We start from the raw sequence: 141594 nt of genomic DNA, 5'->3' as shown, positions 1-141594 counted from the left end.
ACCCGTTACATTTGAGATGTGTGCCATGCCAGCTGATACATCTGGAAAAGCTTGCTACAACACATCTGTCTTGAATGAGAATGTCACACAAATAGCACGCAGTAAGGACATGAGGGTAGCCTGCTGGGGTAGGCTGGGGGGAAATGTGGTGGTTTTGTTTAAAACACTGAACAGAATAGAAGAAGTATAGACAAACCGAGAAGGAGCACGTTACATAGCTCACAGCACTACAAGGGGTGTGTGTGGGGGAAAAGGTCTCAGTACAAGAAAAGGATAAAAGAGGTAAGCAGTAAAGAGTAAAAGTATGTGTAGCTGGTCACAAATAGGTGTGTATACCCTAGGACACCAACATTACTGAGTTGCAACCTGAAAGTTCTTAAAGAAGGGGGAGTTGAAAAGCTCTTGCAAGGTTGGTATTTTGAATCACTTCCCTGAAATTCTTCCCTCTCAGTTTTATTCATTACTAACAAAGTCCGTACACATGTGCCACGGGCCTATCACGTATTTGACAGTGACACTTTATCTGTGTGTAGAGTGGGAAGGTGGCAAAATCCAGGCATCCAAGACCCTGGGTGGAGGGGATGATGTGAGATTAAGTAGCCAATGTCTCACAACTTGCAGCAAGTGAATCAAGTATTTCTGTTTTATATCTACAAGAAATGTGAAAATTTGCAGTCGTGTTACAGGGACAAAATCCAAAACCACCTCATAATTCACAACATAAAAGCATTGACTGAGCAGTTACTTACAACAAAATTTCACAAATGATGTCCTTTTTCTCTCCCATTGAGTCAAAGTATTTGACAGTCTTCTTTCTGATGTCTATGACCTGTTATTAAAAGGTGACTGTTAGACAAAGCACAACCTTGTGCTGCACACACACCAACACCTAAATAACTTTTCTCGCTGTTTTTTTCCCCCCATCCAATTCTAAATGAAAAGCCAGTTTGACTCACCACTAGTGTCCAGTGGCGTCTTGAGTGAATGGGCACTAAGATGAGGTCCTTCTTGAAGAGATCCACATCTCTGGTCCATCTTCTTACTGCGTCATAGCCCGCAGAAATTAGTTTGGGGTAAAAGAAAGTACTAAAAGCGTGGACTGCTGGATATCCTTTCTTCTTACTTCTTTCCACCAGAAGACACATGTAGAAATTAATGATCTGTACCATAAAGAGTAAACTTGAGATGTAAAATAAGACATTAGCTTACCAAAAGAAAAATACAGCAACATGTCTTTGCTGGTCACCCTTAGGTACACAGCTGAGAGAACTCCAGCCTCAGCTGTTGGGGTTTGTTCTGAAAATTCTGCACTCGGTTACTTCTGCAGTTTGATAAAAACACCTGCCACCCACTCCAGTAACCTAGACTAACTCCTGGAAGCTTCATAATACAAGAAGTAAAGTAACTTCCAGAAAGACTAGACCCTTAAGTACCGATATTTCTAGGTGGTACAGCGGGGGGTCATCAAATAACTTTGAAAAGACTTCTGCACACAGTGAAGGGGTATTTTAAAATAAATGCTGAATTGAAATATCACTGTGCTGCAGGTAGTTTTACCTCATCATTTAGCCAGCAAAGGTCCATTAGTGTGTGGATGTCCTGCCGAGTGACCCTTAGTTTGAAGGCACTGCTCATGATCTCATCTGGATCACCTTTGCCAAACGCGGCATCAATCTCCCTCTCCATGGCCTGAAATGAACAATTAAATGGGGAAAGATTGGTGAAACAGAGCATGGAGCACGCTAACCTGTGGGCAGCTGTCAGCTGAAACAAGGCCTGTAAATTAAGCTCAGGTAACAGAGCAACTGGCTTTGTCAGTTTTTTGTTCCGTTAGAAATAGCACTTTTTGGTTGGTTTGTTTGTTTCGGCATCCTAACTTTGAACTTTAGAGACCAGGTTTGCTTCAATTTTTTTCACAAAGGAAGCTGATATAAGACGTGTGGACTAGCAAGCACACTAAACCAGCTGAAAACTGAACAGAAGTACAGCAAACAGCCTAACCAGTGATGCTGCAGCCCTCGCAATACCGAGGTTTAAGCCAGCAACAGCAGGCATTCTCCATGCCAAGGCAGCTCAGTCAGGAGCCTGAAAGAAATTGAAAGCGAGGGACTTCAAAGGGAACTGAAGTAACAGCAAAGGGGGAAACTGAGGCAGCTACGCCCGTGTCAGGCAAACATGAGTCCAGGTTGTGCATGCAACTGGTTGTAATATGGATGTTTCTACCTAAGTCTGCTTAAGGAATGCAAACAAACCACTAGGCCTGTTAGTATAAAACACTCTGATCTGCAATAGCATCTCCTTCTTGGCTGAATGTGGGCTAGCAAAATAAGAGAAACACTTGGTTTTTCTGGTACTGAGCATGATTCTGCAGACTTTGTAAACTCTGGATTTGCTAGCCCTTTCCAAGTCAATCCTCAATGGGCAAAAAAGGAGGTGGTCAAACAGATCAGCACAACTGCAACTCTGAAGAATCAAAGCAGCCAAATTTCATACCAATAGGGGAACCTGAACTCTGCTGAGAAGCGTAACTACGTTAACTCCTGTGACCACTGTCACATGCAGTGTGCATACGTGACTCTCTGAGATCCTGAGATGCTCAGGTCCCCCACAAGCAATGCGACACCATGGATCAGCAGAAGCTTATTTTTCAGGTTCTATCACCACGGTAGGACAGGTTAAGAGGCTGAGCCAATACAACTGTATGCATCAGGTTAGCACTGCTCTGGGAGACTGTTGTTAAACCTGGACTAAATTTTGTCCTGGTGGCAGAAGCCCCACAAACCCTTAGGTTAGCACAACAGGAGGAGTGTGTGTAGCACAATAAATGCTCAGAAGCAGCTTTATTGCTCACTCTTGCACTGTGAAGTCATAGCTGCAGACACTCAGTAACAGGTTAAATGCAAGGTCTTAACTTTCAAAAAGCCTTAAGAACCACCTATAATAAATGGAGTTCCTTGCAGCTGTTTCACAGCCCTCTGTTTTGTCTATCAGACTGTCACTTAAGGTACCTCTGTGAGTGGAGAAAAGCGTTCTACTCTTTTTTCTGAGCTTGGGAATTTCTTTTCTTCCACATCAAGGACAAATGATTCTGCGATTAGAATAGGTGCCAGATCCAACTGGAAAAACGACTCTTCTGGGATTTCAGCTCCATGCTGTTTCTGTCAGACAAAAGGACATTTAGCTAGCAAGCAAGCAAGCACAGATTTGTTTGCTAGGGGACAGTGCAGAAAATCTTGCTCATGTATAAAACTGGAAGGGTTTTTCTACATACATCCAACGAGCAAACTCCAAAGTTACTTTTTATTATGACTGCATTCCAACTGTGCACCCATGTAATGCTGCACTCAAAACTAAACGGAGGCATGAGAAGCAGAAAATCAGTTTAGCTTGGACTAGCATTAAGAACTCCAGCAAAGCCTCCACGTGTAGGTATCAAGTTGAGATTGAGATTACTATTTCTGATTTCATGATTAAAACTTTATTTTTGATCTAAGTCCTGACCAGAGTTGAAAGTCAAAGAGATGTACTTCTTATCTCACAAAATAAGACTAAAGATACCACGGTCCAGCTTTGCATCTCAACTAAGTCTGTGCACTAAAGATTTTGAAGCTATACCCAAAACATTAAAGGGGAAGAATAAAACCAGTGTAGTGTCCAGCAACAAAATTAATGGCAGTGAGAAACCCTTTGTGATAGAGCTACTCATCAAATAATTCTCCTGCTTTCCCTGGGAAAAACAACTGGGACAAATACATTACTTGCTCAACAATATATGTAAGTGAAGAGTGCAAAAATTTCTGATCACAAACAGCTATATTTTTCCTAAACAGTGAAATAATGAATAACACAAGCTTACCCCTGCAATGGCTTGTTTCACTGAGTTTCCCTGTTCATGAGAGTTTTCTGCTGGTGTGTAGTACCTGTGAGAAGAGAGAGAGAGGGAGGGAGAAAGAAAGAGAGTGAGAAGTGAGCTGCATATCAGTACTGTCCCAGGTAATGCTCAAGAATTCACCTTCTGGATAAGAAATGCTTTTTCAAGGCTGATCCTGACTAGAGCCTCAGCTGCACACATGAACATGGCACAATATCATCTCAGCTTCCAGCACCATTTTTTCATAGCAGCAAGACTGGGATAGAATGAAGAGCTGGGAGCTTTGCAAACTTTCTTCCATCTACATGTGGAAGACCCCTTTTATTTCTCTCTATTGGTTTCATTATGTAGAAAACAGGGAAGCAGCCAGCACTTCCTCTATCAAGTGCTTTGTGATCTACTGGTGATAAACACTGCATGCTAGGTGTTACACTGCAAGGTATGACGTGAACATCTGCAACTATACCTGCATCCAAATCTAGTTAGCTTACAGAAACTAAGATCAGCACATTGACTCAAAAATGGGACAGGTACAGGATGTTTACTTGCCTTCTATAGGCTAGTCAAGAGAGTGACTATCCCCATTTGGAGAGGATTATCATTAAAACCACGCAGACTCTGAAGAGCAAACAAATACACAGACATTACAATTGTCCATAGATATGTCCCTTCTTCAAGAACAAGAATTTGCATTGTTACCAAAGATCCCCTTTTTCAGGCAGGAGACCTACAACAGACTCTCATGGTATCGTACACTCACTATGCTATAAAGCCTTTCAGTCTAGCATGGTAAGAATAGATATCACCTTGTGAAGTTACTTCAGTTAGTAGCTAAACCTTCAAAAAAAGGCAATAAAAAGTTCCTTTTACTTGAACTCATCATACTCTACCAGTTATTTTATTTCCTTCTCTCCCCTCAAGCTTAGGGGAACCAGTGACAATTTAAGCACAGGAACAATGCTGCACAGCTAAATATAGCACTAGTGTTTAAAGCAGGGAAAAGAATAGGGACAAAATTGGCTAAAAAAACAGGACTGCCACAACTCTGCTCCCATCTATGCTTTCTCCTCTCTCACTTACGGGAAGGTCACTGCAGAAAGACACGTGCATCAGACTGCCATACAAAATCTCTCCCTATAGCTGCACTTACTGCAACCAAAACCCCATTTCCCTCAACACCACACAGCCATCTGAACTCACAGTCCTGCCAGCTCAGCCAACACCAATGAGTCCACCGGCCTCTCAAAAAGGCAGACAACCCAACAGCATGCTTCCTTTTTGGTCTCATAATCAAACCCAAGGCAACCTGTAAGTCACAAAAACTGCCTCAGTCCCACCAGGCTTTACAAGCTCTCTAACCCTTACGCTTAGGATGCTAGTTTCAAAGTGAAAGAAATGAAATGTCAGCTCATTAATGGTTTGGCAGAAAGATACTCAAAAGCAAAAACGGATTCTGCAGATCCAAGGACAACTTGGTCCAGCCATCACTCTCACCCTCACTGACTTTCCTCCCACAGCAAAGGACCCAGAAAACACCACACCAGCACAACCCTGTTTGTCCCACAGCACAGCTCTAGCATGTATTTGAGACACAACTGGCTTGCGAGCAGTTCCAGAGCCACAAGCTAGCTACTCCTCTTCCACAGCACTGAGACGATAAATATGATTTAAATATGGTTTGTCTTCTTCTGGACACTGCTGGAGGCTGCAAGAGACATACACACAGAAAAAACAAGAACCGTGATTAAAAGAGACTCTACCTGATCATATCACTTCTCTGAGACCACTGTGGGCTGCAAACATCTGAACATTTGGTACCTGCACAGAAAAGGAGTAATATGAAAACAAGAAGTCAACTTTCAATTACCATCGGATGCATACAGCTCTTGGTTTCTGGGTGATAAATGCAAAAAAAAACTTTTAATGATGACTGTATGGTTAGGAAGTTCAAACTGGTAAACAGTGTGAACTCTGAATATCATTTGTGAGTGTATAAGAGCTGAAGCAGGGAATTTATTAAGTTTTAAATCCTAGATTGCATGCTTGACTAAACAAATGATTTTTGCAAAGCCAGATGCTCCTCCAGGCTCAGAAGAATAGCTCATTTTTCCATGACAAAACAAGCTTTCCCCAAATTCTAGTACCTTCTCAGAAATCATTTCAAAACCCATATGATTGCATAATAAAGTCACAGATATGTAAAAAGTAGTATTGATGAAAAATTATTTAAGTAAGGAACAGGGGGAAAAAAAAGATTGGGACAATATTAAACACATACGCATGGTATTATAACACACTGCTGGTACAAAAGCAAATAGCTTGTCACAAACCAGTTTAACTAGCCCACTCTGCAGTCGACAACTAAGGTCACCTTCAGTAGTTACAGTATCTTCAACTAACTAAAGATGATCTACAAAAGAAGCTAACGCTACCAACAGTGGTACTGTGCAGTTAGCTCACTTGGGTTTGAAGCTCTGCTATCACAGAAAGTCACACATAGCATTAAAAAGGGATCAAAGAGTAACACATAAGCACAACTCTGGGTTAAGTAACAGGCGTCTAAGGGTGCCCAGTAATGTATCACTCTGCCCTAGTACAGCCAGCCAGACACGGTGACATGTACAGTGCAGTTACGTCTGCAGCTACAAACAGCACTGCTACAGGATCGTCTCTGGAGTACAATTTTAAACAAACTTTTTCACGTCAACAAAAAACTTAGAAAGTCATTTTAGCCAACAACTAGCTATGTCTTGGGGGGTGTGGGGTGTGGGGGGGTGTGTTCCCTCCTCTTTTTTTCCCCCCTTTCTTTACAAAGACAGCTCATCTCATTCTAAGAGCTGACATTAGCTACGCTAGCATAAACACGCTGGCTGATTTAGATTTCCTTGTAAACAGACACAGATTAATGATACACCAGCACTGACAAATCTTTTCAGCATAATCTATATATACCTTTGAGACTTAAAGAAATGCCTTATTTTGATTTGAAGTCTACCTACAAAGTGGAACAGATATGAATCACGGGGATACTCACTGGTCCTTAGTCTCACACATGGATAGACATCCCCTCCACGTTTTTGTTCTTCCAGGTGACTCACATTCATCATTGGTTCCTTGGAGTAGGCTTGAACACTTTGGTGCAGCAAAAAACACCAGAGAATAATCACAGTTTTTATTTTTATTTTTACATGTATGGTATTTGTTATCAATGCATACCAACTCACTAGAAAGGATACAGTTTATTCGTACACAACTGTCTACGATAGACTTGGAAGCCATAGTTAAAGCAATAGAAATATGTAAAGTAAAATTAGGCTGTTTAATCCCTCAATAGAAACATCCTGTCTCCTGCACTGGTTTCATGACAAAATGCAAAGGGTATTTCCATGAGGACGCAGTTTACATTCAGAAGTTCAGCTACTTTCAGCTTGGGCGTACTGAAGATATAAGAGTCAAATTTTCTGTCTCTTCAGAATTTCAAGAGAGACTAATCAATCATGAAATTTTATTCCTTTACTATTTCACCAGCAAATCAGTGGCTTTTTTGGTTTTTCTTTAAAAAGTATTCTTTGCACATCCTACAAATATCTGGATTAATCTGAGAAGACCACTTTATTTTATGGGACAAGACAGCATTCATTACAACCATCCTTGACCAATTCTTTTCCATCTATTTATTAAAGATTATGCTGACACTGAGAATGCAGTGTCCACAACATACATACTTCTGGGACATTTTACTTCAGACCTGCTCAACTCTGACCTCAGGGACTACACGCTCCTTAGCAGTTGGAGCACATTAGACACATTCCACAAGAACACTCTCTGGTTTAGTTTCATCTGAAACTGTTTCACACGCTCCAGGTCTGCTCTGAGATATGAGCCAAACCACAATAATCAATGACTGGGAGATTAGAAGCTGGAAGCAGAGCCCTGACCCACCCTAAAATGTTATTGCCAGTGCACCTAAAATTACACGAGATACTGTTTTCCGTATAATTTTCATGCACCAGAATGTTTAATCATGGTATGCTGCTCTGAAGTCATGTGTTTACATGTTTTCTAGCTGTGAGCCACTGTGCAGAGATTGGGATTTTTCTAAGCCTTGGTAACAATCCACGTTTCCCAGCATTTTAAGGAAACTGCAAGAAAGCATGGCATTTTCTGCCATCTTACAGCATAGAAAGGCATCAGTACCATCTTGGCATCACTATTTTACAAGAATTAGGCCCCTTCTGCACAACTTCGAAGTGTAATTATTCCACTGAGATAATGGCTTCTATTATTTTTGTGTTTTTTACTTGTGTCGTTAACTTCATGCAATCTCTTGACACAATTATGAGATATTAACTATACTCATCACTGGTAATATATGAATCAGAATTACACACAAGTTCTCCTTTGCAGGTTGCTTTAGGAACAGGAATTCTACACACAAGTGGGATTTTGTCAACTTGGTGTACTGCAAAGAGAAAACTTCCTAAAATTTTGTGCGAGAAAAACTGGGGGAGGTGGAAAGGCACAGAGAAAATTCTGGCATTCCCTGTGTTTACCTTAAGTTTCACATTCTCAGATAAAACAGGATTCCTGACCAAGGGAAACCTCATCAATTGCAAACAAGAGGAAGATAAATTCTTTTTCATGGCTAGGGATTTTTATACTAGAAGTTACACTGTCAGGACTAAGAACTAGATTCTACCCTTCCTGTTAGGAAGGCAAGAAAGGAGTCTCAGAAAGAGAAACACAACCATATCAACAAAGGAATCTTCACCTTTAGAATATACATTCAGAGCATATTCATGCTTCATTGCAGAGAGCTGAAGGGGGGTGTTGGTATTTTAAGAATTAGTTTGCCCCAACACCTGCCCTGGAATACTGAGTGTAGGAAAGATTAATTCCCCTCTACTTCCATGTGCAACAGCTACAAAGTTACCACCAAAAAGTTAATGGTTAATTTTTCTGTAATTACTTGCGGAAGCTTGGCAGCTGTGGAGTAGGGCAGCTTCTAGGATGTTTGGTCTTCACCAGTTGCAAGAGCTGTTTGTATTTCGCCTTTTCTTCTCGCTGAACATCCTGGCAGAATGGAGGGAAAAACCAAACAGATTAGAACCACTGCATATGAAGCAAACGTTTGTAATCTGGATATAGTGCAGACTGCACAGACTGTTCCCAAAATACTGGCATATTATTCAAGTTTACTTTAGCAGGAATTCCCACACCTTCTTTTTGTGATAGCCTAGCTCTAGGAACCACTATAAACCTCAAAATTCCTTCTGCAACTGTTTCCTCAAATGGGGGCTTCTTCTCTTCAGCTGTGGTCTGCACCTCTTGCATAATAATTCAGCCTAATAAGCATTCCTGTCAATACACATGATGATTGGGTGCTATGAGTCCCCAGGGTATCTTAATCATACTCCACAGCTTGCCGTGGACTGCTTCTTCAGCACCCCGGTGTAAGTGCTTCTCCCATGTAAGCTAGGTTTATCAGGAATTTCCCAAAGTTGGTTCAGATATTGGATGGAAAGGACAGGGAAACACCTCTCAAATAGTCCTGTAAGGAAGGATTATCAGCAACCGAGTGGTTTTTTTGCCTGCGTTATCCTTTTAAAGTTGCTATATAAAGATCACAGTTGAGCTAGGTTAAGGACAAACCAGCAAAATAACTTTGCAACAAATATACACTTAGTGACAAGGCCCTACAGCTTCACTTAAAAGTGAAACTGGCTGGAGGGTCCTCCCCCAGTACATCATTTCCATGAAAATGGTTTAAAATTCAGTCTTTTGTAAAGGCAACTAAAATGCTATATGCTGATTTTCCAGAAGGATTCCTTCAACTTCATTAACTACACCCTCTGTGCTGTTACAGTCACTTCAATGTTTACATACAGTTTTGTTATAACTTCTAAGTTGTTTCGTCTCAAAACTTGCCCTCTCACCCAGCGTACCTCTTCAGCAGTACAGAAAAGCCTCCCCATTTTGCTGACTTCTGAAGTCGTGGATTCTGGCTTTGTGCGCTCCTTAATGGGTGGCCTCAGTGTTAAGATGCTCTCTGGAGCAGGTTTGATGTGGCATTTGACATTCCTGCTTGTGCTAAAAACATCAACAGCAAAAGAAATAGTATCAAGAGAACATTCAAATATGCACCTCCACCACCGACTATTTTGTAAAGCATGTACACTGAAGATAATGGAGAGAGACACGAGATGTTTACGACTTTCAGATGAAGACCTGCTGTCTTCAGCTGGCTAATGGGAAAGTACAGAGAAGTAAAAGTGAAAATCAAAACAACCGCCTTGAATATACACTGTTGTTTGATCTGCACGTCGCAGCTGCACTCAGAGGCACATGTTATATCCATGGCAGTGCAAGCCCTCAGTCAATATGGAAGACTAAAGATCCACTCAGGTGTGCTATTCATACCAGCCCTCAGCTCTTCTAAAAGCCCCCGCACTGGCACCAAAGCATAGCTGCTGCTTTTCTCACAGAATCGTTCTGGCAGAGACCTCTGGAGACCATCCAGTCCAAAGCCCTGCCCAAGCAGGGTTACCCACAGCAGGTTACCCAGGACTGTGTCCCATCAGGTTTTCAAACATCTCCAAGGACAGACACTCCACAATCTCTCTGGGCAACCCGTGCCAGTATCTGACCACCCTCAGAATAAAAAAAAAAGTGTTTCCTGACGTTCAGATGGAAATTTTCTGGTTTTCAGTTTGCGCCCGTTGCCTCTTGTCCTGTCAGTGGGCACCACTGAGAAGAGTCTAGCTCCGTCCTCGTCACTCCCTCCCTTCAGATGTTTATACACATTGATGAGATCCCTCTGAGCCTTCTCTTTTCCAGGCTGAAGAGTCCCAGCTCTCTCAGCCTCTCCTCGATGAAAGATGCTTCACTCCCTTCATCATCTTCGTGGCTCTTTGCCGGACTCACTCCAGTAAGTCCACGTCTTCCCTGTGCAGGGGAGCCCAGCACTGGACACACCACTCCAAAAGTGGCCTGAGCAGAAAGGAAGGATAACCAAACCCAACCAGCTGGCAACACTATTCCTAACGCAGCCCAGGATGCTGTTGGCCTTCGCCACGAGGATGTAGCACTGGTTCATGGTCAGCTTGTTGTCCATCAGGATCTCCTCCTCTGCAGAGCTGCTTTCCAGCTGGCCAGCCCCCAGCACGTCCCGCTGCATGGAGCCGTTCCTCCCCACACGCAGGGCTTTCCAGTTCTGCTTGTTGAACTTCATGAGCTCCCTGCCCAGTTCTCCAGCCTGCCCAGGTCCCTCTGGATGGCAGCACACCCACTGGGTGCATCGGCTGCTCCTCCCAGTTCCCTATCACTTGCTGAGGGGGCTCTCTCTCCCCTCGTCCAGGCCATTAATGAAGATGTCAAACAGGGTTGGCCCCAGCACTGATCCCTGGGGTACGCCACTAGCAACTGGCCTCCAACTGGACTTTGTAACTTTGTCACCATGGTACCTCCTCACTGCGGTAAGCACAAGATGACCAAGCCAATTTTGAGACTGGAAGGCAAACAGTAGCATCAAATCACATCACGACCCACTCCCTCCTCCTTCCAGCTGTTTCTGACTCTGAGGTAAGTGTACAAACAGCGCCTCAGCATCACCTAAGCCATAATTCAAAACAAATGCAATGTAAAGGCAAGTCCTTTTATCAAATCAGGAACCAGTTTACGCCAAAGAGCATGGAGGTTTTTTTGAGAGAAGGTTGTTGGGTTTTTTGGTTTTATTTTTTTAAAACAACAACTTATTTTTTCCTGTCAAATTAACTATTTAGGAGTTTTTCACAAGCATTCCTGGTCTCAGTCTCTTCTCAAATTCAACACTTCCTCCTACCACAGACCTTTAATCTTTATCTGATCTCCCGTGTCTATGAAATATCTGGATTTAAAGAAAAAGTTTAAAGTTGGTTGGAGGAAAAAAGCCAAACAGCTGGAGACCTCCCTTAGTACAGCAGCCTGGAGGAATTCCAGAATACCTTGGAAAAATATCGCTATGTGGACACAAATACAGATGTTAGGCAACACAGAGGAAGTTCAAGCACGAAACCCTTCAGAGAAGTCAAAGAAAATGGAAGGATTTTTACCTTGGACATGGAATTGCCCTATGAGAAAGGGACAGTGTTTCCTTACGCAGGCAAGTATTGGTTTCACAAGGCATTGTATCTACGAGAGAAGAGCATAAACCATCAGTAACTATAAAATGAATCTGAAGAGTTTTATGAGTTTACAGAAAAGAACTTCATCAAAGATAAATTATTTTCATTTTCTCTCTTACATCATAATATTATTTGTGTTATGTTACTTTAGGATATTTTCAGATATTCGTATTGGCAACTACAGAAAGCTGTGCACACAACATACTGTCAGCCTAAACCTGAAATAAAAAAAGGTTATAAGGATCTACTACCTAAAATTAGCATTTAAAACAATTTACTTCTGGCAAGCTAAGAGTGGACATACCAGAACTGAAGAACTGCATCCAAGGCAGCTCTTGTACTGAGATGACAAGAGAAATGCCTGGCCTCAACCCAGAAGCAATGCCAGGATGCAGGGAAGAAACAGACTTCACACTCAAGTATTTCTAGATGCTACCTAGGTATTGTGCCTGCAATAATCTGTACATAAGCCTAGGGGTGAAGTTGCACAGTACACAAGGTAGGGTGAAAAAGAAACTAGTTAATAACTTGATGTCTGTCTTACCAATGTGTAGCATTTCTAAGTCTAGCGCAAGCCCTCCTGGTCTGTTAGATGAAGGGTCAAAAGAAGTGGACTGAGCCTTAAATAAAAACAAAAAAAGTACCAACGTGAGTATGACCTGAATGTGAATCCAAGCAAACACAAACTTCATGAAATTTAGTCAGCTCTATTATGACTTGGCAACCATGATTTGCTGGTTCAGATTGCAGCAGAATGCAAATCTTTGCAGGATCTCTGACGAGTACACTTTAATTTTTTAATACAGGCTCTCATACATGCAGTGATTAAAACAATACAAGCTTATCACTGAGTTCTCCTCAGTCAGCTCCTAAACATTCTGAAGTGTGATAGTTTAGCCCTTGAAAAATATGTTTTGTACAAATAAGAGGAACATTCTCGGGAATGAATAATAGAGCATGACGGTTTCTTATTCCTCTTATCATGTGGGGCAATAAGAAAAATAACACTACACCTTTGAACCAAGCTAGGGAGTTGAGCAGTTCATGACTCATTTTTACAGAGCCAAAGTCCTATAGGAATCCTCTCCTGGGCTGGTGGATAATAAATCTAGCAGGAAGAGGTTTATCCAGAGGAAGTGTGCAGTTCTTCTTGTAAGGTATTGTATTTTGACTCCTCAACTACAAGCTTGAGTAAAAGAGTAACAGTTTGCAAACACATTAAAGCTACAAACTTGAACAACTGTAAAGTATCTGGAAGGCAACAAATATTTTGCTCCTTCCTCAGCTGCAAGTGCTAGAGCAGGGTGTGCAAACTTGAGTAAGGCAAACCCCACACGCAAGAGCTGCCTGCTAGAGGTGGCAAAGAACCACCTACTGCTGTATGGTCTCAGAGCAGGCCCAACTTCAGGATGCGTTAGGGAGAGCTGCTTCCTCTTTCGTCTTGCACAGGTTCTACCTACTTTCAAAATCCTTGCTAACCTTTCCTGCAGACTCTGTGATTGGGGCGGCATGGCTGACTGAAGCCTTCTGGTGTTCTCTTGTTGCCTTGGCTGGAAACTTCACCCCAGCAGAAGCCTTCTCTTTACGCTCAGAGATGGCATAATCTAAAAACCAAAGACAGGCCATATAAGAACACGATTTGAAAGGGGATTAAATTTTCTATTTGCATTACAGCCCATCTCCTTAATCCCACCTAAAGCAGCACAACTCATTTCAAGTTACATACCCTTCTGCCAACAGCAGTTGGTGGTGATTTTTGCATTAGTTGGCTCATTGAGCAGTCCCTCAGAGCCAGAGCTCAAAGACTAACCCGTGAGTCTGCCAGCCAGATCTGCAGAAACACCCTGCTTCTGGGAGCATTCCCTGTTTCTGGAGAAGTAGCACAGGGTGCAATCTATCCTCCTCATCCCCTCCACACATGTATGTACTCTTGCAGTTTATTATGAATCACTCTTGTCTAGTTGAGAGAAGCCCTTCACTGAGGTCTAGAAACCAAAGCCTGTTCTATTCAGTATTGAAGCAGCAGAGACATGTAATCCCTCAGACAGTATTTCCAAATATCAACAAGCCAAGGCTGTCTAATAAGGGGCTATGTTAGAGATTAAATCATATTAGACAACAGCGTTTGAAGATAAGAGAATGACATTTTAGCAGACGAGGGCATAGATGGTACTGGGTTCTTACAAGCAGATTTGGCCTACTTACTAAGATGTGTGAATTGTTCCTACCAAGAGTCAGTCCTGTTGCTAAAAGGAGGAGGGATAGGGGAGCGAGATATCAATTTGACCTATTTTTCAATTGTTTTTATGCTCAAGTCCAAAACGCACACTATCAGTTCAGCAGCTCCTCTCATTAAATAAGGGGCAGCATCTTTTGCCAAGCAGTAATTAGGAAGCTCCACATCTCCTCGTAGAATTTGTGCTAGGAAATGTCGTGCAGCCTAAAGAGTATCATTTCTCCTTCTGCATCACTGAAGATGGAAAAGGGGAAATGTCCATCTCAAACCAACGCAGCTGGCATCCAGAGGCACTGACGTGGCTGCAGGCAGCTGCATAATCCTACCCCGAAACACTTAGGGGAGGGGGTATCAGAGCAAGTCTCACCGAAGAGAGCGCTTCTCTACCCCGCTGTTCTCTCCTATGCCTGGCCTCTGCTGCATCTCCATCCTTCTTCTATCTTTTCAAAATGCACTTGCCAAAATTCAGGCTAAACAGATTCTTCTGTTCTCAATTCAGCTTCCCCCGCCCCCCTCCCCACTCACTAGCTCACAGAAATACCGTTTTTCTCTGTCTGCCATCAATTTAGTTACCTTCCCTCACATCCCAGATTCTTAGTGATTTCTCCTAAGACATACAGGTATTGTGAACTAGCAGAAGTACATTGCGAGTAGAGACAGGAGGGAGCACACAGCTTTGATTTAAAATACTCTTTCTGCTGACATGCATAGGCTTACTGCCAGAGAGACCTGGGATATCTCCTGCTGGCAGTAAAAGTATTGTGCCCTGCCACAGTCAACACAGATAACATCATATTCAGGGCTAGGCCCTATGATATGGCCACATGGAAAGAATGGCTTGAAAAGCCACAGTTTCGGTAGCAATGCTGAAGTACAAAAGCCAGAATTTTCTAAGGTATATGAAACCTAAGAAGAATCAGGCATATTAAATACTTCCATAACGTGCAATACCTGATTTTTGCTTTTTTGCTTGAGTCTCATCAGGATCTTCCAAAGGTGGCTGAACGCTGAGGAAAAAACACACAGAACACTGGTTTGGAACACAGGTAAGCTGCAAACAGGCTGACCTCCCTTCACAGGGCCAAAACTTCCAGAATTAGTTCTCATATCCCGAAGGTCTCCCCCTCCAAACACCCCTGGGATCACCTCAGACACACACCCCACCCCCAACTGCCACTGCTGAGCATCTCTCACCAACACCCCCCACCTCTCCCAGTTACAGACTGCTCACAGAGAGCTAATTATCACAATAAAGCATATTAGGCCTCTTTTTCTCGTGTTAATGCTTCCTAATGTTTTACATTTGTCCCTATCACCAAAAAATTGCTTAATATGTAAAGTTTTCTTCTTTCCTCAAGGAAAGAAGCATACCAGAGATTACTAAGCCATCTAAGTTTGTAAGTCACTACTCTGAGTTGCAGCAAAAAGTCTAAGTAGGGCAGGAAATAAAAGGTGGGAAAGCAACTCATGCATACACCCACTTAAATAACTTACTGTTAAATCAGCGCTTGCGAACTACTTCTTGAAATAATTCTTAGCTACACCCTTTCTTACAAAGCATAAGTCCAAGTATTGTATCAGTTAACACTATGATAAAGCCTAGCAAAAATTTTTACTTTGGGAACAGAGCGCAAAGGTTGTTCCTAATTTTTTCTTTCTATTTGCCTCCAAAATGCCATGACAGACAGCAAGGATTCTTTGAAGAATTCTTTGGTCTTTCTTATATAAAATAATTTCTTTTAAACTGTTATGCTCCCAAACCCTGCTGGTAACACTGCTTCTGGACCATCTTCTATCAGGAGCACAAAAGGTAACTGATATCCTTAACAGCACCTTTCATACAATATAAAGAATATTTGCTATTACTATGCTATTACTATCAAAGTCAGGCAAAAAATATTGCAGGGTAGCTGTTAAATGCAAACCTATTCCTATAAAAATGCATTCTTACTCAGCATATTTGATATTGCAGAAGGTAAAACTGAAGAAGGCAAAATATTTGTATCCTCCTGCTCAATTTTTAGCAAGAGCTAACTCGTTCTGAGCTGCTCTTTGATGAAAAATTTCCAGCATCAGTCTTCTGCAGGGATAAAGCACAATTCAGCCTCCTCCAGGCTACATTGTGAGATAAGCACAGTTTAAATACCTAACTGCGATTACAATAACTGTTTTGGAACAGTTTTTTTTCCTCCAGCTTTAGCAAAGCACCCAACACCTGTGAGAATGTTGTTTTGTCCTTTTTTACTTTACTAACTACTTGGAGGTTAGGCTTAGTTTGATCACAAGACTTAGTTTGATCACAAGAAAAGATGAATTCTCTTTTGGTAACTCAGAAATAAATTGGGAAATCTTTGATATTCTGAAGTAGGCATGGCCAGGCAACATGGATGGGCAAAAGGCAAGGAAAAAAAAAAAAAGAATCTATGCTCAGCTACCTCTGTCTCCGACAGGAATACACAACCCTGCGAGAAGGTTAAACTGTGGCACTGCAACTCCGGTTTTGCCAAGGGCCTGGGAGAAATGGGTGAGCACACAGGGTGTTGAGCAATATTTGAAACACGCTGAAAAAATGGGCCAGAAAATAAAAGCATTTTGAGACTGCTCTCCATGTAAAGATGCGTTCATGCCCTCTTCCACGCTTTAGAGGAGACAGCACCGATTTACACCCAGCATTTGACTTACCTCCTTACAAATACAGGGAAAAAAAGTAAGGTATTAGGAAAACTCAACAACTCTGGATACACCTATATACACTCAGGCTCTGTACTTTTCAAAACTTCCTCCTCCACCAGTGTTGAGGACAGTTCATTAACATTTATAACTTAAATTTGTAAAAAATTCAAGTTTTCACAGGTTAATCCACCCCCCCCCAAATTGCACACTGCCCTTCAGCGGTGCAACACAACAGTAGCTAACGCTTATCTACTTTCCCCACCAGTTTTACCACCCATGCCCATAATTTTTCACCTTTCCACCGTGGGAAACCTCAAGTGGCAGAAACAACCACCATCCTGTGGTTTAGATTTTCTTGAAGAGACTCACACAGGGGAGCTGGGAACACCTTTGTCATTTTACAGCACATTTCAGAGAGCACTGTTGGAAAACTTATTTTCAGCAGGACAGCTCCTGAAGCCACCTGACACACTTTCACTTGAATTTGATCCTGCTTTGCCTGTCATTTCCAGTGAGCTCTTAGCAAAACTGGGTCTCCTGGTCAGACTGTGACACGACAGCCTGCAGCGTCTACAAAGGCACGATCTTCCGTTTGGGATTGTGCTCTGCACAGCAGCTGCAAACAACTACTTGTGCAACAACTGGCTCTTTACAGAAGACGCTCACTTTTCTCATTCACTCTGGAACATGAGACACTAAGTGGAGTCTCCCGGAGCAACAGTTTCTCTCAGAAGGAGCAACCATACGCTCCAAAACACGGCACGTAATCCATACATTCCCTCTTTTCAGAAAGATGGAAGTGACAGGCATGGAGATGGCTTAGCCATCTGTCACTGGGAGCTCTGGGGCACCAGCAATGGTTAACGCCTGGGAAGCCATCCCCCTTTTTTTCACTCCACGTACATGCCATATCCCCATGCCATGACTTTCCTCCATCCAATATATCCATATATATATATCCATATATATATATATTTTGTTCTCTGCTCCTTCAACGTATGTCCTGCAAGTCTCCACCCCTTTTCTTCTTTTCAAACCCCCACTGTGCGGATGGAAAGCGAACGAGAGGGTGGGTTTGCCAGCGCATTTATCGGGAACATCTGGACCCCACAATCATCGCAGCATCACACGTGAACAACTGTGACCGTGGGCGCAGGGTGACCCGACAGCGGCCGTGAGCCACGGCCAGCCACACGGGCCAAGAGCCGGGCCAGAAGAAGAGGAGGTGCAGCCTGGTCTGCTTCACCCACTGCCGTGCCAGGGTAATAAGGGCGGTGGGTGACACGGAGCTCAGGGGAGCCCATCACGAGCCCCGCCGCCCTGCAGCGCGGCTCTGGGCGGGCAGAGGGGCCGAGCCCAGCCCAGGGGCGGGCAGCCGTAGCTGCGGGGAACCCCGGGGAGAAACACCACACTGCACCCGAGCTCAGGATGCGACGGAGCGACTAACACCGCTCCCTCCCTCGGCCCCAACACCTCAGGCCGAAGAGAAGCCGGCTGAGGCGCCGAGCTCGGGGCGGGCTCCCGCTCCCGGCAAGCAGGCCCTGGGGGTCCCGCAGGCCCCACCCGGGGGAGGCCGCGGGGGCGGGGGGGGCGGCTAGTGACGGGGCGAGGCCCTCGGGGCGGCTCGCTGACCTGGGGGGCGGCCTCTTGCGCGGCGGCGGGGCGGGGGGCGGCGCGGGGCGGCGGGCGGCGGCGAGGAGGGCGCCGAGGGCCCCCAGCAGCCATTGGTACATAGGCCCCGGCCGCCGCGGCGGAAGTGCGGCCCGCCCGCGCGCGCAGCGCCGCCCGCCCATTGGCTGCGCCGCCTCGGGCCCGCCGAGGGAGCGGGGCCATGGCGCGCGCATGCGCGTTGCTACCCTTCCGTTGCTAAGGACGCGGCCCGCTAATGTCCGCCGCGTGCCCCGCTTATTTTCCCCCCCTCCATGTCCCCCTCCCGTCTCTTCCCCGCCTCCTCCGGCCCGCCCCCGGTGCCCTCCCGCAGCTGGGCTCCTTGCCTTTCCCTTTAGAGAGCTCCGACCCGCGTCCGGCGCGGTTGGCGCTGGGCGCTCGGCGGCGAGCCCTGCCCGGCCGCGGGGAGCTGCTAAAACAAACCCTCCCCGATGCTGCCGGCAGGGAGAAGCCGGTGTCCCCTCGGGGAGGTGTCCCCTCGGGGGAGAAGCCCCCTCGTGCCCCGCAAGGGCTAAAAAAGCCGTTTCGCCTCTCGAGAAGCGGAGGCGGGGAAGAGCGCCCGGCGGCGCGGATCACTGCCCGCCCCTTCCGGCTTCCTGTCCCCTCAGGGCTTGAGGAAATGCAAATCCCGGGCTTACCGAGCGCGGCCTGGCTCAAGCGGCGCGGCCTTTTCGCTCTTTCGCTTGCCCCGACGCGGCAGAGCGACCGTCCGCGACATGGCTGAAGCGCAACTGAAGCGGTTGGCCGGTAGGTTCGGTGGTCCCGGCGTTCTACCATTCTGATGCGGGTGCGCCCGGGAGTCCTCTCCGTGGAAACCCCCACGTTCTACCGGCCGCTCCCCAGCCAAGCTGCCCGCTTAGGCTGGCTCCTGCCGGGCTCGGCTGGCTCTTAGGACAATCCCTCCCTCGCTATTAAAAAGGGCTTTTTAATCCTGCGCTTCTCCATCATTCATTTATCAGCCGTTATCTCCGCGGGGAGGGGGCGGGGGGGAATGGGGGGGGGGGGGAGGTGCAGGTGTTGCTCTCTGCTGGAGAAACTTTTCCACGTGAGGAGTAAAAATGATTTTTTTTTTTTAAGCTTAAGGGAGCTGCAGAGCAAAGGGGGCTGATGAAAGTGCTCTAGCTTTCCGCACCTGCAGGGAGTCTGAAGTGATGGCGGTGTCTGCTTTAATGAAAACGACCTCCCTCGTTACTTTAGGAACTTAATTACCGCTCCGCTTACGCTTCGGGGCTTCGGCTATGGCAGATGCCTGAGCCCTGGCCGCAGAGGTGCGGGGTGGCAGCGGGGGCGCAGGCAGGGCGCAGGCAGGGCGCAGGCAGGGCCGGGTGGGTGGTGGAAGCAGCCCGGCAGAGGGCACGGCAGCCCCACGCAGGGCCTGCGGCTTGGAGGTGCTGCTTCAACCCGCTTTTCCATTTGTTTCTTCTCCCCGGTCGGTGTATTTCAGCCAAATCCTGCAGCCGGGAGCAGTGGGGGGGGGGGGGGGGTGCAGGGTAAGGAAAAGCGTGAGGGTTTTCTCGGTTTAGCTCTGCAAAGCCAACGCTTGTCTGTGATGCTCCGGCTGTCCATGGCTAAATCTGCAGAGAGAAAACCAGAGCGCTGAACCCACCTGACAATACCCTACAAACTAGGAGAGGGGGGGAAAAGGGGTCTCCCCTGCCCACAAGGCAGATGTGGTACCCCTGAGGGTCGTACAGCGAGGCAGCAGGGATGGTGCTGAGGCTTCTCTCCTGCCCTGGGACCCCCACCCCGAGTGCAGGTGTGAGCCCAGCACTGGGGCTGCAGGATTCCTCCAACAGTCACGTCCCCCCAGCTGCGGTTTCCTCCACCATGCAGCATAACCCACCGTTGAAGAAGCCCTAGGGTTTGGAAAAAATAGGAGAAATCTTCTTGGGAATGGTGCTTGTTGTTTTAAACCAGTTCCTCTGTGCGTCCCGGTAACACCGCTTGCTTATCCTCACCAGGACAGTGTAAGGAGAGTGATTTTAACACTGTTAAAATGATTTTTAAAACATCTGTGTGAATGGTTTTGGGTGTGCTGGAGAAGAACCTGGCTGTGACCACAGGGGCCGTGCGGCTGCGGTGCCCATCCGACGTCCGTATAACCTGTGCAGTCCGAGGGGCTTGTCCCAGGCACAGGAGGACAGTTCACGTGATCTGATTTTTATTTTTTTTTTACATGGTGTTGGACATGAAGAGTATTGCAATCTCTAAAACATCAATAGCCAAATACATAAAGAAGTTGCAATTTCATTAAATTAATACCACCAGACTGAGCAATCTTTCTTCTTGTAGCTTTTTTCTCTCACATATATGACCAAAATTTCCTTTTTTTTTTTTTTCTTAAAGGCAAATATAACAACAACTAGATATGTGAGAGGCTGTATGTTGTAACACCTGGCACGTCTTTACAGTGCAGTTTTACATCAGTTACATTTCTCAATCCCTGTAATTTATGCAGCTGATGGTTAACTTCATGACTTAATTCTTTACTATGCCTTTGAGCTTCTTGCTCAGTACATTGCTGTGTAATGACTCAAAATTATGACATTTGGTGCATGTAAACCAGAATCCTGTTATCGGCCATTTAAATACACAGGGATTACCAGTGGCCCGTCTCTGATCCAATAGTGAGTGCAGCTAATTTCAGAATCTGGGCTCATTAATTGTGTGTTACCCAAAGCCTCTACCTTTAGAGCAGCTTCAGTTTATGTACCTGGATGCTAAAGCAGTGTGTTTCAAATTAGAGGGACAACAAAGTAATTCCACTGAATAATTAATTTTGGGGCCATATTGGTAATTTTAGGTATACACCTCATTTTAGGTAGATAAAGCATAAAATACTTAATCTGTCATTTAAATCTCTTTATTTTCCATGTGCTCAGGATGACGTACAGGTGGCACAGTGCTATACCAAAGAGGTGTTTTCCAGTGTTATGGTTTGAGCCCAGAGGACAACTGAGCACCCGGCAGCCGTTCACTTACCTCTTCCCCCGCAGCACTGGGAAGGAGAAAAATTAATGAAAAGGCTCAGGAATGGAGATAAGGACAGGGGAGGGGTGGGTCACCCATAAACGGTCACAGGCAAAAGGCAGGCTGGTTAGGGGAAGAAAAAAGATGTCACTTTAATTCAAAACACTAACGATAATGGCACTTAACAAGCAGAATGGGACAGTGAGAAGCGTTACCATATCTTAAAACACCTCCCCTCCTCCTCCCTTCTTCCCGGGCTCAGTTTTGTTCCCCATATCGCTACCTCCTCCCCCAGCAGCACAGGGGATGGGGGGTGCAGTCAGTCCTGCTGCTTCTTCCTCCAAGGAGGGGGGTGATCACTCTCTGCATTCCCCCCCTGCTCCACGGGGCACCCCTCTCGTGGGACACAGTCCACCACAAACTTTTCTCCGCTGTGGTGGGACACATTCTTCTCGAGATGCTCTGGCGTGGGTCACCGCCACATGCTGCATTCCTCCCAGCGCAGAGCTGCAACAGCGAGGGCAGCTTCTCCGCTCAGAGTCCCGGGGGTCCTCCACAGGCCTCAGGCGAGTCTCTGCTCCTCCGGTGACCTCCACAGGAGGCAAGGGGGGTGGCTCTGCCCTCTCACCACAGGATACAGGGGGGCTCTCTGCTCCAGCAGATCTCCCCCTCTTCCTCCTCCTTCCTTCCACTGACCTCGGTGTTCACAGAGGTGTCCTTCTCATAACCCGTCCTCAAAATCCACTCCCCAAACCCTCTCTCGGGTTCCCTTTCTTAAATATGTTATCACAGAGGTGCAGCCACCATCGCCTTGGCCACAGGCGGGTCTGACTTGGAGCTGAGGGAGTTTTTGAGAAGCTTCTCACAGGGGCCACCCCTGTAACCCCCTCCCCAGCTACCAAAAACCCCACCACACAAACCCCGCACAGCCAGAAAGACGTTTCCCTGTTCCCCCCACTGCCCCCCCCCCCCCCCCCCCAGTCTAAACCCAGGAGGGGCCAGGTTAGCTCAGCGGCTGCGATCCCTGTCATCGCCCAGCTCTGGGCACTGCGCCCTGCTTTCACTCACTGCCTCCAAACAGGGCTTTGGCATGTGGGGCTGGAGCTGGGCGCTCCCAAACCAGCACTGCGAGTCTCAGCAGGGCGCATTTGCTGATGCTTTCACATCGCTCGTTCGCTAATCTTTGCAATTCTTTGCCTTGGGTATCATCCCACTAAATATGATTCAATTTGTCAACGTAGCTGCCTTATGACTCGTGTGTGTTTAGCCGGTCAGCCCATTTTGTACAGTCACTATCAAGTGGGGATCGCATGCGACAGCAGAAGCGGTTGGAAAAAATAGCTTCTATTTCACCCCGTATAGCTCTGAGGCTGACACTTGCTCGCTCCTTTCCACTGCCCCAGTTCAGCAAGGCTACGCGTTATAATGCAGTGCCTGTAGTTAAGGTGCATTTATAATACTGGTTCACATTGGTTGCATTTTTCGTTCCCTGTAATTTACATAGCTGAAGGTTAAGTTCACGGCTTCGCTGTGTATTATCCCTTTCAGTTTCCTGCTCGGGACGGGAATAGCTCTAAGCCCATCTCTGCCCAACAGCCCATTTAAGACTCTGTTTACGGTGCATCGTAGCTGGTGGGGCATGTTTCACCCAAGTGCCTGCGTATCCAGCATGCCTCATGCATGTGTGAACACGGTCCCAAACAGCACATTGTAGGAGCAGAGATGACAACAGGGCAAGTGCCAGGTCCTGCACTTGGGCCACAACAACCCCCTGCATGGCTACAGGCTTGGGGAGGTGTGGCTGGAGCTGTCTGGGAGAGAAGGATCTGGAGGTTCTAATTGACAAGCAGCTGAACATGAGCCAGCAGTGTGCCCAGGTGGCCAAGAAAGCCAACGGCATCCTGGCTTGGATTAGAAATAGTGTGACCAGCAGAAGCAGGGAGGTGACAGTCCCCCTGTGCTCTGCACTGGTGAGGCCACACCTGGAGGGTTGTGTCCAGTTTTGGGCACCTCAATCCGAGAGAGATCTCGAGGTGCTGGAGCGAGGGCAGAGGAGGGCAACGAGGCTGGGGAAGGGCCTGGAGAATAAATCCTGTGAGGAGAGATTGAAGGAGCTGGGACTGTTCAGTGTGAGGAGGAGAAGGTGAGGGGAGACCTCATCACTCTCTGCAGCTCCCTGAAAGGACGTTGTAGAGAGGTTGGTGCTGGTCTCTGCTCACAGGTGATTAGTGACAGAACAAGAGGGAACGGCTTTAAACTGCAACAGGGGAGGTTCAGGCTGGACATGAGGAAAAAATGTTTCCCAGAAAGAGTGGTCAGAGAGTGGAATAGGCTGCCCAGGGAGGGGGTGGAGTCACCATCCCTGGGTGTGTTTAAGGGTCGTTTGGATGAGATGTTGGGGGATGTGGGGTAGGGGAGAACTTTGTAGAGTCGGGCTGAGGGTTGGACTCGATGATCCCGAGGGTCTTTTCCAACCTGAATGATTCTGGGATTCTGTGACTTTCCTTTGAGGACCTCGCAGCTTGTCTCTGCTTCCCACCCTAAAACGGCCACTCCAGGAGGCAAGCTTGTGCCCAAGCATCACTCTGGACAGTCTTACTTGAGATATAAAATTGCAGAGCATGAACTCAGCTCCCATCTGAGCTGAGAAGGTCAGATCTGAATTGATGCCAGTCTTCTCACCTGCCTGCTGACACCTCCCAGGCATTCCTCCTTCCCCATGGGTGTCATTTGTCACTCAGCTCAGAAGGGACACCACCACTTTGTGGACCGAGAAGGACCACAGGACTGAGCGTAGGGCAGGGGTCCTTCAGCTTTCCATCACCATTACTGTGGCAGGGGCTTGCGTGGAGGTGGCACGTCATCTCACCGAACCCCCACGGCATAACGGTGTGGTGTCTGGTCTGCATCGGATCTGGGGTCTCCACCGTCCTCGTCCCGGGGTGACACTGCTCACAGCAAGGCAGGATTCACGCCATCAGATGCCTCACTCCCACCCAAGCCCGGAGAGCCGGACCCTTGCCCACAGCATCAAAAGAGGAGATTGGGTGTGCTGTGCCCAGCGCCCGCCCTGAGCACAGCTGGTGGTGTGGTGGCCATGGGACCTTCTTCCTTCCACCCTGCCCTGCCCTCAGGGCAGGTGGTTAACGTTGCCTAAGGGAAGGCAAGGGATGGGAGGGCAAAATAAAGAAACCTAAAGCACCCTGGCCAGGTGTCCCAACCCCATTCTGAGGTCAGGATGGGAAATCCCACCCGCCCTAATATTTCCCTACCTTCCATTCCCTTGTGCTCCCAGCCACGAAATGGACCCAGCGGGGGCAGCCTGATGCTGGAGGCCTCTGAGAGAGCCCAGAGGCATCTCCTCTCTGAATTGTGTTTGGAAAAGGGCTGCAAACTGAGACCTTGGAAAGACTTAGTGTGAAGACAGAGTGCTTAGCTGAGGCCTCCAGCCTGCCCAGTGTCTGTCGTGGGCGACGGCAGTGGTCCTCCTGACACCAGGTCCCCTGACTTCAGTGCTCCGGGGCTTTATCCCTGACCCTCTCTAGCGCAAATGAGCAATTATACTTGACCACCTGCTTTCCGGATTCACCACTCTATCACGTTTCATCAGTGGCTGCTGGATTCACAGACCCTCTGTGCCCTGCATGGTGCTGGCCTAAGCAGTGTGTGTGGTGACCATCTCCCTTGGGATGGTTCCTCAGCTGCACGGTGTGACTTTATTTACCTTTTCCTAACAAGAGGGGGCTGCGACTAGTGGGCCAGGTGCCGCTGTCATGCGGCAAGCTGAGTTGTGTCATTCGTCTGTGGTCGAGGGCGAACAAAAATACCGTGGCGCAGAAAACAACGCTGGTGATGATGACTCATGTCCCTGCGATGCCACGTTAAACTTCCTAAACACAGCCAACTTTTTTTTTTTTGAAGCAGATGCTGAACTTTGCAGATGTGAATTGTCAAGCTAGAAGCCTTGAAGGACTTGCAAAAGCTCCAGAAAGGGAAGGTGCTGGCAGGTTCCCGGGAAGGGACTTGCACGCTCAGCACAGCCGTGGCCACGTTAGGAGGATGCTGGTGGCAAAGCTGGCATGGAAGCAGGGTTAACCTCGGCTGCTGGAGGGAAGGGCACGGGCACTGACACATACAATCACAGAAGAAATGCAGAGCCACGCATTAAAGCCAATCATATTTATTGGGACAAAAACAGTTTCTGAAGGATGCATTGATGTCCCAACTGAAAGGTCTCCCAGACTTCTGCTGCATCGGCTGGTGATGGAGAGAGGCAGAAGGACCCTGCTCACAGTAATGATATGATGTACTGAGATGCAAACTCTCAATCCTTTGAGTTGTGCTCCCACATCTGGATCCCATGGAGCATGTTCACAGCCACAGGGAGCTCTGTGAAAGCTTGGGCTGCAGGAGGGGGGAGCTGGGGTGAGCTTTTGGGGCAGGCAGCCCCAGTCATGCCTGACCACTGGCTGCAACCTGAGATAAACACTCAGGGCAATCTGCATCTTCTTAGTGCACAGCAGGTGACTTGTGGAGTGTGTAAACGAGGATTTTATTCTAGGATGATTACTACATTCAGCTCTGGGGCCCCCAGCACAAAAAAGACACGGACCTGTTAGAGTGGGTCTAGAGGGGGCCATGAAAATGATCCAAGGGCTGGAGCACCTCTCCTGTGAAGAAAGGCTGAGAGAGTTGGGGTTGTTCAGCCTGGAGAAGAAAAGGCTCTGGGGAGACCTTATAGCAGCCTTTCAATATATAAAGGGGGCTTATAAAAAAATGGAGAGAGACTTTTTACCAGGGTCTGTAGTGACAGGACCAGGGGCAATGGTTTTAAACTGAATAGAGGGTAGATTTAGATTAGATATAAGGAAGAAATTATTTACAAGGAAGGTGGTGAGACACTGGCACAGGTTGCCCAGAGAAGCTGTGGCTGCCCCCTCCCTGGAAGGGTTCAAGGCCAGGTTGGACGGGGCTTTGGGCAACCTGGGCTAGTGGAAGGTGTCCCTGCCCAGGGCAGGGGGGGGTGGGACTGTCTGAGCTTTAAAGGATCCTTCTGGCCCAAACCATCCTGTGATTCAATGGTTTCAAGCACGTGCTTCCCTTTAACTCTCACTTTCAGCAGATGAGTTATTTCCTTATCAGTCCCCTCCACCGCTCTTCCAGAAACTGTCCGTCTGGGAGTGGGAGCTGGAGCTTCCTCCCAGGACAAGCCCTGGCAGCTGGATTCGGAGCAGAAGTGGACAAGCCATGTGTAAATAGGCGAGGTCAAATTCCTTCCACCTCACTTTTGGTGGGGTGGTTTGCAGAAAAATGAAAAAGGAGCCTTTATTAACTGATCCTTTCATAGGGGAGAATATTTCCAGCTTATAAAAATTTCCGAGCCTTCTTGCTTTTTTGTCCTGTAGGGCTTCTTCCTCTTCATCACCTAGAGATTCAGAGCCTGATGTAGCATCCAGATTATCCCGCGACACATAGTCAGGACTAACCACACGAGTGTGAATTTATTTCATGGATAACTTGACAAACAGCAGTGAGTTCTGGGAAATAGAGCCAGAGAGTGAACTCCCTTGAAAAATTGTTTCAAATGAAAAAAAGGAAGTTCAAAAGAGCAGCAGATAAAGGGGAAGCGCATCATTTATACCCATTTTTTTTAAAGGAACCAAAGTGCTGTTTCCCTCCCAGCTTTCTCACGGTTCCTTGAAAACCCATAAATGAAAAATATTGCTGCTGTTTGTCAAACAGTGACAGCTGGGGACCAGCCAGGGTGTGAGCTGATCAAGCAGCCCAGGAGACAGGTTATTCTGTAGAAGCAGCTGAACCCACCGGTGGGACTAGACCTGCTCTAGCCTGCCCATTTCTCTTCTCATTCAACCCTGATGATGCTCGAGGAGTATTGCAGTGGAGATAAGCTGTTGCGGGGGCGTTGCTGCATCTCCTGCGTTGGTATTTAGGACCAGAGAGGATGGGGGTGTTTCCACTCGCTCTGGAGGGCTTTAGGGTAGGATGGGAGGTAACAGGCATCAACCCAGCACGATGACCAGGGGTCTCGGCGGTCGGAGCCAGAGCAGTGGTTCTCTCTGCTCCCACAGGCTCAGATTCAGCGTTGCATTGATTCAGAGTGACCCCAGCCCGACTTGCTAAGGAGCAGGACTGAGCGTTTCCAAAGGAAAACTCACATTAAACTCTGCCAGAAGGCTCTGGTGACCATATGGAGCTGGGACAAGGGTGGGGGCCAGCCCTGACCTTTATTGTAGGGAGGGCACTGCCACTGACCCTCTCCCTGCCCCCCCGGGGTGGCTGTTCCCATGCAGCTCAGGTTGTTCCACGCAGTGCTCAGGACTCTCTGCTAAATAAGACAATTAAATCCTTGAGTCCAGGTTTTAGTGTTTCCATGTGCCGCCAAGTATCTTAATCTGGGCTGTTTGGGGAATTTTTATCCCGTGGATCCCTTGGTATGCCTGGAATGTTTGCTTTTCCTACTGTGTGCGTGTGTTTGAGGCACTCCTGTAAAAACAAGAGCTTCCTGCCTGCCTTGTAAATCTTTCCTTGATTGGCAGAGTCGCCTTCGGTGATTAATCAAGGGGCGAGCCGAAGCTGACACCCTCGGGGAGCTCGCTCCTTGCAAATGCCCAGCACACTGGTGGGAGACCTGAGAGGGGGACCAAGAGAGCTGGCCCGTCTCCAGAGCCTGCCGAGGAGACACATATGGTGACACCAGTTTTTGGTAAGAGCCTGGGAGAGGAAGGAATAAACGGAAATTCCAGTGAGCTAAGGAAATGCTCCAGAGGGCCAGGACTTCAGAGGCATTTTCTATTGTATCATCGAGCGCACAGCTAAAACATGTGGCTCGGCTTGAAAGTCTTTGCTCACTGGCCAACCTAACCTTCCCACCTTGGGCCGGGCTGGGGAAGGGTGAGGTTTACCCCATGCACGGATGAAAATTTCTCCAGGAGATGGACCCAGGACGTCGTAAAAGGGGCGATTGCTGAGAAGACCAGGACCACCCTGTTGGTGCACTTGGGCTTCATCTCCACGTTCCCCTTGGACGCTTCCAGGTCTCGCAGGCTCTGCCTTTATGTGGTACAGGGGTGCCAAGTTAGCTCTGAAGAACAGGTGGCCTCCAGAGCAACAAAAATAGCTCCAGCATCCCGGCCAAAGGGGCTCTAATTTGTCCCAGCTAATGCAGCTATTGCTCTTCCGACACCTGAACTTGCATGTCAGCACCGTCCCTGCCCGGAGCTGATGCTGTGCTGTGCAGGGCAGATATGGGGATCTCATGTCCCCATGTTCCCAGAGGAGGCTCACCTTGGCAAAACTGGCTCACAGAGCCGGGTTGCAGGCTGCCAGCCACAGGACTTGCTGTAAGCAAGAAGACCTTCAGCATGGGAATCTGGTGGAAATTTGCCACCAGAGAGTTCAGTACCCATCAAGTTCTGGGCTTCTCACTTTGCTTTTCTCCACGGCTAGAGGCGGCACCCATGCTGCATGCCAGGGGAGGGACACTGTCGGGACGAGAAGGTCCAGAGCACTTAAGCATAGTGTCACAGCTGAGCAGGCAGGCAGGGAGGGTCTGTACGTCCACCCCAGCTGAGCCGTGGGAGGAGGGACAGGTAGCAGTACCGGAGCGCTGGGGACACACAGTCCTGCACGGAGCAGCCGGTGTCACTGCTGGCTGCTTCCTGGAGCTGAAGTATAGAGAGAAAGAGCATTTCTGACACGCACAGCTGGACAGTCCTCTGGTGTCTCCCTGCTCTCAAACTGCTCCCAATGCCCTGTCTCTGTTCATCCTGCCACCTAACAAATAGGTGCTAATTATGGGTCCTTCTGGAGCCCATCTCTCCACACCCATTTGTGTTCCCCTGACAGAGGAGACCAGAGGCAATACAGCCTGTGGGTTTATCCCTGTTGCACCTTTCTCAGGCAGTGTTGGATTTGAAGCTGCTGCTGCTCCACCCTCCGCCTTCACACCCTGCTTTGCCTCAGCTGTGTTTCCTCCATACACTTGCTGGGTTGCAAGGAGCTACACAGAGAGATGCTCTTCGCCATCCCTTCTCCACATCTGTCCTGATGCCACCCCAGCCACTCTCACAACCATCACCATGCGCATCAGGAGAAGCTCAAAAAACTCATGACGAGGGGGTGAAGGGATGTTTCACAGACACTTTGTGTCCACTCAGGGTTTGCCTGGAGCTGCACCGGAGTAATGAGCCCTCTGGGAATCCAGCCGTGTATTAGCAGTGACCAACCTGGTGATGCTCTCACTGTCACCATGCCAGGGGATGTTCGATGCTGTTAAGGTGTTACCTGCCTCTCTGGCACGCTGTATGCTCGTGTTTTCACCACAACACAGCCCCCAGGCTTGGCTCAGGTGTTTGGATGCGGCTGGCGCCCGTCCCAGCAGAGACACAGAGCTGGTCTGTCCTGTGCTGTGTGGCCTCCTGGCCACATCTACTTTATTAACACAGAGTAGCTGGGAAGTCCTCTGCACTGGTACGAGAACAAAGTGAGCAGGAGCAAGCATGGTGGCAGAGCCCTCAGCCAGGCAAGTGCTGGAGGACGGTCTCCTGCAGACCTCTGCCACCTCCTCAGAGTGTCAAAGAGGTTCCATTTCTTACCGAGGATTTTCCTGCCATCCTCCTGAAATCCTGCTGGATTTCAGCACCCACAGCCTTCCCCTGAACAAACTGGAAAGACGCAGAGTGGATGGGTGGTCGCGAGATGGGTAGGAAATGGGCTCACAGGTTGTGCTCAGAGGGTGTTGATCGATGGTTTTGACTCCAGCTGGCAGCCTGTCACAAGCAGGGTCCCCCAGGGATCGATACTGGACCTCTGGCTGATCAACATCTTCAGAAATGATCTGGGTGATGGGATTGAAGGCACCCTCACCAAGCCTGCTGATGGCACAGGTGGACATTTCACAAGGGAGAGCCATCTTGCAGACAGACCTGGACAGGCTGGAAGAGTGGGCTAGCAAGAACTGAATGAAATTTAATGAAGACAAGTGCAAAGTCCTGCACCTCAACTCCAGGAGTTGCATCTTTACCACCTGGAGAAGAGAAGGCTCAGGGGGGGACCTCATCACAGTATTCCAGTGCTTCAAGGGCAGCTGCAAAGAGGATGGAGGCTCTCTCTTCACAAGGAGCCACATGGAGAAGACAAGGGGCAATGGGTACAAGTCATACCAGGAGAAGTTTCACCTTGACATAAAGATTTTTTTTTTATAGTGATAACAATCATTCACTGGAACAACCTCCCCAGGGATGTGGTGGAGTTCCCATTGCTGAAGGTCTTCAAGATGAGGCTGGACAGGGTGCTAGATAACCTCAGCTAGGCTCCCTTTCCCACGAAAGGTTGGACCAGACAATCTTTCCAGGTCCCTTCCAACCTGGGCTGTTCTGTGATCCTGTGATCCTGACCTCCTCCACTCCCTTCCCTCCCTCTTTTACCCTCCGTGTGCAATTCTGCTGTCCCTGCAGGTCATGGCTGGTGCCCCAGGGACGACATTCACCATGTCTTTCTCCAGTACCCACCACCCCTTTTTCCAAGGTTTGTAGGAAACGTGTATTTGTGAGAGCTCCACGTCTCTACAGGCGCAATGGGACAATGATTTCTAACTTCACCGGTGGGGACTGGCTGACCACTGCAGTGACACCCTCCCACCCTAGCCACGTTACCCACATCTCCCAAGCAAGCCACAAACAGCTCCAAGAGTTTCAGGGGCAGACCCAATGACTCTCCCAAGCCTTTGTGGCTCCAAAACTCAGAGATGCTGAAAACACCGTGGCAGTTGTCAGCTTTGGGCTTCAGAGGGAGAGCAGCAGAGAAGCTGGGAAGCCCATTGATGTCTGGTGGAGGGATGCCCACCCCTCTGTTTGGGGGGGCTGCTCTGCCACGGAGTTGTGTGATTCATCAGCCAGCAGCCTTCCACATTTTAATCTGACCTATGAAGAGAGCCAGCAATAACACCACTAAGTCTGGTCTCCAGGGTTTCTTTTTCCCCCCAGGGATGCCTAGAGGCGGGCTGCCTCTCCCCAAGGGACGGCAACTATCCTGGAGGACCTCAAGGTGACAGAAAAGCTGAACTCCCTCTTGCCCTCTTCAGTGGGCATGGGGTGATGCATGCCAGGCACTGACCTCTGGGGCATCCCTCACCCTCTCTGCCCTGCTCCGCATCTCATTCCAGTGCCGTTCCCTTGACACTTCCTGTGGAGAAGCACTCATACCCATCTCCTTTCATGGTAGCCGAGCAGCCCCTGAAGAAATAGAGGCATCATTCAAAGAGTTTGGCCATTTAATTGGTGTACTGATAACACATAATTTTTTCTACGTCATTTAAGTGGTGGAAAAAGAAAGATACTTCCCTCCCTCCCTCCCTCCATCCCTCCATCCCTCCCTCCATCCCTTCTTCCCTCCATCCCTCTATTCCTCCATCCCTCCCTCCCTCCCTCCCTCCCTCCCTCCCTCCATCCCTCCCTCCATCCATCCATCCATCCATCCATCCATCCATCCATCCATCCATCCATCCATCTTTCCCACTGTACATTCTATATTCTGAAAGACAATTTGTCTTTAAGATTTCTCAGGCAGTTAAAAACCTGTTGCTAGCTGAAAAGACCAGCCTAGCCACCCCGAGAAGGTCTGTTGGAGGAGGAGCATGGTGAGGGCTTTGGGAGAACACCTGGTCTTTCTCCTATCTGCTTTTATTATTCAGTATTTGCATGAAAATTTAAAAGTGGGTTGCTTGGTGGCTGCTGTCTCCCTTATTCCCGGTGCCAAGCTGTTGTATGAAAAGGCCTCTCACTTCTACAGAGTTTCTGATGAAACAGCAAACAGGGCTGTGGACTCAGCTCCAGGATCCCACACAGCTGTCCCCTCCCCACACAGGAGATGGCCATGGACGTGGGTGCAGCAGGATGGGCTCCTTGCACCAGGCATTGATTTGCCTGGAGGGGAGGTCCGAAGAGTGGCTGGTTCTTCTGCTCTTGCCAGAGAATGGGGAAAGCAAAGTCCTCCCTCCAAAATCCCTATTTCTGAGCAAAGGGCAGGTGGTGGCAGGGACCCGGTGGGAGCTGCTCCAGGAGGCTGATGCTGTCTGACGCACCTGCCCTGGTTATCCCTTTCCTCTTGTGGGTAACGCCTTGAGGTGAGAGCATCTCTGAGTAAAGCTGCACAGCACAGGGTAGGATTTGGGATCCTGGACACCCTGTGTGTGGGAGCCACATTCCTTGAAGAGTGTCCTAAATCCTTCTAGACAGACCATCAGGTCTCTGCCAGGGCAGGCAGGAGACAGGTGAAGCAGCAAGAAGGCGACAAGTTCCTGCTACATTTGGGATCCTGAAATGGAGAACAACCCTTGCCCAAACGCTGTGCTTCCCACTTATTATTTCACTTAGCCTGTCCATGCATTGGAGACAGCTATTTGGCAGCCTGCTTTGTAAAGCGTCATCACTAGGCACAAGAGTGAACAGCCCTTTTATCTCCTGCCAACCACCCTAGCATGACTCGGCCGGGTCTGCTCTTTCAGAATGGATAGTTCTCACTTCTTCTGTGTTTGGGAACACAATGCCAAACTGATTTTGCTGTGGCTGTGTCCCCAGCGGGTTACTCTCACAGCTGGGAAGGTGTGAAGCTTCCTTAGGGATCCAGATGTGTGAGCTTATTTTCATCACAAAAGAACTGGTGTCCCTCTGCCCCTCTGGGTGCTACCCTGCTCCTTTTGCAGGTGGTGGCTCCACATTAGGGTGCTGATCCCCTGCTTGGCTGTGGGGAGGGGTTACAGACAAGGAGTCCACATCAACCTGGAGGTGCTCCGGAGGAAAGACAAGTGTTCAAATGTGGCCAGCGAGGGGATGCTGCCTGTGGCCACCTGCCCGTGGCACTTTCCCAGGTGGCACTGTGTCACCCCATGCTCTCACCTGGCACCAGGGCAGGGGACGGAGCTGCTCCTTCTCCTGGCAATGCTGGAGCCATGGGGGGTTCCCTGCCAGCCCTCCCGCAGGCAGGAAATCGCACCCGGCACTTCGCATTTCTCAAGCAAGAGCGAAAATGCCCCGAACGTGAGAACGCGGTGGCCAAACGACGGCGGAGGGCTTTGCTATGGAAATGCTGAGCCGTGTCCCCTGGGGATGGTGGCTCCTGGCATGTCACTGGGCCGCGGCAGGCGGCCCCGCTCGACCTTTGTTCTCGATGGCATCTCCTTGGCGGATGCCGGTGACTAAAACCAAAGCCTGAGTCCCACCGCGCCGGCGCCGGCAGGTCAGGAACAACGAGCCCCTTTCAGGAAACAGGGAAATAAAGGAAAGCAGAAAAGGACAATTTAACATCCAGGAATGGAAATGACTCAGGGGGTTTAAAACACAGAGGAGGAAAAGGGTCCTGGCCCCTTTTGGATGGCCATGTGGCTTTGTCACAGGTTTGCACATTGTCCCTCGCGTTTCCTACCTTGCCCCTTATGTCAGGGTTTGGCCAGTGCTGCCTGTTGAGCAGGGCTGGAGGGCACAGAGGCCTCGCTGCCTCCTTGCCGTGGTCCTGCGGTGATGGCTTCCTGATGGCCAGCAAGGCTTGGGGCTGTCCCTGCCGCTGCGAATTGGCGCTGCTCCTGCCGATGGCTGCCGGAGCCGGCAGTGGGGACGGCGGGAGGGTGAAGCTGCAGCACTGCAGAAGAGACCAGCGCACGCTCAGGACCGCATCCCCGACTGTGTCACGCTCATGAATCCGTGTTATCCCACGGCTGAGAAGCAGCCCAGGGGTCTCCAGCCATGCTTTTCGCCACCCTAAATTCCTGAGAAGGTGCTTTGTGAATGTACCCATGGCATCACCTCTCTGGGTGTCTGACTGATGGAGAACTGCGGCAAAAATACCCTTTCTGGGGAGTGGGGATGTCCCCTGGGTGACCCAGGTGACGGTTTGGGGTGTCCCAGCTGCATGGCAGGCAGTCCTGCCCTGCCCCAGGAGAGCGTCTGGTCACAAGTGGTGTTCCTCAGGGCTCGGTGTTGGGACCATTTCTGTTCAACATCTTTATTGATGATCTTGATAAGGACACAGAGTGTATCATCAGTGAGTTCGCAGATGACACCAAGTTAAGTGGGAGTGTCGATCTGCATGAGGACAGGGAGGCTCTACAGAGAGACTTGGATAGATGGGATCGGTGGCCAACGTCAACGGGATGAGCTTCAACAAGGCCAAGTGCCAGGTCCTGCACTTGGGCCACAACAACCCCCTGCATGGCTACAGGCTTGGGGAGGTGTGGCTGGAGCTGTCTGGGAGAGAAGGATCTAGGGGTTCTAATTGACAAGCAGCTGAACATGAGCCAGCAGTGTGCCCAGGTGGCCAAGAAAGCCAACGGCATCCTGGCTTGGATTAGAAATAGTGTGACCAGCAGAAGCAGGGAGGTGACAGTCCCCCTGTGCTCTGCACTGGTGAGGCCACACCTGGAGGGTTGTGTCCAGTTTTGGGCACCTCAATCCGAGAGAGATCTCGAGGTGCTGGAGCGAGGGCAGAGGAGGGCAACGAGGCTGGGGAAGGGCCTGGAGAATAAATCCTGTGAGGAGAGATTGAAGGAGCTGGGACTGTTCAGTGTGAGGAGGAGAAGGTGAGGGGAGACCTCATCACTCTCTGCAGCTCCCTGAAAGGACGTTGTAGAGAGGTTGGTGCTGGTCTCTTCTCACAGGGGATTAGTGACAGAACAAGAGGGATCGGCTTTAAACTGCAACAGGGGAGGTTCAGACTGGACATGAGGAAAAAATGTTTCCCAGAAAGAGTGGTCAGAGAGTGGAATAGGCTGCCCAGGGAGGGGGTGGAGTCACCATCCCTGGGTGTGTTTAAGGGTCGTTTGGATGAGATGTTGGGGGATGTGGGGTAGGGGAGAACTTTGTAGAGTCGGGCTGAGGGTTGGACTCGATGGTCCCGAGGGTCTTTTACAACCTGAATGATTCTGTGATTCTGTGAAGAGGAGAGCACCCAGGACAAGGTGTTGTGGGGAGAGCAGAGGTGCTCCAACCTTGTGTGACCCTCACCTGAGGTCAGACCCAGCATCCCCCCAAACAAGGGCGAGTCTCAGGGCTGTGGCTCTGGGGCAGGCATCTAAGGTGTGAAGGCAACCTGCTCTTTCCCGGGGCGATGGGGCAGGTAGGAGCAGTGCTGGAGACACGTTTCGGGAGGACAGCTGCCTGTGGGGATGTCCCCATCAGCCTCTCTGCAAAGGTACGGGCCCTGGTCCCCCCATCGCTCCAGCTGAGCCCCCACCAAGGCTGCTTGGGTTTCCCCCTGGGCAGGAAGGGATCTTTCCTCTCCTTCCTCCACTGAGGAAGAGCCATATCAGTCACCAGCTCATGAAGCAGCAACAAAAGGAGTGAGGGGACTGGGCAAAAACCAGGAGGACCCTATTCCTACCCATGCCCTCCCCAGTCACGTTGAGGAGTGTTCCCCATCTGTGTAGTGGCCGTGGAAAAAGCCACAGGAAAGGGGTTCACCCTGTCACACAGCAGCACCCCAGGCCACACATCCCCATGGGGGGCAGAGTTGGGACACCCCCAAAATGGCATGACTCCCATTTCAAGCTGCTGGAGAGAAAGGGGTATCAGAGGATGGGGAAGAGGGGTTGTGATCAGGCCTGGCATCTTGCGGGGGTGTCTCCAGGACTGGAGCTGGGATGCTGGGTGGAGGGGAAGGGCCTGGGCACTGCCTTTGCTCCCTGCCCACAGGGATGCAGCATCCTGGTGCCCTCGGTGGGGGGAAGCCTGGGGGCTCCCGCCCATGCACCCCGCACAGATCCTGGCACTGGGAAAGAGTACAGGAAAGGTGCTTGTGTGATTCCTTGGACTCCAGCTCTCCTTCCCCCCCATCTGCTTGCGCTTTGAATCGGGAGCTTGGGAGAGAAGCAGCTCCCTGGAGAGAGCTTGCTGGGGCCAATCTCCACAGAGCGGTTGGGGGAGTTCAGCATCCCGCAGCCCAGCAGCGGGGCTCAGCGGCTGGGGGATGCTCTCACTGCTGTGACCGTTGCCCCAGGAGATGCGCTGAGCCTGGCCTAAAGCTGGCTGCAAGCCTCCTCTCCATCGCAGGTACCTTCAGCTGCCCGCAACACCCCAGTTATCTGGGCTTGGCACGGCCGAGGCACTTTGGGAGCCGCAAAGACAGCCGAGGTGATCTCATCCCACGAGTATTTTCTTGGCTCATTCGTCTCACTCCAACGCCTCGCCGATAAGGCTCGGCGGTGAGGTCAGTGGGAGGGTTTTGCATTGCGGAGCCGTGTGTCACTCGGGGAGCTCGGGACACCGGCACCTGCGCTCGCCCACGGCTCCCACGGCTCCAGCCAGAGCTGCGAGTCCCTGCCCCACGGCACGGCCCCAGCCAGGCTTTCCACCTGCACGCTCCAACCTGGGCAGAGGGTCTGTGCGGGCAGCCCCCCGTGGTGCCCCCACCACTGCCCACGGGTCCAGCCCCGGGCAGGGCTGCCGGCTGTTATTTCACCTCCTCCAGGGGAAAATGAAAAGATGGAGGTTTTTTCTTACCTCCAGCATTAAAAAGAAAAAGAGGAAGCTCTTCAGATCACTTTCCAAAGGGGTGTTATCAGCCCAGGAGGGGTTTCCTGCTGCCAAAATTAGAGTGGTGTTAAGATAGGAAGGGAAGCTGGATGACGCAGGCATAGATAAGGCCAACAGAGGAGCTGGGAGACACAGCCAAGGAGCTGGGAGAGGCAGCCTGGCTGCCAGGGAGGTGGGCCGGCTCCTTCGGGGCTCAGGGTGGGTCACCCCATCCCCTGGGGAAAGAGCAGGACAGAGCCACAGCAGGGTCCCTTCAGAGGTGTTGCTGTGGGGCTTGGTATCTCAGAGCAGTGCATCCGTCCATCTGTCCGTCCATCCGTCCATCCATCCATCCATCCATCCATCCATCCATCCATCCATCCATCCATTCCTCCCTCCCTCCCTCCCTCCCTTTCTCCTTCCCTCCATCTGTCCATCCATCCATCCCTCCCTCCCTCCCTCCCTCCCTCCCTCCCTCCCTCCCTCCCTCCCTCCATCCATCCATCCATCTATCTAGTGCTGGGCCTGGGCTGGTGTTTCCAGGCTCAGCATGTGCTTGGGGACACATGGACAAGAGCCGTGCCCTCCTCTTCCTCCCCATGGGTCCTCACCAGGGTTTTGGGGTCTTCCCCACACCCATGGGGCCGGTGTCAATTCCTACCTCCAAAACTCCAGCTGGGTGGATTTGACTTGTCACTGGTAAAACTGGGCTGAACACCTTGTTTCTTGAGCCCTGTTACTGTTTGATGAGCTCCTGGGTGCTAAGTACAGGCTCAGGACCTTGCCTGGGTGGGGATGCTGTCAGGCTTTGTTAATCCCGAGTCCAGATTGACCACACCAGAGCCACGTCCTTCATCTCTGGGTCTGTAACGCTGCGCTCCTCTTCCTGCAAGCATCAACTCCTTCTCCCTGAGCACCTTTTCTGCACGCTCCCCTGCCTTTGAGTCTGTTACCTGCTCCCCGTTGGGGATTTATTTTTTTCCCCCATTTTGGGGATTTATTTTTTTCCCCCATTTTGGGGAAGAAAACCCAGAGGGAGAGAGCTGTGCCTGCAGCCTGCTGCCTGGTATCACATCCTGTGGCTTTTGGGGCATTTGGCATGGCCTGGGGGTGATACTGGGGTGGGATGGGGTGGATTTCACCGCCGTGTCTCCCCCCTCCAGACCTGCCTCCCGGGTCTGTGCGGGTCAGAAGATGCCATGTTCCCTCTCACAAGAATGGGAGCTTAATGTCCCGGAGCTAATTAGCAATTTTCCCCTGCACCTGCCTCTCCACCGCCACCGCCTCCCCTCTGACCATCTGCTGTCTCGGGGCCCCACAGGCAGCCTCGGGTGCTCGGGGCTGAGACAGAGCTTGTGTTTCCCTGGTTTGGGGTTGGGGGTTCTCCATGTCCCCCCAAAGACAAGCTGGGGCTCTTTGGTGTTGAAAAGGGAGAAGGAATTTGGTTCCTGATGGCTTCTTCTATCCCCTCGTGGCCTGCAGAATGGTGGGTGGCCAAGCCCCGCCGTGGTCCTGTGGCCACGCTGCAAAAAGCACCTGCCCGAAAAGGGAAACTGAGGCTGGGAGAGAGGCGGGGGATCCCCAAAGGTGCTGAGCCCAACGCTCAACAGGCAAGAGCTGGCAGGGACGGCTGCGCTTGCAGCGAGCCATGATCTCCCAGACGGCGGGGGGGACGCGAGGAGGGGGGACGCCAGCACAGAGCAGATGGGGCTGGCAGGTTTTTGTGGGGCTGGGTTGGTCCTGCAGACAATGGCGCGTCTCTCCGAGCTGCGATTATAAACAGGAAGATTTATGCTGCCGGACAGCTGGCGGGCAGAGCGGGGCGGCCCCCCCATCCCGGCAGCTGCGAGCTCCCCGCACGCATGTGGTGCGCCCCGGCTGCCGGCCCGCTGCCGTGGGTGCCCCGCAGGCCCCTCGCCCGCCCGGGGGTGCCCGTGGCTCACGCGTGGCGACTGGGACACCCCGGCCACATGCACCGGGGCTCAGGCCAGCCCCGCACCCCGAGCACCCCGGCGCGCTCCCGGGGCGCTTGCGGGGCTGGGAGCGACGCTCCCGGGGCTCCCGGTGCCGGTGGGTGCGGGGGAGGCCTGGGCGAGTTTGGGGGTGATTTTGAGGATGCACGTCCCGTTCCCTCCCACCCCCGGGGGTCTGAAGCCGCCAGCCCGGGTTAGCTGCGGCTGCCCCACGACCGCCGTGTCCGTGTGTCCGTGTGTCCGTGTCCGTGCTCCCTCTGCCGGCAGCCGTGCCGTGCCGTGCCGTGCCGGGGCGGGGCGGAGCGGGGCGGGCGGGCCCGGCCCCTGCATTCCGGGCATAGCAGCGCCCGGGCCGGCCCCCGCTGCCGGCGGGACGCCCAGAGCCGCCGCCGTGCTCCCCGGGCAGCACCGCCGCCGCCCCGCTCCGCCATGCCCCGGTAAGTGCCGCCCCGACGGGGCCCCCACCGGCACCGGGACACCACCCCCCCCCCCCGCGACCGGGACTGAGACCGAGACCTCCGTGCGGGGCCGGTTCCGTTCGCTCTGGCTAAGGGGGGGATTGAGGGGGGGTCCTGCCCGCCTCTCGGTGGCACCGTGGCCGGTCCCCTGGGGACGCCTCGTCCGCCATCCCCGGGCCGCGGGGCAGCGCCGGTGCCTGGGGGGAGCTCCCGGGTCCGTGGGGAGCCAGCCCCGAGCTCCGAGCCGGCCCCAGCCCGGAGCCAGCCCCGGCCATGGGTGTGATGAGAGCACCCGTGCTCAGCCACGGCAGCGGGGAGGCTGCGTCTGCGCTCCAGCCCGGCCGACACGTCGCGGCCAGGCTGCCAGCGTGCCGAGCGGGATTCCTGGAAAACAACCCCTTGTTGATCAGGGTCTGCGCCTCGTCCTGCCCGGGCCGGTTCCCAATTAACCCCTCTTTTCCCCGTGCAGGTGCCTCGACGTGGCCGGTTGCTGCTAAAGGTCCCCGGGGACGCCCTTCTCGGGTGGAAACGTGGCTTTGCCGACGGCGCGGGCGGAGATGAGGACAGCGGAGGACTCGAATGGGACGGTCCTGCACCGCCTGATCCAGGAGCAGCTGCGCTATGGGAACCTCACGGAGAACCGCACGCTGCTGGCCATCCAGCAGCAGGCCCTGCGCGGCGGCGGCGGCGGGGCCGGTGGTGCCGGCAGCCCCCGCTCCTCCCTGGAGAGCCTCAGCCCGGAGGAGAGCCAAATGGTGCAGCAATCCACGCGGCAGGAGCCCCAGGGCCAGGAGCATCACTCCGACCACGTCTACTTGGAGAACAACGTCTATCGGCTCTGCCAGCCCCAGCACAAGGGCGAGGAGCTCCCCACCTACGAGGAGGCCAAGGCGCATTCCCAGTACTACGCCTCGCAGCGGGGCGGGCAGCAGCCTGGAGGGGCCAGCCCAGGGATTCAGGGCGAAAACGGTCCACGCGGGGCTGAGAGCGGCGCCCGACGCCCCGACGAGGGGCTGAAGGATCTGAAGCACGGCCACGTGCGGTCGCTGAGCGAGCGGCTGATGCGGATGTCGCTGGAGAGGAACGGGGCCAAAGCGCAGAGCCCCATCAGCGCCTCCCACAGCTACCCCCAGCTCTCCCGCCACCACCAGCTCGCTGCCCTGCGAGGGCAGCACCCCGAGGGGCCGGAGCCGCGGGGACCCCCCCCGGAGTATCCCTACGTCATCCCTTCCCAGGATACTTACCTGGCTGAACCCCGACCCTGCTCCCGGGAAGGTCCTGGATTTCAGCATCCCGAAATCAGGTAACCTGCGGCCCCCCAGCCCCCGCTTTTGGGGTACCCACCAGGTGCCTCCCAGCCGTGGTGCCCCAGGAGTGGCCGGGATGGATGCTCGGAAGATGCGGGATGCAGAGAGCAGTGGGGGGGCCCCCAGGGCAGCTGTTGCCCAACCTCTCGTCCTCGTGGGACCAGATCCAGCTCAGCCCGTGGGAGTGTGCAGGGACCCCTCCAACCCTCTCCTCTCCCCAGTTTCCCCCAGCACAGTTGGGTTTTTCCAACTGGTGGTGAAAATTCCACCGCTTCTGCAGACCCTGCCCCCTCCCCATGCACTGGGAGGAATTTGGGGTTAATTTAGGAGCTGGAACCAGGTCAGGAAGTGGCTAAATGTGGAACAGGCATGGGGCAGGGTGGAAGGCAAACACGCTCCCTGCTCTGTGGAAACCCACTCCATGGTCCTGAGCCGGGGATGGCCGCGTAGCACCGGTCTGCTGCTGTGGGATCGCTGCCGAGCTGAGCCTGGGCTGGCGCTGGGTGGTTTGTGGAGGTGATGAGCAGTGCTGGGCAGCTTGATGCCGCCAGCAAAGCCCCAGGTTTTCTCCAAGAGGGCCACGGAGAGGTCTGGGGGCCCAGGCATTGCCTGGTGTTTGAGGAGGGCTGGAAGCAACTTCTTCCAGTGTTGAAAAAGATGGGAAGAAGGGAATTGGAGGCTCGATGGGAGGACGCAGGCTGCACCCAGCCCTGCTGACCTATCCAGGCGGACAGCAATAGCATCTCCGGCAGGAAAACCTTCTCCTTCCAGGGAACAAAGAGGGGAAGGGGAGCCGCGAGGAAGATGTATTTATTCTTCCTCGCTCCTATATCATCCCGCAGGAATGCAGGCCCTTGGCGGGCAGCCCGCGGCAGAGCGGGGCTGGGCCATGCACGGCTGCCCCGCTCAGGGTATTCGAGGCGGCCGCAGGATGTCGAGGAACTCAGAGTGGTCGTGCAAGGGACGGCCGGGCTGGCTCTGCTCCTCCGAATACAGCGAGGATGTATTAATAGTCTGGTGGTGAGGAGCTGTGCCAGGAGCCCTCACTTTGCCCAGAAAAAAAAGGAAAAGGGGCAACGCTGCTGGCTCCTAAGGTGCATTGTTTGCCAAACTGTCGTCCATCTGCAGCATCCCCAGCAATGGGGTGGGTCTCGGGGGCTGGCAGCCCATCCTGACCCACCAGCTGGATCTTGGAGCTGTCAGGTCAAGGCATCGCTGCAAGACGGGGTTTAGTTCACATTTGAGAGTGCTCGGGTGAGCACCTTTTAGAAAGCAAACACTTCCCAGCTCTGAAAAGCAGGATAGGAGCTTCCTGGAGCTTCCCTCCTCCTTTGGGGCCACCCAAAGGCACTGGCACCCGCTTGGCCCGTGGCTTTGGAGCGGTCATTGGGATGCTGAAGATGCGGTCGGCTCTCCCATCCTGCCAAGCCCCTTGAGCATCCCTCTCCTCCCTCCCTGCAGGGTGCTGCCCACCCACGTCCCTGCCGCGTTCCTGCCGCCGCCGGGTGCCCTGTGCCCGGGCACGCTGGGTCCCGCCGGCGTGGAGGCACTGGTGAGCGCCCAGGCGGTCTCGGCCGGCAGCCGCCTGGCCCGGGCAGACGCGGTCCTGCGGGAAAACGAGAGGCTCCAGCGGGAGAGCGAGAAGCTGCGGCGGGAGCTGGAGAGCTGCGCCGAGAAGGCGAGCCGCATCCAGAAGGTGAGCGAACAGCGGCAGCCCCGCGGCCGTGGCATCGCGACCCCTCGCCTGGGGGGGGGATGCTCAACCAGCTGCTGTGGAAATTTACCCCCTTTAGTGTTTTAATCCCTTCTCCCCCTTGCTCTGGCGGCTTGTTCCCCTCTGAGCAGCTGCCTTTCGGCGGCACGGCAGCCGGGACGGGCGAGAAGGAGCCCATTCTCTGGTGACCCCCTCCCTCCGCCTGTCCCCCCATCCCCGGCCGCCACAGAAAGCCCTTTGTGCGGCCGCGTACAAGGAGCGGCTGTTCCCCGCCAGCCGGGCTACGGCAGAGCCAAAAACCTGCAGAGGGACTCTTTTACAAGAAGAAAGGCAGAAAAAATTAGTTTTCCCCCCAAAAATGTGAGCTGGGGGTCAGCCCAGGGGGTTCCATGGGTGCACTGAGCTCCTCTGGCAGCTCAGGTTGGGCTGAGCAACCCGGGTGAGCTTTGGCCAGCATTTCCCTTTCCTTTCCTCATTCCACAAATATCTAACCCTGGCCTGTCCCTTCCTCCACCCCAGCTGGAGAGCGAGATCCAGCGCATCTCGGAGGATTACGAAAACCTCGTCAAGGCGTCTTCCAAGCGGGAAGCCTTGGAGAAAGCCATGAGGAACAAGAGAGACGGCGAGATGCGACGGCTCCAGGACTTCAACCGGGACCTGAAAGGTGAGGGACCCTCCGTGTGCCCGTCCCCGTAGGCAGTCTCTGTCCCCTGGCTTTTCCCCCTGGGTGTTTCCACAGGAAGACAGGCTTCTCCCTCTTCCTCTGGCTGAAATCTTGTAGTTAAATCTTAATTGGGTTTAATTGCCTTTGGACCAGAGCGGTTGGAATCAGCGAACAAGCAGCTGGCCAGCAAGACCCAGGAAAGCCAGGAAAGCAACCAGGGCAGCGTGGCCAAACTCCTGGCACAGAGTAAGTCCTGCGGGATGCCCGTCCTCGCCCGGCTCCCCGTGGCACCCGTGAGCGGGATGGCGGGGGCTCGGCGCTCCCCCTTTCAGCTGGAGGAGGAGGCGGCGGGTGGCGGGCGGCAACTCTCGCCCTTCCCCGGGGAGGATGGAGCCGCTCTTGGCGCTGGACTCCAGCCATTAATCCCGGCAGGCCGGCGGCGTGACCCGCATTCTCCACATTCCTGCCGCCGCGCCGGCTCTTCCAGCACCGAGCCCGCACTCCCACCCCGCGCCAGCCCAGCCCTTCTCTCCCTCCTCCCTCCTCTGCCTCGCAGCTGTGCAGGCCTGGGCTTTTTTTTGGGGGGAAAATATACCTAAATCCATTATTTTAGCAGAGAGACACGGTGTTGATATTATGTGGGAGGAGTCGTATCCCCTTCTCTAAGGTGCCTGGATTCATGCTGGGCAGCTTTTACCCTTCAAGAGCCAAAATTCAGGCTGGAACGTGGCAAATGGAGGCTTTTGACCATCTGCCCGTGTGGCTGGAATGCCCCTGGCCCCCACGTACTGCAGGAGGGAAGGCACGGCTGGGTTTTGGGGAGCAAAAAGCCCCCGTGGGGCTTTGTGGTCCAGCCTTAGGGCGGCGAAGCCTCCTCACCTGAGACCTGGGGGGTGTCTTTGCAGGCTACGAGCACCAGCAGGAGAAGGAGAGGCTGGAGCGGGAGGTGTCCCTGCTGCGCAGTGCCAACGAGGACCAGCGGCAGCGGGCAGAGTTGCTGGAGCAGGCGCTGGGCAGCGCCCAGGCGCGGGCAGCCAAGGCAGAGGCTGAGCTGCGGAAGAAGCGGGCTTACGTGGAGAAGGTGGAGCGGCTGCAGGCAGCCCTGGGCCAGCTCCAGGCCGCCTGCGAGAAGCGGGAGCAGCTCGAGTTGCGGCTCCGCACCCGCCTGGAGCAGGAGCTGAAGATGCTGCGGGCTCAGCAGGTGGGTGCCAGCGAGCCGCGGCGGTGGGTGCCGGCGAGCCACGGCGGGTGCTGCACCCTCCCAGCACCTCCTCATCCTCTTTTTTTTTAATTATTTTTGCTGCTGCAGAGGCAGGCGGGCGCCATGGGCGGGGGGACGCCGGAGCTGAGTGCCCACACGCTCTCCGAGCAGCTAAGGGAGAGGGAGGAGAAGATCCTGGCCCTGGAGGCGGACATGACCAAGTGGGAGCAAAAGTACCTGGAGGAGTGCACCATGCGGCAGTTCGCCATGGATGCCGCGGCCACCGCGGCTGCCCAGCGGGACACCACTCTCATCAGCCACTCTCCGCGGCACTCCCCCAACAGCAGCTTCAACGAGGACCTCCTCCTGGCCAGCCACAAGCACCAGGAGATGGAAAACAGGTAGGTCCCCCTCACTGACAAGCTCATGCTGTGGGCTGGGCTGGGCCAGTGCCTGCATCCTCCTCTCCCTCTTTGGCTCCTCTCCCAGCTTCTACCTCTTGCCCTCTCCAGATTAAAAGCCCTTCATGCCCAAATCCTGGAGAAGGATGCTGTCATCAAGGTCCTGCAGCAGCGCTCACGGAGGGACCCCACCAAAGCCCTCCAGGGCTCCCTGCGGCCAGCGAAGTCCGTGCCCTCCATCTTCGCTGCCTCTGCCACCCCGAGCTGGCCAGGGGCTGGCCAGAGTGATCGGCTGGCCGAGAGCAGCTCCCGGGGCAGCACAGGTAAATAGAGGCACCTGCCTGTTCCCTGCCTTCACCTGGCAGTGGGGAATTACCCTGTGGTTTGGAAGTAGAGAGCTTGGGAAGGGGGTATTTCTCTGGTGAGCGGTATGGACCAGCCAGAGGAGCTGGCAATGCCTAACAGTGTCTCCTCCAGCAGGCAAAGCCACCACTGAAGGTGCAACAGCACCCACTGCCCTTCCCCTGCCCTCTCACTCCAAGCACGGCAGCAAGGACGGCAGCACACAGACGGACGGGGCGGCCGAGAGTGGCGGCCAGGGCGAGGGCACCGAGCGCCCGACCGGTTTGCTGGGTGAGTCCCCTGGGGGTGGCACGGGGCAGAGCTGGGGACGCTCCAGCACATGGGCCTAGTGTCCAGGAGGTGGGTTTTGCACAAGCATCGGTCATTTTTTAAGGCGTTTAAAGGCCCCAGTTGAATCTGGTGGGTTTGAATCCCTGGAATCACTCGTTGCTTTTCTTATTTTTAAGGTGTATTGCTTTTTTTCTTGAACACCTTGGGGGGAAGGCCTGACCAGCAGTACTCTCGCTGCTGGCCCTTCAGTGGGGTGGGTGCCGTGCCAATGGTCTTCACCTCTCCTTCAGCTCTTGCCTTCTTTCTCTGCAGAGAGCTCAGCCACTGCCAGAGCCCCAGATCTGTCCGACATGGTGGAGATCCTGATTTAAGGTCACCCAGGGGCTGCACACCAGCCCCTCCGCCCTCCCTGCCTGCGCCTGCCCGGGATGGAGGAGCCTGCGGGAAGGAGGACCAAGCCTGGAGCTCAGTGGCATCCCGGCGGCCGGTTTCAGCCCCCAGGGAGGGCCACCGTCCCCACTCGGCACCCACGTGGGTCCCCAGCTGCGCGGGGCGCGCTGGAGCCCGGGGACCCTGCAGTGGCAGTGGGGCCTCGCAACCCCCCTGTAAATACACCGGGGTTTTGTACGACGGGAGCAAATGTATTTATCGTTTCAGCCTCTTCTCCTTCCCGAGGCAGGGGGCTTCTTTCCACGCCCCCCTTCTTTGGCTCCATCCCCATCCCGGCTCCATCCCCATCCCATCTCTGGGTCTTGGCCATCCGTGCCCACCCAGGTGCTTTGCCTCTGACTGGAAAAATCCCTCTTGGTTCACCCAAACTGTACCCACCAGCCTGCACGAGGGCAGAGCCAGGAGGGATCCTCCGTGGATCCCATTGACTGCCCAGATCCACGTGGCCAAGCCGAGCACCGGGAACCCCAAACCTCCATCATCTGCATCCACCACCTGCATCCTGCCTCTGTTTTTATCATGGGCAGGCGAGGGGTTGGGGATGGGGTGGTGGTGACAAAAAAGAGAAAATTATAATTGAGGGAATGAAAGGTGGAGGAGAAACCCCCTTGAAACCGGAGGTGAAACGCTCAGAGTGAACTGACGATGGCTGATGGAGGTGGTGGGACGTGCCCCCACCCCTCTCATGGCTTCATCCCACCACTACGTCCCCCGGCTACTGGCAGCTGGCTTCTGCCCGTAGCCAGCGCCGACACCTCGCTCCTCTGAGCTCGGACGCTTCCCGTCCTTGCCCTTCGTGTATATATTTTTTTCTTTCTTTCTTCTTTAAACATGTGTGCATTTGCTGGACAACTGCATTTTTTATTTTTTCTCTCCCAGACACGTAAAAAATGCGTTCGGTTCTCGTGCATTGTTTACAAAGTGGAAAACAAACAAACAAAAAATTATGAAAGAGGAAAAAAACCCACCCCACAACTTAATATATTTTATATTAATATTGGTATTTCTTTTTAAGTATTTTTGTTTTTTCGTGCTGTGAACTTTTTTTTTTCCTGCCAAAGATGATGAGTTCTTGTTTGTGCGTTTTAAGTTATCTTAAGTATTTAAACGTAAACCTGGCTGTTTCGTTATGCTGCCCTATACCGAGATTGCTGTAGCATTCCACTTGGTATAACAATATTTTAATAAAAAAACCCCAAATATTGACCCACGGGTACTCTTTTTTTCCCATGTGATGGGGCAAGATGGAGGTGCTGATGGAGGGGAAGGGGTTTAGGGGTGGTGACCCCCTGGCTGAAACCTGCCCTTCCCAACTCCCCGGGGCAGCAATTTGGGGTGCAGCTGCATGGGAGAAAGGAAGTAAATGCCCAAGAGCATCTCTGCATTCCCCAAAATTCCATTGGGATTCCATTTCCCCCACCTCGATGGGAGAAAAGGATGGAGTTGCCTGGAAATGTTGATGTAGTTTCCTCCCTGGGTGTAGTGCTCTGATAACTCTGTCCTGAGGGGATCATCCTCCCGTTCCTCGCAAGACCCATTCCTGCCCTCCTAAGCCCCTGCCACAGGGACTCCTTGATGGCCAACATCTTCAAGCACGCCTGGGCCTGGTCCCCAGGCTCTCCCCCGACTTTGTCAGGCACCTCCAAGCCCTTCCCACCCTGCTGGGCTCCTTCATCCTCTGGAAGACCAGAAGTTCTCCTGGTGTTCAAGCTGGGGCTACCTTAAGTCTTCCACAGCCATGCCGTGCTGCTCCCCAGCCCTTCCCCTCTGAGCTTTTTGTTTGCTGCTATCATATGACTTTTATTTTTAATAGCTGTCACGTTAATGCTTCCCAGGGAGCATCCCCGGGGACTCTGCTCTGGCTGCTTGGGTGCTGACAGCCCAGCAGGAGCCATCACCAGCCAGGCTGGGGCTTTCCCTTTTGTGCATCACTTGGCATTTATTGGTAGCTCAGGTTTTTTTACCCTGCTGTCCCTGGAGACCAGAAGATCTTGTGCAACTCTTTGCAATGGGCTTTAGCTCAGATTATGCAGAACAATGGCATAAGAAACCAGCTTTGCTGCCGACTCTTCCCTGGAAGGTGGCTTAGGACTCCGTTGAGGATCACTGGTCTTGGTGGGACTGCAATGCTGGACACTGACTCAGTTCTACCCTTCCCACCCAGGAACCTGGAAGCAGCATGGCTGGAAATCTGGGGCTTCCTTGGTGGTGGGACCAGTCTCCATCCCTGCAAGAGCTGGTTAGAGAGACTTGGAGAATGGGAAGGTTGGAGACGGGCTCCTCCTTCAACCCATAACTTCTCCTGGGTTTTGCAAGCAGGAAAACAAGCTCCCCCTCCTGCACAGGCCATCTCTGAAGGGGGCCCTCTGCCCTCCCTGAAACGGGGCCAGTGATGGGGGAGGACTGGTTGGGAAGCTCACGGAGAGCTGCTCCTGCTGGGAATATGTCGGGGGGTCCCAGAGGCCCCCCGGCCAGGGGCTGTACCTGCCCTGCCTCCCCCAGCTCCTGCTGCCGGGGAGCTGCAGGCAGCCGCCAGGGAAGGCTTGCAGCATTCCTGGCATACCGCAGCTCTCACAGCCCATGCTTTATTTACCCGAATCCGGATGTGGAACGGCCTTGCAGCAGGTCTGGCTGTTTGCAGGCAGCTTTCCGGGTCCAAGGGATTCAGGGAATGGGCTCCTGTTGAGAGCTTTGCTGACTGCTTGGCCATCCTCCACCCTGCCCATCGCCCTGTGGACCCCCATCCCCAGGGCTTTCACAGTCTCCAGGAGACAGCAAATGGGGGAGCACAGCCCTGTACGAGTGAGGTGACAGAGAAGCGTTGAAAAATGGGAAGGGAGAGGAAAACCCCGAAGCCCAGCTGTGAATGTGGGAGCTGGGCCATGGGGAGAGAATGCTCGAGCCCAGCAGGTTGGGACAGGAGGTCACAGCTCCTCCTGCTACGCCCCTGAGTATGCAGCAGCAGCGCCCGGATTCATTTGTTTTGATAGGGTTGCTTTTCAGCCAGAGCAAGAGCCTGATGGAGCTCCGTGCCTTGGTGCAAGGAAGGCTGGCATGGGGGTGTGTTATCACCTGCTTTATCGCTCTGTCATCACAGGCATTTCCCTCCGCCCTTTCCGCACCATCTCACTGGGTTTCACCATCAGCATCGCTGGGACCCACAGCCCTTTATCCCACGTGAGTCCTGCTCAGGCCAGGCCAGGTCCCTGTCACTGCGGCGCGGCTGAAATACCATGTGGGAGCCAAACCTTCCTCTCCCGCTCCTGCTCCTATCCCTGTGTCTGTGATCTCTGCATCCTTGATCCTTGCCTCCCTGTGTCCTCAGTCCTTGCATCCCTGTGTCCTTACATCCTTGTGTCCCTGATCTCTGTATCCCTCCACTCCTGCGTCCCTGTGTCGTTATCTCTGCATCCCTGTTACCCTGCACCCCTCTGTCCTCAATCCTTGCCACCCCTGTGTCCCTGTGTCCCCATGCCCCTGAGAGGGAATGGCTGGTGATGTCTGCCGAGCCGCTGGCTGAGCTGGTGCCTGGATGCAACACCTTCTGTGGGCTGCACATCCTCAGCCCTGGAGAGATGGAAAAGGGCCAGCGGGCTCTGCTCCCAATGCCACCACTGTCACCGTGGTGGCTTTGAGTGAGACGCCCTGTCCTGGGGCAGCAGGTGAGAGGGAGACGGCTCATCTGGCCCAGGGGCTATTCGAGGAGGTATGGTCCCTCCCATGGTCACAGCAGGTCAGAACAAGGCTGAGGATCTTGTTGGGGTCCCATGGCTGTCCACTAAGTCCCATTCCCAGCCAGGAGCACCTCGTTCTCCTGGTGCCACACCACAGCACCATCTCTGCAGCTTTGGTTCCTGCTTTCCCTTGTTTCTCCTTGGAGCTTGGAGGCTGGAGATTGGTCCTTGGAGAATCTTTGGAGCTTGGCAGGTCCTCCACTGTCTCTGGTCCCTCCTCATCCTCTTCTCATGCATCTCCTCTCCTTTTCCACTTGCCAAATGCTAGAGTTGGACGGGGAAAGACAAGCTCATTGCAACCTCCTTATGATGGAAAAAGTCTCTTTGAAAAGCTGAAAAATCCCCACCAGGATTTGGGAGAAAGGGGATTTCACTCCCCTTCCAAATAATCCCTGATTCTTGTGGGGGAAGTTTGGCAATGCTGCGGGCCAGCCCGGCAGTCAGCTTCCCAGCAAACCAGTTGGGCAAACCACGGTGCTTTCTCTTGCCTCAAGTCCTGGCTTGCTCCTTGGGCCGACAGGAATGAAGCTCTCCCCACAGGGCCTGCTGAACCCTCCCCCCTTCCTCTTTCCCTCGCCCCAATGCCTTCCCCAGGGGTCCCCCAAGCCCACAGCACTTGTTGGGGGGCTCTCCCCTGGCTTTATTCTGCTCGGGGACCAATGCTTTGCCCTCCCGCAAAGTCCTTGTGTGGGGTTTTGCATCCCGCTGCAGTTATAAGCCGCTCCCAAGATGTCCCCTCCCTGCAGAGCATCAGGTGTAGCAGACGCCGGAGCAGAGATGGGACCCGCAGGTGGGGTGGGTGTTGTTAATTTGGGAGGATGCACAGTCCCACGTGCACGGGGGTGGCCACGACTCCCTCCCAGATGCTCTATCCGCCCAGCCGCAGAGAAGCGTGAGCATCCTCCAGCACTGGGATCTCCTTCTCCATCCTCCCCGGGGCCAGGTCCCTCCTGTAGCCCTTCCTCCTGGGCCCATGGCGGGGGCCAGCGGGGCGCCGTGGCGGGGACGTGGGGCTCCTGCCCTGGCAGGCAGCACAGGCAGGCCGGGAGAGCCACCCGGCGCTTTGCTGGGCTAAGCAGAAGCGGTTGGGCCGTGGCGCGAGCGCGGCAAATTCCTCATTCCTCTTCCCTGTGCTGTGCTGCCTGCCTGCCATCTTTGCATGCAAACAGTAAACAGGCTGTTATTATCCTGGATGCTTTGAATAACTGTGGCTATTTTTTCTCTTCCCAGTATTCTAAAAAGGCAAAAAATTCCCTGCGGTTTCTGAGTCAACTTTTTTTTTCTCGCTCTCTTTTCTTTCCTTCCCACCACCTCTGTGACCTTGAAAAACCAGGCAGACGAGCTCGCTGACTCTCCCCACTTGCACCCTCTCCCTGGCTGTGCTCCGGCTGCCGCTATCGCTGCTCCCCGCAGCCGGCGGTGGGTGAATTTGGGGCCAAGCCTGGTGATGGAGCAGCCCTGGGCTGGCAGTGGCGGGCAGGATCCGGCCCACTGGGCACCTTGCCCATCGCCTCCCCTGGTCGAGGCAACTGGGGATGCTCGAGGTGGCTGGGGATGCTCCGAGGGGTGCAGCTCGTGTGGGCAGCCAGGGCAGGGACGTGGGATGCTGCCTATGCTCCTCGCTTTGTGTCCCCAGGGGTTGGAAAATGTGTGTCTGGGGGTGATGCAGGGAGCCGGGAGATGAGGGGAGCATGAGAGCAGCCTGACCATGCAGGCAGCAGGTATTCCCCTGTTCACACCACAGGTCCCCTGGGAGGGCTGGGACCCTTGCCTCCCCTTTTCTGCCTCCTCATCCTCCTGCAGGGTAGCCCCTTAGGCATTTGCTCTTAAGTGTGATCCTCAAAAGCCCTCCCTGGACCCGGTACCAGGGTCTTTGCGTGGGCACATGGTGAGCAGGGGCCAGGCAGAGGATGGTTGTGGCCAAATCCCCTCTCCAGTCTGGGGTTCAGCGCCTGCACATCTCCAGGAGGTCAGAGACAGTGGCAGGAGGCAGGGGATGGGTCAGGGCTCCCATGTCCCCACCAGCCCCTCCGGTTCCTCGACTGCAAGGCCTTGTCGGTGTGTGGGGGTTTGTTTCTTTGGGAGCTTCTTCCCCTTCCCTGGGCATGTTTCTTCACACAAAAAAAGAGTCAGGGCCGTACGTGACCATGCACCCTTGCCTGCACACAGGGACTGCCGCTGCAGACAGTGTGGGCAGGGTGGAGTACGGGGCCAGGCCCAGCTGCAGGCAGGGGATGGCCCCACGCTCAGCTGCCTGCTGGAGGAGGAGATGCCTGCTTGGGAGGGCTCCACGTCCAGACCCAGGTTTTTTCATCTCGGCAACATTTTCAGGATGCTTTGGATGCTCCAGTGGCCAAGGAGCAAGGGTGAGCCTGGATGGCTGGTGGCAGGGAGGCGAGGAAGAGGAGGTGGGATGCAGAGGATGGGCAGGACCCATGCCATGCCTCTTGCCTGTGTAATGCCATTACGAGGATACGCGATTGCAGGGGGGCCCGTCTGTGCGGGGAGCTCGGAGATGGGGGGTCCGCAGTATGGGTGGGCTCCGGACACCAGCTCTGTGGTGGAGGAGCACCCACATGGATGGGTTCAGGCGAGTGTCGGATGAAAGTTGTGGGGCCAACAGCCCCACTGGGGTAATGAGAAGGTGTTGGCGAGTGGGATGTGGGTGATTCAATGTCTGAAGAGATGTGAGATCAAGGCCTCACCTCCAGGGCTGAACTCTTCCCGGGAACACAAGAGTGGTGATAACCAGGCAAGAGAGCAAGGAGCAAAGGGCTCTCTGCTCAGCAAAGCTGGGTCACGGGAAATCCCAGCATCGCTGAGGTTGGCAGGGACCCCCAGAGACCCCGGCTCACCTCCCCGCCTGGAGCAAAGTCACAGCAGGAGACTCAGGACCTCGTTGAGTGGAGCTGCCATTGCCCGTGGGGGTGGGTGTCCCCCAGCACACAGGCAGACCCCACTGGCTCGTCAGACCAGGAGCATGCAGAGCACTCGTGGGCTGCTGGCCACAGTGGCATTGCTGAATGAAAGGAGGGGGACAAGCTGCCTGGAGGCGTGAACAGCGACAACAGCCGAGCACACAATAACTTCAAGCTCCTGCTTAATCACAGAATCCCAGAATCATCTCAGCTGGAAAAGCCCTTGAAGCTCCTCCAGTCCAACCATGAACCTCACACTGACCATTCCCAACTCCACCAGATCCCTCAGCGCTGGCTCAACCCGACTCTTCAACCCCTCCAGGGATGGGGACTCCCCCCCTGCCCTGGGCAGCCCATTCCAACACCCAACAACCCCTTCTGCAAAGAAATCCTTCCTAAGAGCCAGTCTGTCAGTATCTAGTGTGTGGGGGGGGGGTGTCCTGAAATCAGCTGGGGCTTGGGGACCATCCCCCACACGCCTGCCCCCCACAGAGCTCACGCAATACCATCTCTTGCTGTGCATGATGCCCATTATACTACTTGTGTGTGTCAGTTATTTATGTATCTCTACGCTTCCTGACAGCTATAGGCAAGTTCTGTTGTATAGGGCAGCAGTAACCATCCCTGACATCACACACATCACCTGGGATCAGCAGTTCAGTGCGAGCGAAGGGGAGAGGTGCAAGAAACATTTTTGAGTGAAATACATTTTTTTTAGCTAAACATTACTCACGTCACCTCCATCAGTGTTTGAGTTGTCCATGGCCCAAGATGCCTTTTTATTTCTTCATTTATTTTGACCAAAAACCCCAACACTAAGTGTTTCACCATGACATTTTGGAAGCCCGGCTTCCCACCAGGCAGGGCTTGTTTGCTTTTCATTTTCAAACGTGCCATGGAAAATATGGGAAAGAAAAGGAGCTGAGCGTCCTGATAGAGCTGATGTGGGGTTTTTTTGGGGGGCTCATTGGGTTTTGCTGCAGCAGGAAAGTTTTAGAGGTTCACGGCAGGTCCCTGCACACCTGGTGAGACCAGCATGAGCACACAGGGCTGGATCTGGCACGGAGCGAAGGGCCGAGTCCCGCTGCAGGGTGCTGCAAAGTGCTCGGGCCAAATATCTGAAGGGAGCCAGGGATTAATTAATTGGATGGAGAAAAATCGTGGTTGTTACAAGCTCATTTGGAAGCAAAGGGGCTGGGAAGGGGGATGGGGCTCATGGCACCTCCTCGACAAGACAGGCAAATCCAGCCAGCCACAGGGGATGGAGGCGGTCGGAGCCATCGCTCAGGGTGGGGAAAGCCTCCAAAAACCACTGAACTTCATTTCCCAGGTCTTAACACCAGCACTGAGTCACTGCACAGTAACACTGCTCAGGACATTTCAAGTGAAACATTTTCCCATACAGAAATGGCTTGGTTTCTTTTTATTTTTTTAAAATTTTTTTTTAGTAAAAAAAACCTGGCTTCTTCCTTCCAGGAAAAATTGGATGTTTGGCCTTCCTGCCCGCTGGGAGGGGAACATTTCATTGTAGTTTCTCCCCCCTCTCCACTGTAGAGTTAAAACTCTCCTAAAAAAACCCAAGCATGTAAGAATTTGTATTGGTTAATTGAAGAGAAAGTGCCTAATTCTCACTGTTCTCATGCTTAGGAAAATGACAGAAATACTTAAATTTAGGGAAAACAATTGGCTTCAGGCCAAAGGAAAGTTTTAACTCCCGATGCTTGAAGTTTTACATGTACAAGGTTTCCTTGAAATTTTTCACTGGCGGGGGTGGGGAGGGCAGGGAGTATGACTTCCCTTGAATTTCCTAATTCTTCAGTTGAGACAGTCGGAGCGTGTTTCATCTCAAGCTGACACTTCGAAGCCCGACGTCACGCTTAGATCCCTTGTGGTGTTTTTCTCCATGGGTTTTTGCACGCCCATAATATGCTGAAGCAAAGATGGGATGCCACAGCCACCGTCAGAGCCGGGACAGGAATGATGCCCGGTCCCCATGCGGGTGCCGGGGTGACCCCCTTCCCTGTGTGCCCCCTCCCCGGGGAGCCTGGCCACCCGGCTGCCTGCCCCACACCCTGTCTCCCACCAGTGCAGGCTGGAAGCTGTGGGGAGGGGGGGGTGAGAAAGGCATTTCAGAGCCTTAAATGAAAAAAAAAAAAAAAAAAAAAGAGTTTCAGGGAGAAAAACACAAACAGCAAGAGGCAGAACATGAATTTTGGCCTCGATGGAAAATGACACAGGCTGGAAAATATTCCCACCCGCATTTTTACAGCCTTAAAGTGCGATCCTTTCTTTTTTTTTTTTTCTGATTCCTCTTGCATAGGGTCCAGCATGAAGTAACACTACGCCAGCAGAGCCCAGCCTCATGATCCCATGGCATGCCCCAGCAACTTGTAAGCAACACCGTATTTGCCGAGTAAACAGGGGTCGGTACGGAGGGTACATCAGGGCCACGTGTGCCTGGACCCGACGGAGAGCAGCGCTTGATGCTTTCGGGAAGTGAGAGCAAGCCACTGCCACCATGACTGGCCGTCCTGGAACTCCTGGTATGTCTTGAACCCACCAAAAGTTTAGGAGCGTGTTTCCACAGCAACCTAAACATATTATGTTTTCCAGCTGTCCAAAAAAAAAAAAAAAAGTGGAATTAAAGAAAAAAAAAAAAAAAAAGAAAAAGAAACGGAACCAGTGGAGGAAATTCTAAGAAAATGAAATCAGCCAGAAAACTTGCAGGCCCTGCCCTCCCTGACGAACGCTGGCTGGGGATGGGCAGGGAAGATGCTCGTGGTGCCAGCGAGGGAAGCACAGCAGGGCCACGCTTGCCAGCCAGGGCTATTCCTGAGCTGCTGCCCCGTGCACCAGACCAGGAGTGGCTCCATCCCGGAATAGAGCCACCACGGAGACATTACCCCATGGAGGCTATTTCGGTCCCTGCAGAGTTAAATGTGTGTATCCAGCACTCAGAAGGCTCCTTCTCTGGAGCCCAAACACAACTCACTTCTGCCCAAGAGCTCCTATATTTTTATCTTGGGCCTCACTGCTCTTCCATTCATTCTTCTCCGCATCCTGCTTGGCTTTACGGCACATCTGTTTAACCAACAGCATTGCTTTTTCTTCCCCACGTTCTGCTGGCTCCGAGGCTGAGCTGTGCGCGGAGCCCACCTGGCTCGGGGAGGACCACAGGTCAGCGAGGAGGAAGGCTCAGCTTTGCCCAGCACCCCAGCCTCCCCGCGCAGGGCTCACTGGCACATCGAGAAGACCAGATAGCAAGTCCCAGGCATTTTTTTTTTTTTTTCCCTCTGCTTTCTTGTTTATCACTGCTTGCAGGGCGTAATCCCTGCTGTCCTCCTCTTCTATGCCAGGCATTTGCTGGCAGTGCTGCCGGGTGAGCTCCAAGCTGGCAGAGAGTCCCTGCCCTGCCACGGAGCTGCAGCCAGGAGGGTGCGAGGGAAGCCAGGCAGCTAATGCAGGAGAACCCACTTCGGCTTTGCGAGCTCCGAGAGGACTGTGAGGGAGAAAACAATGCACACAAGAGAGGGACACATGTGCCATGGCTGCAGCTGAGCTCAGGGAGGCAGCTGATGGCTTTGTGGGCATTTGTGCCATGGAGAAATAGGAGTGAGGGGGAATGGACATTGCCCTGGGGACTGCTGCACCACGGGCAGCAGGAGGGCTTGCTCGGGAGGCCAAGGTTGCAGAAAGCATCGCTCTGTGGTAAAGCAAGTAAGACATCACATCTGCCTCCTTGGCTTGTGCTTGCTTCCAGACAGGAGCCCCAACCCTTCATGCTCCACCAAACACCATCTCCACTCCCATGGTTCAAACACCATCTCTATTGCACGGTCCTTCTCTAATCCCACCACTCCTTGGAGGCAGGTGGGAGAGCTCTGAAAACAGCTCTGAGTCTGGAGCATCCACAACCTGTCCTGGCTCTAGCACTGGGGATCATTGGTGCTAAAACTAGGGACCCTTGACATGACCATGGAACGGAATCATGAGCGTACAGGCTGCTGTTGTGTTGTGGATCCCCCTTGCTGCCTCCGCACGCCGCCTCGCATTGCACAACCGAAGCACAGCTGTGCATCTCCCCAACTGTCAGACCTCGCTCACGCGCCAGGGAACAAAATCCTGGGATGACAAAGCAGCAGCGTGCCAGGGTGAGCTCTGCCACCGTAAAACAAACACGAGGCTTAACCCTTGAAAGACAGCACGGGCAGAGCATTCCCAAACATCTTCATTTGGGGCGGACTATTCCCGCCCAGGTCCAAAACAAGCTCAGTCCTTTCCTTTGCTGGAAGAGTGGGGGAAGACGGCCTTTGTGGTCTGATTTTGGGCTGTTCTTCCCCTCAAAGATGTTGGTTTGGGGCAACGGGTGTCTGCAGCTCAGTCCTGCTCTCCACCTGTGCTAGGTGGCCAGGGACATGGGTCAACTCCTGTGTTTTGGCAGTGGGCTCTGACAACGGAAAGACATGGGCTTGACTGTGCTACCCGCTGACACATCGAGGTCTCAGGAACACTCAGTCTTCCCTCCTGCAGACAAGAATTTGCCAGGTAACCCTGGATGCTCCCTGAGCTTGACTTTACGAGCATGACTAGAAAGTGCTGGCTGGCTCCAACGTGCTGAGGCAAGTGCCGCCTCTTCCTTCAGGTTCTGCAACAAACCGCTGGTGCTTTGCTTTTGTGCAACCCCTGGAGACTTTCCAGAAGCTGGGGCAGGTAGGGGAGGTAGGGCAGCCTGCGCCGCTGAGCCTCCCGGCCAGGCTGGGTCAGCCTGTGGTCCCACACAGAGGGTTTGCTGAGCTCCATCTCCAGCACAGTGGGTCAGGAGGGTGTCACAGCACTCACCCCCTCCCCGGGAGCAGAACCAAGGTGGATTTTGTGATACCTTATTTCATTTTATCCTGTTCTCCAACCATGGTTTCCCAGGGGCTGGGGATAAACCTCCTCCCGTATTCTGGTATTGTTCAAAACTGAGAATTCCACAAATTCCTTCAAAACTCCCCAACTTTCTCAGCTTCCCTAAGATCTCGGGGCTTCACCATCCTTGAAAACTGGTGGAATGAGCAGCATTTCCCTGATGTCGTAACACTGACATAACAGGGTGGTGAATCAGTGGGGATCTTTCTGCCTGAACCGTGTTGTATCATTGTTATTGCTGAAGTTTTGCTATTTTAAGCCACAAAGCCCCTTACAATCCAGTCTAAGTAAATGGCGAGTAACTCTGACGTATCCGATTTCAAACCTATGAACTGGTGAGAACTGTATTAATGCAAAACTATTCTGGTTCATGAGACCCTGCTCCAAACAAACTGAATGCCATGTGGTAATCCAACCAGTGTGTAACATTATAAAGTGTATAAATAGCCCTTGCTGGCCTTCGTCTGGGCGTGTCGGAGGGGCAGGGGGAATTGTAACACCCATGTTTGCCTTAGAAAGATGAGCTGAAAGCCAGCAGTGGGTTTAGGGCTTGAATTTACATTCAATTCTGGTTTCTGCCACAATACAGACACTAGAGCAGATCAGCTTTGCTTAATAGAAACCTCATGAAACCTTCAGCCTGCACAGTCTTTTTCCAGTCTTTAAGTAACGCCCATCAAACCAGGGTGCTTGGTTCCTAACTGGTGGTCCCTGCCTCGCTGTAGGGGCGCAGCATCCCTGCCGCCAGCCCACCAAGGATGGGTTTGCCTGCTCCAGATTTAGAGCTGCCTGTCGCATTGAAACCAACTCCCCCAGCAGCATCCAGTGCACCTCGTGCTCTCCCAACTTTTCCAAGAAAAGGCTGACGTATCTGCAGATTGAGGGGCAGAGGCCACGGAGCCACCAGAACAAGGACAAGAGATTCCCCAGACACCGTAGCAAGACGTGGCCCGCCTGGGGAGATCCTTTGAGTGCCTGGAGGTGTTGGGGGAGTGCATCATCCCCCACGTTACAGCAGCCTTGCTACCGAGGGCTGAGCCCCGCTCAGATCCCCGTGTCCCCCTCGTCCAGGGCACGAGGTGAATGAACTCCAGTGCTGGAGTTTGGAGCGGACGCTATGTCCACATTCTTCGGCCCGGGGCCGGGAATGTCAGCTCCTGTCCTGACGCCAGGGGCTTGCATTCCTCTCCAGTGCTGCTCCCAAAAAATGCCAGCCCAGAATGGTGCCGGGGAGAGGGGTGCTGCTTTGTCTGCAGGGATGGGAGAAGATGAGCTAAGCCTGCAGAAAAGCCTTTACCGTGCTGGCGGGTGTATGGCAGAGCTGGGCAGGGGTTAGCATGTGTGTGCTTGCGTGTGTTTACTAACCACTGCTCCCGGCAAGAGGGAATGGCTGGAATTCTCCCCCCTCGCTCCCCACCAGACCCCAAGGACACGCGGGTGGACCCAGGGAATTTGCTCCTCCAGCCTGTTGCCATGGCTGCATATTTCAGAAACCTAAGCAGCAAAAAAAAAAAAAAAAAAAAGAAGAAAACCAAAACATTTCATTGGGAGAGAAGAAAAATAGCATGGCGAAAAAATGCAGAAGAGTAATGAGAAGAACGAGCAAGTCCAAGAAATGTATTAGATCATCCTTAGAAACTGGTGTCTGAGGAGTTCTCCATAGCTCAGGCTATTCTAATATTTATTGTGTGTTACTTAAACCATGACTCCTGGCACCAGCTGGGGCTCAACGGCACTGCGTGCTGCTCAGAAACATTATTAAAAGCTAGTTCTGGGCTCCAGGACCACTTGAGAGGTGCTGGAAGAAGCCCATCCTGCAGAAGGCAGTCTGTGCCCAGATGAGCCCCTTGGCAGGGTGGCAGTGGGGGTCTATCCAGCAAGCAGGGCCTGGGGGCAGAGCTGGCAGAGTAGTGTGGAATAGAAACTGTGAGCAAGATAAAATCCTTGGAGAGGCTAAACAAGGACAGGACAGTGGCTGGCTTCAGCGTGAGAACGCAGCTGAGCCGGGGCAGGACTCACTTACACACCTTACCGTCATCGGTGGAGAGAAGGCGAGATGCACGCCTGCAGGCAGGCAGGTATCCCTAGTTCCTCTGATCCTGAAGGGACTTGTTTATATCCATGCACTGGGTATTTAAAATCACTCTGCGGGCAGTTTTTTACAAGCAGGTTTCGGCACGCGGATTGAGAGGCATCGCTGCGCGCACTTCGTGTCCGTGACGCTCCGGTAAAGCATCCCTTCCTCGTGCAGAGGCAATGCGGGGCAGTGGGAGCCTGGAGTTCCCACCCTGGCCAAGATCACAGAATCACAGAATCATTCAGGTTGGAAAAGACCCTCGGGACCATCGAGTCCAACCCTCAGCCTGACTCTACAAAGTTCTCCCCTACCCCACATCCCCCAACATCTCATCCAAACGACCCTTAAACACACCCAGGGATGGGGACTCCACCCCCTCCCTGGGCAGCCTGTTCCACTCTCTGACCACTCTTTCTGGGAAAATTTTTTTCCTAATGTCCAGTCTGAAGATGGGGCGAGTCTGGCTCATTTGCCCCCGTGGTACCAATTCGGGTTTGCGCGGGAGCAACAGGCATGCTGGAACCCAGCCGGATTTAAAACCCTGCGGTGTTACGGCACCCTTGGCTCTACTCGTATCGCCTGGGAGGAATCTGGCTCCGCAGCAATGTTTATTCTCTTGTGGGATTCCCCGTCCCTGGTGTTAATTACAAGGCACAGGCGTGGAATGAGGGTACCACATCCTCGCCAGGGCCGGCTGCCCCCACGCTACAGCCCCCCTGCGCCCCGGGCCCCGCCGGAGCGTTTTCCCTGGGGATGAAATCGCAGAGCAGGCGGCTCCGCCGGGCTGAAGGGCAGGTTGAAGAATGACGCACCCTGACCCCAAGGGCAGGAGGGGGGTGTCCCGTGGACCCCGCGGCTGCACTCAGCCTGAAGTGACCCTGACGGACACCCCCCGGGCGAGGTGGGGCAGCGGCAAGGGGAAGCACGGGGGAAAGGGGGGTGAGTACCCCGCTCCCTGCGGCACACGCGTGACTGCCCGCTGGGGCGGCGGGGCCCGGGGAGGGGGAAGGGGAGGTGGGGGGGGGGGGCCCGGGGGAGGCGGCAGCGGGGCCGGTGCCGGGGCGGGGGGGGGGGGAGGCGGCGCCCGCCGGTCCGTGCGGACAGCGCTCCCTAGTGTCCCATCGCTGCGCCGGTCCGTGCGGGCAGCGCCCCCCAGCGGACAGCGCCGGTACGAGCGGACAGCGCCCCCTAGCGGCCCCCGCCCCGCCGCCGCCTCCTCCGCCCCTGGCCGCGGGGGGCGCGGGGCCGCCACGTCGCGCTGTCCGCGGGGAGGCCCTGGGGAGGGACACCCCCTCACCCCCCCCCCGGTGTCTTCAGAGCACCGCTCGCACTTGGGGCTTGGGCCCCTCACTCCAAAAAGGCCCTTGAATGACTCGAGCGTGTCCAGAGAAGGGCAACGGGAGCTGGTGCAGGGTCTGGAGCACAGGTCTGATGGGGAGTGGCTGAGGGAACTGGGGGGGTTTAGTCTGGAGAAGAGGAGGCTGAGGGGAGACCTCATGGCCCTCTGCAACTCCCTGAAAGGAGGGTGCAGAGACGGGGGATGAGTCTCTTGAGCCAAGGAACCAGCGCCAGGACAAGAGGGAATGGCCTCAAGCTGCGCCAGGGCAGGGTCAGACTGGCTCTTAGGAAGGATTTCTTTGCAGAAGGGGTTGTTGGGCGTTGGAATGGGCTGCCCAGGGCAGGGGGGGAGTCCCCATCCCTGGAGGGGTTGAAGAGTCGGGTTGACCCAGCACTGAGGGATCTGGTGGAGTTGGGAACGGTCAGGGGGAGGTTCATGGTTGGACTGGAGGAGCTTCAAGGGCTTTTCCAACCGAGATGATTCTGGGATTCTGAGCAGCCCCACAGAGACAAACCAAGTGTTGTTTTAGTCCAGTGCCCTCCTGAACAGTTAACAGCAGATGACTGGGAAAAGGCTATAAGAACAGGTCTGCATCGAATAAATTTTTCCTTAAGAGTCTTATTTCAGCAACTGGTGGCCTGGGAGCTTCCTCAGCCAGAGGTATTAGCCCAAAAGCTTTTGTGTTGGGAACTGGCACTGTTAGGCTGATGGTTGGACTGGACGATCTTCAAGGTCTTTTCCAACCTAGACGATTCTGGGATTCTGTGAACAGCAGCCTCAGGCCAAGGGTTTGATGGAGGCAGAGCAGCCGGTTCCAGCCCAAGGGCCCGTCACCCTGTCTCACAGCCACCTGCCTGGTTACCACATCGGAATTATCTGGGTGCAGAAGACATCTACTCAACCCCACAGTGCTTAAAACCCACACACGAACCTGCCGCTCATACCATCCTCCTTGCTGCAAATATGGATGAGATGCCAGGAGGAGGGCTCTTTAAAAATTGCATTTAGTCAACGATTTCCCACGTCTTAGCGTGGCAATGATGGTTTCCAGCTGAGGGCTTTTTCGCGTGATTCATTAGAGCATTTTCTCCCTGTCTGGTTTCATTCTGCGCACGATAACGGGTCTTTAATGCAGGCCTCGGTGCTCTCGCCTCCATGTGTGAGACAAAGTTTATAGATTAGGGATAGGAAATCTATTGCCCTCTCCAGGAGGGATTATTAACACGAGCTGTGAGATGCCGATATTACCAAAATAAAATCAGTCTTGAAACTGAGCAGCATGACTGTAAACTCTCTGCATGGCTTTCACCCCATAAAAATGCCTGTAGATGGTATTCCAAGAGCAGCCTTTTGCTTTTAGTGATGTTCAAGAGATGTTAAGCACCACACCCGCAGCAGAAAGCTCGTTTCCACGTGACCTAACCCTCACCCTGACCCGCGTGGACATGCCCCCAGTAGGAAACAGGAGGTAGAATTAATTTCTGTGGTCTGTCACTGGATGCTGTGTCCAGTCCTGTCACCTGCAGCTCAATAAACAAGCCGAATAAATGGAAGATGCTGAAATAAGGCCTGTGGAAGCGATTCAAGGCCAGGCTTCCGCTTTACAGGGAAAGGCCAAGGAAATGGAGCTTATCTTGCTTATGTGAAATGACTGATTGCAGAGATCACAAAGCAAGAAAGTTCCCAGTAGTCGGTGGTTTTTAAACACAATGAAAGCTGGTGGCAGGGGGAGCTGAGGCAAAATGCATCAGGGTGAGAGGCTGCTCTGCTCTGTCTGGGCATGGGAGAGCCCACAGCTGCCCATCTCTGCTCCCCACAGGACACAGCCCCTTCGGGTCCCCTGCCCCTTTCTCCCTTTCTCAGTAAATCTCCACCTGACTATCCAGAGCAAATGCTGGACCAGGAGTGGAAATAACCCCTGAGCCATGCAGCTGGGGACGACTCACAGCCAGACTAAAATTCAGCCTGAAGGGAGAATGGAGGCATCCAGCAGAGAAACTCTTCCCGTTTCTGCAGTCCATTAGGTCAAGGACTTGCTGCTGACTCACCTGGTCTGGAAAATACCTAGCTCAGGATATTTGTCATAACAGTGACAATGTTTTAACCAGCAGAGGAATGAGCTGGTGAAAACGTGCAAGGATCCTGCAGATGACTTCTCCTCCACTCTTGGAAGCTGTCATCCAAGACAGGGCGAGACCTGGCCCAAGCAAGTGCCTGCTTACAGGATCCCTCCTTGCTGACTCCGGGGCCATAAAAGGTTTTTCAGCACTGAAATCTGTGTCAGAATACTGGATATTTTGTGAAAAGCATTTTAAAAAATGTTCTGGGGTGTTTTTGTTGTTGAAGGAAGGAGTTTTCACTGAATTTTGGGTATACATGACTTTACGTGGTGTGAGCTGCTGGAGAATGAATGAATGGTCCAGTGGGGACTCTGAAAACACCCAGGAACTGTTGGCTGGGAGGAGGCCAGGTTGTCTTTCCACAGCCTCCTTCCTGACCCTTACCTCATTTTCAGGATGAGGATCTATGAAAACACAGCAGCCCTGAAAGAACAGAATACAGTCAAAAACACAAAGCATTTTAATGAGGCAAAACATCCTGCTAAGTCTTTTGGTTTATTGGTGTTGAGTACATTCCAAGCCCAAAGAAAAGGCCTCAGAAAGAATCTATTAAAATAGTTGCCTTACGGGATCTGCAACGTAAGCATCATTAAAATGGACCTGGTTTTATCTGTAGGAGAATCTACCAGCTACAGGAATCTGTTTTTCAGAAGTCAAATATATGTCTTCAATAAAAGGTGTCCAGTTGAGCTTAGGGCCTAACAGTATTGCCCAGTGCTGGGAAGAGAAGCAGATACCTTGGTTTGGCCACGATATAAGAGTGACTCAGATCCTGTGTGTGACGGAGGAAATCAATACCAGTACTCTCCTTCATCCCCATGGGCAGGTTCTGGTGGCTTTGAACACCCTCTGCTCTGGTCCAAAGGCCACCGGAAGCCACAGGAAGATTCCTGTTGCCCACAATGAGTTCATTAGTATCACCTAGCATTCACCGTAGTCTAGTATATTTGGTTACACCAATAACTTAACCACTGCCAAATCTGCAGGATCTAACCATAGGTGCCCAGCCCGCAGACCAGAGCTGGAGCCCAGGTGTCTCTCTGGTGTGTGTGCAGAGGCAAAAATCTCCAAAGTATTCCTCCCGCTGAGTAGGACTCACCTAGGAATTGCTTATTTGGAGCGTGCAGGAGAGTGTGGGCATCTAAATTGGGATCACAGGCAAGAGATTTCATCCATGCAGGATCCAGAATCCAAAACACTAGCTAGCAAATGGTCTGTTTGTTCCCTGCGTGCAAGGGGCGAGCAGGGTTTGCTCTTTCCCAGCCACTTTGTTGGTTGGTGCTGGTGACTTTGCAAAAATCGTAACGCCAGTTGGCCAGAAAATCGGAGACAAGAGTTAGATGTCTGCAGCCTAAAGGAATTCAGTCTCGCTGCCCCCCAAAACAATCTAAACCCTGAGAGGAGTGTGAGAGTCATGCTCTCTTGTGCTTCTTCCTTTGATGGGTCCAGGGGTTCCACAACCTCTTCTGTAGAGGGAGTGGGATTCAGTGAACTGGGTGAGTTGGTCAGTATTTCTTTCTGGTTCTCATGTGCAGTAACTTTTATCCTAGTGAAATTGGGGATTTTAGTACTTTCTCAGAAAGGAAGCCAAATAAGTATTTTCCACTTCCTGGGCAAATGCTCCAGTTGTGCTTTTGTAAAAGAAGGATGGGATACAGTGACTCCTACAACTAATTATCTCCATTCCTTTATCGTGTGTGGGCTCTGAAAAACCCTGGTAAACCATAAAACAGCTCAAACTGCCAGAGCACAGGGAAAAACGCCCATAAGTGATCTGTAAAACATGCCCACATAAGTTTATAACTGCTGTTCAGTTGACTTCCCCAGGGAAAAGGGAAAGGCACAGAGAGGATTGAGCTCTCTGAGGATGGGTGCTGCATTTGCAGTTGTGTGCTGAACTACAGTCTGTCTTTTTAGCAGAGGCGTAAGAAAGCCCATGAAGACAAGTTTTGAAGGTTCATTTGCACTGAAAAGCCAATGAAAGACTAAGTAGGAGACAGAAACCCAGGAGCACCAGGCTGCCCTGGAGGCAGCTCTCTGGGGTGCAGCATCATTGAGCTGGTTTTGGGTCTCTGCTGCGGAGTGATTCTCAGGACACTTGTGCCAAGGTGGTTTTAACATCATGGGTCAGGATGGTCAGGGGTTGGTTTTAACACCAACAGCCCTTTGATGAGCTAGGAGAAACCCGAAGTTTTTCAGTCTCATCCAGAGCACGCTGTGTCTGGCGGGTTGCGCTACCACTGGTCCAGACAAAGCTGTACTGCAGACAAACCCTTTGGCCCAAGGTGAGATGGGGTATTCTGTAAGATGGGAAGTGCTCCCACCAAGCTGGGGCTGGCAGTATCCATTGCCAACTCCCGAGATCCGGCATCCCTCTGCCAGGAGGGACCCCCCAGGTTCAGGTGCCTGCTTGCCTTCTCTGCTCCCTCTAGCAGACTTCTAATTTTCTCTCAATTTTGTCATCAAAATGGTTTTATTTGTCATTTTCTGTCCTGTCCTGATACCAACTCTCACCTGAGCATTAAGCTCCAATTGTCTTGAGTGCAGAACAAAATGTTACAGCATTACAAGCCTTGTTGTGCAATCCATGCCTTAAAACGGCCCCAGATCCTGGCATCTGTTGGCAAGGAAAACGCTTCAGATGACACACACCCCAGCCAGCATCCCACGAGTGTCCTGGGGAGGGAAGAGGTGAGACACCCAGCCCCCAAATGCAATTTATCTCATATTTAGCAATATCATGGCGTGCAACACTTCCCTTACAAGGCAAACAAAGGAATGACATGTGCCTTAACAACCACAAGCTGAAATCGTAGTCTGATGCTCTGCTTTCCTCCAGCCTCTGCTTGCTTAATGCCATAGTAGCTCTCAGTTAGCTTAACGTTCCCAGGATGTTTTTTCCATTAAATGCTACATTTCCAGGAACTTGTGTACTGCATTTCCCTCTGCTGCTGTGTGAGTGACTTTTCCTCTCATTATATATTCCAGCCCGAGCGGTCAGACTCTGCAGTGACTGACCAGCCTGCCCTTCCTTATCAAGAGCAGCTTTAAGGACCTGCGTACACAATTAGAAATTAAAAAAAAAAAAAAGAAAAAGTAGAAGTCTGTTGCAAAGGGGAGCAGCTTTTTATCTTTGCCTCAGTGCTGGGTCTCTGCTATTCTGGAAACAGGGGACACCAGCCTTCCCAGTTATGGCTGATGAATTGGGATAAAAGGAGCTGGCGGGGGGCAGGTTCTGTACATTTTGAACTTTGAAATTTCAGCTCCTCCCTACCCTGGAAGACTGCTGATCTAAGGGAAGCCATCTATATTTATACAATTCAATATGTAGTCCATTCCCTCATTCTCAGTTCTCCTCCTTGCACTGTGGGAAAAAGGATGGCAAATCTAGAGATGTGGGAGAAAAAAAGCAGTCTGTTCCACCCAGATGAGAGAGAAGAACTGGAAACCCTGGGACACCTTGCTCTGTGAAAGACAGAAGTGGGACACCCCTCAGGAAACAGCAGCAGGTAAAGCAGAGGAAAGGAGTGGGGTTTATCCCTGCTCAGAAGTGTACACGTGTCCTTGCCCATGGAAGGGGGTTCTTGCTGCCATTACAGAGCCCTTTAGGAGTTGCCTGAGAAGATAAATATCTTAGAAAGCCTAGTGCTTACACAGGCTCAGCTGTGACATCTTTTCCTACGTCTCCTAAACGTGAAATCCCTTTTGCCCATTTCTAATGACTGTTAGTGAGCAAAGCCAAAGCTCCACAGCATTTCTGTGGAGAAGCCTAGCTGGCAGAGGTCTTTGTGCAATGAGGTGAAGGCTCCTGGGCCATGTAACCAACGTGCAGTTTTGTTGGAAGCCATCCAAGCGCTGAGGTCACCTGGTACTCATAAAGAAGAGAAACTATTTGAAGGCAAAAATGTTGGAAGACTGATTGAAAGAGGCAGAAGGACTTCATTCCTGTGTCTACGTGAAGGGGCCAGTTCTCCTCTACAGGGAATGTTACACAGTCATTTACAATCGTAAAGAGGAGGTGGGAAAAGCCACCCTTTATCGCAGCAGCGTGCGTAAGCGAGTCTGGACATGGAGCAGTCGTTTCCAAAGCCCTGTCTCCCATCTTCCAGCACCCACGTCAGTATCCCGATATCGTATTTCTTCCACATACGATAGGTCTTAATATATCAAATTCTCATCAGTGCCATCGGTTGTCAGCTATTTTCTTTTGCAGATTTGTTTTACATCCAGAAATTAATACCAGCTCTTCCGTGCCTCTCGGGACAGAGTGGTGGTAAATGCTGATACAATCATGCTCAGAGCACAAGCAGTGATGCATCTCACGGCCTCGCCAAGCAAAACTTTTCCAGACGAGCGCGGTGCATTCACAGCTATTGCTAGCAGCTTTCCACGGAGAGACTTTGTGTATCCTCTTGCAATATAATCTTACCCAGAATGGTTTTGAAAGACCGTGAACTTGATCCTGCCAAAAATAGTCTGTGCAGCCAAAAAAAATCAACAGAAGATCTTTAGCATTTGAGCTGGCCTGTGAGTTGCATTTTTCACCTTTTTCAAATGATATGTTTCTTGACATCCATGAAACTTTCATTTGACTTCTAATACCCCCAATTATTCTTCTAAGTGTAGCAGACTGCATTTTAATTATAACTTCAGGGCTCAGCAAGCAATCAGCTTCATGGGCATAACGGCACAGACACACCAGCAATGACTTTAGCCCTAAAAGCGTCTCTGCACAGGCTGGCAGATGTATCCTAAGAATGTGTTTATTTGCCTTTGGTTTATGTGGTTTTGGTGACCTTTTGTTAAAATCAGCCAGTGACTTCCAGGAGGCAAGTTACATACTCACTAAAAAGAAATGCAGTAAAACAACCTAGCACGGGTCTTTCTGCTGAATATTACATTTCTGCTGAATACCATATCCTCGTGTCCAAGGCAGGGATGAGCGAGGTTAAGGTTAAAGTAACGTTATCGGTGGGCAGGATGGCAGTACGGATATTGCCCCCTTGTTCCTAATGAAGAGTGGCAGCTCAGAAATGGGGAAACTGGGGCAGAGTGACCATGTGGGGCTTCCTATAGGTCCTGTCACCATTACAGGCTGTTTTATAGCTGAGGAGTGCCTGCGTTTTCCTGTCTCTTCTGCCAAGTCTTCAACAAGCCCACGGAAAGAAAAAAAAGCTGTTTGTCTCCGGCCTGGTGCCTACACCATGTCTTGCTGGGCTCATCCTACCTCCAGAGAGCAGCAGCAATTTTTTGCTGTTCCCTCATTGCACCAGAAAGACTTTGAGCGAAGCAGGGATCTCTCAGTGTGATAAGTCTCCGTGCCTATGTTCAGGTGGCTTTGGCAGCATCTCAGTGTGTAAGCTGCCTGCTAACTTCCCTAGAGAAGGCTATCAAAATTGGGCTTGGTCTCTGGGCAAGCCTTTCAGGGGACGCATTGCTGAAACCCAGGTGAGAGTGGCTCTCTCTGAGAAAATACTGTAAGTGCAAGAGCTAACCCTGCACTAGTCACCGTTGAGTGATGCACTGTTAGGATGTTAACAGCCTTCTGTTCTCGCAGCTTGAAGCATGGTTAGTTATTGCTACTGTGAACAGTGTTTAGTTTAAGAGACTAAACGAGGATTGTTGCTGAAACAGGCTGGTTTTGTATTCTCTGCGTTTCTCAAACAGAGCTTGGTGCAAATTCACGCTTATTTAGTGCATTAGTTTTGCGATGATTTTTATCTGGCCGTTCAGGAATCCTAAACCAAAGCTGAGCCTCAGTTTTGGTTTCGATCACATCAGACACCACAAGTTGCCTGTCTGTGTCCCTAAGTGAGGTGCATTAGAAAATACGCAGAGTCTGAAATTTAGACTGTGTCTGAAGGGCAAGTAAACACACAAGCCCAGACTCTGGGTTTAGGGGCTGAGGAAATGGTCTGTGGAGAACCCGTGGTATGGAGGACTCTCTCTCAGTAACCAGCGCCGTTCAGGCTGGTCCACATCCACCCAACTAAAGACTTGCATGTAATTTGCAACTTCCTTTCCAGTTTGCCATTTTATTTTTTTTATGCCTCATGCTGCTAAGTAAGTGATGTTTATTGTGGGGAAGTGTGCGAGCAATTTCTCTTTCACCACGGTGATTAGAAGAGCAGAACTTCCTATACGCTCTTAATAGTTATGAGCTGAAAGACTCACTGATTAACAACCCTCCGTGACCAATTAGCCTGCAGTATCCTCCTGTCACGGTGTCCCACGTAGGTCCAAAATTCCCTCTGGCAGGTCAGAAGGGAGCATATAATTCAAAGCTATTAACTGAATTAATGGTCATAAATGGACATGGTGACACATCTGCTGAAAAACTCAATCAAGCAGGCAGCTACCAGCGATGAATAAGCTGTTACTGATCTTCAGGGAGTCCAAAGGAGCTGGAAAGCAGCTGGGTCCGAACACAGGTAGGAAGGCGACGGTGGAGGTGGCTCTTCCATCATCAGGCTGGAGGGGTGAGGAACCAGGCACATTTAGGAAAGATCTCAGCTCAGAAAAACAAGATCCACTTGCTGAGGCGATCACAACAGAGGTTTTGCGTTTCAGGGGAAAGGCGGACATCTTGAAACGGGGTCTTGCGCCAAACTGCAACAGAAATACTTACTCTTGAAATTCCACACAGAAGAGGATTTTGGGAAAAGGTCAGGAATGTTTGTATAGGAGATTCAAAGTCTCATGTTGGAATTTAATGCTGTTTTCATCATTTGAGTTGATTATTATTGCATTCTTTCAAAATGTATCAGCTGTCATGCAGCACTGCTGCTGGCATTTCATACTATAACAAAACAGCAGACGTGTTTACAGTTTAAATTTTACTTTAGGATCATTATAGGCAGCAATGGCTTGGCTGAGATTGAGATAACCATCCTTTGTAGATCAAAGGCCCTCCTTGTTCCAGTGAAATGAAACGCTGCTTGTTCCAGTGAAATGAAAGGAGCGTAAGCGCAAGACAAAAAAAAAAAAAAAAAAAAAAAGCAAGCAGATTAAAACATTATCTGTAACATCAGTACACAAAGTTTAAAAAAAATTACCAAAAAAGGAAATTTTCTCAAACTAAAATACTGGTATTCCAGAAGTATTTCCAGTGAGGTGCCTTTCTGGTCAGCATCAGTTACTTCCTATCTTTTTCTGGGATGTTTTGGTGAAGCATTTCCAGCCACGTGGTGGAGGCCACACGCGCTGGGGCACCGGGCCTGCCTCCGGCCAGGTAGGCAGTAGGTGACGAGGACAGGTCACGGTGGATGGTCAGGTGACCTGACAGGTCAGGACAGACTGTGGGGCTGGAAGGGCATCACCAAGACAAAAGAACTTATCGACACCGATGGGATGTAGATAAGCAGACACTCCTTTATTAACGGCCGGGTGCGCAGGGGAGTCGTCTCACCAACAATGCACACCTAACTCGTGTAGCGTGCTGATTACAGAGGATACAGTCATACATATTAATGAAGTTCTCATACATAAACATAATCCCCATAACTTATTTTCTTATTCCCACCTCTTTCTGGTCAAGTGCACTTGAGTCCTGAAATGAGTCACAGAATCACAGAATCGTCTAGGTTGGAAAAGCCCTTGAAGCTCCTCCAGTCCAACCATCAACCCAACACTGACCATTCCCAACTCCACCAGATCCCTCAGCGCTGGCTCAACCCGACTCTTCAACCCCTCCAGGGATGGGGACTCCCCCCCTGCCCTGGGCAGCCCATTCCAACGCCCAACAGCCCCTTCTGCAAAGAAATCCTTCCTAATATCTAGTCTAAACCTTCCCTGGCACAACTTGAGGCCATTCCCTCTTGTCCTATCGCTTATTACTTGGTTAAAGAGACTCATCCCCAGTTCTCTGCACCCTCCTTTCAGGGGGCTGAGTCGGGGGGCTGCTTTTGCACGACTGACCTAAAAGACCCTGCAATGCCCTTGACCCAAGGATTTTGGCTCACATTGTGATTTTAACATGCTTTGAGGCCCTTTCACAGTGCAACTTTTAGAACACCTGGTCCACTGGGCAATAAATTGTCCTTACCCAACAGTCTAACCATGGTACCTCGTTATGAGTCTTATTCTTTGAATAGAAATCTGGTTAATGATTATTACTCGTCTACGTGGCCTTAGCCTGGGACTTAGAAAGAACTTTGCAGCAGCATAACTGGTCGTATCTAAATCATTCCTTATTTAGATCCAAATCACCAAAAAGTATTCAAATCAGCTCAAATTAATAACGAATCAGTAACAAGGGTACGGGATGGAGCAGATGACAGTGGAGGAGGAAGAGGGCTGCGTAGGGGGCTAAAGGCGAGCGTGAAGCAATCTAGTGGGCTACCGGGGTGCGGTGCTCACCCCTCCCAGCCTTCCCTCAGGATGGGCCCAGAGACCTTCTGGGCGTCTCCAGGCACTGAGACTGCGCAGCACTGCTGGAACCAGGGGCCGGGCGGGCCGGGCCCCCCTTCTTCTATCAGAAATAGATTCTATCAGCACTAGCGTGGCCAGCAGTGACAGGGAAGGGATCTTACCCCTGTGCTCGGCACTGGTGAGGCCGCACCTCGATGAGTGGGTTCAGTTTTGGGCCCCTCACTCCAAAAAGGCCATTGAATGACTCGAGCGTGTCCAGAGAAGGGCAACGGGAGCTGGTGCAGGGTCTGGAGCACAGGTCTGATGGGGAGCGGCTGAGGGAACTGGGGGGGTTTAGTCTGGAGAAGAGGAGGCTGAGGGGAGACCTCATGGCCCTCTACAACTCCCTGAAAGGAGGGTGCAGAGAGAGGGGATGAGTCTCTTGAGCCAAGGAACCAGCGCCAGGCCAAGAGGGAATGGCCTCAAGCTGCGCCAGGGCAGGGTCAGACTGGCTCTTAGGAAGGATTTCTTTGCAGAAGGGGTTGTTGGGCGTTGGAATGGGCTGCCCAGGGCAGGGGGGGAGTCCCCATCCCTGGAGGGGTTGAAGAGTCGGGTTGACCCAGCGCTGAGGGATCTGGTGGAGTTGGGAACGGTCAGGGGGAGGTTCATGGTTGGACTGGAGGAGCTTCAAGGGCTTTTCCCACCGAGATGATTCTGGGATTCTCCTCCTCGCCGGCAGCCGGCCGGGAGGCGGGAGCGGGCCGCGGCTCCCCGCCAGCCCGGGCTGAGGGGGCTCCCGCCGCGGTCAGCTGCTCCCGCCGGCCGCTCCTCGCGCCGCTAAGGGGGGGGGGGGGGGCGGGACTGCGCGTGCGCGCGGGGCGGGGCGGGGCGTGCGGCGCCGCGGAGGAAGCGGCGCCAGCGGCGGCGTCGGGCGCGCGCAGCGATGAGCGGCGGGGCGGGGACTGGCGGCCGCGGCGTGTGAGGGGTTCGGCGGGGCGGGGGGGTCCCCTCCCTGCCTTCCCCCCCCCCCGGCCCTGCCTGCCTACCTGCCTGCCTGCCTCCCTCCCCGCGGAGCGATGGTGCCGGGGCGCCGGGGCGGGGGCCGCGAGGCCGGCGGGGGGCGGTGGCGGCGGGGCCGGCCCCTTTCGGCGCCGGGGGAGGCGGGCGCGGGCCGGCGGTGGCCGCCGCCGTCGTCGTCGTCTTCGTGCCGGGTGCGGGGCCCGCGCCGCCATCTCCTCCGCCTCCTGCCGCTACTGCTGCTCCTGCCCGCCGGCGCCGAGGGCCAGGCCGGCCCCAGCTCCGGCCCACACGCCGCGGGGCCCCCGGACTGGCCCCCCGCCGGCCCCGGGCCCAGCCTCAGTCTTTACCTGAGCGAGGAGGAGGTGCGCCAGCTGATCGGTGAGTGCGGGCCGGGGCCGCGCCAGGCCCGGCGGGGGGACGGTCTGTGGGACGGGGGCTGGGGGAGATGGGGGCCTGTGGGGCTGGGAAGGGGGTGCGGGGCCAGGAGAGGGTGGGGGTCTGTGGGACTGAGGTGGTGTTGGGGGTCCGGGCGCTCAAAAGGGGTTGAGGGGAGTTCTGCGGGGTTAGAGTGGCAGTTTGGGGGTCTGGAAGAGGATGGGGGAGTCTGTGGGATTGGGATGGAGATGGTGGGGCTGGGGGTGGGAGTGACGGGGGTCAGTGGGACTGGAGGACTCTGTCGGGGTCAGTGGTGACTGGGGGGGTCCGGGAGGCGATGGGGATGTCTCTAGGACTGTTGTGAGGGCAGCATATCTGGGGGTGCCGGGGAGGATGGAGAGGGCTGTGAGCGGGGATGAAGGACCTGGGGTTCAGGAGAGGGTGAGGGGCTATGGGACTGGGGTGGGGTTGGGTGAATCTGGGGATTAGTGTGGGACTCGGGGAGCAGGAGGGTGTGAGGAGAGTGGAGGAGGCTGAGGACTCGGGAAAGAGTGTCTGTGCTGCCTTGTGTGTGTGGTTGGGGGAAGAAAACTGTCCTGAGCTTTACCCTGATGGCGAGGGGGTCCCTAGGTTTAAGTGACTGAGGATGGTGCCCTGTGGGAGCAGGTTAAGCCCTGGAAGAGGTGAGTTCAGGCCCGTGATTTAATTAGCGAGGGGAGTGACATTCAGAGGGCAGAGAAGAGACCTGGCAATAATTGGGTGCGTGTGTGAAAGGAATCTTAATTTCTAGGCAGGCTGACAATTGCTGTGCAAGTACTTGGAGACAGTTCATGAAGTCCTCCATCTGGCCCGCTGTGGAAGGCTTTTGCTGTAGTTTTGTGCTTGGAGAGCCTCTGATTTAAACAAAGATTTGTTTTCTGTAGGCTTTGGCTTGCTTAGGCTCTTGTTTAGAGTTGGTGGCTGGAGTCTCAAAACAAATATGTTGGTATCCCCAGTGATTTGTTTTCCAGCAAGTGTCCTATATATCTCTGTAAGCTGAAAAATGAGCAGTACAAGACTTTATTTGCATCAAATGGACAATGTAAAAATATCTCCAGTTAATTTGAACTCTGTAAGCACGTAGCTGACCCAAGTCAGGGGACCCAGGGAGTGAATAACACTAAATATTTTTTCCCTTATGGCTTGCTGTGGTGATTAGCGTTCTGTTGCCGTCATATTTACATTGCATGTGCTTGCTGCCAGATGCTCTGTTACAGATACAAGATAAAAATGTCAGGCTTGCTGTTTAGCTAAGTTTCTAAACAAGGAGTTAATCTTGGAAGTACTGAATGGTAAGGTTTGAGCTATCCTGTGTCAAGTGCCTGAATTCTGTATTAGTTGAATTTGCTCAGACTTCTGTGGTCCACTAGCAAAATTATTCATCAGTAAGTAGCAACTGAGGAGGGAAGATCTGCTGTTATTACTATTTTTTAAAGTTAAATTGTATCCCAAAACCTCCCTTATGCGTGTCTTACTGCTAATGTGGCTAAAGTCACTTATCACTCAAGTTGTCTGTAGCTCTTTTATATCAGTTTAACTACCTGACACTTAATGATATGTTCTGCTTCTGCGACCCCGAAGGCTTGGAGGAACTGGAGTCTAATGTAGAGATACACTGGCACTTTTTTCAGTTAGTGGGATTCAGATCACTAGAAATCTGTTGTAAAGTAAACTTTCGGGGTTTACCTTGTGTTGTGGGCATGAGCAGGTTTGATTTTAGTGATATCCTTTACATGTACTACCTGTTGTAGCTAAGATGTAATTTAATGAGGCAGCTTGACACAGGCAATCAAATCTCCAGTAACTTTATGTATTCCTCAGGCAGAAGAAAACCCAAAGGGACATGGAGGTTTGTTCCAGTTCTTCACACTTCTGAAAACAGAACAGGCTATTTTAAAAATGTTTGGTTTTGTAGTATTTGAATTGTGTTTATGTGCAATCAAGTTTATGGTTTAAGTGCTCGTATCAGTGTGCATGAACTTTGAGAGAGCAGGGAGGTGTTCCAGCTTCTGTAACTTCTTTGAGGAGACCCATCGTTCAGCAGATAGAATAATCATTCACAGCGGATGGGAAAATGATGTTGCTTGTGAACTGTTAGGTTCAGTGAAGCTGGAAATAAAAATGTAGAAGCTAGTTTCTTTTACCTTTTGTTTCTAAACAAGCTCTGTCTCTGCTACTGTCTTGCTGTGGTTGAACAGAAAAACTCTTAGACATTCTGAAGTCCTCATAAACCCAAATGTTACATGGAGTTACTACAGTCTGTGGTGTGTTTTTATGTCTCCTAATATTGTCCCCATACATCTTCACAAATTTGATTTGGAACAAATGTAAGCACGCGATTGTCTGTGGAATCAGCATGTGTCCTCCGTGCAAAGCTGGAGCATCCCTGGAGTCTGGTGTAGGGTCTGTGGGGCTGTACCCCTGCGCGGTCTCTCCACCAGTGAGGCTGAACCAGTGCGGTGGCACATCGCAGCACTTCTGGTCTCCTCAAAACCAGAGTTCGGTGTCTTGTGGAACCAGGGCCTGTGTTTTTAATTAGCTTGTAGCTTTTGTAAATGAAATAGTGACTTGCTCAAGATTATTTGTAGCTGCTGTTCTTTCTGTGGCGTGGAGGCAGGACAGATACTACGGTTTATAGTGAAAACTGCCGGCTACTTTCTGGTATGCTTATGCCAGATTTCCACATTACGCTATGTGATTCTGACTATGTGTCTGCCTTAGGAGAAATTGTCTTGAAATCTTCCGAACTTTACAGAGAAGAAAACTTAGAGAAATCTGGCTTGTCTTTTTGTGTGAGATGGATTTTTATTTTGAAAAGCTGCAGAGTTCTCATGGTCTGAAAGCAGGACTTGCTATATGGCAGGCAGATGGTGTCTCTGTCAAAAATACCTCTTGCCATTCCCATGGAAAATGTTCACAGCCACCCAAACAATAAGCCTTTGGGGAAAAAAAAATCGTGGTTTTCACATACTTGAATTTGTCAGATTCTACTCACACCTGGCAGGACTCAGTGGTAGATGGGATAAAGGTAGAGCGAGAGGAGTTAGTCAAGGGGACTTGGTTGAGATGACTTAAGTGATGGCAGCGGGAGCCAGAGGTGTTTGAGTGAGATCAAGGGTGAGGTACAGGGTGATGGATGGGGAGTCAGGGATTAGAAAGTGAAGCGGTGCTTGCTGGGGAGAGACATCCAGAGCACCACAGCCCTTTTTGGTGGCGTCTGTGAACTCTCTCAGCACTGTGATGCATACTTTTTGGAGTTGGTACATATGGAGAACCTTTTTTGGGCCTGCACATAAACCCAAAGAAGGTAGTGTTAGTCTTATGGAGTGGCTAACTATACAGGCATAACACCACTACCTGATCGTATCATTTTTCCAGCGACCGCCTTATGATGCTAAACACGCAGGGCACATGGTGTTAAATTAGCGATGAGTTATTCAGTAGAAGGTCTATGCTTGATTTAGTGGCTTTCATTCAGGTTTTCCTGTGAAATCAGAATGTGGTGTTTGCCTGGTGTTGAAATGCTCCATTGACCTGCTTTTCCCAGGATCCTGTGATATAAAGGCACATATATCCCTGCTTTGCAGATAATGAACTAAGGTTTAGAGAATAAGTATTCATTAATATTAGGTAGCTAGCTTTAATTATTAAGGTTTTGATCTGGTCTCTTTAAAGTACATGGCATTATTTAGCACTTAATGCTTAGGCAGTTTTTCTCGCATTGCAGGCATTTCTTTTGCAGTATTCATGAGATGGCACCTAATTGTTTACGGTAGCAGCAAGATGCTTAAGCAGTGAGGACAATTCTTTCTGTTCTTGCAGGGTTTTGGTTTTCAGCTGTGAAATTGGTCTTGTGGATAGCCCTCCTCATCACATGGCTCTGGTTCTTTTTAGAGACAAGTCTAGCCTGAACACTAAATGAGACTTTAGTCCCAGGGGGGAAAAATACCATGTTATCACGTAACTAAGGGCTAGCATAATGCATGCATACAGGGGGCTAAATTAGAATTGCAGGAGAATCTTAAAGTCAAGTCCTGCAATGTTTGTATTGAGGTTACAAACTTGGTATTCTTTGGCCTAGTTTCTTCTGAGTAATCACATTGAATGCTGTCTTCTGGTGGCTTTATATTTGCACTTGCTTAATTATAGAGTTAAATTAATTTAGCACTTATGTGACTCTTATGTGCTCTAGAATTTCATTTGAAGCTAGTGTGCAGCTTACTCAAATGAGTTGTCTGGTTGTAAGATGCAAAATTGATGCAAAATCTGTTCCATCAGAGGGTGGGTTGGTTGGTTTTTAAATTGCACTGCTGCCTCATGGAGTGGTTGCGGTTGGCAGGGCCTCTGGAGGTCACCTGGACCAGCCCCCTGCTCAGGCAGGGCCACCTAGAGCTGGTTGTCCAGAAACTTTTGAGCATCTCCAGGAATGGAAACTTCACCACCTCTGTGGGCAACCTGTGCCAGTGCTCAGTCACCCTCACAGTAGAAGGGCTTTTCCTGATGTTCAGACAGACCCTCCTGTGTTTCAGTTTGTGCTCATTACTTCTGGTCCTGTTGCTGGGCACCGCTGAGAAGAGCCTGGCTCAGTCTGCTTTGCCCACACCTTCAGATACTTTTATACATTGATGAGATCCCCCTGAGCCTTCTCCAGGCTGAACAGCCCCAGCTTTCTCAGCCTCTTCTCAGAGGAGAGATGCCCCAGTCCCTTTAATCATCTTTGTGGTCCTTTGCTGGACTCTCTCCAGTAGCTCCGTGTCTCTTGTACTGGGGAGCCCAGCACTGGACCCAGTACTCCAGGTGTGGCCTCAGCAGGGCTGAGCAGAGCCCTGGTAAATTATAGACCAAATAATTCACAGCTTTGTGAATTTCAGATGGACACTAAACATCTCCTACTTACTGCAGCAGTTGATCAAGTGGTGTCTTAATTTTATAGTGTGGAAGAGCTTTCTTAATGTTGCTATTTGGGGAGTTAGCAGCAGGAGTTCATGTCAGAAGTGCTTTATGGTGCTTGCACTGCATTTGTAGTGACTGGAAATCCTCTTGTTCCTTTGTCTGTCACCTGGTTGCCCTTGTTATGAAAGGGAGCTGAAAATCAGTGTGCTGGGATCAGCTAGATGTTCAAATTATTGAAAGGTTAAAGTATTTGTTTCTTGTGATACTCGAAATGCTTCAGGGCCTTATTAAAAGCCTACCCACACCTGTCTTTGACAGCATCACAACCTAGAGCACCACCAGTGAGCCAGTGCTGTGCTCTAAGTTTTGTTAGTAGCACCCAAGTTAAACTTCCGTGTGAGATGTATAACTTACAGGTGCTTGTACGTGGTGCCTCTTTAGGACAGAAAAAAATACAGTGAAGAGCCTCTGTAAAGTTGCAAGAGGATGACTGAGATGTCCACTGAAAAGCAGAGTACCCTAAGGTCTTGAAGCAAGTGTCTGTGGTATGTGACCTAAAAGTTCGGAATCTGTTTCTGTTGTATACATGTACTTAAATCTTCATTTTCTAGCTTTTAAGTGCTTGACTTCAAAGAACGGTAGCTTTTTGCATGTTGTATGCAAAAATAAGTATTATGTTGCTATGGTCCACATGCCTGTCTTTGCAGAAATGCAAAAACTTGTATGATAATATTTCATTTTACCATTTGAAAGGGACTTAACGATTACTGTAGGTGCACACTGCTGGATGGAAAGTGAACTTCTAATCTTGACAGATGCCACGCACTGTAACAAAACTGAATTGCTGATGATGGCCTGAAAATATTCTGATATATTCCACCTAATTGGAACTGCTGGTTTTAGGATAATTATTTTATTGCCTTGCCCTGTAAAGCCCTTTAGCCTAATGATAGTCTGTGATCGGTGCTTATTTAGACAGGCTTTCTAGTGTTGCAGGCGAATTGTTGCTCAAGTCTGGAGAAACGGAGGGATTAAGGCCGGCAGGGCGTTTGGAGGGAGCATGCAGCAACATCTGGCCGCTTGCAAGCTGCAGCAGGTTGTGACAAGTTACTCGCATCGCGGAGTTGAGCAATCTGTTTTCATTTTGAAGCTTTTCAGTGTGCTTGGATGCTTGTCCGTCTGATTTACTGAGTACCCGGGTTCATGTCAATATTGTTCTGAGGTTTATGAGAACAAGCTGCGTTTGGGGTTCCTCTGCCCTTTTCCATTCTATTACCTCACTTTTAATTTGCAAAGTTCAAAAAGTGTGTGGATAGATGTTTCTTTGGAGATGTGTGTAGTCGTATAAACCCACTGCAATATTTGTAATGCTTGCAAACCAGCACGAGAGTACTCTTCTAGAAATTTGAAATAACCTGTGGAAGGCCATTGGGAGCGATGCTGGTGGAGGCAGCTTCTGGCCTGGGTTAGGATTGCTTTGAAATAATTGATTCTGTGTGACTGCCATTAAGAGGAAAGTCTGGGAAATGGTTAAGTCCTTGTGTGTATTGATCTGCTCTGCATTGCTGAGATGGGTGGTTGATTTCTGCGGCCTGCTTTATCACACCAGCTTATGTGTTGGGATTTAAAAATGCTGAGGGCTCGCTCTGAATCCTACCGGGAGAAGACAATTTGCTTCTGCAGATGGGCAGTTCAGGAGCGACTGCATGGGCAGCAGGCAGCTTGGCTTCCTCGTGCGACGCTCCGTCTGCGCTCGGCGCTGGGAGGAAACGGCCATTTCAGCTCCCGAGAGGCCAAGGTCTGTCTAGTGATAAATGTTTGTGGCTCTTGTAACATTTCTGTGTCAGGAACTTGGAAGAAATCTGACCTCTTGAGACTGAAGGCTAGCCTGAGAGGGGGGGAAAAAAATTTCCCACAGCTGCATTCCTCACTGCTGTGATTTTACACCTGTGTTCTGTTTGGCAGCATCTTATTTATCACTATTGATTGTTTGGCCTCTTTGAGTACATGCTTTCTTTCTCCCTCCCGTGCATGGACAGAATGGGAACAAGAGAGAGGAAATGGAGGCAAAGCGTTCCCTGCATGCATGAGAAAAGCCAGCAAGAAAGGATCGCAGTACTGGGAGGAAGGCAGGGACTGATACTGCTGCTAAACACCACCTGGGCAGAGGGAAATACAAGAGATAAGGATCATGCTCACAGGCATAAAAAATCTCCGGGTGGCATTTTCCTGAGTGTGGGAGCTGTGGAGGCAGCTACACTGTACACTCTGGTGTGTGGGTACTTTAACAGATGACGTATTTGGGGAAGACTTGTGTTTTCTGCTATTCAGAGTTGTGTTTGGATACTGGAAAAGCTGAATTCATGAGACCAATTCCAAATGTATCTTGGTTCGCAGTTCTGAGCGCTAGTGAAATGGGATTGCTTGATGACTAATTCCTACCTGAAACTGTCCAGACTGAAATACCACTGAGGCACCTACTTTTCTTGCAGTGGAAGATCTTTAGTTAGAGGCTCTTCCTTTAGTAACTTAGTGTGCACGATTAAAATCGTTCTTGAGGTCTCAACTGTGAAAGCAGGGAGTGCGTTAAGGGTGAAACGCATTTAATGAGTTGTGCCTGATGAATTGATTTTTTTCCTCCTCCTCCCCCCCCCCCCCCCCCCCCGAATGGCAGCAGCACCAGCAGATCCCATGTAAGAATGAATGCTAACGCTCTCTGAAAATGCCTTGTGGCAGTACAAAGGGCGCGATGGTAGAGGCTTCAAACGCATTATTTCTCTTCCATCTCTGCCTTTGTCCTTCTTTCAAGCGGATAACTCACATATTTGCACTGACTGCTTTGGAGATCTGGGAGCAGAGGTAACAGCATGAAACTAATGTGATGCTTTAGAATTTCGCTGCCACTTACTGGGTGTTGAATAGCCGTAATTAAATTAACTAGTATATTGATTTCACCATGCTGCTTGGGAAAGATGAGAGCAGTAAGGTAAGCATTGGAGCTGCTGCTTAGTAGGCTTGAAAAGCTGCAGCCTCTCAGAATACATAATGCCAGCGGTACCAGTGAAGCTGAGCAGGTTGACAAAGATGGTTATTCCCTCAAAACTGTTTTTAGCATTTATGAAGTTAGTTGATGACCGTGTAGAGTAATTCCTAAAAAAAGAAAATACTAAACTCCGTGGCTTTCCTGAGTGCAGAGATTGCCACAGAAGCGAATAGACCTGTTTTAGTTTGTGTTGAGCTCGGCTTTGCCTTAAACAATTAGTGTCACTGTGATGGAAGTCTTGCAGAGCATCTCAGCAGATGTGAAGGGTGTGTTATCCCTTCAGCAGTCCCATCAGTCACAGAACTAGAAGCATGAGTTTTGAGGCCAAGAGCTCTGATGCATTGAGGGAGGGGTGTGTATGGTGTTTTAAATTTTTTTTAATCTGTACTCTGTTGGGTACTTTTTACTGAAATAGTCATGGCCACTGTTCTAAAGTTGACATGCTCTTGTACCTTAATAGTCTTGCCTACAGGGATAACTGAATCAACATGTGGGTGCGTTACTAAGAAAAAAAAAAAAGGTGACCTAACTTCTGTGGGTAGGTGACACAGATACTGCAAATGCATGTTATTCACAAGTCCAAATGACGTCTGACATACCTTTGTTAGGTGGTTGAGTTTTGACTGGGAAGATTACAACAGTATCAGAAGAGCTGATTTTTGCTTCCTCAGCCATATTTCCTTGTGCTTAGGCTGGTTGTATGAAAACAGCAGAATTTTTCCAGCATGTATTTGGAGAACCTGTTGCCAAAAAAGGAAAACTTAGGATTTAAAGTCAGTGTTTCAGATTTATGGTGCACTTTTAACGAAAGGAAAATGGAACGGGAAAAAAATGATATCTTTCTTCAACAAGGTAGATTAGATTGTCCAGTGCTGGGAGAATCCTGTGTGTTGATGGGTTAGGTTGCACAGACCTGGGAGGTGGATGGTGGTGAAGGGATATTGAGGCTTGAGGTTCATACTCTTTCATGTGGATGTTCGCTCTGGAGTGGAAGCTACTGGTCTGGCCAGAGGGCTGGCCCAGATGAGCTGCTCAGGAGTGGAGGCATCATTCTCTGGAGCATGTAAACCTCTGAACAAATAGCATATTTATATAAAGATAATAACTTGTTTAACTGTATAACTCTTCTCAATTAATTTATTTCAGTGGCTGTGAGTCAGGAGCAGGAGTGGCTTGCTGTGTGAGGGCTGTGGTAGTTTGACGTCCCACTGCAGATTTCTCAGCTGCTTATGAAGAAACTCTTGCAAATTACAGACTAGTGTACTAAGAAAACAGGCACTAATTTCAGTCATTTCTGTACACAGACAGGAATCTGCCAGAGGGTTGGGTAGGCGGCTGGGAGTCAATTATGTCAGCTATCGTTACCAGATTGTTCTTAATGGAATACTACTTTTTGCAATATGAATATTAGCCCTAGTCTAATAACAATCTCCTCTAACTCTTACATTGCACGTTCATTTTCTGTTTCTTGATTTTAGACAAAAATTTTGCCAGAACTGTTATGATGATTTGAACTAAGTAAGTAATGAAGTGTAACCCTTGCTTCATAAGAATAAAATCTAATTTTTCCCATGCTGATAGAGGCAAGTTTCTTTTGTACATTGTGCTCAAAAAGGAAAAAAAAAAAAAAGAGTTTAAGCTAGACTGCATTTGCACAAGGACATTTGAAAAGAAGTGTTTTGTTAGGCTGCTAGACTGACATGATCCAATTTTGTCATGAACACAAGGGCTGCCTAGCATCTTTTGCATTTGGGAATGAAAATTGGCCTCTCCCTTTCTGAGCTTCTTCAGATGTTTTGTTATGTTAAACAGTGCAAAGAATGACAGATTTTCTCTCTGGTGCTGCTTAAATTTACCTTTTTGTTTGTGTTCAACTTTAATTTATTCCCTAAAGTTTGCACCCAAGGGTGGGAAGTACAAAGATGTGGAAGTTAATAATGAGATTTAGGGGTTGCCTGGGTAAAAGGCTGGTGGTTTTGCCTTGAAATCAAAGCAAAGCATTGGTCTTACTGTTTTCATGTGAGCTGGTGTAGGTTAGTCAAGTCCAAGCAATGAGAAACTAGATCCTTTAGTGTTGTGCATTGTCTGCATATGGACTTATTTAAGGAGGCTTGCCAAAGCAAAACTGCAGCCGATGTTTTAAAACTGTTTATCGTTGATTGCCAATATACTGCTTAAACCAATAGAAGCATTGCTGAAAAGCTTCTTTTCCTCCTCTGCCGTTTGTGTAACCCAACAGTTTTTTTGGTATTTCTTTGTGAGGTTCTCCACCCCTTTCTTTGTTTGACTGTTTTGCCTAGAAAATGATTATTGAAGAACTGGCTGTTTTCTCCAGCTCTTCATAATGAGTCTGTGTTTTTCTTCTAGAGCCACCTGTTTTCTCCTTTTATCATTCCATATGACATAAAACATTCCATACCAATTTGGTTTTGTTCCAGGATGCTGGTGTATTTGCCCTACTTAAAGCGCAAGGTGCAAAAGTGTTCAACACCTTAGGAGGAACCGACATCTTGCAGAATTACATTTCCCCACCAGTCAGTAGGTTTTAGTGTAGTAGTTTAGTAGTTTACTAAGCATTCTCAAAATCTGAAACAATTGGGAAAATGAACCTTGTTTCTATATTCTTTTCCTTGGCAACTTGCTACATAGGTTCATTACGCTGCTACTTTGTTTGAAAGAGATTTATACATATAAAAAAAAAAATTAGGTCACTGGTTTAAGCTGTGTATTGACAGTGACTCGCTTAATTTGAAAACATCTTTTGAAGCTACCTATGCCCAAAGCATGCTTTGAAAAACAGCCTGGACTATCTGGATAAGGTAACAGTACTCTTTACCAGCTCCATCTAAGTTAGTGCTGCTACAGTCTTGCCCTCCATATGGGGTGCTCCTGAGCATCCTCCCTAATTCAGGGAGTTAAACTGACTGAGGAGTGTTCCCCCACTTTTTTTTTTTTCCTCCCTGCATAGTGCCAGCTTGACTCTTGAACTTGCTGTAGGTTTAAATAAGGAACATTGCAAGGCAGGTGTAAGTATGCATGTCTGAAGGAAAAAGGGGAAATGCAGAATTAAAGCAATTCTGAGTTAGAATTAAACTGTCATGGTAATGGAGCCTAAGGTGTTTTCTGCAAACTCTTTAACCATTTTTAATGTCTACTTCAGCGAGAGTTAATAATAGCACTTAATCAGTCTGGAAATCTGAGCAGTGAGGAGACACGATTTCACTGTGTGTGAAAAGGTATGTAGATAACAAGGAGCAATCTGATTGAATAGAGGTAGCTCACAGCCAATACTCAGGGAACATAACTGAACGTGTTTGACATTTGACCAAGGCCAGTCATTGTCCTCTTGATCTGAACTTGTGGGAAGAGAGGTGCTGGACACAATCTGCCCAGCGTGTTTGCAGTGGTATCCTCGTCCTCTGTCTTGAGCAGCACAGGGCTGTTGGAGCCTGTCGGGCTGTGCTGTGGATTTTCTTGGTGAGAATTTAATCTGTGCAACCCATGTGGCGTTGAGAAAAGCATGCCTTATCTTGGCTAAAATCTATTCACTGGAGGATCCTGGAGTCCACCTGCCGTGGAGCTCTTGAGCATGCATGGTGCTGCAGCATTGCCGGGGCAATTTCTGTGGGTATAGGGAAATTTTCTCTTCTCTAAACAGAAGACTCACAAAACAGAGGAAGCCCAGGAACGCGGTGAGCGAAGCGATGGCAGCCTGCATCAAGCATACTCAGATCATGCAACCCATCAGCGAGCTCTGGCTTTCTCCACTGTTGGCCGCAGTGCCTCGCACAATTGCTTACCTGTACGTACCTTTCCAGTGCCGTCCCTCATGGCTGGGACGTGGTGCAGCTCTGGAATTGCTGGTGATCAGCACCGGGGCTCCTTTGTGTCGGGCAGTACACACCTTCCTGCCTGGCTGCCTGCCCGGGACACAGGCAAGGTGCTTTTTTTGACTGACAGGTTCAACTGCAATTTTTTGGTGTGTTTTGTTGGCCTGATTGAGATAAATTATTTTGACAGAGTGCTTCAGGAATTTAGGATTGAGGTGACAGAAGGTAGTGAGGGGATGAAAAATGAGGGGTGGAAGGCTGGGCTGGAAGCAAAACTGTACTGTGGTGGATTGGAGGTAGGGAGATGGGAGCTTGCTTGTTTGGTGTGGACACAGGTTCTTAGCTGTGTATGGCAAACTGAATTTTGTTTGTAGTTCACTGATAGGAAAAGATGTGCTATAGAGGAAATGTTTTAATTGTTGATAAACTTAAAAGGCCAAAATACCATACGGTATTGAAACACTGACATTTCCCAGGTATGTGTTTATCAGTTTCCAGGAGAAGAAAGCCTTTGTCCAAATTCATAGAAGAAAAAAATTAGTGAGAAGCTGTTGGAAGATACTGCCTATTAGTTTAGGAAGTTTGTGATCCACAAGGACTAGAAGCACAGAGGATCTGCTGCTAAAGTGTCACTGTGTATTTACTTTGGTTTTATATTCTTCCCTAGGCATTTTTTGTAGACCCCTGATAGAAACAGGATACTAAGCCAAGCAATCTTCTGCCTTTTTTATGAGTTGAGCTATACTACAAAACCTCTTAAATCATTTTTATATGCCAGTCTTTTAGTTAGAGCATAATTTTTGAAGCAATAAAACTTGACATTCTCATGCTGCTCTTCCATGATGCTGTTGAAATTCATATAATTAGCATCACCTGTTAGTGTTGTAGCTTTGTATGGCAGTACAGGCATTAAAGCATTAGTGGTCTGTATAATCAAATTACTCAGTGTTGTACCACTATTAAAGCGTAAAGATTTGATTGATCTTCTGTAGGGTAATTTGGTTTTGTACACCTTTAGATATTACTGCCCATCATGATATTTGTGCTTGACAGCTTCAATTAGGATTGCCTTTTACATTACTTTTGTAAAGATGGGGTTTTATAGCTGGCAGTTTTATTGCTGTGTACCCATTGGATTTCTATGACCAATTTATCTACAAAGTTTGTATTAAATCAAGGATTATCACCTTGAAAATCTCATGGTGTTGCAAGTTCTGAAATGTTTTTTGTGAACCTCTAATCGCAGATGTGACCATTGATCAGCAAGAGAAGGTTTTCTTTATTTCAAAAGCAGTTTCATTGCTCCAGTTTCATTGTTTTGCCTGCTAATCCTTTTGTTGTCCTAATTTTTTTTAATAACTTGTACTTACTGAGTCTGATTTGAGTACTTTGTTTAGTAAGTTTATGCCCATAAAGCTTCCCATCTTCTTGATCAGACCTAATGGCAAGTGTCTGATAGTTGTGAGCTCTTCTCCACACTCCTGTGTTTTCTAAATCTGAGGTAGATTTCATGTATAAACATGTACATGATAAAATTCTCTGAGCAAGTTATTTTTGAAGTTTGCTGTTTCTTTTATGTGTTTTCAAAGTTTTATTTTGTTTCATGGTGCGTGTGTGTGTGTGCTTCCCCTCCTCCCTGTTTTACTGGTGGATATGCTTTTGCATTTTCCATTTATTAAGTGGAAATACGGACAAATTGGAGAAGAAAGGTTTAACATTTTTTAATATACTGTGTCATCACATTCAGCACTTAAGGCATCACCTGCATCTTTTCCTGTTCAAGATCTTGTTTGAGAGCATTTCTCCCTGGGATTACTTTGTTCTGTTGATTCCTTTCATGTATCCAGTCTCTAGGGTTCTCCCCCTTGCCACCCCCTAGTATCAGTGATTATATACTCTTGGGGTTTGGTGAAGTTTCAGGACCCTAATGAGCCAGCAGGGAGTAAAAGTGGTTAACAGCAACAAGAATGAAGAGGAATGTCTTGGCTGCATTTCTGTATCTTGTGAAAAAAAGGTGGATTAAATCAAGTTCTGGAATAAGAGAACACTTAGCGCTTTGCACTGATCTGTGCCCAGTTTTCTGCACTAAATAGGAGGAATTATTTCCTTCCAGCTAATTCTCCCTTTTTTCAAATGCAGCTTGTCTACACAGTTTATCTTGTATTTTTTTTTTCTTAAAAAACAACTTTCATGATTCCCTAGATTCTTGGAATAACTTCAGGATGCTTAAATGCTGCTGTCTTAGAGTCACAGCCTCTCCAGTTTTCTTGGCTTTCTAGCCATAATAAAAATAACTGCTATTATTTATGTTCCCAATTGTATTGTGAATATTTTAATTGAACTCAGTTCCTGCTGCATAGATCATGCTTGCAGCGTGCACCTGTGGCTGATTTGTCCAGTTGTTCTCTTAGCATGTCAATATATTGCTGAGCCTGGGTAGTGTTTTAACTGGGAACAATGGAGGAAAAGCTGTATGAGACAAGACAAAATGGTACTAATTACAAATACAGGATAGTTTTGTCCTGAGAGTATGGAGCTGGGCTTAATTTTACAGCTGCAGGGAAGGGGGGGGTGACTTGTAGTGCTTACTTTACTGCTAACTGCTAATGACACCCAGGGCAAGCTGTAGGGTCCTACCCTGTACTCAGCGTGACCTTGGAATGTGTGCCGCAAAAGATAATGGCAGCTTCAGTATTTTTAATACCAGAGTATGTGTCTTATTTAGGAAAATGAACCTTAGTGCTCTGTAATCGATAGTTTTGTGGGTCTTTCAATTTTCTAAGTTTATTAAAGGGTAGACATAAAATATTAGTATTGGTGTACAAATGTCATTCCTCCCTCTCACTATGTGCTTTGTGTTATGATCTAATTACCTTGAAGTTAATTCCATCATTCTTATGTGTCTCAGGCTCAAGAAATGATCTATTCCAGGAAGAAATACCTGTAATTAACAAGCTGATAATGCAAAGCAGTTTGTTTTGAGTGTACACAGTTGTAAATAAGAGTAAAACTGGACCTGTGATTCCAAGAAGCAGACAGGTACATTCAGGAGAGTCTGTGATGACTCTTTTGGAGAACTGTATGAAAAGTTGTGTTTTTTTCCACTATATTCCAACTTTTACCTGTTTATTAGGCTGTGGCATCTCTCTGAAATTGGTGCTTTGTGAGAATTTGAAGCACTCTTGTTACTGCTGACATGCACGAGCATTGATCTCCAAACCTGCAATTGGATTTATGGACTTGAGGAAGTATTTGCTTAAGGGGAGTTGGTGGTACTGAGAGTTGTTTGTTCCAGTGTGTTACTGGTGGTCCTGTTCTTCCCCATCTTACTCCTGTCCTCCTCATTGCAGGTCTTGATGCAGAGTTGTCTTATGTGAGGAATGATGTGGTTAATCACTATGCATTGTCCTTCAATCTCTTAATACCCAGCGAGACCAACAATCTTCACTTCAGCTGGCATGCTAAATCCAAGGTAAGCAGTCATAACTTCTGTGTTTAAGTACTTGATACATGATCTATATTGCTCTATGAATACCCATTATTATAATCTAATGGCTTGTTTCTTTGCAAAAACTAGCATATGCTAGGTGCAAAAGAATTATTCATATGATTGCAGGCAATAAGTTGATATGTATCTAAACTGTTCCTTTCTTGTTTTAGAAAGGTTAAGCACTTCTTTTGGAGTATTTTATACTTCTTGCAAGCTACATGTGTGTATATATATACAAGCTACTGACTGTGGAATCTCTTCTGGTGGTTCATTGAACACACAGAAGGGGCAGCCGTGAACTGAAGCCTCTGGAAATCAAATGTAGAGCAATTGTGTTTTAGAGAGTTCTAGAAACATATGTTTGGAGACAAGAAGAACCTATAAAAGTGGCATCTAGTATGTTATTACCTAGCCCTGATTAAATGGAAAGGGATTTTTATTTCACTTAATCACCATGGCTGGAGCATGCAGCAACAGCTGTCGTAAAGATTGCGTATGCTCTTACATTTTGAAGGCTTTCCAGTTACTTAATTTATTTTTGTATATGAAACGATCTGTTTAGTCTCTGCCAGATGTTAGTGTTTTTTAACTTGAGTGATGGTTATTCTTCTGTCCTTAAGTAGGAAAGACTGCAGTAGGAAGAGTAATATTCAACAACTCCACCAGTGCAATTTCTGAAGATTCCTTCTGCCAGTGTTCTTGCCTTTGAGGTGTAACTTCTTAGAGAGATGTGAATTTTGGCCTGCAATGGTATTGGGTAGAGTGCCAGCCAGCCCTTCTACCTGATACCGTATTCCACCTTCACAGGCAGTTCAGTCAATTGCCATTTGAGTAGCACCTTTGAATGAGTTTCCTTGCTACAACTTCAGCCATGAGCTACCTGCATCACTGTCCCTACCCTGAGTTTCCTTGAGCCTGTGTGTGAATTTTGAATAGGAATTTTTGAGTTTGTGTAGCCCTGCTTCCATTACCGTGACTGCACCACTTGGCATCTTCTGTGCTAACTTTATAGGGTGGGTGTAGTGCAGTTTATAGGAACTCAGAAACTGGGTTATGTTTCTACCCTTGGCATCTTTACTGAAAAATAAATTGATTACATAAATGCATCCTATTATGTTTTAGAAAGGGGGGAAAAAAAAAAGAAACTAATGGTGTAAACAAAGTCAAACCAAATTCATTCAGCTGAGCGGGGAGGGATAGGACGAATTTCCAACAGGAGCTTATGACTCAGTTACAATAGGTCCTGTATTTTTTTGAATTAATATTTGCAGAATCACCTTCTGAAGTGGAAACAAAATCTTGACTATAGCTGAATAAACTGTTTGTAAGCAATTTTGGCTGTGTAGTTCATAAAATTGACTAGAGACGGGGGAATTTTTTGAATTCCTATGGTTTTAACAAACTGGCTTTTGAACAAGTAAGTTGAAAAGTATCAAGCAGGTGAGGTTTGTGGTGTTTTTTTTTTTAATACAGAACTTTAAATTCTGCCCCAGATTTTCAAGAATGATTTCAGGAGTGGCTTCTATTTTGGCTTTCTTAACTTGAACTTTCACAGAAGTGTGATATTTAGACTTCATATACAAAACTTTGAATTTGGGCACTTAAAATCACTAGCATTCTTTGAAAATAAGATACAGGTTTCTTAATTTCAAGAAAAAATATGGAAAGTTATGTAGCATTTCTTTTTAGTGCTGTAGAGATTTCTTACGTGTTTTCCATCTCCCGACTGTTGTTACAGGTTGAGTATAAGCTGGGATTTCAGGTAGATAATCCCATGGCTATGGCTATGCCCCAGGCCAACATTTCTCTACAAGGAGAAGTTCCTCGAACACTTTCAGGTAAACTCCCCTCCCGCTGAAAGTGCACAGCTAGTGCTGATACTAAGAACGCTTTCTGGTGGTATTTTGTTTTTTTCCAAAATGTGTGTAGTGTTGTGTAAGAGTGCAATTTTTCTCTATTAAACATATTATCTTTACAGGCTTTCTGCAACAGTTATGACGTTGCTAAAAGGGTATTATAGACTGAGACTATTAGTCTGAGAGTAATATTATTTTCCCCTTGTTTAGTGGAGGATAGAGGAAAGGAAACATGACATTTTTTATGTATATATACACACACAAGGTTCCCATTCTCTTTCAACAATAATAATTAACAAATTGCATGGATTTTAAAATCCACGCCTTTTAATTTCTCTAGCCTACAGAGATGACATTTCAAGATGTGTGGGAGTTGTTAATACACTAAAGTGTTTATGGTAAGCTTAAAACTGTGAAAACTATTTTGAATATATACTAGCTCCTCCATAGAATTTATACTAGAAACAATTGCATTTGTTTAGGAAATGTGCAAATGATCATCATTCATGCTTGTTCAAGTATGGTTCCTCACTGTCTTGTGCTCTGTAACTCAAGGAGCAATAAAATATATATGATGCTTTGGTTGTGTACCACTTTTGTGAAAGCAGACACTGGTGAATTAGACTTGTTGTGTCTGCTCTGATGGCATAAATACTACTGGTATATAAACTAGAAAGTAAATACTGTCATATTAGTTTAAGCTTTGATTCCAGTCAGATTTGCAGAGACCAAAATATTTAAACTTAATGGTTGTGAAAAAAGCAAACCTTCATAGCATTTGAAAAAGCAATGAGAAAAACTAAATTTTCTGGGTTTCTGTGATAATGGAGGTTTCTCTTGTGACAGCACTTTAACTCCAAAGCTAATGGATGGCTAATGGTCATTTATCCACAAATACAGTTTTAGTAATCTGTAAACTTTTAATATAATTCACATAATTTAAAAGCTAGGCCCTTTAATGCTTTAAATTACAAGGCATGAAGACTAAAATAGCATTTCTTAATAGCAAGTTCTCTAAAAATGTACTTTATTTAAACATTATTTAAAAAGACCCTTATCGTTTAACTGTTGTTTCGCTACAACATCTGAAAAGTGCTCAAACTTAATTGTAATGTAATTGTATTTGTCCGTTTGCAGTGTTTCGTGTTGAACTCTCCTGCACTGGCAGACTCGACTCTGAGGTCACAATACTAATGCAGCTCAACTTGACAATAAATTCATCGAAAAACATCACAGTTTTAAATTTCAAACGAAGGAAAATGTGCTACAAAAGTAAGACCTTAAGTTTCAATTATTAAAAAGCTCTTAGTGTTAAACGTATGATAGGAAAAAAAGAGTGGGAAGGTATATGATCCAGGACATGAGTAACAGTTCCCAAGAGTGAATGTTAGAGAGGACAGGAAGAAACCAGGTAAAATTTTGCTTTTCAGGGATGAATGGGGACCTTTGGTAAAAGCAGAAGCTGAAGGATGAACAAATTCCCCTAGTGTTCTGCTGCATTGACTGACATCTTTACGTAAATAGCAAAAGCATTTTCTCTGTGCTTGGAAGGAAGAAACTAGTTTCCTCAAAACTGCAGCACTCTAAATATGCAAATTGTTCCAAGAATTGCCAACAAAATATACTTAGTTTACAAATTGTGATAAACTTAAAACTGGCTATTTAGTGAGTGTAAGCAGGTGTTAGTCTTTCAGACACGGAGTACTGAATGATCTTGGTAGATAATGCAAACTTCAGAAATCCCAGATCGACTCTTCTGTGTTTTGACTCGGGGATCTGCAAGCACAATTTATTCTTGGATTGTTCCTATCTCCTATTGCTGCTTCCTAGAAGTATTTTCACAGGCATCAGGAGAAAATTATGCCCAAGAACTGTACCCTCCTTAAAAAATGGCTGTGGTGTCCTGTTCTCAGGCAGCGTTTGAGGATGGCCACCTCTTTATTTACGTGCTCCTCCTGAATCTTCAGTTTATTTGGAGCCTTTGAGGACAGCGGCTGGCTTTTCAGGGGGGAGTTTGTCACTCCTCTTGGGTATGAATGTCTAAGGATGAACTTCTGGAAGGTGTGGGTGAAAGAGCTAGTGTGGCTGCTTGGTACCTAATGTTGTGATACTTGTGTTCCTTGCATTGATGTTATGGGAAGATCATTCTTAATTCGAAGTGTGTTCTTTCTAGTGAAAATGGAGGTCTGATAATGTTGACGTTTTTACCTTTATTTTATGTTTTCCTAGGTACTTTTTCAAATGTTCTGAGTTGGGGGAAGTCAGCGCTGCTTATGCATTCATAGCTCATTGAGCTGCTGAATGTGCAGAGGAGGTTTCCATAGGCACCACATAGTTATCTGGGTGTGTGAGAGAGAGCCACTTCCTAAATTATGCAGAAGTGATTCTAACAAAGGTCATGTTTCTGTGGGTTCATAAAAATGTCAATGACTTTTTTTTTTTTGGATGTGTGTTGCTTGGTATAGAGCATCCGGGGATTTCTGGTTTAATTTAGTGCATAAGTTAAAACTATGCAGGAACTTGCAAGTGGTTTTGCTCAAGGCATTTGTAATAGTTCCTCCTAAAGTCTAAAAAGAAAAAAGAAATCTCAGATTTTTCCCTTCCCATCTCCTGGATTACTTTTTGACAAGTTTATCAGGCTGAACTGGCTTACCAAGGAGTCAGAATGAGTTGTGCTGGGGAGGAAGCAGCTCATCACAGCTGGGAGAAGGAAGGGGGATGTGCCAGTGGGACTGTGCCTTTGCAGCCACAGAAATCCATTATATTGCTTCAGCTGCACGAGTCCTCAGTGAGCTTCGTCTGAAGCTATCTCCACAGCCTGTTCCCATGGTTTAGTGACCAGACTCATAGTAAGCTTAGTGATGATTTATCCCCTTTCTAAAAGACTACTTTCACACACGAGCCTGAGTATTGTCATTGCACCTTTTGTTCCATATTTATGAGTATTTAAATAGGTGTTACCTTTTTCATTCTTCAGTTTTAAAACACTTATGACTGTAGCATCAGCTGAGAAGGTACAGTGCTTATGGCTGCATCTCTAACTTCTTCCTAGGCTGAGTAGCATTAGACTGGAGCCAGAATTTCTTCCAAAAGTTCAGGGTAGTATTGATTGAACATTCAAGAAATTATTTTCTATCCTGTAGTAACCGATTCTGTGAGGTCTTTGTTTAGTGTCTTAGCATACAGTCTCATACTCTGCACCTCCTCTTTCTACTGTCTGCTGCTTTGGACTCTGGTGGAGAAACCAGAGGGCTTTTTGAGGTAGGTAGATTCAGTGGGTTCAAGCACGGCCTCAACAGATGTATATCAGTGGTGAAATATCTGACCCATGTGTCTTAAGCGTGATTCTTACTATACAGTGGTAAGGTATTTAAAATGGCAATTGAGAGATAACTATAGTCCTTGAGTCAGCTCACCTATTCAGAAAAGCAGATTTGTTTTTCCACAAACGGAACAGTTGACTTCCTGTGAAGGGCTACAATAATAAATATATACCAAACCTAATGGTTTTCTCTCATTTGTTTAGAGCTTGAACCAGAAGTAAAATCTCCAACATCTGATAAAAATAGCAGCAAGGCTATCTGTAAGTAGTTCTGAGTGTACAACTTACTTCAGGTGTAAAAAATGAAAAACTTGTGATGTTCTTTCTGTTTCCACAGCTTTCCCTATGAAAACACTCCCCATGTAGTCTACTATACCCAGTATTTTAGTGGGGCTTTTTGTAATTAATTATTTTAACTGGGAATATATACTAGAGAAAAGGAAAAAAAAAAAAAAAACCTAGTCCAAGTCTCCTAACAACTTTTTTTTAATCACATCTTAGGGGCTCTGGTTTTTGTACATGACTCTGGTCTATTTTCTTGACTTCAGGACCTGTCTGGTTTGATGTTTTAACTTGTCAGTATCGAATGAATAGAATGAGGTAGTTTTTCTTACTCCTATTCTGGCTAGAAATATCATCGACTGACTGTGCTCAGCCTTTGCAGTACCCAGAATGTAAACGTTTCTTCCAAAATGCTTTTGGAAAGCAGTGGAGCGCATTCCTCAGTTTTCTCTCTACCACCTGCTGTCTCTTCCGGGGCAATTGTTCTCCATGATGTATGATTTAAAACTGGAGATTGGCTAGGGCTACTGCCTCTTCCTGCCTCCAGTCCCTCTGCCCATGTTGCTGCTTAGCATCGGCTGAAGGCCAGCCCAGCAGACAGCCCTCTGCTGCAGAATTTTGCTCTAAAACTCACTGCAGTTGAGATTCTTTTGAGGAAGAGGATTAACTGCCCCGTTAACACTGCTGGCGTTAAGATTCAGGTCAGGGGGGCCATAATCCATCACACCCTAAAATCAGGAGGAGAAGCTGAAGTTGTGTGCTCTGGCACTTTCAGTCAGTAAGCACCACCATCATACTGCACCTAGGTGTTAGCCTCATTTTATTTGCTGTATCGGTATGTCCAATGATACATAAATGGTATATAAATGATATATAAATATCATTTATTGGTGACTCCTGCTCTTCCAGCCCCACCTAGCAAGTCTCTGCCACTTACTGCGTTGGGGCTCCACGGGAGCCATGGAGGAGGGTTGTGTGAGGTAGAAACAGCAGGACCAGCTAGACCATTTTAGGAGGTTCCTGACTAGCTTTTATCCTTCATTAGGAACCATCCTTTTGTCCCAGTAAATAAGTGGAGGCATTGAGTGGCTTCCTGGGCCCTGCCCTGCTTTGCTGCAGCAGGAACTGTGATGCCCACTCTTGTGTGGTTACCATGGTCTGCTGCTGCAGGCTGGCTCCTGCTCCCTGCTGCTGCTGGGCCTGGGTGACAGGGCACTGGGGGCAAGGCTGGGGACAGCAGACTGCCCTGCTGACAGGTCAGCCTGCTGGGAACTAACAAAGTGTCACTTGTTGTGGGGTTTGTTCGTTTTTTTCTTTGTTTTCAGTTTGGGTTTTTTTTTGAGAGAGGTTCAGTAACTTTTCACCTTTCTGTTTCAGTCGATCCTGTAAATGCAGCTCCCACCACTTCTACCCGTGTGTTTTATATCAGTGTAGGCGTGTGCTGTGCTGTTATATTCCTGGTGGCAATAATATTAGCTGTCTTGCATCTCCACAGCATGAAAAGGATAGAGTTGGATGACAGGTATGTATTCAAGCTCTACAGGTGCGTTTTTGTGACATGTTTACTCAGATTTGTGGGAGTTCTGGTCTTAAAACAAGCACTCTGTAGTAGCTTGCAATTTGTGCTCTTGATGTCAAGCTGTAGCAATTACTACCTGTGTAGAGTTGTGGTAAGTGCTGTACTGCAGAAAGGCAGCAGTTGCAGGTGCTCTGCTGTTTATGGGGTGGGATGGTTGTGGCTGTTGGGTTTTTGCCAGAATAGTTGTGCGGAGGACGCAACGGGGAAACATGGACAGAGTCAGATCTATAGGGATTGTCAGGATTGGAGAAAAATTTGATAGATACCTGGGCACACTGAAAATACTTGTTTTTTACTGACTTCTACAGGAGATTGAATTTCAGTTTTCTCTATTTTGATTGATTTGCCAGTATTCACTTTGGCCTTAGGGTAAAGTTTGGGGATTACAACTGGTTGGATATAAAGCTGAAAACGTAGCGCGCTCCCAAATGTATTTTCAATCCAGAAAAGCCGAACTGGCACATGTGTGCGAAAAGTTCTTGTAATGTGAACCCAAGGGCAATACAGTCAGCTGAGTGGGGATTAAACACTGAGGTGGAAGGGAGGCTGAAAAAGCAGGTGGACTGAGGCTCTGCTGAGGCTGTGAACAAGCTGCATCAGATGCAACTGTCCAGAAGCAGGCGGTTTTGAAACTGAATACTTTGGAAAACAGTTGGGCCTGTGGGTGGTCACCCCTGCTGAAAGGGTATCTTGAACTGTTTCTGTTCCTGCCTGCACTCTCAGAGTAGCTCTATGTCTTCATCTTTCTCTCTATCCATTCATCTTTGTTTTTCTTCCTGCCACTTACCTCTGGTGTCCCCAGACCACTTGATTTTTGGGGGTGTGTCAGTGTAGTAAGTAGTAAAGGTTTCTGAAGGCCTGATTATCTAACCAAATAACTTGTCAGCTTTCCTCAATTCATTTGTGCCTAATGGTCTACTGAGAGTTTTAACCAATAGCAGGTGTTAAAGGATGTGCAGCTTGTTTTAATTCAGAAGGGAAAAGTATTTCATTTTATAGAATGTGAAAGCGGTGTCATCTATGAGTTTTTTGAGAGTGTCTCAGCCTAGCAGTGTGATTAAATGTCCTTTCATCCACTCCATTGTATTTGATTTCTGTGGAGATACAAGCTAAAAATTCATCTAATGTTAATACTCTGTAATTTGCAGGCATTAAAGAATTTGCTCTAAATCAGTATATGGCCGCCTGATAAATTTCTGCGAAGTTTGTGCAGATAGTGGGATTTAGTTCTTCAGAGAGCCATGTGTTTTTTGAGCCCAAAGGTGCCTGACCTGACCAAACCTTGGATGGGCTCCTGGGTAAGAGCTGTGGTCAACTAGTGTCATAGCAAAGATGTAACAGAGGCAAAATGTGTCTGAAATTGAGGATCTGCAGAGTTTTGTTTTCAGAATGGGCACTGTGCATAGGAGCCAGCAAAGAGACTGCGAGGTGATGTTTCAGTGCTCGGTGGAGAAACCGGTTCAGTGTTATAATTTAGCCTCAGTGTTACTATGCACTAGCATTACATATGATTGGTGACTGTTTAATGTAGCAACTAGTCAAGGAACTCATGAGAGAAGAAACAAATCCTCATTTTGTTTTGAATAACAAGCCCAAAACATTGCTCTAAAGGGGTTCTGAATTGAAGATAATGTCATTAGGGTTAACGACCTCCCAGGAGCAACAGAGGCTGAAAAACCCACTGCTGTTGTTCTTAAATTCAAAAACCAGAACTAAATAAAAATGAGGAATGTTGTTAAATAGAAGCGAAAACCAGGCAGCTGAGTTTACAGGCTGCACGTGGACTGTTTAAGAACATTGTATTGAAAGTTCAGAGCAAATGCTTGCCTACCTCCTATCGAAGGCACTTGAAAAAGTGCCAGAGAAAGTTGGCATGGCTTAACAGCAGGATAATGGAGGTTATTAAAAGCAAGGAGGCATCGTTCAAAAAGCTGACATAGTATGCAAGTGAGAAAACTAAGAAAGCCCATAAACCTGAGCAAGTTAAACCTAAAAAACAGAATGAAGCTAACCAGAAAGGTAGTTTTTCAAACTTGCAACAGGCATAAAATGAATAATTCCTTTTTCAAACTTGCCTGCAGCAGGAAGCCAGCCAAAGAAATCTGTAGGGCTAGTAGGTGATCAGGTTACAAAAGGAGTTTCCAGCCATAGCAGGAAAACAAAATGCAAGGGCTGCATCAGTGTTTAATTCAGTGACCACGCCAGGATGCTTCTTCCCAGGGAACTCGCTGGAGAGTGGATCATAATGAAGCAGCTTGTAGACGCAATAGTGCGAACAGTTAAAATACACAGTAATAATAAGCAGTAATAAGTTGCCAGCACCAGAGAATATTCATTCAGAAACTCTCAAGGAAGTTAAAGTGGAGTAGCTAGACTACCAACTGTGGCTTTTAACCTCATGCTAAAAACTGTGCTGGAACCCTATACCTGAAAGGCAGTGAATGTGGGAATAACTTAAAAAAAGGGTTTCCAGAGAGAGATTGAAGGCAGCTATAAATCAGTAAGCCTGATGTTTTTATTGTGAGAATTAGTAGATTCTGTTGTAAAGAAAAAATTCAGCGTGTGCATCTCTGATTACGGTATGATGAGGAATAGTTGACTTGGCTTTCTTTTTTTTAAAGAAAGTCTTAGTTCAAAGCTAACAGTGGTCCTTGAGAGCATCACCAAGCGTGTCTGAAAATCCTACCAGGATGGCTAGCACTGCTTGGTCAGTGCTCAATAGCAGCCCAAGAAGTAAATGGGATGTTGATTATTCAGCAAGGCACAGGGTTATATCCAAAAGCAATTTGGTCTCCCGATACAGTCAGCAGAAGTGGAGAAGCTTTTAAGTTTCAAAAAAGCAGGGGGGTGTTTGGTGTGTTTGGAAGGGGGATCAAAAAAACCTTCTTCCGGCCCTGCCATCTGAACTAGTAATGTAGCTGTGGTTTGCCTGTCTCTTGAATACTATGTTCAGCTATGGTCCTTCTACCCAAAAAATATCCCAAAAGCACATTGTAGGTGGCTCTGGAAGGGGCAACAAGTATCGTTAGGGAGAGGAATGACAAAGTTAGACTAGGGCAGTTGGGTCTGTAAAAGAGAGCAGAGATGGGTACAGTGATACAGGACATACAACCATTTGCAACCGTGAAGTAGGGAATCTCCAGCACAGGTAAAGGGCAGCAGATAGAGCTAGCAGCTGGCATGCCCAGAGCAAACAAGATGAGATCCCTCTGGCTGAAAAAGCTAGTTAAGTTTTGCAGGGTGTTACAGGTGCCTCTCTGTTTGTCTCGGGCTGCTTACTGCTTTCAAACTCTTGGTACCATGAAAGAAATACATGCAAGTCATCTCTGGAATATAATAGGTTTTTTTGTTTCTGGTATGATGGGGTGCTTTTTGCAACACACGTTTTGTCACCTTGATTTTTTGAAAGTGGGAAAAAAAAAGTACTGGAGAACAGAGCAAATCCTGCAAAACAAATAGGAGGTTGTTCACACTTAAAGGACAGAAGTGCTAAGATTTTTCTGAGTTACCTAAAATACATTTTAATGGGTGAGAGACTTTAAAAATGCCATTCTTTTAAAGTCTAGCTTGCAAAATCTTCTGGTTTTAACTTTGATAAGTTAATTTTGAATTTATTACTGTGGCAAGTAGTCATGTTCATGTCCATTTTGTTTTAAAACAGCATTAGTGACAGCAGTAGCTCACAAGGTTTATCCCAACCTTCCACACAGACGACACAGTACTTGCGAGCTGACACGCCAAACAATGCAACGCCAGTAACCAGTAAGTGTTAATCTAATTACAGACCCTTGCAACAGACCCTCTTGGACACAGCTGGAGTATTTGGTGATAGGGGTCACACCAATTTAGTATCAAGTACAAGAGAAGAGCATGAATACTCTCCTGGCTCTGTTTGCCTCTTGAGTTCATGTGGTGTGTGGTTTTATCCAGCCATGCCATAGCTGAGATCGAGGCCTCCTTAAGTACAGGGGCCCAGGTGTCATCATATGAGCATGATAACTGTGTTATGTGCCATGGGATATTCTCCCTGCATGTAGATCAGTCAGCCAGAAAGGCTTCACTGGTATCTGTGAAGCATCTGTTTTCTTAACACTGAAAAGAAGCTGCCTTAGGCAGTTCAAGCAGAGGGTGGTATAGAGCTGGAAGAGATAACAACAGCAAGTGGAGGTACCCACCTAGCCCTGGGATCAGTTACTGAGTGGAGACCAAAACAAGTGATGTTGTGTGTTACTGATGATTATGTTAATCTTTTCACCTTGTTGCTGCAATCTGCAATGGAAATGAACGGGGGGGGGAAAAAGCTTTGCAAGGGTGATATATTCCTGATCTCTTACTGTTTACAGCTTTGCTTGAAAGAACATGAAATAGTTAAAAAAACAGTGAATTAAAAGGAAGGGTGGTGTTAATAATGATTAATGACTTGATTTTTTTTTTTAAGCAACTAATAAGACCAAAAGTCTCCCATTGTCTTTTGATTGCACTTAGTAGTGATGTTGACCATCCCAATTCATGAGGGAGCACTGCAGAGATGTCATGATTACTGTTCAGCCCTACTGTGTTTTCCTGTTTCCTCCCCATGTGTGGAAGCAGGTGTTTACCTAAGATTGAACTGCAACTTTGGGAAAGTTTTGGCTTTCTTCTGAAATATACTGAAAATGTTCTGAAATCTCCCTAAAAAAAAAAAAAAGATTTTTTTTGTCATCTGAGTTCATATTTCCCTTGCACAGAGCTCTCTTTAAAATTTATTTACTAGAAACATTAATTTAAAAATAAATAATATAAAAAAACCCCACTTCCTTCCATAGAGTTTGGAAGAGACCTTAGCATGCGACTGATTCTTGGGCTGGTTTTCCCCCCTTGCCACCCAAAGTCCTTCCCCAGTCTTTTTATTTTCCATCTCTTAGCCCTGATCACGTTGTGCTGTTGATGTCCTATCAACCTCAGGGTTTTAGGTTGGCCCTCTAAGTCACACCATTTGGTTAATTTGAGTATGACCCCTGGAAACTCATCACTGAGCCTCTGGCAGAAGGGGAGAGGACCAAGCCCATAATGATTAAACCCTCCTCACCTTGACAAGGGTGGTAGCCATGATGGCTAAATGGCACCTGTTTGCTGTGTTCAGTCCTTGTTGTTTCAAAATGTCTCTTACCTGTTTTGGGACACCCCTGGTAGCACAGAAAATAGTGAAAATGAATGTAAGAAGAAAAAAGACTGGATGCATGAAATAAAAAGAAAGAACATTCTTAGTCCTTCCACAGCTGTACTAACTTTATTTTCAGTAACACTTAAATTTAAGAAAAAAAAATCAAAGTAATTCACAAGATTTTTCTCATTTATAAACTTGTACAAAAACATTCAGTGCTTTCTGACTGTATTAGTGCACCTAGATGTCTAGAAGGGCCAGAAGAGGGCACTGGTAGTTTTGGTTACATCCTGCTGGGGTAAGGCATCTTCCTCACTCCAACAAGGCTTCTGACGGTCTTCGACTGGTCTTTATTTCCTTGTCAGGGAAGTGCAGTGAGGTGTTAATCAGCTTCAGTACGTAAGAAGTTTTGTTTACTAGGTGTTAATAATGAGACCTGATTGCATGACACTATAGAGAATTCCTGTGTGATTTTTTTCCCCCGCAGATTATTATATTCACATGATTCTCTTGTGTTTTTTGTTGTTTAATACTATAATCTTTTTAAGATTAATACATATCTTTTTAAGTACGCGCTGCTTGCGTGTCTTTATACCTGCAGGTGGTGCTGAGGTGAAGCAATGTGCTTGTGTTCTTGTTATAAGGGTATTTATATTGGTTTGTTTGGCTCTGCTGGCTCCTCAGGTTATCCTACGTTACGGATAGAGAAGAATGATCTTAAAAGCGTCACTCTAATGGAAGCAAAAGCTAAAGTGAAGGACATAGCCATCTCCAGGGAGAGGATAACTCTAAAAGATGTTCTCCAAGAAGGTATTTACAGGACTCGGGACACTTGTTGGTTACAACATGGTGTATATATATATTTTTATAGCTAGATTTGTTTTCTGAAATTAATCATGGATGACGTTTCTGATCTTCGTGACTTTGGTGGAGGAGAAGAATGATGAATGTTTGCATTTGGGGTGTGGGGAAAGCAGTTTCTAGAATTCATTGATACAGGGGAGCGACTAACCATGCTCAGTAAATCATTCAGCTTGTCTGTCTTAATCTGGTGCTTTAAAGGAAGGGGTTAGATGGCTCAGGAATGAGGTAATCAGTTGGGGCTGCAAGTGGCAAACACTTCTGTAAGTTACTGCAGAGAGCTTCTCTTGACTGAAAAAAAAAAAATCAAAAAAACCCAAAGCCTGCAGAAACCTCCATTGTCTAAGCTCATTGTCTCAATTTGATAGCTTCTGATTTGGAAATCTGATCAGCAGATGCAGCATGTACAGCTCTGATATGAAAAATTCAGAGATTACCTGATTCTTTTGTCTTGTTTAATGTTTACTTTGGAAGTGTTCATGCACAACATTGTTGATATTGAATTTGGGAAATAGGCTTAAATATTTAGGGGTTTTTGTCAATATTCTTTACTGCTGCAACTTCAAGTCTGTGTTCGCTGAGCCTTATGAGAAATCAAACTTTTCAAAGCTGGAGATCTGAGATACTCATCCTTTGGAAGCAGAACTGCTAAATGCTTTGCATTACTGTCGAAGAACAATGGGATGATGCTAACACTCCCCATGTAATGTATGCCTCTAAATCTCTAAAGAGCTAGCTTTGTGCTCCACTCCAGTGGAGCTTCCTTTGCATGCGGGATGTGCTTTGTGTTCCTTTGTACTGTCTGTTGCCTGTAGCTCTGATGTTCGGAGTCATCCGATGACTGGAAGTGACTCAGTGCTGCAGCTACGCTTCAGGTGTTCAGCACGGAGTGACAGAGCTGCCCTGTTCTGCGAGATGCAGCTTAAACGGCTGCTGAATGCAGTGTGGACCCGGTTAATACTGGGGTCTTGTTTCTTGGCCTGCAGCTGTTGTCTGAGTCTGTTAAAACCTTCAAGAGTTAGAGGACTAGAAGACAGATCCTGATGATCGATCATCAGTTTTAGTTCAGGATTGTAGCAGAGGTGAGCCTCTGTCATCTAAGAACAAAAGAGCTTCAGAGGGGAAGAAGTGAATAATAGAAACATCTGCATAAAACTTTCAAGAATTCTTAAGTGCTGCTGATGGAACTGAAATATATTTTACAGATCTTGGCCAGAGATTCATTATAAGCTCATATGGAGCGATGGGCGAAGGCCAACTGTAGGAGTTTCTATAAGGCCAAATGCCGGGTGCTGCACTTGGGCCACAACAACCCCCAGCAGCGCTACAGGCTTGGGGAGGAGTGGCTGGAGAGCTGCCAGTCAGAGAGGGACCTGGGGGTGTTGATTGACAGCTGGCTGAACATGAGCCAGCAGTGTGCCCAGGTGGCCAAGAAGGCCAATGGCATCCTGGCTTGTATCAGCACCAGTGTGGCCAGCAGGGACAGGGAAGGGATCTCACCCCTGTGCTCGGCACTGGTGAGGCCGCACCTCGATGAGTGGGTTCAGTTTTGGGCTCCTCACTCCAAAAAGGCCATTGAATGAGTCGAGCGTGTCCAGAGAAGGGCAACGGAGCTGGTGCAGGGTCTGGAGCACAGGTCTGATGGGGAGCGGCTGAGGGAACTGGGGGGGTTTAGTCTGGATAAGAGGAGGCTGAGGGGAGACCTCATCACCCTCTACAGCTACCTGAAAGGAGGGTGCAGAGAGGGGGGATGAGTCTCTTGAGCCAAGGAACAAGCGCCAGGACAAGAGGGAATGGCCTCAAGTTGCACCAGGGAAGGTTTAGACTGGATATTAGGAAGCATTTCTTTACAGAACGGGTAGTCAGGTGTTGGAATGGGCTGCCCAGGGAGGTGGTGGAGTCCCCGTCCCTGGAGGGGTTGAAGAGTCGGGTTGACATAGCACTTAGGGATCTGGTGTAGTTGGGGTCTGTCAGTGGTAGGTTAACAGTTGGACTAGATGATCTTCAAGGTCCCTTCCAAACTAGATGATTCTGTGAAGTAGCTTCCATAACTTAATCTATTTGAACATTTTAATAATTTACGAGTTTATGGCTCTGCTGTGGTGTAACCAGTTGAAAAATGTAAAGCAGCAGGTCTGAAAGTGTGCAGAGGGATCTGTAGGGACCTTTTGTATTGCTGGGCTTGTGCAGCACCTGATTCTGAATCTGCTTCAAGCTCATATTGTACTGGATATAAGACAAAAATGTAGGTGTCCTAAAAAAAAGTTTCTAGTGGAATAGCTATGCTTTAGCAAATGGAACAGAAATGAACAGTAAGTGGACCTTTACCATTTTCTGGTGAAGCAGAGAAATGGCTTAGATGTCCAGTCTGGAATACAAACACCATAATCTGTAAAAAGCCCAGAGGAGAGTGAGGCAGAAATAGCATGTGCACAGTGCTGTTGCTAAATGTTATAGCACACCAGTGATATAAAATTCTTGCTAAGATAGGAGTCTTTCAGGGTACTATTAGAAAACAAAACAAGAAAACAACAAAAAACCGCCACCAAAACAACAAAATCCCAAACTGGACCACACAGGCGTGCTGTGTTATGGTCCTACTGTGTCCAGATATTGGATTGCATGAAAATTACGTTCTAGTCATAACTGTTTTTACATGCTTCCCCAGTCTCTTTAATTCCAGCATTTACACTTAGATAGCCTGATACCATGTTTCAGTACAGAATCACAGAATCAAGTAGGTTGGAAAGGACCTTGAAGATCATCTAGTTCAACCATTAACCTAACACTGCCAGTTCCCATCTACACCATATCTCTCAGCGCTATGTCGACCCTACTCTTAAACACCTCCAGGGATGGGGACTCCACCTCCCTGGACAATCCATTCCACTGCCTAATAACCTGTTCTGTAAAGAAATACATCCTGACATCTAGTCTAAACCTTCCCTGGCGCAACTTGAGGCCATTCCCTCTTGTCCTATCACTTGTTACTTGGTTAAAGAGGCTCATCCCCAGCTCTCTGCACCCTCCTTTCAGGGAGTTGTAGAGGGCCATGAGGTCTCCCTCAGCCTCCTCTTCTCCAGACTAGACCCCCCCAGTTCCCTCAGCCGCTCCCCATCAGACCTGTGCTCCAGACCCTCCACCAGCTTCGTTGCCCTTTTCTGGACACGCTTGAGTCATTCAATGGCCTTTTTGGAGTGAGGGGCCCAAAACTGAACACAGTCATCGAGGGGCGGCCTCACCAGTGCCGAGTACAGGGGTAAGATCCCTTCCCTGTCCCTGCTGGCCACGCTGGTGCTGATACAAGCCAGGATGCCATTGGCCTTCTTGGCCACCTGGGCACACTGCTGGCTCCTGTTCAGCCAGCTGTCAATCAAAGATTGACAAGTACAAGATGCTATCTTCCCTTTGACTTTTACATGTATCTATATATTGAAAATATATTGAAGGCACTTTCTTGGTGTCTTCAAGAACCAGGATAGAAGGGTTTTAGTTTGCTAAAGTTAAATAATTCATGCTGCCTTGTAGTCTCCTTAATTAAACTACTTCTTAGTGAGATGACCCCTGTCTTGCAGGGTTTACTTTGCAGTCCCAGGGCAGGTGATGGAAATGTTGCACCGTCCCTGTTAAGTATTTAGAAACCAAATGAGACCCACACTTCATGCCAGAAGATGTACAACCAGGCTAAGGCAATCCTATCAAAGATCTTTCAGCCTAATCAGACAGGGCAAATCAATGGGAAAGGGATGTAATGTATAAATAGACTGCATGAAGATGATGCACGCATTGGTGCCACGGAGGAGGTGTTACAGAAAAGAATTGCCCACCTGAGTTGTATAAAAAGTTAATTCTGTGTGCGTTACCACACTGCAATTGCTCTTACTCCAGCTGTTCAATGTATCTCCTCTTCATGCAATGGTATGTTAAAAATTTGGTGAATGGAAAAATGTTGGAGAGTCTGGAAAAAAACCCCAAACAAACCCAACACCTTCCAGCTGAGGTGAAACATTTGAGTAATGTGGTACTGTTGGGTTTTTTTTTCCAAACTGTTCCATGTGTACTGGTTTGCTGAAACCAGTATTGCCCTGTGAACATTTCCAAAAGAATTTAATCTTTGTGAGAAATGTTTTGACTGGAGAGTTCTAGACTGGCTGAATGAGAAAAGGATGAAGCTAGAGGTTTTTAGTGCAGCTGACTGACTAAACTGCCACAAATAAACCCATCATCAGTATTGATACTGGATGATAACCGGATTCCTCTGCTATCATTAATTCACTCTAATGCTTGTCCCCCTAAATTTTAGTCATCTAAACCTTTCAGCATTTACTGCATATAGTTCTGAATCTACCTCATGCTGGAGAGGTGTCTGGGTTATATATTGTTGACTTAATAGGGCATTCAGGACTTCCGTTTTAACTGCTGTTGTTCCTAACTTTCTGCTGTGGCTGATGCATTTTGAGGTAGTATTTTCTTAAGACGTACTAAATTCTGTTAATGTTATCAGTGTATTTTAACCACATAATACTTATTAATTGCATGTTCTCTTCACAGGCACATTTGGGCGCATTTTCCATGGGATTCTAATAGAAGAAAAAGACCCCAGTAAAGAGAAACAAGTTTTTGTCAAAACTGTTAAAGGTATGTGTTTACATAAAGGAGTGGGTTTTTGTCCAGTTGTTTGGATTATGATGCATGCTGAGTGTATCCAATCTGTCTTTAAAAACAACCCCTCTTCCCCAAAATATGCAAATGGCTACTGCTTAAAAAGCAAAAGCAGTTTGGATGCTGCCTTCAGCCAGAGAGAACAGAAATCTTATATGGAAGAAAAATGCATGTGTTCTCCACCAGTGCCTTCAGTTATTACGTCTTGAATACTTTCGCTTATTATTCTTCTAAGTAAAAATTATATTTGTGTTTTTCCCCCTAGCATGTCACTGTTCTTTCCATCCACAGCTTTTTCCCCTGCAAATTGCTGAAAAAGGCACCTGCAGTGCCTCTGAAAAATCTGTTACAAACATGTGTGGCTGTACAAAAGATAGGGCATAGTTTCTGCCGTCCTTAAACTTTGCTACCAAAGCATGAGAATTATCATTTAGAACTTAATTTATACAAATACAGCAGCTTTGTTCAAGAAATATGCTGTTGGAGTGATTTAAGTCATGATAGGTAGACTTAAGAAACAACAAGGTAAGTATAGATGAAAACAGTATTACATGTATCCTACATATATCCTTTCCTCTCACTCATCATTGTGAGAGTTCTGTAGTAGCTCACAACAGTTTTGCTGAATTCCCTGTACAGTACTTGCTTCACCAGTTATTTTTGTCATTTCAGCTGGGTGTATTATTGGTTTATCGTTTTACAACTTCTTTAAAAAAAATAATCAGGCTTCTATGGTAATTTTAACATGTCTTAAATTTTTTTGCCTGGCTAGTAATTTTAAAAGATACTAATTCTAAAGAAGGTGGGGATTGGTGAAGCTAAACTTTGTTGTTGTTGAATCTTTCTGCTACCCATTTATTCCATGCCATTTTAAAGAAAAATATATTGCTTAAAGAAAGCAACCTTCTATTATTCTTGGTATGTTTCTCACCGTCAGATGCTTGTGATAATAAAGTGTATGTGGAAAGCCACTTTAGAAGAAGATTCATGCTCACTTCAAGGGGAGAAATTTCTTAGTCAACCTGATTTGGAATAAAAGTAGCTAGAAAAGGGGTCCCTACTTCTTGAAATGGTCTGAAGTGGCAGTTAGGGATGGATGCTGTTGCATTCTTTAGCTGCACATTGTTCTTGATATAGGCCTAGTGGGATGGTGTGCTTTGGCAGTGAAGACAGGTCAGTGCCTGATACCATACCTGCTGCTCTAACAAAATATGTTGAACTTAAAGAGGTCTGACTTGTCAGTATTATGAGCCAGGTACCAGCTGTGAGTAATCAACATAGGCAGTGTGAAATTAGCCTCCTTTCCTGCCTGAGAAATCCCTACCTCCTAATCAGCATGGTATGGCCAAACTGTAAGGTGGGATGGGTACCGACAGTGAGTACTGCTCTGTGGGCAGCATGAGGGTAACCTGTGAGTAATCTGTCTCAGTATTGAGTGAGCCAGCAGACCTTGATCTGTGCTCTGAAACAACTGTTTGTGTTTCTGCTAATGGGATTCACAGAGGGCTAAACAGTGGGGATTTGCTGCTGTCACTTGTCCTGCTCTTTTCTCTTGCATGTCCTTGTGAGTATTCCTAGATTCAGAGTGACAGTTACTCTCATCACAAGATACTTCCATTATTTCTTCAGGAGTGCCTCTGAGGTGGTACGCTTTGATTCTGTAGCACTTTTCCTCCCTGTTGAGTCCAGAGAGGACTTCTGAAGAGTAGATACACTGCCCCTTTGGAAGATGTTGGAGGCTACCATTTAGCATGATGGTGGTAGCTAGAACTGTGTTTGCTAGTCATAGCCTTAGCAAAAGTAATGGTCATCTTATATAAAGGCAAGTATTGTTTAGTCTGGAGAAGAGGAGGCTGAGGGGAGACCTCATCGCCCTCTACAACTACCTGAAAGGAGGGTGCAGAGAGCTGGGGATGAGTCTCTTTAACCAAGTAACAAGTGATAGGACAAGAGGGAATGGCCTCAAGTTGTGCCAGGGAAGGTTTAGACTAGATGTCAGGAAGTATTTCTTTACAGAATGGGTCGTTAGGCAGTGGAATGGATTGTCCAGGGAGGTGGTTGAGTCCCCATCCCTGGAGGTGTTTAAGAGTAGGGTCGGTATAGCGCTGAGAGATATGGTGTAGATGGGAACTGGCAGTGTTAGGTTAATGGTTGAACTAGATGATCTTCAAGGTCCTTTCCGACCTACTTGATTCTGTGATTCTGTATTTTCTTGTAGTGACTTCTAGCAGGAAGCAAAGGAGTGTCCTCTATTTAAAAAAAAATAATAAAAAAGGTATGCTTCTTTCCAGTATTTTAGGAACTGTTCCTGAATTCTGCCCTCTTCTGTTGCCTCCCCCCCCCACCAAACAGGGAGTCACATTGCTTTAATTTGATACAGTTTCCAGAAGACTTACCCCGTATCACGTGAGCCTGGTGCTCCTCTGTGTGTGATGAGGCAGTCTAACTTGGGGCATCATTCGCCAGTGTCACCTCAATCTGTGATCCCCTTTGCTGTGTTATTTGGTGGTTCTCTGCCCTGATTCAACAAATGCTATGGCTCTTGTGAGCCCGAAAATTGTTGTGAGCTGGTGCAGTTTGACAGCTGTGCAGCACTACTCAGGCATACTTGCTCTTTATAGCATTGGATTAAATGACAAGACAACATTTGTGAGAACAGATCTTAATTTAGCTGCCTCCCATCACCACTTATCCAACTGCTTTACCTCAGTGGGGCTTCCAATCCACTCTTAAAGCTGCATTTCTCCCTTTCAGTGGTTTGTATCTTTGACGCAACACACATCCTCACTTCTCTAACCCTTCCCTTTGGAGTGGAAGACTTGCTGGCTGTGGTGAACTGGAGCATGGTCTTAAGGGAGTAATGATATTCACATAATTGTTGCCCGTGGAGAATTTCTCAGCTTTAAAAAGGGTCTATATGGACAAAGTTTATAATAGATTTTGCTGATACTTGTCAGTGAAACAATACTGGTTTGGGCAGCAGAACGTTGCTAGGAAAATAACTGTAAACATCCCCACATCTCCTTACAGCAGTTCATTTGCAGTGGTAATATTAAGCAGTTTCATCTTCGTACCCTGGCTGCGATAGCTGTGTGTGCAGCTGGATCATGTAATAAGTTGGGAATTTGATCTGCTTGGAAAAAAAAACCCTGCAAAAATTCTCTCTTAACCAGATTTTTTTCCTTGATCTCGTTCATTCTGTGACCACACACACACACTGCTGTTTTGGCACAAACGCAGGAGTAGGGCAGGACCACAAAAGCGAGATGGGTAGGAGAGCTATTAAACTGACTTAAATATCTCTGTTGCTGAAGGCAAGAAAGGAGCCTGAGGATCATGAAAAAGCAACAAGGAAAAAAGGCTTTGTCTGTGTAGCTAAGTTATCCCCCCCCCCTCCCCGAAAAGTAAGAGCTGCTCCAGAACTGTCTTGTTTTACCCAGTGGTGCGCTCTGAAATTGATAAAATAAAATCCAGTGGTACCCCGAATGAGAGAAAATAATGGGGAGGGAGTGTGGGGTGTTTCAGATCTTCTGAAAAATATGAACTGAATTTCTCTCAGCAGATGCTGTGAGGAAGAATAACCTGCTTGAGAGAAAAAATACCTCTTCTCACCAGGATCAGAGCTTGAGAAACTTACGACATTGCATTGGCTGTTTTGACATTAGGGTAGTTGCTGTGGCTTTATGTTATGGAATTGGTAATAGAAGAACACCTTGACATGGCAAATATGATCATTATACTTGTGTCCAAACTAGAATTTCATATTAGAATCATATAATCATTTGGGTTGGAAGGGACCTTTAAACATCATCTAGTCCAACCCCCTGCCATGGGCAGGGACACCTTCCACTAGCCCAGGTTGCCCAAAGTCCCGTCCAGCCTGGCCTTGAACCCTTCCAGGGAGGGGGCAGCCACAGCTTCTCTGGGCAACTTGTGTCAGTGTCTCACCACTCTCACTGGAGGGAGGGGAGGAAAAAAAAAAAAAATTACTTCTTATGTCCTATTTAAATCTACCCTCTTTTAGTTTAAAACTGTTGCCCCTTGTCCTGTTGCTACAGGCCGTGATAAAAAGTCTTTTTTATAAGCCCCCTTTAAGTACTGAAAGGCCACAGCAAGGTCTCCCTGAAGCATTTTCTTCTCCAGGCTGCACAACCTCAACTCTCTCAGCCTTTCTCCATACCAGAGGTGTTCCAGAACTCAGATCATTTTCATGGCCCTTCTCTGCACCTGCTCTAACAGGTCCATGGTTTTCTTGTACTGAGGACCCCAGAGCTGGATGCAGTACTCCAGGTGAGGTCTCATGAGGGCAGAGTAGAGGGGCAGAATCCCCTCCTTCAACCTGGGAACTTTGTCTAGACATGACCTTAGTTGGTGCAGTTGTGTACTGGATGTCAACCTTCACCCCTGCAGAATAACACACGTGTACTGGCATACATGTGGCTTTGTGTCGGATGTCACCACTGCAAGCTGTATTGATCCGAGCAAGTTTGCATTGTACAGAGAGGTAAAGCTAGTGGAGTAAGTGATTATCCACTGGACGTGCCCAAGAAAGCCCAGCAAACGGTATATATGGGACTGGAAGGCTTCCTTGTGCCATGGGCAGCTCATGTATGTTGGCTTTTAGGAGAAGACCTCTGCTGTACTAGGAAGCGTGTCGAAGAAGGGTTATTATGCTATTCAAGCAATGGTTTCTGAATACTGCTCGTTAGGAAAAACCTGTGGAGAATGGTCATGCCATGGATATAACAGCAGGTGCTTACCATAATGGATATCTCTTGTGTTCCTCCTTCAGTTGTTGGTGTATTATAGGATCCATAACCTTTCAAGACGGATTACTTCTAATAATGTAGACAGTGGAGAATGTGCTGTCAGTTTTCTCATTTCATATCCTGGAGAAGATGCATGTTGTGGCTGACATGCTCATCAGACAATAGTTAGACCTGAGTATTTCCTGCTCTGAGATGAATGTGTTTGCAGCCTTGTCAGTTTGCCTCTTTGCCATCTTCTTATCTCCCCCTGGGGTTGATCGTTTTCCCCAAAGGATCAAAAAGCAAAGATAGTTGACTCGTTATGGCAGTGACTGCAGCAGCCCTTCCCACTTTCCTCCCCTGATGTTTTCTAGCCCTCTGATAAGGTGTTGAGCATTACTGTAAACCAGAAGAGTGCTGACTGAAATCAAGAAGTCTTGTTTTTTCTGAACTTAGTACTTGTTTTCCCTTCTGAAGTGATCTGCTGTTAAAGGAATCGGTAATACATAAAAACTGAGAAAGCCTGGACCTGCCTACCTTTGTCCTGAGTAACTCTGTAAGTGAAAGAGGCCGTTCAGAGAGTGTGTGAGACTAGTTTCCAGGAATGTATTGTATTCCCCATTTTCTCAAGCTGGGATTGACCTCTTAGGTCAGGCTCTGAAAGAGCAAGTTTGATCCTAATAAAGCAACATCAGTGCAGAAGGCAAATAGGTTGGAGTTTGCTTGTTTACCCTTATTTGACTAGTTTTTCCTACACCACAGAATTTGTCTGGGGTCTTTCATCTGAACTGTTCATTAAGTATTGAAGTACTTTTCAACCAATTCAGTGATTACTTGTTGCATAGTTTGTAAACTGATCAGACTGAAAAGTTGGAGACAGTTCTCTCGAAATCTCAACACCACATCTTTTATAAAGAGAGTCTGAAGGCAGAATTCATCCCCGAGTGCCAGAAGTTCACTGCAGATTCCTTAGAAGAGGATTTTCTTTCACCTAACTGTAGTGCACTCCAGAGAAAAGTTGCAACATGCCTCAGGTAGTGACAAAGCTTCTACCTGCATGTTCATGAAATACATTAATTTATAATGTTTTTTTTTAATGCTGTATCATCTAACGCTTTAGAGTATGTCTGGATCCTGGAGTCTTCCATTACGTGCAGTGCTCTGTGCCAAAGAGGAGAGCTTAAAAGAAAAATGTGTATCGGTTGGCGAAATTAGAGACAGCTTTCTGGAAGCTCTAATAACTTACAAAGATCACAAGCCCTGGGCAAAAGTTCCCTTGTTCATACTTCTCTAGATCCTTAATGTTGGACATCCAGTTGTTCTTTTCTATTTGCAGTTTGCAGTTTCACTGTGTATTAATTTGCTAGTCGTTGTTGTAAAAGTTTTCACATTTCATCTTTTCTGTGGATAATTTGCCTTCGTTCTTTCTTTAAATGGACACGCATGAAGATTAAGGATATGTGTCTCATTACCAGTAAGAACAAGAATATGTTATGTGGACTATATTTGGGATATTGGAATCCGTGGATCAACACAACCTGAATAAGTTCTTTGTTAGAAAGATGAGAAACTTAGCTGGCATTTGCGTTCTTCATTGTGTTTCTTGCTCTACAGTAGAATTGTTTTATGAGGTTGTAATGCTTCACTTTCCGATAGGAGGTTTCCAATCACTCGGAACTTCGGGAAGTGTCTCGGCGTGTTTCTCAGAGCTGGTATTGCATCTCTTGTCAGTGATTGATAGATCTCTTCTGCCTTTATATGGCATGAAATAGGCTTTCTTGTGAATCTTCTAGATCATCTTGCGTCAGAAGAGGAAGAAAACACACGGCTTTCACCTTTGATTTAAAGAACGCATTGTTTAATGGTGCTTTTCCTGTGAAGGAGAAAATTCTTTGCAGAACAAATGGAATTGTGTTATTCCAGGAACATACGCAGTGAGTTTTGAGTTGTGCAGAGCCCTGACTCATTTAGTACGTTCTGGCCAAGGTACATTTCTGTTAAAAACAACCGATCATGCTGTTCAAGATAACCTGACTGCTTCCATTTCTTTTTCTAACCACTTAAAATTTTTCCTATGTTCAAGGAAGGAGTGTTTGAAAACAAACCACCCATGAAAAGCACTGGAAACAAAGTCATAGTGTAAGTGAAGATTAACTCTTAAGACTTCATCATTTTATTAACTTTAACAAAGCCTTGAGTTTTGTTCACATCCTCGTAGGTCACTAAAGGACTCTTTCAGCACCCTTGGCTACCTCCAACATTATACTCTTTAAAATTTTTATTTATTGTTGATCTGAGATGGGATGCTCAAAGCGTACCCACATAGACAATGTGGATCACGATGCTGTAATGGAAGCCTTGGCGAAGGACCGTACCATGAATTCATCTGGTACATCTCAGGGCTGCAGCTGCCTAGGATGAGTCAAAACACGCACTTTGCAGTGCAAGTTTGCGTTGAGTTGTGGGTATGAGGGAACCTATTAGATGTTAAATGTTGTATATTAAAACAAGTAGGACTTAACTGTCCATAGCATGCAGACCTGTTACTGCCTTCATGTGATGGCTGTTTTGGCCTGCTTACGGCCCAGCTGAGTGCAAGTTGGTGACCCTTTAGAACTTCTTTAGTACATTTAGAAGGTGTAGGAATAGAGATCCTGAGAACTTAGCCTATGCAAAACAGGGGAAAGCAAAAGGCATAGTTAGGTGAAATAACACAAAGCTTGTTATAAACCCTTAACCAAGTTGGAGGGTTTCTTCTTCCTATTAGACATATAGTATACTGCAACCTGGAGCATATGCAGTTGTTCCTAAGGTACTGATTTAAATTGCATTTGACTTTACATTTCTGGGCAGTTCATTCTTAAAAGCACTGTCTTGTGAAACTATTTATAAGTTTAAGTTCATGCCTTAAATGTACAGTATTTAAGTTAAGGGGCCACTCGTGTTTAACATCTTTATTGATGATCTAGACGAGGGGATCGAGTGCACCCTCAGTCAGTTTGCAGACGACACCAAGTTGGGTGGGAGTGTTGATCTGCTCGAGGGTAGGGAGGCTCTGCAGAGAGACCTGGCCAGGCTGGAGCGATGGGCTGAGGCCACCTGTATGAGCTTCACTAAGGCCAAATGCCAGGTGCTGCCCTTGGGCCACAACAACCCCCAGCAGCGCTACAGGCTTGGGGAGGAGTGGCTGGAGAGCTGCCAGTCAGAGAGGGACCTGGGGGTGTTGATTGACAGCTGGCTGAACATGAGCCAGCAGTGTGCCCAGGTGGCCGAGAAGGCCAATGGCATCCTGGCTTGTATCAGCACTAGTGTGGCCAGCAGGGACAGGGAAGGGATCTTGCCCCTGTACTCAGCACTGCTGAGGCTGCCCCTCGATTCCTGTGTTCAGTTTTGGGCCCCTCACTCCAAAAAGGCCATTGAATGAGTCGAGCGTGTCCAGAGAAGGGCAACGGAGCTGGTGCAGGGTCTGGAGCACAGGTGTGATGGGGAGCGGCTGAGGGAACTGGGGGGGTTTAGACTGGAGAAGAGGAGGCTGAGGGGAGACCTCATGGCCCTCTCCAACTCCCTGAAAGGAGGGTGCAGAGAGGGGGGATGAGTCTCTTGAGCCAAGGAACAAGCGCCAGGACAAGAGGGAATGGCCTCAAGCTGTGCCAGGGAAGGTTTAGACTGGCTCTTAGGAAGTATTTCTTTGCAGAAGGGGTTGTTGGGCGTTGGAATGGGCTGCCCAGGGAGGTGGTGGAGTCCCCATCCCTGGAGGTGTTGAAGAGTCGGGTTGACCCAGCGCTGAGGGATCTGGTGTAGTTGGAAACTGTGAGTGCTAGGTTAACAGTTGGACTAGATGATCTTCAAGGTCCTTTCCAAACTAGATGATTCTGTGATTCTAAGTTAATAGTTAAAAGCATTTAACCTCCCAAAATCAGAATACAAGATCTTGTTTCTGTAGAAGAAAGTTTATGACAAAAAAAAATATCCCAGAAAAGAGCTGCTTCTAGTCTGTTAAATTCTTAAGCATCTTCCTAAAGGAAGATACTTGAATTTAAAGAATTAGGGAAAAGTGGCCAATTTTTGAATATCAACTTAAAAATAGGCTGTATTTGTCATTCAATCCTAGTTCATTAAGAAAGTATCCTGAGACCTGCAATAGTACAGTATACATTAAAAAAATCACTCAGTAGCAGCTCTGAGGTTCCAAAGTACTATACCACTTCAAGATTTACTATTCCATATGCTTCTGCAGGGAAAAACAAATTTCATCATCTGCAGTACATTTTCATTTACATAGTTAAAATCACTACTTGTATTTCAATTTTGTTAGCTGCTGCCCTTTAGCAGTTGATAGACTTTGAAGCATTAAATCACTTACATGTCACTTCCCCAGTTTCACTTCATTTACTTTCAGCTTCATTTTAAGTTAAATGTATTACTGAGCACAGGGCCTTTTGCTTGTTGCTATTTGCTGCTGCTAGTTGGATTTTAGTATTGTTATGTAGGGAAGTAGCAGTATCCCCAAATCATACTTCTCTCTACCCTTTTCTGTGGCTTAAAACTGCGTGTGCATTCGTAATGTAGGAAAACCAGAACGGTATTCCCCATTTTAGCAGTGTTGTGTTGAATCATTTCCAGAATATATTGAAGTTAGGCTTGAATTTGAAAATATAAACTGTGTTGCTTTGGAAAATAAAGTTGTGCAGTGTGGAAACACGTTTTAATATAAATAACCTTGGTGTTAAGATTGGAAGAGAAATCCTGCTCTGAAACTTTTACAAAACTAAGCATGGTTGTCCTATGCTGTAACCTCCTTACATTATCATTTGTGTATGTATGTCTTGACATACAGAAGATGTGAATTCTGTAAGCTGCGTGGCTGCCTTGTGAAGCAGATGGATGTTGATGTGTGAGAGTATAGCCATTACCTGCGTGCCTCTGGCTAGCTTGACTTGCGTGCGCAATGAGAGCGGCTAAACGGGAGCAAGGTGGTTTTCCTTCACTTCCGTGGTGGGCAGAAAGCCATCGGATGTGCTACTGGCTTCCATGGTAGCTTGTCACTGCCTAACTGTTAGGGCCTCTTGAAGTTTTAAAGAGCAGATATTTCTGTGTATGTACTTTCTATCTATGAAAAAGCAGATTGGATCATGACTACTTGCGTTCCTTAAGCAGTTCATCCTTCTGTTGAAGGAAAATTCTGAAAATGTCTGATAGCATTAAAAATGTCATGTACAGCAGATGCGAACTCGGGATAGTCTTTGAGTGTTGATTTTCTTCTAAAAACCCAAAGGCTTGTGTAGAAGGGTTCATTCAGGCATGTATTCTGTTTGAACTGGGTTTGAATTCTGCCTTGAGAGAGATTTTACATAATTGCTCTGCAGAAGCAGCAGTAATTGTAAAGGATGTGTTGCTACTAGGAGCATTTCTTACCCGAAGCTGAACATTTAGGGCAGTTCTAGTACTACACTCTCAACTCCTGTGGACACAGTCTGTGACCGTTGTGCCTGACTGTATGCTTTTCACCCTTCAATAACTTGAGCTTGTGGACTTTGTCACAGTACATTTGGCAAAGCCCAAAAGTCTGAAAGATAATAAAGGTAATACCAGCTTTGTGGAAACAGGTAGCCATATAGAAAAGGGGTTGTATAAGCATGGGGAATATTAGCCTGCAATATGAGACAGAAGGAAGTTCGCACAGGAACAAGACGTTACAAATGGTCCAAAGGTGAGAAGAGCTTCCGGTAAAACATCTTTTTTTAAATATTGCTGTCAGGAGATGTGTTGCGCAGAAGGCTTAGACTTCCTAGCTGTAGTGTTTGAGGAGTTGCTTCCCATAGGAGTGCTGGAAGAAATTGCTGTGTGTTACTGCCCATAGCAGACTATGAAAGGTGTCTGGAATGAATTATTTCAATCTTGAAGCCTTTGGTTTTATGTCTTTTAAGACTCTGCTTTGTCTTCTGTCTGAAGAAATAGATTTCAGTGACTGTACTACAATCTAAAGTCTTTTAAGTCATAATGCAGCGCCTTGCTATTTTGAGATTCTAGGAGGTCTGACTTAAAATGTTATTCTTGAAAGCTATCCAGCTAATGGGGTAACCCACTGCAATATCCAGGTAATTGCTGCTTTTCATCTCTGGTAAGTAATTTGAGGTGTGGAGTGACTCTTTTCCGATACGCTACCATGTAGTGACTGTAGAGCATGATGCTGTACAGTTGTTAAATGTGCCCAGTCTCAAAGCAAGCAAATTGCTGCAGTGTTAGTGTCATTGCAAAACTCCCCAGAGATTTTTTTTTTTCACGTGAGTGTTACAGTGATTCATATAGGTGATGATGAACAAAGATTTTAAAATGCAGTTTTGCAGATGGACTTTGACAGGTTGGTAAAAATCAAATAGGTGCCCTTGCTCCCCATGAACCAGGAAGGGCCTCAGCACATGTAACACTTGCCAGAATTGTGTGGAGAGATTAGGCTCTTATATAAAACCAGTAGTGCCAAGAGCTCCATTGTGCCTGGCTATATACAAATAACGTAATATCATGAGATAAACTTGCAGCTGTATCAAAGCTTCTTGAAATCCTAGCTTGTTCTTGCTCTCTGCCTTAGGGTAGACTTTCACAGCCAAGCTCTTGGCACAGAAAGGGTAAAACCAGTGCTTTAAAAGCATCTTCCTAGTTCTGGAATGCATTTACATCTATCTCAAATAGACTTGCTTTTAAGTACTTTCTTAAAGTTGGACCTTTTTGGTCCTAATTGACCATCTAGAATTACTACTGGGTATTAAATCTTGAAGTCATGTGACTTGAAGTCTTTGCTGTTCAGTTACTCAGCTGTTGGTGTGTGATTGTGAAAATAGCCTTTTGAAAATACATGGTGCTCTTTTGGGGCTGAGAAGCACTGACCTGGCTACAGCTCATGATCATCAGGCTGCAACTGCACGAATTGTTGAGCACTGACGTATTAATCACAAATAGTGTTAATATCTCGGAGGGAAGTTTAGCTTTTTTTAGGGCTTTGAAGAAGTTGTGCAATGAGCCCTTGTTGCTTTGCCCTGGAGTGTTTGACTTAAACTTGGGGCTGTTTCCTGATGCACAGATTTAATATATGGGAGACTGTAGCCTCCTCTTGTCATGGCTTTAAGTTGCTATTCTAATTTAAGAGGTTTCTAGCTCTGTGGGAGGCTTTCTCCCCCATTCCCCCCTCTTTAGCTGTGTGTGGCTGTGTTCATATCAAATGACTTCACAGATCTGGTACAGAAAAAATGAGCTGAAAGAGCCTGCGGGCATTTTTGTGTGTTTGATAAGATCATTCCCCAGGTCTCGTTTTGTGTGGCTGCACACATGGTTCTGTGAATAAAATGCCCGTGTGCGTGCTTACATGTAATGCTTAGAGATTTGATACATGGTTTGGTACAGGATTGCAGGAAAATGAAATCTGTAGGATTCACCTTAGTATCTCCTCATAAAAATGTCTCACCACGCTGGAATTGCTAGGTCGTGGCTGTCACTGGCTTTGCTCTGGGACTGTGTATTTCTCGTGTGAAAGCCAGAAATACTGTAGATTTTCTGGATTGCTTTTAAGGGTCTTCAGTGCAGGATGGTCAGATTCATCAAGTCGTCTGCAACAAAATGTATTATTACCAAAATCATCTATGAAGACCTGTCTGTTGGGTCTTGAAAGTGGTTATAATCTACTAAATGTGACAGTTTGAAATGTACTTTTTGTTGTGTAACTAAAGAAAATGCCTTTAAAAGGAATTCTGATTGCAGTAGGGACTGTTGCAGTATTTTTTCTTACCCCTTTTTGACTAGAATCACTCAAAGAAGTGGTGATTTATATTCTGTTTTGAATAATATCTAGTACAAAACCACAATAATCAAATTGTGTGGTTGTTCTAAATTGGCACCGGTCTAAGCTAGAGGAGGATTAGCCTTGTACTGCTATTGTTTGTTCTTAGTGTGTTGAATTTGTTGGTGTTTTGTAAGTTTTTTCCATACAGAAAACAAGGAAATAATATTGATAAGAAAACACAATACGGATGCTGGGACTGTTTCACAAGATAAGATTTAGATTTCCGTATATACTTGAATGGGAGTCAATCGTCCTTTTTGGTGCTCAATGACTATAGCATGGTGTCTCCAGGCTGAAAGAAAACAATGAAACGTAACAGTGACCTGCTGAAAAACCCCCTGTGTGATGGAAAGGGAAAGGCCTGGGCAGAAGAGGGTCATCTCTTACACTGTTAGCGTGAGGAGATGAATAGGTGCATTATCCGAACCAGATCAACTCGTTCTGTAGACTTTAAAGCCAGTCTTAAATAATCTCTGATTTCGAGCTTCGAATTATTACATGGTGGCTCTTATAATTAAAAGCAAACCAGTTAAGCAAGCACAGGGCCAAAGAGTGTATAAACGAGTTAATCAGCTTAAACTCACACCTAGTAATCTCTTTTCTCCCTTTGTCGTGTGCTGGGTTGAAGAAGTTGTGGTCTTTGAGTTGTAGTAATGAATGCATTTAAGCCTGAAGCTGTGTACTAGCAGCCTGCTGGCAGTTCCTCTGACTTCTTACAATAAGCTTTTACACCTCTATTTTTAATGCTTCTTGCCCTTTATAACAGTTGGGTGATGCAGCCGTTCATGCCTATGTAACTTCATTTTAATGTAGTATCTTGTTTTTTCTTACATGTTCACAAGCCTTCTGAAGTCTTGTCTCCTACGTATCAAATTCATCACATACAAAACACTTGAGTGCTATTGCTGCACAGTAGGTAGGACCTTCTCTTTCTTGTGCCTCTGTGTGTTGGAGTGCAAACCGACCATTACTTAAATGTCTCCTGCACTTCAAGAACCTGTTCATACCCTCCCCTATACTGACTTGTTATCAAATACAAGGAAATGCACCATTCTGTGCATCCCATAATATACCGCAGCCATAATTGTCACTAATCTAATGGCACCTCTGTGTCTGCCCTTCTCTAGAGCGCTGTCTTTTGGCTTGTGGTGGTCCTGGTCCTTGCAGCCTGTGCTGGGTCTAGGCAGCGTTGCTCCGTAAGGGTTTCCAAGCATACTCAGGGTTTAGTGCCTCTGGCTGGGACCTGTATCTGCATTTATAGCCTCCATTTCCTGATCTCCTCCTTTTTTAGTGCCTGTATGCTTTTGGAAAGACATGCCTCCTTTTTAATCTCTTCTGAGCCAAGGTGGTAAAGCAGCCTTTGAAGCAGTTTGCCTTGGGATATCATTCCTTTCCCTGATTTAGGGGAACTTTCTCAATCCAGCCAATGTTTTGTGGCTCACAGGTTCTTGAGTTGCGTGATTTCTCTTTTGATGAACCCTTCTTAGGCAGGAGCTGTGTTGTGCCTCAAGCTGTCTCCACTTCCAGCAGATCTGGAAAGCTAAATGCCAATTTGTGTATTATGGTTAGAGCCTGTCTATTTAGCTTGCCCTTGCCATGAGGGGGAGGTCACGCTCTCCCTCGGGGCTTTGTGCTTTCTTTCCCTACCTCATGCTCATCTGCACTGACCACATTCACCACTCTTAACTCAGTCAAAAGTCATGTTTTCTTTTGCAGGGTTAAAGTTCAATTAGGGAAGGGTGTCGGAGCTCGTACAGTGAGGAGGGTAAGACCATGAAGAAGGGAAAAGAGCAGATGAGTTCTCTCCTCTTCCTCCCAGGGCAGTAAAATGTTAGTTTGACTCATCTGTAATATGTAAATTCATCCTAATGCAGCAAGGAAAACTATTTGGCCTTTGCTGGGCTCTCTCCTGTGCTAGCATGCTGCCTAGGCACACTGGTACTAGTACTAGCACGAAGGAAGGACAGAAAATGCACCCTGGTATGAGGAGGGTGGGATTGTGAGAGCTCCGATTTACATCGCGTTAAGCTTCCCTGTTGCTTCTCGCCACTAGAGGAAGGGAAAAAACACAAACATACACAAAAATATTTGTCTGGAAGGGGTTACACTTCTCCTTCTGCCCAGTAGATGTTCTGATTGCTGTGGGTTACTGGAGTTATCACAGATGCTTGAGTTTTAGCTGGCAGCAGTAATTTATTTTTTTTTCTTTTTGAAAGGTGGGGAAGAGAACAGTAAACATTTCTAAGGTTACCAAGAGTCAAGTGTTTCAAGTAGAGAGCAGTAAATAAATAAATCTAGAAATAAATGGTCTCCATTGGTGTGGAAGTAATCCGCAGAAGCCTGTACTGGTAATTCATCAGCAAACCAGTGTCTTCTGAGCACTTCTGTGCTTTTGGGAAATGCACGGCAAGCTCCCTTTCTTCCAGCAGCACCAGCCCCGTGTGCAGGATGTGACCCCCACTGCCTAGTGCAGGCAATTCATGCCTGCCCAGAAGCTGTCAGGAAGTGGCAAAAGTACAGTGTGTCAGCACCTAGAGTGTGTTTTATTTCCTTTTTTGGCTTCACCCCATTTGTTTAAGCAGAAATATGCCCTAGAACTTGGCTTACTTGTTTGGGGTTTTTTAAAACTCTATTTTAAAAAAAGTAGGCAAACAAGTTCTGCTTGTGCTCAAATGACCTCAACTGACTTGCAAATCTGGACCAAATTTTAATTAATATGTTGATTTGCTTCCAAAGTTATATCTGTGGTTCCGTTTTTTTTTTTTAATCAGATCAAGCCTCAGAGGTACAGGTGACAATGATGCTGACTGAAAGCTGTAAACTCAGAGGACTTCATCACAGGTAAGCTAAATAGTGTTTATAAGCAAAGCTATATCTCTCTGAGCTGAAAATACTTGTGCTTAAAGCTCCCTAGGGAGGAAAAGAAACTTTTTTTTTCAGAATTCAGCAACATTTTGTGTATTTTTTTTTTTTTTTAAGCTGTAAAGAGCTGAAACTATTTTTGTTGCACTTCAAAATACAGAATTGTAGGTAAAAGCTTTTTTCCCTAGCAGTACTGTCTGTAAAATTAAATGGTAGCAGCGTGTGGGGAAAATAAGAAGTCTTTTGGTTTGGTGTTCCAATCCTCTCAGTGAAATATGGGTAGATATTCCTTATATATATTCTTAGCTATTGCAGAAAAAGGTGCTGCAGGCACCTGTTTATGCTGGTTCTTGCACAGGCTGGTTGTTAAATGTGGTGGGAATCTTAGTGATGACGAGAGTAAGTATATGTGCAGGTTGATTGTGCATTTAGCTAATTTACTAGTCTGCTTTGTATTGTTCATGATTTTCTAGATGGTACATAAAAGTACTGTGATTAGGTACTGTCCCACAGGGACAGAAGGAAATGCTTGTTAGGGCTTTTGCACATGAGTTGTCCTGGTATAGCATCATAACATCACTGATGGGATTTATTCCTTAAGAAGTAGTGGCATGTTTTTTTGGGGTGATGGCTTAAGTTTTTTTAAATTGATGCCCCAAACAGCTTGAGTTAGTGGCAGTTTTGCAGCTTGGATTAAAGGCTGAAACTGCCCTTAAATATCCTCATTACTAGCAAGGGATGCAGGTAAGAAGAAAGCTATGGTAATTGATCTTTTTTACTGGTAATGTGAAGGAAATGAAAATAGTTCAAGCAGAATTATTAGTACTACAGGGCATTTAAAAGTTGCTTTTCTAAAAGTTATTATAGTTAAGGCCTTGCCTAAAATACAGGATTGTATTAAGAGTAGCAGCAGGTTCTTGGGGAAGCATACTTAAAACTGAAACAAAAGGAAACAACCTCCCTCCCATCATTCAAAATCAGCTCTTCTCCTCCCTATTACAAGTCAAACTCTTCAAAAAGTCCAAAAAGCTTTTCTTCTGTATGCTGTCTGTGAAGCTGGGACCCTTGTCTTGGTTGAAGGTAGAGCTGCGTGGGTATGTAGGGTCATGGGTGTGACACCTGACGATCAGACATTTTCAGGTAGGAACAGGAAATGTCAAAGTTCCCTTTTAAAAGCAATTATAACTTATTGGAGACTTACTGATGTTTTCAATAGAAGATGCATTTTTTCCTAAGAAATACTTCATGGAAAATTGAAACTATATACAGTTTGTTTTAAGTTTCTACAAATTTATACGTTGATACTATAGGAGGATGTTTAGGAACAATGCAGCATGGGAGTTGTCTGAGCCACAAGGAGGGGTGGAAAGGACCTTTAAAGTGCTTTAGTGGTGGACTTGGCAGTGTTGGGTTTACAGTTGGACTCGATGATCTTAAAGGTCTTTTCCAACCTGAGTGATTCTATGATTGTAACACACCTGTGATAAAACTCCTGAGATATTTTTTCATTTAGACTGCAATGTTTAGTTGATTGAAAACTAAAATTTTCTGTTCTGTCACTTTGAAGTGGATCAAACGTGATGTTTTGACTTTTTTTAGACCACTGTAATGGAGCTATATATTTTATATCTACAGCTGCATTTAGAATGATACACTTCCAAGTTGAGGATATATTGCTTCTTAAAAATTTCTGTGAATACAGGTTATCGTTTATATTATTTCAGCCCTTTTGGACCAAGTGAAAAAGTTTGGAGGATTCTTCCAATGGGAAACTACTCAAGTAATTTTTTTAAAAACAGATGTGTAGGGCTTCAGTTATTTGGAGACCTTGTCCTCTGCAATTTGTAATGCAAGAATAAATGCTTTCCTTCAGTGTTGAATTACTTTCACTTACTGTGGTTTAGGATCAAGAAAATTTTTATCAAATATCAGTTTCATAAAATTAGGATTTGCTTTCCCTGTCTTCCAGGAATCTGCTACCTATCACTCATGTCTGTATAGAAGAGGGAGAGAAACCAATGGTGCTGCTGCCATACATGAACTGGGGGAATCTTAAACTATTCTTGCGACAGTGCAAGCTGGTAGAGGCCAACAATCCTCAGGTACACTCGGAAATCCGACTTCTTGCCCGTTAAACTTAGACTTGCTTTGTCATCTCTGTATGTGCCTTAAAATAAATGGTTGTGGTATTCACCTGTTCTGTTGTGACAATGAGAGAATTAGCAAGCAGGTTCCGTGGCAAGTGTTTGTCTTGGTTCATACAACAGTTCTTGGCTGCGTTCATCGCAGATGTTCAGAGAGCATGAAGCTGAGTTAAACTCAAAGATTAGGCTGGTAGCTGGTATATCAGTACATCTTAAAATATTTAAAAAATAGAGAAAATGGTATATGGTTGTGGATTTAAGTTAGAATACACAGGGGAAAACTGTATGGAGAAGTTTCAGGTTTACTGATTTTATTTTTGGTATAATTAATAGATTATCACTTTAATTATCGTTCTTAATTATTGTAAGTATAAAGCACTTCTGTTAAACTTTTAAGGTGCTGCTGTAGATTTGCTATTAAGTAAAATAACTGGATTTATTTAACTTTAGATACTAAAGGAAGTGGTCTGATTTTTTTAACTGCTGTGGGTGCTCTTCAGCATTCATAACTTGACTGTGTTTCAATGGAACCTGTTGCATAGATTTCATAAGTGAGAAAATATGCCTAGACGAGAACATATTTTGCATATTTTTAAAAATATGAGTGTTTAGTGATGGATGTGTATATGTAGTAAAACTATCCCTCTTGTTAGGATTACCTCGTCTTTTCTTCAACTTCACCTTGGCTTGACTTCTGTCTTTAAACTGAATCAAGCACAAAATTGTTTCCTGAGGTCAGCATTTGTGTCCCTGTTATGTACCAGATTTCAAAATAGCAAGGGCCACCTACCTCTGTTAATTTGTAAGTTGTGATAAGCTCCTAGGATCTCTCAACTTTTGATCTTATTTGTTTTGTTGCTTAATCTGAGTTAGAAATCCCTATGCAATGCACTAATATCCTCTTCCAAGAATTTAAGCAGAAATGGTATTTATAATCTGCATTATGTCAAACAGGAGTTGCCTCTTAGTAACTAGGTATGACTGTACTTAATTATCAAAAACCGGGACATTTAATGTCCTAGATACTTACTTTAAGATGGAACTTTTCTACAAATACCTAAAGCAAACTCTTGAGTTTTCTGAAATTATACATGGCTACTGTTCTTAATACAACCTTTTAATGAAGAAGCCAGTTTGGTACTGTTTTAATTTAGTATTTGGTTTATTTTAACCCCAATCTTGTAACTTCAGTGTGTATACTGAAGTTTCTGAAGCACTAAAGAAATGGAAGCGGGAACCCAAGGTACAAATATATGCAGGGATTTAATTTATATAGGACTGTGAAGTTGTAAAAGTAGATGGAGCAACAGCCTTTGATACCAGTTTTCAGCATAGCAAGATAGATGGATGTATTCATAGATAGCAAAAAGAGTTTTGACTGTTACTTGTGCTCTGCTGCCTGAAAATGAGTTGGTTTCTAGGGAAAGAGGAAAAAAATGTGGTAAGAAAGGTAGAATTGACTGTTTTGCCTATGTTCACCACTAATCAAAGGAAAAAGCTGTGTAGCAGTGAGGCAGTTGCAAACTGGAAACATTTGCCCCTGGCATGTTAAAAAAAAAAAAGTTAAAATTTATAATAAGGAGTCTTTGTATGTTTTCACTAGGTGGTAGTGTCTGTAGTTACTACAAAGCATCAGCTGCTAAACGGGGGGGTGAGGGGGGGCACTAGAATACAACAAAACCACCAACCTCACAGGCACTGGGCTTGCAGTTTTGCAATGATTGTTGTTCTGTGCTCTTGCAGGCAATTTCCCAGCAGGATCTTGTACATATGGCTATTCAGATTGCCTGTGGAATGAGTTACTTGGCCAGACGGGAGGTCATTCACAAAGACCTGGCTGCTAGAAACTGTGTGTAAGTACTCAACGGCGTAGAGTCCTCATGCAGACAGTGTTACGTCAGTAGCTAGAGCTGCAACAAGCTTTCTTCAGTTGGCCTGATCTCTACTTCAAAATGTACTACTGTTTGGGTTTTTTTACAAATTTTGGATGAATAGTTTTGTCAGGCAGATGTTTTCCTCTAAACAGACGTTGAACCAGAAAGCATGGTTTTCAAGGAAGCAGAACATCCTCATGTTTAAATACTTCTTTTAGGTTTTGTCTATCACTTTTTCAAAGGCTTGAAAAATATTAAAGCTTCCCTTAAGCTTTAATAAAAACTTGGAATATCTTTGGCAGTTTATCGATGGATAGATTTTTGTATGAAGTAGTTTTTCTTCTTTTTTTTTTTCTTAAAAAATGGCTTAATGGCTTTCTTCATTGGTAGATTTCTTAGTTGTCAAATGATGGATAGATATGAATGTGCTTCGTTTCGTAATGGTAGGAATGCCAAAGTAGGGTTTGAGACCATCTTCTGACTGGAATATGCCCTCAAAATGTAGAGATTGAGGTGTTTGTCTTTCCGCAAACCAAATCACTCAGATTGCCAACTCTGCTCATTCTTCATCTGCTTTAACACCTAATAAGGGGAAACAGAAAATACAGGGTTCTGCTTAAACTTAACTAAACATCTGAAAATATCAAAAGGGCCATTTAGTCCCTGAGCTTCGTTTTATATCATCTGAAATAACATCATAATTCAAGTAACGTAGTTTTCAAGAGCATGTTTGAAGCCTTGAATTCAAGTTCCTGATTTGGAGAGACATTTCTCCTTTTGCTCCCCACTGCCCCCCCAAGAACATGCACTGTTCTATTAATGAACTAGTAATGAAAGAGAAGGAGAAGGAAGCAACCTCTGGGTTATACCCCGGAGCTGCGTACAAATTGTTGATCAGTGAAGTACCTGCTGATGAATATAAAGCCTTTAACCAGAAATTGGGTATTAGAAATGATTTTGAGATTTGATGAGCTCTGCTTTACCATAAACAGTTTAATTTATGAGACAGTCCATCATCCCTGGATCACTTGGGATAAATGCACATCTTGCATTCCTTCAGTTACAATGCATCATTTATTTTTGGAAGAAAATAAAGCGCCTCATGGTTTAGTTATTGCTTGATTCTTGTGTCTGTTTTATGAAAATACTATTGCTAAACTAGTTAATTCCTCAAAATTGCTGCCTGCATCTTCTTGATGACCTTGGGTCATGCATCACATGTAATCTGAGAGGCTTTTTGCCTTAGCAGTGCCCACAGGGTTTTCTCAGGCTGTCTTCTGCCAGTGCAAGGGCATAAAGACTGGAGCACGCTCCCAAATCTTCAGGTTTCTCAGTTGCCCAGGCAGGAGTGACTGGGTTACTGTCGCATTTCCTGTTCTTTGGCTTCCATCTCTTTCAGCTTTTTGCCACCTTTGTGAATGTGTCTTTCCTTATTTGCCAACATGTTTTCCAGTATACCCTTGAAAATACATCCTGGGATCCTCAAGGCTTCAGTCCCTCCCATATCTTCAAGGCGCAGTTGTTGAACCACCTTCTTGTACCCCTTTTGGATTGGGAGTTTTCTTTGATTGTTCCCACATAGTCCTTGAAGTGGAAGCCCGGTTTCTGTCTTTGCATTTTTCGTGGACAGCACACACTTCTAGTGTATGGTGTGCCTTGCGGCCGTGCTGCTGGTGGCTGTTAGAGAGCTCTGCACGTCTGGCTCAGCAATTCATAGCAAAATATGTGCCACGTTCCCCGCACCCGGATAGGCCCTGCTCCTGAAATTTGGACTGACTTCCCTGCCTAGCCCCTCAGGGTTGTCAGGGGTCACTATTGCTAGAACTTTTGTCCCTTGTGCATAAAAGTGTCCATAAAATCACTCGGTCCTTCTCAGGTGCAGTCTTTGGCCCAGTTCTTCAGACTGGCCAGGGTCAGCAAAGCTTCTGACGCTGCGTCTGAGGGACTAAGAGGAAAAACCTGAGAGATGCTTTAAGCACTCATGCTTGTCCTAGGATATTCTTTTAACTACTGTACTGTTGTACTGGCACCATGGGCATCAGGCACTGTCAGTGTAGCAAATGCTGGGACAGAGGGGGAGCAGTGACATCCACCTTGAAGCTTTTGAACTGGTGCCACTAAGCCAGGCTGGCACAATCCTGGCTCTTGCACTATGTAAGTTTGATGCAGTTCCTTAGAGACTCTTTTCTTAACTCTTACTGCTTGTCCTCTCTGGTGAACGTGTTCAGGAAGAAGCAGTACTGCAGGAGACAAGGATCATAAACAGTGCTTCAGGGAAATTACCTTGTGGCAGCATTTCTGTGTGGTGAATTAATAGCCTAGTGCCCTTGCTGGGCAAAGGGTCGGCAGGCCAGGCTGCTTGACTCCTTGTCCTCCTGGAGCAGAGTCCAGCTTCACTTTAGTTGCCATACGTGTGATTTGGAGTGCTGGCAGTAAAAATCAATACATAGTGCACCTGGTGCCCCTTCTCCACGGGAAATGCAGGCAGGAGGTGAGCATCTACCGCTCTGTGCTGCAGCACAAGAAATCCTGGGCTAGCATTAGGATTTTAAAGAGGGTGCCAGTAGCCAGGATCCCTTGAAGGGCTTTGGTTATCTGCCACCCCTTTGTTCCCCAGGTCTGTTCCTGTGTGGTGAAGGACTGGGAGGAGTTGATATGAAGTGTGTCAGACCTATGTACCTGTGCCCTAATTTTGGGAAGGGAGCCAGGATTGCAGTGGCCCTGGCAGGTTTGTTAAGGGAGGAGATACTTTTGGCCTTGTGTGCCCATGGCACAGTAGGGCCCAGTTAGAGTGGACATATGGATTACACAAGTCAGAACTCTCTCATCGCTGGGAGATTACCTTTTGATTTGTATTTGTTTATAGATCGGTCTTCTAGGAATATCTCAGAACTTTTAAGAGTGATTAGATATGGAAATTTCCTGGTCTTTAAATTTTGAGGGCAATGAACTGACCTGAAAGTGCATAGAAATGGAATAAATAAGAAGGCACTTGAGATAGTGAAGCAGGAAACACGCAGATCGAGCATTTCTATTTAATTTTTCTCATCAAAATAAATGATTGACAAGATGAAAAGACAGCAAATGCCATTTCGTTACAACCCCCCTAACCAATGTTATTTCTACATTTTTGTCATAAGATGTTAAAGCCAACATCTTACCTGTATTCTGTCAGCTGTCTGAGAACACTGAACTTTATTACACAATTTTTTAAGTTCCAAAGAACATGAATTAACATCCCAGAGGGGAGAAAAAAATCAGTAAGCTCCCTGTGCTTTTTTGAATCATTTTTTGTTGATTAAAAGTAAAGTTTCTTTTAGTCAGTATCCTATTTCTGACAGTGGTCAGAATGAATATCTCTTGAGAGGAATAAATAATATCTTACCAGATTGCTTGGAGACAAGCTGTTAGGCCACAGATAACGCTGGTTGCTTTAACAAGGTATTACTAGATCTTGCCTTGCTTAAATCTTTGGCTGCTTATTGCTACAGAGGTACTATAGCTTAAAATTTGTTTAATCGATCTGATAGGGGATCTCTGAGGGAGGAGGGATAATTTAAGGGAGTTATTTGTTTGCTTTAACTGTATTTTTTTTCACTTGTAAATGTTTGATTTTATTTAATCTAAGACTGCTGATTTTTCTAGTGCTTATCTGTTAACGCAGAATAAATACGTTCTTTGATAATATTTGATAATCACAGAATAAGTGTATATTGATCTAGAAGAATGAAAATGAATAATGTGATTCGTGTTGCCCAGTTAAATCCGGAGTCTGAAACTTAAGGTTGAGCCTAAATATTTTCTGTAAAACTATAATGCTACGTTTGCTAAATACTTTTGTTCTTTTAAATTAGCATTGACGATGCACTTCAGGTTAAGATTACAGACAATGCGCTATCTCGAGACCTATTTCCTATGGATTACCATTGCCTGGGAGATAATGAAAACAGACCAGTTCGATGGATGGCTCTTGAAAGCCTGGTTAACAATGAATTTTCCAGTGCTAGTGATGTGGTAAGCTTGTTTGTTTTTTTTTTCTCTTCCATTTTGTAAATGTATCTTGTTGACATTTCTCCCTTTTTACAGCCGTTGGAGAATCATGGCAATAAATAGGTAACAGTGATTTGTCCAGAACAGCATCTGTACACCTGCTTCCTGCGTTTGCTGCTCATGGCAGATAGTTCAAAGGTCTAGCAGGCCCTTCTTGCGTGGCAAAATTGTCCGTTGCACCCTGTTCTCCTTGGTAGCATTAACAGAACTTTCCTTGAACTTCAAGGTTCCTGTCAGCTTCTTGTCCTTCTGCAGGACCCTGTCCTCCAGCCTGTCAGCCGCTCTGCCCAGATTGGTACCATCCATGAACTTCCTGAGAGTCCAGGCGGTTAATGAAGATAAAACAGTATTGATTCCTGAGCAATGCCACTAGGAACTGGTCATAGCAATTTGAGTCCAGCAGTCCAGCCACTTTAATGTTGGCATCTCACTAATTTGGTATAAAGATGCTGTGGAAGGTAATGTCAGAGGCCTTGATGAAGTCAGTGTGAGCATCCATCGCTCACCCTGTGTCCGCTGACACTGTCTTTTCAGCAAAGAGCTAGTCAGGTTAGTCAGGCACAGTTTGCCCTCAGTAAATCCATGCTGGCTGTTCCCAGACACCTTTATGTTTCATGTGCATGGAAGTGACTTCCAGATCACGTGCTCCCCAACATTAGCAGGCGCTGATGTTGGACTACCTGGGCTGTAGTTCCCCAGATCCCACCTCTTCAAGAGCATGCCTTTTTTCCAGATGTCACCAACCTCCCCCAGTTGTGGTGGCCTTTCAGAATGAGGAGAGCAGTGTTGCGATGACTTCCACCTGCTCCCTTGGCGCTCTTGGACACATCCTGTTCAGTACAGTGGTCTGGTGCATGTGCACTTGGCTTCAGTGCAGCACAGATAATTTCCTCTGTGGGTATTTCTTGGTAGGTTACTTCTTCTGAGCTTTGGTCTTCCAAACTCCATCCCTGCATGCTGGTGCATTCTCACTCTATTCCTCAAGTAGTCTTCTGCTTCCACTCTCTCTTTGCTTCCTTAGTGTCTGAGCTTAGTGCATCCATGGTGGCCTTCTACTGTGCTTGCTCAGCTTCCTGCACGTCAGAAGGGACTACTTCTGTGCTTACAGGAGCTTGGCCTTGTAGATGGACCTGTGGTAATTAGAGTGCTAATTAATGGTAAACCACTTACCCCTGTGATCTGTCTCTTACTGCTACAGGGGCATTTTCTTTGATAGTGATGCTTTCTTAAACGTGGTTACATCCAGAGACTAAACTGCTTCTTAAAATGTACCGGTTGGTTTTTTTTTTCTTTCCTCATTACCATGGTCTTTGTACTGGTGCCCAAGCCATATAAACAAAAGACCCAAACCAAACAAACAAAAAAAAAAAAAAGGAAGGAAAGGAGTCAGCTCTGCTCCAGAAATACTTCTTTACTCATTGGAAAATGTTTGGGGGTTTGTGTTATACCAAACTTAAAGACAGAACAGGAAATAGAAGTTGCCTGTAAAAGCATTTTTGTATAATACTAAAGGGGATCAATTAAATTTCTTATTGATTTTTTTTTTTTACATCTGGAAATGAAAGTGTTCACTGTTTGTGAAGACAGGACTTGGAAATAAAAGCTTATATAACACTGGCAGTGAAATGTGTAACTTTACTAGGATGAAGGCACCTTGGTTTCATAACCATTTCAGAAAACTAGTACAATTCAGCATATAGTCCACAATAACCCAGAACTCCTTTTTGCATTATATTATAATGTAACTCAGCTTCTAATACACAGTTCTTAACTTTGTATACGTAGCTATCTGAGTTTTGCAGTGTGCAAAAATGGACTGTTTTTTCTGGGTGTAGAAAATACTGTCTGCCCTAAACCATCTTTGCATTTACGTGGATGCTTTTCACAAATATGGTGTAATATAGTTTTGTCTGCTTGCTAGGAAGAAATCGAGTTATCAATTGCATGTAACTTCTAATCAGTGATGAAATCTGTTACAAACAATTTAGGTGGTGTCTGTTAAGATGTGGTTGGCCTGTGTTCTAGGCTTGCTTTTTGGATGCATTTCTTTAAAATGGTTTTGCTGGCTTGAAACATTTGATATGTTCCTCCTCTGCCAACAGTTATATCAGTCAGCCAAAGCATAGAAAAACAAAACATGATTCCTGTTGAATTTTAATTCTGTGGTTTTTCCCTGTGCTGGGCATGAAGCTCTGCATCTCTTTATGCCATTTTTATGCAGCTATTACAGAATTAGAAATGGTTATATTCTCAAAGTAGTTTTGCTTGAATTGCCCTTTATTCTCACGTTCTAGGTGCACCACCACTTGTCCCTCGGCATTTTTCTTCTCTGCAAATGAAACAATGTCCTCCCCTGCCTTCCCACACTGCTAATAGATGGCTGATCAGAGCAGGGCCACATCAGTCCCCCTGCCATTCTCCAGCTCTGAGCTTCCCATCAGTGTTCACTGACAGCATCCCTTAGTTTTTGGTCCCTTAGGCTTTGGTCGAGGTGGGGTGGTGGGATTTCTTTTGATTAAAAGCAAGAATCTTTCGAGGCTTGCAGAATTCTGCCCCTTCTTAATAAATCATGATGTGTGCAGCACTTGTAACTTAAGCAGTGAATCATCAGTGTGCAGTATCAGCACCATCCATGTTTTGTCTCTTCGGTCTCTTGACACCAGCCAGTAAATCATTTTACTTGTCCTGTGCTTGCACATTGATTGATCTTTTTCATCACCTTAAGCTCCTTTTGGCGAGCATTGTCAGCTGAATATGTTGAATGCTGATCCAGCCGTCAGGTTTATTTAGATGAAATCTTTATTTTTCTTGTGAGTCTGACTTCTGAGCATAGACTGAAAATATACAGGTGACTTTGATTTAAAAAATTATGATTTCATCCAGTCCGTTCTTCTGAACCTTTGAATTTCACTGACATATTTTTGAGGAATTTTGTGTAGTATTTTGAAGAGGTAAAGTGTGATATAAACTGTTAATTTTTTCAAAACAGTGGTTTAATGTTTAATATTCCTTAGATTTAAGTGTTTTGAAATGTCATACTGGAAAAATGCAGTAAATACATGATTTCTTAGCACTTAAGTCTTAGTGCACTAAGGTTTTAATTTTACTTCACTTAACACCTGTGCTGTGATTCTTAAATTTATCAAGACAAAGTATTGTGCTGTTGAACTTGGATGTATATAGCATTTATGTAAAGCTTTCTTACTCTGCGTAGTCTTATTTGTAACTGATTTTGTGGAACGTCTGAAGGAGCTCTCAAAATCTCTCCTGTTCTGTTAATGCTGTATGCTATTTCTTTTTAGTGGGCCTTTGGTGTAACACTGTGGGAGCTGATGACTTTAGGACAGACTCCGTATGTTGATATCGACCCCTTTGAGATGGCTGCTTATTTAAAGGACGGCTATCGAATAGCTCAGCCAATCAACTGCCCCGATGAACTGTAAGTGCATGTTTTTGGAGAGAATAAAATGTCTGGTTTGTAATCAGCCTGTTAAGCCAGCCTTATCAATGAAAGGGCCGGGTCTGCCTTTCACACAAACCCTCATGTAAGTATACGTGTGGCTTCAGTGACCTACATCAAGGAGCTTGGGCTTAATTTAAATGCTTTTTGTTGTTGTTGTTGAGTTTCACTTAATCCTGACCCAATTCTTTTCCTTATTCTGACACGTGAGAGGAATGGGGTTGATCAGGAGGATGGGAGGAGGCAGGCAAAGGGACCAGGGATTTTCAGCTTAGTGTTTGCAGGGCTGCAGTGTAGGAAGCCACTAGGTTTGTAGGTAGAGGGAGTCTGTTCTCCCAGCAAGACTGTCGAGAAGTACTGTGTGTAATGGAGTTAAATGGCAGAGCTTGAGGCGTTTAGTCATAATCCTCATGGTACAGGAGAATGCAAGTGCACAGACACTACCTTCTGCCTCACGTGTTCTTCCAGATCCCCTTCCTGTAAGCCTACCACAGGAACACTTAGAACTATGCTTTTAACAATAGTTGAGCAATTTTTGATGAACTATATATTGCTTCCTCCTGGATTGCCTCCAACGCGTATCCTAAATCAAACCAGCGCTTCCAGTCACAGCACATTTATTGATCACTCCAGGTGTCTGTCCTCTGAAGGAGTTGTTCAGCATCGTGTATCAGAAGATCCAGGCTCCTTTTCTCTCTCCAGTCAGCAGGTTTTCTAGTGGCAAATGCTGTTTTTCGCTTTCAGGTTGGGACTGTGGTCATCTGGCTTATGTTCTCATGTCTTCCGTTTGTCTTTGTCTTGCAGGTTTGCTGTGATGGCTTGCTGTTGGGCCCTAGATCCTGAAGAAAGACCCAAGTTTCAGCAGCTGGTGCAATGTCTAACTGAATTTCATGCAGCATTGGGAGCCTACGTCTGAAACTGCAGAAGAAGATTCAATTCACTGATTGGGAGAAGGCATGGCATACATCTGTGGCTCCATGCATCACTCAGACTCACACACGTGATGTGTATAAAGCAACACCAAAGGGAGAAAGCACTTCTTCCAAAACACTGTGCCTTAGAATGCCTTAGTAGTCTGAAGATTTTTGTAAGACCTCTTGATGTTGAATATTTTCTAGATATCACTTTTGCTAAGTTAAATTGAGACCTTTTTATTTGCCATCAGGATTTTTAAAGTGTAGTGATAGTGAATTTAAACACGAGATTTGAATGGACTTTGCACTCTTACAACAGACACGTGATTTTTTTTTTTTTGAAGGGTATATGGAACTGGTAGAAAAGTGAGGATAGGGGAAATTAATGCAAAAGCCACACTGCAGAAAATTTTCCCTGCTTTTGAAAAAATGTTGAAACTGAATCTTTCTGACCAGCTCTAGTGTTTGTACTTGTATGTATCTGGAATAGCTTTTTAGTATCAACTTCTTCTATTTTGAGACAACAGCACATTGTGGTTGGTTCCACAAGCGGCATCTTACCTTTTTAACCCATTCACGAATGTTTTTTTGGAAAAGCTGGTCTTCAGGATACAATATCTCCTTTTTAAAGCAGTAAGTGATTATGTAAAAGTGATTCCAGTTTACCTCATGTGGAGAGTAGTAAAGGTGGGGTAAAAGTGGTGCCCCTCCTTTCAGATAAAAGGCTGATGTGATTTTTAAGATGGTTTTATGTGCTAAATAGAGGCCTTCAGAGAAGCGCCAAAGCAGCCCTTGTGTGGAAGTCTTTCACCTCAGACTTCTGGATCACAGTTTCTCTTGTTCAAAAAGGTACTGGTTGTTTTTTATGGGCTTTTATGGCCTGAAATGGGCTTAAATATATAAATATATATTTGTAAAGACACTTGCAGAGTAAAGAATGTTTTTCTATTACATCTAATGTGAAAGCTTGGTCCCTCACACTGCCCTGTGTATCGAACGTGCAGGTTGGTGGTTGTCATTGGGCTGGAGTTGGCGTGAAGACAAGGTGGATTGCCTGCCTCCCTCCCTGCAGAACTATCTCTGAGACTTAATATATTGTCCTACTGCCTCCTCTAACCCAAATATCCATTCCCCACCCCAGGTTATTTTGCATTGGAACACTACTTAAGAGGCCTGAACAAGGTATTTCAGGAAAATGTGTGGTGATCACAGCCTTACTTCAGCCTTAGTAACTTCCATATTCTATATAGAACAAAGTTATTTGCAGAGTAACTTCAGTTCTCCAAGTGAACTGTAGCTTGCATCCTCTACATGGTGGCACCGTGAGGCAGGTTGCACTTTAACACAGTGTCAAACATGAAAAATGGCCTTTTGTCTCACGCCATCTTCAGAGTAAAGCACCCGTAGCCTCAAGTGTTTGTGCAACTGCATGGTTGGGAGCGTTGCCCTGACAGGCTCTGTAGCAATTGTAGCATTTTAGGAGACTGGTCTGCAAGTACGAGCAGCTGGATTTGGCTGTGTTGCGTGGCTGGATTTGGCTGTGTCATGCAGATGTGTAGCTTTTGTTCTTTCCAGAGCTCTGAACCTTGCTGAAGAAAATTAATCGCTTTCTAATTAGTATCACGTGAGGCAGAACTTGGCCCAGTCAGTTCTCAGTCTCGCAGGCTGCCCCGTTGCATTGCCAAGCTAAAATGGAGTGTCCCTCAAAATCCAGGAGCTTTCCTAGCTGTGCTTTGGGGTTAGTTGTCTGTGGCTAGTGAACCAAGTCTTGCTTTATCCTGGAAGGAAACTTTCCTGCTGGCTCAAGTTTGGGCATGTTATGATGGGCTGTGTTTGCTTGAATGATTGGGAACTGGTTTGATTTGGTTGGCTTTGGAGTCAGAGTTTCTTGGGGATAGCAGTAAGGCTTTTGTTGTGTGGAATTCTGTTGTCTCTTTCTTTTCTGACCCAGGGAAACTGCCCAAAGTACTTGTGTATGATGACTAGGTGGTTAAAGCTATCAGTGGCAGTGTTATTCATACCCAGATCTGTGTTATGATGGGATCTACAGAGGTCATAGCTGGGAGACTTACTCGAGATTGGAAAACAGCCCAAGGTGAAAATGTTACGCATGTTGTATGTGCTTCATAGGGTAGAGTCACCTGCATACAAGATGTATATCTTATAAAATCTGTTCACATCGATAGGTATCTGAGGTGACATCTAACCACTACAGTCTTGTCGTGGTTTAACCTGGCAGGCAGCTAAACACCACACAGCTGTTTGCTCGCTTCCCTGCTGCCCAGTGGGATGGGGGAGAGAGATGGGAGGGGGGGGGGGGGGGGGAAGTAAAATTCATGGGTTGAGATAAAAACAGCTTAATAGGACGGAAAAGAAAGGGAAAATAATAATGATAAAAATAAAAATTAAAATATACAAACCCAAGTGATACACGATGCAATTGTTCACCACGTGCCGACCGATGCCCAGCCAGTTCCCGAGCAGTGGCCCCTGGCCAGCTTTCCTCCTGGGTTATATACTGACCATGACGTGATGTGGTCTGGGATATTCCTTTGGCCAGTGCAGGTCAGCTGTCCCGCCTGTGTCCCCTCCCTGCTTCTTGTGCCCACCCTCCCGCCCCCTCCCTGGTCAGGCGGTATGAAAGGCTGAAGAGTCCTTGACTTAGTTGTTGCTAAGCAGGTTTTGCACTAAAACATCAGTGTGTTATCAATGTTATTCTCATCCTAAATCCAAAACACAGCACTATACCAGCTACTAGGAAGAAAATTAACTCTCTCCCAGCTGAAACCAGGACAGGTCTTAAGGTGGGTTAGGGATGTACTACACTTCAAGCTGCTCTGCTCAATCAGCACAAGCTGTGGGAGTGGTAAATTCCATCAGCTTTCCCTTCGATAGGCTGTTTCTCATCTACTCCTAGATGGGTGTACACATCAGTAGAGACTGAGAGGGCGTTTAGTGTGGCATTAAGGTACACATAAAACTATCAATTCTGGAAATTCTACTTTCATTTAAACATGCTTCACCTACGGAGTTAAAGCTAAGGTAGGCATTTTGCTGATAGCAGAGCTACCTCGAGTAGATGCCTTGCAGGAATTTATTGTACCTACGGTTGCAAATACCTTTCATGCAGGCATTTTTCTTCACTGCTGCATGTGATACATCTTTGCTCTATGGCCTTTTGGAAAAGCTCTTGAGGAGCAAGTCACTCAGGTAGAAGATTGAAAGTACAGACTTTCTGGAAGGAGAATACTATAGGTAGTTTCTACTCTTAAAGTACACAGAAAAGTCTCAGTGTTGAAGTTTGGATTGATCAATACCTGTTACTTGAATACAAATACACACCCTCTTGCCAAGGTCCAATACATGTTTCCTGCTGGAGAGGCATCAAGAGCATGTTGATGATAGTGCTCAGGCTTAAAAGCTCCAGTGGCAGACTAGGATGGATGCATATTTTGTGTTGACAAGAAGGTGATGAAAGAAGAGTGGCTGCTTTGGCCATACTAAACATATCAGATAGTCCATCCCCAGTCTTTTTTCCACATGTCTGACTTTGAACAGGAAGTAACAGGGTCTGGCAGAGAGGTACAACCTGATGTATACAACTTGATGTATAGACAAGATGTTTTGTGTGGAGGAGAGCCAGGACATGGGAGCTAAAGAAGGAGGAAACAGCTAAGAAAGCCCTTATCAAATTTCTGGGGAAAATAATAGGGTGGGGGTGGACCAGTCCTCTCTGCACCCAACCCTCTGGAGCACAGCTCCTTGTTGTGGATTCTCTGTAAAATAATGTCACTGGAGACCTCCACAAGAGCTATTTTGCTTGGAGTGCTGATGTTGGAACTGTATGGGAGGTGTTGTGGAAAGGGCTGGGGAAGCAGCTCTTAGTAGTTCTCTTGATGGGTTTAGAGACAAAAATGAGTAAGCCGTGTGGGATGAGAGTGCGTTTTGGAAATTATAGTGCTCCTGTATTAAGGAAAAACCAAAGGAGAGGCTTAGTAGAGCAGTAAAGGAAATGGTATGAGAGTGACCCTTGGGAGAGCTAAATGGAGTGTGACTGGTAGGTAAGTCAGGGAGCCAAAAGAGCAGAAAGCTGTGGGTACAGGAAGGAGAGGAGGCAGGGCTGATTGTGTCTTACAAGTTTTTTTGGTGGGGGGGATGCTGGGAGAAAAAAGTAGGCAAGAAGAGGTAAAAGGCAAGAGGTGTTGAGCATTAAGTGCAGGGTGTCATGGGCCTCCTGTGGAGGCAGAGGTCAGGGTTTGGTGGGAGCACTTATGGACTAGAGCTCCAGAGTGAAGGAGGGGATCAAATCATGGGGAGAAAAAACAACGGGAAGAGAGAAGGTGGAGAGCAGACAGTTCATCAACAGTGATGGGTTGGGAGCTGTGGAGGTGCTAAATAAGGGATATGGAGAACATCTGGAAGGCGATGCTGAGAGAATGTCCGCTCCACGGGCAGTTTTTCCATGTAACTCAAGAGATGCCTTGGAGGATCAAAGCGCTCTTGGCTGTCTTGGCCAGCATTCACATTCAGGTTGTCTTCTGTTTCCCACTGCAACTGTCTCTGGGTTTCCAGTGAAGGGTGGGGCTGGCATGGCAAAAGAAGCTGCCTATGAAAGATGGTGCTGTTTGTTTCTGCTAGAGGTGACCTTGTTTTACTTAATTTTTTAAAGTTTATTTAATATTTTTTTTTTGCTTGGGCTTGCCACTAAGAACCTGTCTCCCAACCCAAAGTGTCTGACAGCCTTTGTCCTAGGATTTGTGAGAAAGTTTTGAACTGTTTGCTCTGGAAAGACGTGTGTGTGGTGTGCTCTAAACTGCGTGCATGGAAAAGGCTTGAGTCAGTTGGTGCTTTTCAGAAGAAAGTGGAAATATTGCTGAGATTGTGGAATTTGTGTAAGGGTATTGAGTTTTGAGCATTTTTGTGGTACGTGTTGGGTATGAATCATGTTGAAGAAAAGGAGGATTAAAAAAAAAAAAAAGAAAAGTAGTCTGAAAAGAGTTGCATGAGTGCATCAACCACATATTGCATGAGTATGTTCCTTACAGGTAAATCTGCATACTTAGGGCCAGGAGCAAATTTGTCTTGTCTTCTCCAGTTCAGTCCCATGGTCCCAGCTCTGAAATGCTTACCTTTGAAAGTAGGCAAATACATGTGTCACACACAAATACAAATGCCAGTGTTTAAAAAAAAAAAAAAAGCTCACTTGACACAAATGTAAGCGACCGTGTGTGAAGGGTGTTCATGCCAGCCTTGCAGTACTGCTCTGGGAAGCAGCCCTTGGTGTGCTTTCTAGCTAACACAGGGTGTATTTTTTTCAACCTGGCATGCGACTTTTGGTGCAAATGGTCTGTGACCCGAGGATTGTGCGTGTTCAAGGCTCTGTTAACTCCACTTAAGAAATCTCTGTTTGTCAGGTGAACTCCTCTTGGTGTGGGCGGATTGTTATCGCAGGGTGCGAGGTAAGTCCAGCCGTAGCCTTTGATGTCGGCACAGGAATTTCAGTGAGAAGCCACTGGAAGAAATAAAAGAAATCTGATTACAATAAGAAGGAGGGTGGGCTGCCTGCTGAGAACTGATGTGAGCGAGGTTTGATCCAAATACTTACTGGAGCCACAGAGTGCCCAGTAAGGAGCCAGTCTGACAGCTGAAATCTGCAGTGCTGTTGCTGGGGGAGCGCTTGGAAATATCAGATTGAAATGGGATTACAGGGAGGGGGAATATTTGGCGGGGGGGGGGGAACATGCTTTATTTCTGATGGTTCATCTCGTTCCTGTAAGGAGTGAACCTTGCCTGTCCTGACCTCTAACTGTATCTTGCCTTGGAGCAGCATCTCATACATACATAGTGCTGTGAAGCACTTGCTAAATATTGCCTGTTTGATAAAAAGAAGAGGCTCGAGTTACCATGCAGTAGCTCTGTAGCAGAAGGCAAGGTTTGATTGTAAGATTCAGTGGGTTTTGGGGTCAGTTATTGGCCTGGTTGGGGCTAAGTATACTAGTCTTAGGACTCAGGAAAGCTCAATATGTGTTCTCATGTGCTGGCTTACACTAGTGTCCTACAGCCCCACCAGAACTGCGCCAGCTGAATGCCTCTCTGATTGCACTGTCTCGCATTTGAGCCATCTGCTGTCGCACTTCCCTTGGCTGGAAAAGGCAATAATGTTAGTTCTGTCTCCTTCCTTTCATGGCACAGAAACTGTTCTCAGTCGCATGAACAAGTGTGGCTCGCTAACTCTAGGACCAGCTCTCTCCAAGTCTGATGCTCCAGATAGCAGGTCCCCTTCTCAGAGCTGCATGGCAGCTGAAGCAGCCAGATGTGTCAGCTTTACAAAAGCTGTATGAAAAATCAAAACGTTTTTCCACTAAGAAACCCAAGAAATATGCAAAGTTAAACAAAATAACTACCCCAAGTGTGTTTCTGATTCAGCTGTTGGCTTCTGCACATTCCTAGGGTGGGAGAGGCTGGATGCATCAAATAACCCTGTCTCTTCCTCTCCCTCCTTCCTGCCCCCCAGCCTCTTCCTCATCTCAGTCGCATCTGTAGTCTCAGCTTCCACCTTGTTTTCTCCTGCTTAAACGATGCACTTCATTTTAGTTTATTCTACCTCTTTTTTGCTTAGTAAGTTTTAGATCAGCCTCTTCTGTTGTCTCCTGTTGTGTTAACATCCCCAGAGCTTTTGACCTGATGAGCTGGGTTATCTCTGGGTGTAACCCTCCAGGATCCAAGAAATCTTTCTGTGCCTTGCATCCACGCGGAGCCAAAACACTTAGCAAGCGACTAGAAACCCTGGCACTGGCTGCAAGCAATCCCCCAGCCAGAGAACTTGGGCTCGTTAGTGAGACAAGACTCATCTTGTTAAAACTGTAGTTTGTAAGAGGAGGACCTACGTGGTGCAGTTCATCCTGTAGACAACAATGAGAATGTCTCAGGCCTATGTAGACACTTGATATATGTAGACACCTACGTCCAGAGACATGGTGCAACCATGGAGGGGTTATATATGGTGGCTCCCTGTCACCTTGCCTGAAGGAGGTCACTTGGTCTGCAGCCACATGCGCTGTATCCCATCCTCTCCTCCAGCAGGAGAGCTTGCTTTTGATGGAATCCTTGCTTGCGGACACAAGAATGGCTCTCCTTCCTCCTCAGATACCCTCTTCAGACTGCGGTGAAAGCCCCCTTGCATTTTTGTAGCCCCTTGGCACACAAGTGGGGGCCTGCCCCGATGCGGCAGGCTGAGAACTGCAGCAGCATGGCATTGTGCAGCTTGTGTGGGAGAGACTGGCAGCAGAGTCTGGCCGCTCAGGGATTGTCTCTTGGAGCTGTCCAACACCTTCAAAAGAAGCATTTTTGGTTAATTTTTTTCTTTTTAAAACCAAGTTCTGTGCAGGTCCCAGGCTTGTTTGCCCAACAGAAGCTGATCGGTCTCTAAGGGTGAGGGTTAGGGATGAAGGTTAAGGGAGGCAGATCCAATATGTTGGTGATGCTTCAGCCTCTGGAATAGACTCGGAGAAGGCTGGAAGGGTGCAGGGTGCGTTTCTGCTGCGAAGCTCGGGTGAAAGCAAGTAGGAATCTTCTGGATGCGCTTGAGATGCGATATCTGGTGCAGAATGCAAATTGGGTGCTGCAGCTAACATGTAAAAGCTGTCTTCAAGCTTATCTGGTCCTAGAGGTCCTGCTTAAGGCTGCTCAGCCACCTGCCCAGACCCTCTGTGTCCCACCCCTCTGTCCAGGCAGCCTCGGTCTAACGCTGCTGTGAGCACTTCATTGCCTGCAGAGAAGCAGGCTGTCCCGCAGCGATGGCCTTCCCCTCAACTAAAATGGAGCTGAGCTGGTTAGACTTTAAATAGAACTGTCCTCCAAGCTTTGTTTTTAAGCTGTGAGGAACCCACAGATAGGAAAAGTGCTATGCTGGGGATGATTCATGCTCTGGGAGGAAAAATAAACGAATTGGCTGTTCTTAATG

At 47.4% G+C, this 141594-nt stretch overlaps 3 protein-coding genes across 5 annotated transcripts in view; 2 read left to right on the top strand and 1 right to left on the bottom strand.

Annotated features, from left to right (window-relative positions):
- SENP2 (SUMO specific peptidase 2) overlaps window positions 1–18764 on the bottom strand; it is a 22091-nt gene extending 3327 nt beyond the window's left edge. Inside the window, exons 1-14 of the mRNA XM_074833431.1 lie at window positions 18575–18764; window positions 15221–15276; window positions 13513–13637; window positions 12578–12653; window positions 11962–12040; window positions 9817–9961; window positions 8841–8944; window positions 6906–7003; window positions 5632–5689; window positions 3857–3920; window positions 3009–3158; window positions 1558–1689; window positions 957–1160; window positions 750–829 (exon numbers count right to left, since the gene is read on the bottom strand). Coding sequence (XP_074689532.1) covers window positions 750–829; window positions 957–1160; window positions 1558–1689; window positions 3009–3158; window positions 3857–3920; window positions 5632–5689; window positions 6906–7003; window positions 8841–8944; window positions 9817–9961; window positions 11962–12040; window positions 12578–12653; window positions 13513–13637; window positions 15221–15276; window positions 18575–18735 — 1532 coding nt within the window. The 5' untranslated portion in view covers window positions 18736–18764. The remainder of the gene's footprint in view (window positions 1–749; window positions 830–956; window positions 1161–1557; window positions 1690–3008; window positions 3159–3856; window positions 3921–5631; window positions 5690–6905; window positions 7004–8840; window positions 8945–9816; window positions 9962–11961; window positions 12041–12577; window positions 12654–13512; window positions 13638–15220; window positions 15277–18574) is intronic.
- A 444-nt stretch (window positions 18765–19208) lies between these two features.
- On the top strand, window positions 19209–47108 carry AMOTL2 (angiomotin like 2). 3 transcript variants are annotated; one of them, XM_074833429.1, is made up of 10 exons: window positions 19209–19357; window positions 40002–40835; window positions 42301–42535; window positions 43073–43217; window positions 43371–43463; window positions 44123–44418; window positions 44527–44819; window positions 44931–45142; window positions 45297–45452; window positions 45765–47108. In XM_074833429.1, exons 2-10 carry the CDS (start codon window positions 40090–40092, stop codon window positions 45821–45823), a joined length of 2235 nt encoding a protein of 744 aa, XP_074689530.1. In that variant the 5' UTR covers window positions 19209–19357; window positions 40002–40089; the 3' UTR covers window positions 45824–47108. The 3 variants fall into 3 exon arrangements, with proteins under 3 accessions (XP_074689530.1, XP_074689531.1, XP_074689529.1); XM_074833430.1 differs by lacking the exon at window positions 19209–19357 and adding an exon at window positions 39385–39511 and having other exon boundaries at window positions 45300–45452; XM_074833428.1 differs by lacking the exon at window positions 19209–19357 and adding an exon at window positions 39385–39511.
- Window positions 47109–72320: 25212 nt separating this feature from the next.
- On the top strand, window positions 72321–134584 carry RYK (receptor like tyrosine kinase). Its single transcript, XM_074833427.1, has 15 exons — window positions 72321–72748; window positions 87901–88022; window positions 89779–89878; window positions 91034–91168; window positions 93423–93479; window positions 94878–95022; window positions 98741–98841; window positions 100907–101032; window positions 105635–105721; window positions 121099–121168; window positions 123159–123291; window positions 125077–125186; window positions 129062–129221; window positions 132560–132696; window positions 133522–134584. The coding sequence occupies exons 1-15, from the start codon at window positions 72427–72429 to the stop codon at window positions 133631–133633; spliced, it is 1917 nt and encodes a 638-aa protein (XP_074689528.1). The 5' UTR covers window positions 72321–72426; the 3' UTR covers window positions 133634–134584.
- Window positions 134585–141594: the final 7010 nt, after the last annotated feature.

This window comes from Strix aluco, chromosome 9, assembly GCF_031877795.1.
Source record: "Strix aluco isolate bStrAlu1 chromosome 9, bStrAlu1.hap1, whole genome shotgun sequence".
NCBI classification, from domain to species: domain Eukaryota; kingdom Metazoa; phylum Chordata; class Aves; order Strigiformes; family Strigidae; genus Strix; species Strix aluco.
The sequence above is the reverse complement of the archived record's forward strand: the minus strand, read 5'-3'. Positions and strand labels throughout refer to the sequence as shown.

Coding starts and splice junctions, on each gene's coding strand:
- AMOTL2 (XM_074833429.1), top strand. CDS start 40,090: ATGAGGACAGCGGAGGACTCGAATGGGACGGTCCTGCACCGCCTGATC. Junction 40,836..42,300: donor TTTCAGCATCCCGAAATCAG/GTAACCTGCGGC, acceptor CCCTCCCTGCAG/GGTGCTGCCCACCCACGTCC. Junction 45,453..45,764: donor GCGCCCGACCGGTTTGCTGG/GTGAGTCCCCTG, acceptor CTTTCTCTGCAG/AGAGCTCAGCCACTGCCAGA.
- RYK (XM_074833427.1), top strand. CDS start 72,427: ATGGTGCCGGGGCGCCGGGGCGGGGGCCGCGAGGCCGGCGGGGGGCGG. Junction 72,749..87,900: donor GGAGGTGCGCCAGCTGATCG/GTGAGTGCGGGC, acceptor TCCTCATTGCAG/GTCTTGATGCAGAGTTGTCT. Junction 105,722..121,098: donor TTTTGTCAAAACTGTTAAAG/GTATGTGTTTAC, acceptor TTTTTTAATCAG/ATCAAGCCTCAGAGGTACAG.